The sequence below is a fragment of the Capra hircus genome, chromosome 13, assembly GCF_001704415.2.
Source record: "Capra hircus breed San Clemente chromosome 13, ASM170441v1, whole genome shotgun sequence".
Taxonomy (NCBI): domain Eukaryota; kingdom Metazoa; phylum Chordata; class Mammalia; order Artiodactyla; family Bovidae; genus Capra; species Capra hircus.
In genome coordinates this window covers 31,707,110-31,851,288 of record NC_030820.1, presented here as the reverse complement: position 1 = coordinate 31,851,288, position 144,179 = coordinate 31,707,110, and the positions used below count along the sequence as shown (strand labels likewise).

Sequence of the window (144,179 nt, the reverse complement as noted above, 5' to 3'; positions counted from 1 at the left end):
GCCACTTGCCTGAAAGCTTTCAAGAGCAAAACTGTGTGCCTTATCCCTCTATTTTTACAATCTGGACAAGTGCCTGGTATACCAGTAGCCCTCAACAAAAAATTATTGAATGAAGGAATGAAGAATGAATAAGAGCTTCCCTCAATTTGTGCTGATCTTTACACATCAAAACTGAATACAGTTTTTGAAAGCCATTGAAGGCCATCCAAATATGTCCTCCCCAGATATGCCATATTTTGGCATAAAGATTATTTTGAGTGGAAGACAATTCATAATCAATGGGTGCAAGATGATTCTGTGCCTTGTCCTTCTCTGCCTAAATGGAGGACATTAATTTCCCTGTGAGAAGGTGTCCCCCTCTCCCTTTTCTACCTTGTTTAGTAGCAGAAAGAGAAGAGCAATTCATGTCACTAGAGACACTCGAGCCAATATTCCCCTAAAGCAACCCTTATCTTCAGCTTCCCTGGTGGTCTAGTGGTTAAGACTCCACTTGCCAATGCAGGAGACATGGGTTCTTTTCCATGTGTCCAGGAAGGTCCCACAGGCCGTGGAGCAACTAAGTCCATGCAACACATCTATTAAGCCTGTGCTGTAGAGCCCGGGAGCCATGACTACTAAGCCCTCCATGTGCTCTAGAGTCCATGCACTGCAACAAAGAAGCCACTGCAGTGAGAAGCCTCTGTAACAAACCAGAGAACAGCCCCCACTTGCCACAACCAGGGGAAAGCCTGTGCAACGACAAGACTCAGCACAGCCAAAAATTAATAACAATTTAAAAAATCATCCTATCTAAAAACACAATAACCCCATCTTCCGCTAGTTCTCCCATATATATTTCTTAGTTAATTCCCCATGATTTGTCACTTGTTGAAACTCAGCTCCCCACCTTTGTTAAAAGGGTATATAAGACTCCGAGTCTTACCATTGGTTTGAATTTCACTCTTCTATAAACTCTTATGCACATGGGCTTCCCAAGTGGTGCTAGTGGTAAAGAGTCTGCCTGCTGACAGAGGAGACGTAAGAGATGCAGTTCTGATCCCTGGGTGGGTAAGATCTCCCGGAGAAGGGAATGGCTACCAACTCCAATATTCTTGCCTGGAGAATCTCATGGACAGAGGCACCTGGTGGGCTACAGTCCATAGGGTCGAACAGGATTGGACAGGACTGAACCGACTTGGCACTTATGTACATAAATCTGAATAAAAATTGTGTGCCTTTTCTCCTGCTAATCTGTCTTTTGTTAGTTTAATTTGCAGTACCCGAGGCACTCAGTATAAGAGGGTAGAGGCAAAGATTTTCCTACCTGACATTATTGCATTTATTCACACTTCTCTTTACAACTATCAGAGAAATCTTTCTCCTGGCTACATTCACTTTATTTCTTATCCTCTCTCTCCCGTTAGCATTTCAAAGTAATGTATAAAAGCACAAACCTCTATCTTGACCACATGGGACACTTTTTAAAGGCTTTTCCTTCCTGTTAATGATGCAACCTCAAAAATAAACTCCAGAGGTTTCCACTTGTCAGCCCCTGCCTTTCTAAATGACACCATTTTCTACACAAGGGGACTGTAAGCACATTTTCATCCTTATATTACTTTTGTCTGTTATTTTGTCAATTTTCACTGTCTTAAACAATCTTTGATTATAGATTTAGCCAAGTTATTTTTTCCTCTCCAAAGGCTACACCAAACTCTCATCTTTGTTCAGGGTAATAGAACTCTCGGCATTGCCCAATTTTGCCCAGAATTTGCTAGACCAGGTAAGAGAATTCTCCCACTCCCCTTATCTGATCACTTTGATATATGATTAAATTCTTCATCCCCACCGCCCCCTAGGTGATGTCTGATCACCTCGGTTTGCCCACAGCAAGAATGTCAGGTCAGTTTAGCCAGAATTCCCTTTATCCGGGATGCTTCATTTCTGTGTGCTCCCATCCACAAACCCACACCCTCCTCCTTGGCTAAACGCTCCATTTGTCCTTGCTGTCTTCAGAATTAAGCCCAGTTCTATACTGAGGTCTCTCATCCCTTTGTGCAATCGCCTGTGAATAAAGTCTCTTCTTTACCACGTTACTGTCAGACTCTGATTTTCTTTCACAAGTTGTACAGGGACCAGGATCTGAAAAAGGAGCTCGTGCAAAGGAGCTCCGTTCTGCTACTTGCTGTGCCCTGCCAGAGTGTAATTTTCAAAACACTGAAAACATAACTTGCATGCCTCTGCATCATCCATCTGGTTAGAATCACCAGAAAGACCATAAAACCAAATCCCTCATCATGGCTGCAACCAAGTGGAAATGACTTAGTGGCTTTGCATGAACTAGCACCAAAACCAAACATACACATACTCAAAAAAATCCCAAAGAGTAGAGAGGATTAAAGAACCTATGGAAACCGAGAGTCAGCAAAGTTCAAGTTCTACTGCCTTTTGTTAGTTACTCTGAGAGCCAAGACAAGATCAGCCTGGGTTTATGTAACCTGTGAGGTTTACTTTTCAAGCAATGCATTGTACCAGGCTTCCAGGTGAATCCATATGAGTGTTGCACTGCAGCCTCCAAAATTTCTCAGGTATAAGTTTTTTAAATGTTAAAAATGTACATCATATGCATAAATAAAAAATGAGCGTATGTCCAAGATTTTAACCAACTCAGTAATTAATGAAGGAACCAGTAATACTAGTTCAAAAGACACTTGGAAGAACAGAGAGATGGACAGGTAAACAGATACATAGAGACTGATAGATATTAATAAACAGATAGTCGGTTTAGAATGCTAGAATTTGTTAATAGATTCAAAGTGGGTTAATATCTTATGGGTCTAGTAAATATAATGTTTGAGATTATCTTTAATATTTTTATTATAGAAATGAATTGCTTCTCTAATGGAACAAAATTATTTGTATTGTTGTGGGCAAGAATCCTTTGCACTGTTATCAGTTTCTGTAAGATAATATCTTCCCTTACAGAGATATAAAACTATTATTGTTCAGTTACTAAGCTGTATTCAACTCTTTGCAACCTATAGACTGTAGCATGCCAGGCTTCACTGTCCTCCACAATCTCCCAGAGTTTGCTCAAACTCCTGTCCATTGAGTCAGTGATGCTATCTAACCATTCCATCCTCTGCCACTCCCTTCTCCTTTTGCCTTGAATCTTTGAGTCAGCTCTTCCCATCAGGTGGCCAAAATATCGGAGCTTCAGCTTCAGTATCAGTCCTTCCAATGAACATTCAGGGTTAATTTCCTTTAGGATGGACTAGTTGGACTCCTTGCAATCCAAGGGACTCTCAAGAGTCTTCTCCAGCACCACAGTTTGAAAGCATCTATCAGTTAGTTCTTTAGTGCTCAGCCTTCTTTATGATTCAACTCTCACATCTGAACTGGACTACAAATTTGCAGCCCTTGAAACTATACTCTGTAATTGTTTTTCTCCATTTCCAAGTCTTGGACCATTTCTCTTGGCATCCTTTGGAATTTTATTTTTCTTCATTCTTTATTTCTCTCCCTTCATTCTTTCTTTCCTCTTCAGATATTTATTGATCATTTACTGTGTTCTAGATAAGCACTGACCAATAGAATTTTCTATGATGATAGAAATATTTTATGTCCCTGCTTTTCAGTATGGTAGCCACTAACCACATGTGGCTATTGAATAGTTGAAATTTGGCTTATAGGACTGAAGTGTTTTTAATAGATTTAATTTTGACTAGTTAAACTCTAAATAGTCATGTGTGACACTGGGATCCATCATGGAAGGTGCAGTTCTGATACTGTGTGTGATTCATCAATACCTGATGTTCCATGTCCCTCACCTCCCATCTTTCAACACCTCTAAGGTATATATGCTCACAGAGAAGTTAGGGCAGGTATGAAAGCTCTATTCTAGAAGACAGCAGATGCTCTGTGATCTCAGAGGGGAGACTACATGCATCTATCTGGACTGTCCTGTAAAGGTTTTAAACAATAGTGGATGAAACTTCGACTTGCCAAGATATCAAAGAAAGACATTCCAGGAAGAGGGAATAGGATGGTAAAGGTAAAGAGATCCTTAGGGACTGAGGAGTCACACTGGTAGGCCTCTGCACAGCTCAAGAAGGCAGGCTGGGAAACCTCAACTTTCTACAAAGGAAGGGGGCTTGGAAACAGACTGGAAAGTCCTTTGAAATTGCTGATGATCTTAGAACTTCCTCCTATAAAAGTTTGGGGAAAATTAAACACCTGGGGCAGGGGGTAGGACAGGACCAGATTATTATTATTTTTTTTGGCTATACAGTAGATCCTTGTTGGTTATCCATTTAAAATATAGCACTGAGGACCAGGTCTTTATTATTAAAAAGCTTCACAAAGACAATGTGGAAGATAGATTTGAAGGCAGTAGCCACTGATGTGCAGAAGACTTGCTGGGAGGCTGCTAAAATCATCATCGTGTGAGGTCACAGGATCTGCATTAGAAGAGTGCTAACCAATGAGGTGGGAGATATCCTTCTGCATTATTACAGACCAGTAATAGGTTTATGTTTTACAAATATAAATCATATATGTGTGTCTGTATGTATAAATATATGTATATATACATATATACACATATTTCTATAAAAATATATGGAAATGTATTTATGCATGTATTTATGTATATTTAATTATCAATAATAGATTTATGTATATTTACATTTATAATATATAAATATATAATATACATATATACATAATATACATATAATAAATATATTTATAATATGTATTTATACTTATATTTGGAGAAAGAAATAGCAACCCACTCTAGTATTCTTGTCTGGGAAATCCCATGGACAGAGGAGCCTGGTGGGCTACAGTCCATGGGGCGGCAAAAAGTCAGATGTGACTGAGCAACTAATCAACAACATACTTATATTTATATATTTATTATACAACATATTTATATTATAATACATATATTTATATATAAATATATATATTTATAAATTTATATATTATAAATGTATATATCAGTTCAGTTCAGTTGCTCAGTCATGTCCAACTTTTTGCGACCCCATGGACTACAGCACGCCAGGCCTCCCTGTCCATCACCAACTCCTGGAGCTTGCTCAAACTCATGTGTATAGAAATATATAAATGGGTATAAAGTATACATAAATATATACAGCAAGAATGCTGGAGTGGGTAGCCATTCCCTTCTCCAGGGTATCTTCCCAACCCAAGGATTCAATGTGGGGCTCCTACATTGCAGGCAGATTTTTTACCATCTGAGCCACATCAGCTCCAGACATTTATATTAGTGTACATAAATATATATAATGTATAAATGTACATACACATATTTTGAATAACAATGTTTTAAGTGCTTTCAGACAGAATGACTATTGGGGATATGACATGACAACCCTGGCTCAAAGAAGAGGAAGAATCCCTTTAGGTTCTAAAACCAACTTTGTGAATCTCATTGTGATTTTCAGAACAGGCTGTTGATGACATACACAGGGTCAACCCTGGACAAAATTGCTACATATGAAAATTTTAGAGTATTCAGTCTTTCTTTTCCCTGTCTACTCTGCATAGCTAACATGTATTTGTTTTACTGATAATTCTTTATGTCCCTGGCCCTACATTTTATATTAGTTTTCTGTCAGTTCATGTGAGTTTTCTACAGCTGGTATAACAAATTACAACCAATCCAGTGGCTTTAAAACAGTACACATTTACTGTCTTACATTTATTAAAACAGCATACATTTATTATCTTACAATTATGAAGGTTGGAAACCTGACCCAGTTCTCACAGGGCTGAAATCAAAGAGTCAGCAGGGCTATTTCCCTTTCTGGAAACCTGGGGGGCATCCATGGCCTTGCCTTTCCTAGCTTCCTGAGGCTGCCACCAATGCTTGGCTCTCACTCCTTCCTTCACTGTAAAGAAAGAGATGGCGGATTAGGTGCTCTTCCCAACACTTCACATCACTTCGACCTTCTTGTCTGCCTCCCTCTTATTCTTTTTTTTTTTTTTTTTGCCATGCTGTGTGGTGTGCAGGATCTTAGTTCCCCAACCAGGGATCAAACCTGTGTCCCCTGCATTGGGAGCATGGGGCCTTAACCACTGGCCACCAGGGAAGTCTGCGCCCTTTTTCACTTTTAAGGATCTTTCTGATTATAGTGGACCCACACAGATGATTGAAGATCATCTCGTTATTTTAATAATTTCCCTGACTCACAACCTTAATTCTCCTTTGCCATCTCCCCATCTCACGATCCTTAACTGGGACCAACTGCAGAGTCCCTTTCAACTCATGCAGTGGCACATGACAGATTTCTGGGGTTAGGGTGTGGGCATCTTTGGCGGAACATTATTCTGCCTCCTACAAATGTATTATTTCATTTGCTCCTCACCATACTGTTCCTGTGATTATCCCCATTTTACAGACTCTCATTACACTAGTACAATGATGCTTTTGTGTCATAGGTAATGAATCCAAGACTTGGAGAAGTTGAAGGCAGTGGCCTGTAGCTCACACAGCTTGCACACTGGCAGAGCTAGGACTGGATCCACATCTGTCTTCACACTTAATCTCTTCACCAATAAACCACACTAATTCTCACAGGTGTCACTTTCTCCTGATTACTCTTTTTCTCCCTTAGAGCTTTATTCTTTCTAACCTACTCCACAAGAGCATTACACCAGGAAGGGATGTAAAACTCGTTGAATTTCTAAAGTATCACTCCTCAGATGATGCCTTTCTAGGGGTACTTGCCTTTGGCAACATTGAAGCCTAGGGCTAAAGGTCGGAAACTGGCAGAGAAACTAGCAAATTCAGAAGGGATATTTTGAGCTTGGGGCTTTCTCAGAGCTTCTGGGCCATAGATGATTGTCTGCTTTACTTCTTGCAGGGAGAACCAGGCAAAGGCTACTTGAGAATAAGAGGTGACAAGATTTTGAGAGTGTCGTTATCTTAGAGTAAATTCAGACGGCGCCTTGCTGTCCTCCTCCTGGGAGCCATCCACTTACAGCATCTGAACACAGACTGGCCACACAGATTCAAAATTAGCTCTCACATTAAAAAATAAAAATAAAAAGACATTAAAAGAGAGAAAAGCTAAAATGCTGGGATGAATCACATATCAAATATCTGCACAGACATTAGATGAGCTCATTATGGAAATTCAAAAGTATTAGGCACATTTGGAAGCTCATTATTTATTTATTTACTGGACTGCATTGGGTCTTACTTGTGGCAGGTGGGATCTCAAGTTTTCTGACCAGGGACTGAACCCACACCCCCTTTCATTGCAACGTGGGTTCTTAACCGCTGGACCACCAGCAAAGTCCCAGAAGGTAATTTTTGAAAAGGCACGATCCTGTTACTCAGGTGAACATGTATGATGCTATGGTCCATATGCTTGTTCTTTTGTCTTGACCTCCTACATCAGCTGAAAATGCAATCAATCCAGATGCAACTTGCTGGGTAACAGTCGGTCTTTTCCTAACAGCGAGAGCTGGTTGGGCAGGTGTGTTCAACTTGTGGGATTCAATCGAGCTGTTCACTTATGATCTGTGTGCTTTCTGTGCATTATATACTAATCAGTTTAAAAAAAAAAAGATCTAATGACAGAGGAGGAATGAAGCAATAGTCTCAGTAAAGGAAGCGGGATTGCTGGGGAGCAGTCTGATTTATGCTGAAGTTATGAGGCTTATTCTCCTGGGCCTCTTACCACCCTCTGAGTACCAATGAGTCTCAGGGGTAGCTGGGAGGAGTTGAATGTTCTAGGTGGGAAGAGGAAGGCAGAAATTGCATAAAGAAAATTACATAACGAACCCTGGAAGTCCAGTGGTTAAGGCTCCACACTTCTGCTGCAGGCAGTACAGATTCAATCCCTAGTCAGGGAACTTAAGATCCCACATGATGCTCAGTGCAGCCAAAAAAAGAGAGATGAGGACCTGATTGATAAGAATCCAGTGATTTCTTCCCTTATTTAAACACACTGTCACTTTCCAATTTTTAAAAGCAAACAAAAATCAACACTATATTGTAGAGAAACTATATTCCAATAAAAATTCATAAAAACAAAAACAAACCAACTCACCACTTGCCCTTATAGAAATCACAGTGCTGTGATAGAAGCAGCCCCGTGTAAATGTAGAGGAAACACTACATTGGAATCCATGTGAAGTGGATAAGACAGATTGTTTGAATTACTGCTGTATTGATTTCCAAACAGAGAAGTGCCAAAAGTCCTGAGGGTTCTTGTGCATCCCCAGGTCTTTTTAAACTCCTGCCCTCACAGAACTTACTTTCTAAAGAAGGAGTGAAGAGTGCCTGGCAAAAATTAAAAATCAGCAAAAACTATAGCACTTAGAAAGTAACAAGTGCTATGGAGGAAAGTAAACCAGGGAGCCAGGACAGGGAGGGTAGTGGTGGTAGTGAGAGAAGTGAGACATGATTTTTAAATAAGACGAACAGGCAAGTCTTCACTGAAAGACAATATATAAGCAAACACCTGAAAAAGTAGAGTCCTGTGATCATATGTGGGGATGTATTAAGGTGAGGGGAAGAGCAGGTGCCAAGGCACAGAGGCACACATCCAGAAGCAGCCAGTCGCTAGAGTCGAGATGAGTGAGAGGGGATTAGAGAGAGAAGTGTTCAGAGACGGAGCAGATCCTGTAGGTTTTCTAAGCCACTGTGAGGAGTTTGGCTTTTATTCTGAGTAGTCTGGAGAGAATTTGATCAGAGGTGTAATATAATCCTATTGAAACTCAGTAATAAGATAATTTAAAAATGGACGAAGGATTCAAACAGGCATTTCTCTGAAGAAGATATACAAATGGCCAACAAACACACGGGGAGAAGCTCAACATCATTAGCCATTAGGAAAATGGAAATCAAACCCATGAATCCCTCTGGTATTGTATTGAGAGGGGACAGTTTGAGGGTGGGTGTGGAAGCAGGGAAAAGGGTTAGAAGCCTAAGCAGTAACTCAGGTAACAGATGATGGTGCTGTTGGTGGAAATGTAACATGGTACTCTCATTTTGGAAAACAGCTTGAGAGTTTCCCAAGAACTTAAGCATGGAGTTACCATAGGACCCAGAAATTGGACTCTTCAGCATATAACCAAGATCACTGAAACTGTGTTCACACAAAAACATGTACACAAACATTTGCATCAGCATCACTCAAGATAGTAAAAAGCAGAAACAAAGCAAATATTCATCAATTGATGAATGTTAAACAAAATATGGAACATATATACAAATGGAATATTATTTGACAATAAAAACACTACATAGTATGATACATACCCTAACATGGATGAACATTGTAAACATGATGCTAAGTGAGAAGAAAATTAGAGATACCAAGGGAACATTTCATGCAAAGGTGAGCACAATTAAGGACACAAATGATATGGACCCAACAGAAGAAGAAGATATTAAGAAGAGGTGGTAACAATACACAGAAGAACTATACAAAAAAGATCTTCGGGATCCAGATAACCATGATCACTGCTTAGTGATCACTAGGTGGTGTGATCATTCATCTAGAGTAGATATCCTGGAATGTGAAGTCAAGAGGGCCTTAGGAAGCATCACTAGGAGCAAAGCTAGTGGAGGTGATGGAATTCCAGTTGAGCTATTTCAAATCCTGAAAGATGATGCTGTGAAAGTGCTGCACTCAGTATGCCAGCAAATTTGGAAAACTCGGCAGTGGCCACAGGACTGGAAAAGGTCAGTTTTCATTCCAATCCCAAAGAAAGACAATGCCAAAGAATGCTCAAACTACTGCACAATTGCACTCATCTCACATGTTAGCAAAGTAATGCTCAAAATTCTCCAAGCCAGGCTTCAACAGTACCTGAAACATGAACTTCTAGATGTTCAAGCTGGATTTAGAGAAAGAGGAACCAGAGATCAAATTGCCAACATCTGCTGGATCATGGAAAAAGCAAGAGAGTTCCAGAAAAACATCTACTTTTGCTTTATTGACTATGCCAAAGCCTCTGACTGTATGAATCACAACAAACTGTGGAAAATTCTTCAAGAGATGAGAACACCAGACTACCTGACCTGCCTCCTGAGAAATCTGTATGCAGGTCAAGACGCAACAGTTAGAACTGAACATGGAACAGACTGGTTCCAAATAGGAAAAGGAGTACGTCAAGGCTGTACATTGTCACCCTGCTTATTTAACTTATATGCAGAGTACATTCTGCAAAATGCCAGGCTGGATGAAGCACAAGCTGGAATCAAGATTGCCGGGAGAAATATCAATCACCTCGGATATACAGATGACACCACCCTTATGGCCGAAAGCGAAGAAGAACTAAAGAGCCTCTTGATGAAAGTGAAAGAGGAGAGTGAAAAAGTTGGCTTAAAACTCAACATTCAGAAAACTAAGGTCATGGCATTTGGTCCCATGACTTCATGGCAAATAGATGGGGAAACAATGGAAACAGTGACAGACTATTTTTGGGGGCTCCAAAATCACTGCAGATGGTGACTGCAGCCAGGAAATTAAAAGACACTTGCTCCTTGAAAGAAAAGTTATCACCAACCTAGACACCATAAAAAAGCAGAAACATTGCTTTACCACCAAAGGTCTGTCTATTCAAGGCTATGGTTTTCCCAGTAGTCATGTATGGATGTGAGAGTTGGACTATAAAGAAAGCTGAGCAGTGAAGAATTGATGCTTTTGAACTGTGGTGTTGGAGAAGACTCTTGGGAGTCCCTTGGACTACAAGGAGATCCAACCTGTGAATCCTAAAGGAAATCAGTCCCGAATATTCATTGGAAGGACTGACACTGAAGCTGAAGCTCCAATATTTTGGCCACCTGATGCGAAGAACTGACTCATTGAAAAAGACTCTGATGCTGGGAAAGATGGAAGGCAGGAGGAGAAGGGTACAGCACAGGATGAGATGGTTGGATGGCATCACTGACGCATTGGACATGAGTTTGAGTAGGCTTTGGGAGTTGGTGGTGGACAGGGAAGCCTGGCATGCTGCAGTCCATGGGGTCTCAAAGAGTCAGACATGACTGAGCAACTGAACTGACTGACTGAGGTGACAGAAGCCAGTTAAAAATCACATATTGTATAATTCTGTTTAAGTGAAATGTTCAGAATAGGTAAACCCACAGAGGTAGAAAGTAGATTCCTAGTTTCCAGGAGTTTGGAGATGGGGGAGAGGGGAGTCATTACTGACAGGTACAAAGTTTCTCTTTGGGGTGATAAAAAGCTTCTGAGCAGAGTGGTGATGGCAGAAAACATTACTAAAAACCACTGAATTATACACTTCCAAAAGGTATGCTTAATGTATGAAAAGTATCTTAATATTAGAATGAAAAGGAAGAAAAAAGAATGAAGGTTCTCAAATGCTAAATTATTCTGGAAAGAAAATATATAAGGGGGACATGTATCAATTATTAAGACTTATAGTCAAAATAATAAAACCAATATGGCATCAAAGGAGACCAAAAGATCATAAGAAAAATAAATAAAAGGTCAGACACAGATGCGTGAAGAGAGGGGAACTTCATGGATAGTCAAATAGCATAACTAATCAACATGGAAAGAATCCATTATCCAGTAGCTAGTATTAGGAAGAAAAATAAACCTGAATAAAAAACCTAAAAGAATAAATAAACCTGAATCTAGCACCAGATTGTTGGATATCAAGTGCATTAAAGACCTAAAGTTATTAGAAAACATAGAGGAATATTTTTTGTGCCTTGAATAGGAGAGAATTCTTAAAACCTCAGGAAAGCTAACACTTGATGTGTTTGAGCTCATCAAAACTATGAATTTCTGTTCAGCAAGGAACCTCACAGACAGAATTCATAGACTGACAGAATGGGAAAGTTATCAGTAATGCCTAGCAGTGACAAAGGATTAATACCCAAGAATACCAGAGACACTTTCATGAGAACCAAGAAACAGATAACAACTGTAAATAGAAAAGTTTACAAAGAGGCAAATTATAGCAAAGGAAAGCCACATGACTATAAGCACACACAAAAAACGATGAATCTCAGTAATCAGAAATGTGTAAATTAAAACAATAAGGAGACACTGCCTAATAAACTGATGGGCAAAAGTTAGAAAGTTGGAGAATGATAAATGTTGACAGGGATGTGAAGATACCTGAACCCTTAAGCATTACTGGAAAAAAAATGTAGACTGATGCCGTCATTCTGGGAAGTTACCAGGCACTTCTATTCCCTGACCTAGGAATCCCATTCCGGGTATATTTAAATAAATCCTCATAGAGGTCCCTAAGAACAAGGATTTGCATATAAGCATTGCAATGTTGTTATTGGTACCAGAAGGCTATAGGCAATCTTGCTATACCTCACTGGTAGAGTGGATAAGTAAGATGCACTCTTTCTAAAATTCACATGCACCCACATGCATGCACACACATATGTACCAGATACAAGTGCTCAGTAGACTTAAGAATAACTAAATCTTTCTTTTTGTAAATCTGATTTGTCTAAGCCTATTCCTAATTCTAATCATAGAAAATCTCAAGCTTTTTTTAGGTCACAGCTCACCTGCCCCACATATTGCTTACCATGCTAGGGTCGGATAACACAGTTTCCAAAAAATGCACTCTCCTAAAACACAGGTCGTAAGAACCATGCTTTTGCATCTTTCTACATTCTCTCTCTCTTTTTAAATCAATCTTTAAAAAAAATTTGGGGGGCTGTGCTGGTTCTTCATTGTTGTGCATGGGCTTTCTCTAGTTGGCACGAGTGGGTGCCACTCCTCATTGCAGTGTGTGGACTTCTCGCTGAAGTGACTTCTCTTGTTGCAGAGTACAGGCTCTAGAGCTTAGGCTCAGTAGTTGTGACACATGGGCTCAGTCGCCCCGAGGCATGTGGAACCTTCCTGAACCAGGGATCGAACCTGTGTCCCCAGCACTGGCAGGCGGATTCTTAACCACTGGACCACGAGGGAAGTCCTCTTTCTACATTCTGAATGTGTAATACAGGAACAAGCTGGTTCCTCTGAATACTGTTAGAGCCCTGAAGCCACACTTGATTCTTCCCAGTTTTCCATCTAAGACATTAGACATCCTTTAAAACCAGAGCCCAAGTAGGAACTCTTGTCCTATTGACAGACTGTCCATGATGGCTGCCCACCTAAGCTTTATGGCATCAGTCATCTGGATCCTACTTTCTTTCAAGTTGAGTCCCTTGTAATGCAACACATATGCTCGCCAACTCTTGACTTTGATCAGGATAGGAACCTGCTGAATTTCATTAGATTTGAATTTTGCCTATGGAGATGAAGCCTAACCAGCACATGGGAACATCCTTTGTTATCTTGATTTAGATGGCTCACCTATTGTCAGGTCCTGGTCACCTCTATCTTCTGCCTTTGATTCCTATTTGAAGAGTGGACCACAATGCCCAGTGCGGTAGGCTAAAGAATGGTTCCTGTGTCAGGTCCTCAACCTAGTCCCTGGACCTGTGAATATTACCTTATATGGCAAAAGAGACTCTGCAGATGTGATTAATTTAGAGATCTTTAGATAAGAGATATTATCATGAATTATGCAATGGGCCCACCTTAACCACAGTGGTCCTTAAAAGAGGGATGAAGGAGAAGTTAGAGTCAGAGGAGAGACTGGTGTGATGATGAAAGCAGAGATTGCAGTGATGCTTTTGGAAAATCAGGAAGGGGCCACAAGCAAAAGAATACATGCAGCTACTCAAAGATGAAAACCACGGGGAAACATCAGAGCCTTCAAAAGGACTGGCTCTGTCAGTGAGTTGACGTTAGTCCAGTGACACCGATTCTTTAGATCAATGAGAGAATTTGCATTAATTTAAGCCAGTGAAACTGTGGACTGTGGCTGAAGCTGAAGTGCCAATACTTTGGCCACCTGATGTGATGAGCTGACTCATTGGAAAAGACCCTGATGCTGGGAAAGACTGAAGACAAAAGAAGAAGGGGCTGGAAGAGGATGAGATGGTTAGATAGCATCATCGACTCAATGGATATGAATCTGAGCAAACTCTGGGAGATAATGGAGGACAGAGAAGCCTGGCACGCTGCAGCCTGTGGGGTCACAAAGAGTAGGACATGACTCAGTGGCTGAACAAGTTTGTTGTACTTTTTTACAACAGTAATAGAAACTAATAGAGCAATAATCACTCTCAAAATGTTATATGAAGACCTTCTAATCACAAAACTGAATGGTCTTTTCCTTTTTTCTTTCCTTCTTAAGGTCTCTTGGGGATTTTAAGGGGAAACACCCAGATCTGGTTCCAATTAGTGCTTCTATGCAAGAATTCTTTCTTGGCATTTCTCAGAAAATTTATGTTTTCTAAATCCTGAGAATAAATCTGAGAAATTGAGGAAAGGGAAAAAGCATTGTAACTCTCTAGAAAGAATTGAAGCTTAATCAGAGAGGAGAATTTACAGTCTAATCAGTCTTGCTTGTTGTTGTTTATTCACTAAGTTATGTCTGACTGTCTTCCGACCCCACGGATTGTAGCCCACCAAGCTCATCTGTCCATGGGAGTTCCCTGGACTCCATCCCTAGAGTGGTTGGCATTTCCTTATCCAGGGGATCTTCCCAACCCAGGGATTGAACTCACATTTCCTTCTTTGCGGGTGGATTCTCTACCACTGAGCCACCTGGGAAGCCCAGTCTTGCTTGAAGCTGCTGTCATAAATGTTTGCTTCTGGCCCTGTCTGCTGCTAACAGTGAGTCATTCTGGCACATAAAATAAATATTAAGCAGTTTATATACTTTGTATGCTTTATTTAAATCCTATTAAGAATGATTTAAGAAATAGAATGTTTTAGAAGCAAATAAATCCTTAAATTGGCTGTTTCTATACAAGATTCGTTAAGAGATCCAAATATTACACTATTTGAGTACAAGCCAATATTGTTTGCTGGCATTTCCAGTGTTTGAACATTCACTATACTTTATAAATACTACTAAATTTAATATTTCTTATTTATTAAACAAAAAGTTTTTGATATCCATAATAATGAGTAATGTGCGTAAAGAATGTTGGAAGTATTTTGAGAAAAAATTATGATTTGGAAGAAATTTTGAGAAAGCCTACAAATTATGATCTCTCATTCCTGAACACCATCCCCCTACCCCCCCCACCCCCAGATATGTGTCTATTAGGACATTGTAAGCATTAGTTCAAACCCTTCCTCTATTATTTTGACAGATGCACAGTCTTGGTCAAATTACTGTTTTGAGCTGAAATGTCCCAATCAATCAAAAGAGGACAATAGTTCCAAGTAGATTTGCTGCAAGAATTAAACAACATTCAATATGGAAAGTGCCTGATACGTAAGTCTTCAAAAAAAATAATTCAACAATCCACAAGGGTACATTCTCATAATCTTGGAGTTGCCAATGGATTTTTAGATATAACACCAAAAAAACACAAGCAACTAAAGACAAACTAGGTAAACTGAACTTCAGTAACATTAAAAAGTTTTGTTCAAAGGACTTTATCAAGAAAGTAAAAAGACAATGAACAGAATGGGAGCAAATGTTTGCAAACTGAATCTCTGGTATACTTCACCATATGTCCAGAGTATATAGAGAGACTAATTTTCACCAAGAAAAACACAAACCACCCAACTTTTTTCAAAGGCAAAAAATTGGAATAGATATTTCTACAAAGAAAATATACAAATGACCCATAAACACATGACAGGATGCTCTCAGAGTCCTTCCTCCTCAGGCAAATGGAAATCAAAACCACAATGAGGACTCCCCTTGTGGGACACTGGATAGTAATCTGCCCGCCAATGCAGGGGACACAGGCTCAATCCCTGGTGTGAAGAGATTCCACAGGCTGCAGAGCAACTAAGGCCTTGTGTCATAGCCACTGAGCCTGAGCGTCACAAATACTGAAACCTGCATGCTGCCGCGCATGCTCTCGAGCCACAAGCACTGAGCCCACGTGCCTAGAGCCAGCGCACCACAACCACAGAAGCCACCACAGTGAGAAGCCCAGGCTCCACAGCCAGAGAGTGGCCTCTGCTTTCTGCAACTAGAGAAAGACTGTGCATAGCAACAGAGACCCAGCGCAGACAGAGAAACAAAGCAAAAACAACAAAACCCACAATGAGATACCATTTACACCCACCAGGATGGAAATGATAATAAATCTTTTAAATGGAAAATAATGTGTTGGTGAGGATATGGAGAAACTGGAACCCTCTTACACTGCTGGTGGGAAAGCAAAATGGCACAGCTGCTGTTGAAAGCATTTTGTCAATTCCTCAAAGAGTTAAATACAGTATCACCATATGACTTAGCAATTTCCTTCCTGAGTACATAACCCCCGAAAAGGATTTGAACAGATCCTTGTATGAGAATATTCACTGCAGTATTATTCACAACAGTCAAAATGTGGAAGTAATCCAAGCGTCCATCGACAGATGAATGTGAAAACAAAATATGGTATATCCAAACAGGGGAATGTTGTCCATGAAAAAGACATGAAATATATACTCCATGTCCATGAAAATATACTCCATGAAAAGGAGTGAAGTTCTGATACGTGATACAATTTGGATGAATCTTTAAAATGTTGTGCTCAGTCAAATAAGCCAGATGTAAAAGGATAAATACTGTATTAGTATATGAAATCTCTAGAATAGAAGAATTCAGCGCCATAAAGTAGATGAGAGGCTACCCAGGCTGGAAGGATATGAGATATGAGAAGCTCTTGCTTGCTGGGTAAAGAGTTTCTGTAGGGGTAATGAAAGAAGTTTGAAGTTTAAGTGATCACAGTAGAGTAATACTGTGCATGTAAGTAATGCCACTGACTTGACACTTAGAAATGGTTAAAATAGCAACTTTTATGTGAAATATATTTTATAATAACAAACAAAAAAAAGAATATGAGTAAAAAACAAAATCCCCTATAGGCTAATGGATTTGAAATGTAGTTTGAAATCTTATTCTCATCCTTGCTCCAGGGCAGAGACACAAGTCTCACAGGTATTAGCCCAGCTTTCTGAGGAAAAAAAACAGACCTTGAGATAAGGCATTTCTCAAAGGTATTTATTTTGGGAAGAGATCCCAGGAAATAGGAGGGGAATAAGGCAGGGGAAGAAACAGAAAACAAGGGCAGCGGTCCCATGGTATATTCTGGGCTCAGCCATGTGGGATTCTCCTAAGAGCTGTGGATAATGTGCCCCAGAGGGTAGCATTTATCACCCACCTGCTTCCGCATGGGGTAAAGTTTGCTGCATGGGTTAACCTGTTTGCATGCTGGGGCTGGTGGGATGGAATACTTGTGAGGGCCCTTCCCTCCCACTCCAGGCGCAGCATCAGAGAAGGTCCAGGTTAGAAAGGAAAAAAGCATATCTGAGGCTGGAGCAAGCGCCACCAGGTGATACTGGATTAACTGTGGGTCATGGAGGGGCCCCAAGGAAGCATGGGACACTCAGAAATGAGATTATATCCCTTCTCAAGCTGCAAAGCCCTTGTCGAGAAATCTTAAAACATATTTAGATAAGAAATCTCTAGTAGCTCCATACTGCCAGCTGAAGTTTAAAACTATTAAGTGAGATTTCTGAGACCTCCACAATTTTACCTCAATTTATCCATTCAGAATTCTTCCACATCTCCCTTCTATGACCTGTGTTCCAGCCCCATTACTCAGCAATCCCCAGAGATGGGACAATTTCCTGTATTTGCACTTTGCGTAGTTCATTTTCAGCGTTTAGAAATCTCTTCTATCTTTTGAAAAATCATCTGCTCTTAAAGGAACACATCAAGTCTCTCCTCTACCAAAAACGTCCTTTTTAAGTACAGGATGGGGAAGAATCAGGGCATGGCCAATGAATTATGGAGTGGTTAATAAATCAGGGTGGAGCTAGTGAATCAGGGCGTGGCTAATGAATAGGGCAGGGCTGTGTGTGTGTGTGTGTGTGTGTGTGTGTGTGTGTGTACATGTCTGACTCTATGCGACCCCATGGACTGTAGCCCACCAGGCTCCTCTGTCTATGGAACTTTCCAGGCAAGAATACTGGAGTGGGTTGCCATTTCCTTCTCCAGGGGATCTTCCCCACCCAGAACTTGAACTCATGTCTCTTGCATCTACTGCACTGCAGGCAGATTCTTTACTGCTGAGCCACCAGGGAAGACCTGGGCAAAACTAGCTGGGTGAGTTTCCTGGAGCTCTGGACAGAGTAGTAGAGTGTGAACCCTACTGTACAAACAGTCTATGAAGTCAGGGGGCCATGATATCACAAAGGCAGACATGAGAAAAATGGTTTAAGAAAAAAAGGCCAAGAAGTTAAATGGAGAGGCAGGAGAGCAAAGCATTAAACAAGGTGGAGGAACCAGAGGATATGATAAGCACAGAACAGGAGCCAAAAGAATGGGGTGTCTGCCTGCAGGTGGGTGCATTTAAAGGGGCAGAACTGGAACTGTCACTGGCAGGAAGTTCCCTCTTCCTACTTTGGAGCCATGGCAATCTGCGTGCCTCCTGTATCTCTCAGCATACCTTGAGTCACAGCTGCATCACAGCTATTTGAAGATTAGCTTTAATCTCCCTTTATAGGTGACAGGTTCCTCGAGAACTAGGATCATGCTTTTTATACACTACACAGGGAAACCCACAGTGTCTCTCAAAAGGGAAGTTCAAAAGATAAATGCTGGATTGGCTCAATATTACACACCAAAATAATTTTGGCAAAACAAAACATAATACTAGATTCATAATCCCTTCCCAAATTTTGGTTAGTCAGATAGGAAAGACCACAAATAATAGCTGTCTGGGATATTCAGAGGAGGCAGGGCAGAACTGATGTTAAGTATTGTCTACATGTCAAACTCTGTGCCACATGTGTTCACATTAATCCTAGTTGTTGCACTATTTTACAGATGGGGAAACTGATGGTTTAGACACTATCTAGAGTTATACAGATAGAATGTGGCTAACTGGGACTTCCCTGGTGGTCCCGTAGCTGAGACTCCATGCTCCCAATGCAGGGGGCTGGGGTTTGATCCCTGGTAATGAAACTAGACCCCACATGTTGCAACTAAAGATTCCATAAGCCACAACTAAGTCAATGCAGCCAAATAAAAAAATAAATAATAAATATTTTTAAAAAGGGGCTATCTGATCCCAAAGCCTTTGATCTCATTAGCAGCAAAGATGTTCATGATGAAATGTCCATGAAAAAATGCATAAACCAGTGTCTTCCAACTTTGAGATGATCTCATAGCCAAGATAACTGTCAAACAGAAAAACTGAGAATAATGGCTGTAATGTCAGGGTCCTGTGATTGTAGGTGACTTTCATAAAATAAAAGGTTCCAAACAATCTGAAATTGTGTTGCATTTGTGGTGCCATCTAATGCGAAGAGTTGACTCACTGGAAAAGACTCTGATGCTGGGAGGGATTGGGGGCAGGAGGAAAAGGGGACGACAGAGGATGAGATGGCTGGGTGGCATCACCGACTTGATGGACGTGAGTCTGCGTGAACTCTGGGAGTTGGTGATGGACAGGGAGGCCTGGCGTGCTGCAATTCGTGGGGTCGCAAAGAGTTGGACACAACTCTTTGCTGCAACTGAACTGAACTAATGCAAAAAAGAAGCCATGGACATTCTTCCTTATCACAGTAAAATATCTTACTTGTGATGTTTTGTTTTATTTTATTAGGCAAGCAGCACCAAGGACATCAGGGTGCAAGACCTTTGAACTTCACTCCTTGAAATTCTGCTTTACTTTGCTGGTATTCTGTCAGCTCCAGCCCAAGCCTACTTTAAGAGGTATATGGGGTGGCATCTTCCAAGGAGGTTAGAATTAACAGGCATCTTGGTAATCAGCAAACTAAGTCTCCTTATTTTATATGAGAAGTCTGGGAACCAGAGATCCCCAGTGAGGTGGGAGCCTGGAGTAAATGAAGACCTGAGGCCAGGAACAGGGCTTCCGATATTCCAGAGACACCAGCCTTGTGCAGAGATTGGGGGTGGTGACATCCCCCACCTTACCTGTGTCCACAGCCTTGGACTCCAGCTTCTTCACCCAGTTCTTACAAATCATCTGAGACATCACAGTTCCTTGTACACATAACTGCTTATTTCTTTCTGTTAAATGGAAAGGCAAAAAGAAAAATAAAGGACGTTTAGAGGAGGAGAAAATAAGCTGTAGAAGACCCTCAAGTGGGCAAAAGACAGAACGTGTCTGAGGTTGGATGATTTGCAGTATATGGAGGGGTTGGGTGTTATAGATTGAATATTCACAAACCCACCAAATTTGTATGTTGAAAACATAACCCCTAAGGAGATTTTATTAGGAGACAGGGCTTTGGGGAGGTAATTGGGTCATTAGGGTGGAGCCCTCATGAATAAGATTAGTGCCCTTGCTAAAGAGACCTCAGAGAGCTCCATTGCCCCTTCTGCCCTGTGAGGACACAGTGAGAAGGCCGTGTGTTGTCAGGAATCAGCAAGAGGGCCCTCACTAGAAGCCAAGTGTACTTGGACATTCAGACTCTAAAACTGTGAGGAAGAAAATTCTGTTGGCTATAAAGCACCCAATCCATAGAACTTTGCACCAAGACTCTGGGGATGCAAGGAGACCCCAGGTAGCATCTCTTCTCTGGCTGATCCAAAATGATGTGGGAGCTGGGAGAAGAAGAAGAAAAATAATGAATGGAATTCTGGTTACAACTGATATTCCTCTGCAAACTGAGTCAAGCAGGAGGTGCTGTGAGAATGAACTGATCACTACACACTATTCTCATCTGAACACTCACTGACAGAGGAAAAAATAAGCACCTAAGTGTTAAATTGGCTTCCCTGATGGCTCACTTGGTAAAGAATCTTGCCTGCAATGCAGGAGACCACAGTTTGATTCCTGGGTCAGGAAGATCCACTGGAGAAGGGATAAGCTACCCACTCCAGTATTCTTGAGCTTCCCTTGTGGCTCAGCAGGTAAAGAATCCACCTGCAGTGTGGAAGACCTGGATTTGATCCCTGAGTCGGGAAGATCCCCTGGAGAAGGGAAAGGCTACCCACTCCAGTATTCTGGCCTATGGAATTCCATGGACTATAGTCCATGGGGTTGCAAAGAGTCAGACACGACTGAGAGACTTTTAAAAAAAGTGTGAAATGACTGGCTTGCTACCATTCAAGGGGGCTACAGCAGAACTGAAGCCAGACCCCCCAGGTTGTGTGTTCCCTTTATATCCAGAGGCTTCCCTAGCTCTGCTCCTCAAAGCCTCGGGTGTTTCCCAGGGGTGCTGTTCATAGTGTTCCATTTGAGAAGTGGAATATTTCCTGTCATATCAATAAACAAGGATGTCACAGTCATCAGCGACTGCAGCCACCACAATGGTGAGCTGGTGAACTCTGAGGGAATTTAGGAAGGAGAAGAATACCTGCCCCCAGACTGCACCCAATCCCTACCGTGAGCCCTGAAGAAAGGAAGCTCAGAATGTGAAAACAGGATACTGGCCCCAGATAGCTGAGGTGAGTATCAAAGGAATGATTTCAGTGAGCCCAGATTCCTGCATCATTACATACAGAGAAAAGCCTAAATTTCTTATCTTGAGATAACTGGTTTTCTTTCACTAACAATAGATTTTGATGTTCAGACTTCCTGCCCCCTTTGTTATAAAACTTCTATATAACCTAGCTCCTTCCCCCTCCTTGGAGGAGTTTTCTCAGGTTATTTGAGATACTGTCTTCGGGGTTTGAAGTCCTAAAAATTCCCACCAAAAAAAAAAAAAAAGCTCTCAACTTTGAGGTTATGAATATTTTTTTAAGTTGACACACTCAACACCCTCCTTGAACCAGAAAAATCCCTTTGAAGGTGGGACTTCCTCAGGAGGTTTTGCTTGAAGGAAGGCGTCTGAGCCACTTTCCCCCCTAGTACTGCCAGGCGTACTTAGTATCCCCTGGCTTCACAAAGACAGATATTTCCTGCACTCAGTGAGGTTTCTTTTATTGTTTAATGTTTCTCAGAACCAAAAAAAGGCCTGCAAATAGAACATACACAGAAATAGACACCACTCAGCCCTACACGGGGCTTCCCTGCTGGCTCAGATGTAAAGAAACTGCCTGCAATGTGGGAGACCTGGGTTCAATCCCTGGGTTGGGAAGATCCCCTGGAGGAGGGCATGGCAACCTGCTCCAGTATTCTTGCCTGGAGAATCCCCATGGACAGAGGAGCCTGGCGGGCTACATTTCATGGGATCGCAAACAGTCGGATAAGACTCAATCGACTAAGCACAGTCCTACAAGACTCAGGAGTGAACCCTTCTACCTAAGAAGGGAATCAGAGAGCCCACACACCGCCTTTTCCCTGGTCCTCAACAAGGCTTGGGTCCCAAATTAAGGCAGGACAGAGGGGCCAGGCTCGATTTCTGAACACTGTGTGAGACTCAAATTGTATTGACTCCTATTTGACATGCAGCCATTAAGCTTGGCAAAGTGGGAGGATGCCAGGAGAAAGATGTGGCTGTTCTTAGTTTTTCCATTATATTCAGAAAATTTTCAGGATACCCTGGTAAAGGGAAAGGGGTGGGAAGGAAGGCAGTGGTTTGGGGTCGACTCTCACAAAGCAAAGGCCAGGCATCTCAGGCCCAGCACCCCACTGTCACCCCTGGCTGGTTGACTCTCCCTTTCTTAACTTTTATTTATTTTGGGGGGTGAGGTGTCATGGGGCCTCTTTCTTTTTTTAAGGCTCTAATGATTTTGTTACAATATTGCTTCTGTTGTTTTTTTATGCTCTGGTTTTTTTGGCCGCAAGGCATGCAGGAGCTTTGCTCCCTGACCAGGGGTTGAACCTGGACACTGTGTATTGGAAGGCCAAGTATTAACCATGGGACCACCAGGAGAGTCTCCCCGACTTTCCCTTTAGATTTCATTGCCACAGGAGACCTGGAGCCAGGGGACCTGTCACCATAAAGCACTAGCACGAGGCAGGGCCTCCTGCGGAGCCAACCTTATCTGAAAGGCATTATGTGATCAAGGGCGACTTGGCACCCCTCGAGAGGCACTAGGGTGCTGACGGCTCTTCGCCAGCTCCGCTCGGCTCAGCTAAATGAAGGGCTGGCACATACCCCGTCGGTGCGATGACTAGAAGGACACAAACCAGACCCAGGCTTGCTAAGTTAAGTCCATTCAAAGCAGAAATATTTATATTGTATGTTTTAAATAGTCCCCGAGGGATGCACAATATGTTTTTCATCTTGCCTGGGTTTAAGAACTTAGCATCCTTGAGAAGCAAAGCAGGCCCCGTGAGCCGTGGATTCCAGTGACAGGGATGTTCTTATCGTTGAGATCAAGCCACAGCCTTCTGAGATGGACGAGGCTTTCTGTGCAGAGATTACTCTGGAGAAAAGGTAAACTATGGAGCAAGAAGAGGGGTGCATCCCATCACATTCCTGGTTGTCTGGACATGAGCAGATAGAAGTTTACCTGTATCCCCATGCTGCAGCTGCGTGATTAAGTAACACACATGCACATTTCCAGGAATGCATTTCTTGAGACACTGGGAAAATGATGTATAGATTTTTGCAGAGAGGGGATTAGGAACGTTCTAGGAAAAAATCACAAAGGTGGTGGGGGTGGTGGGGGGATGGCAGGTAGATTTCTGATCTGGGTTGACTTGCTATGTACAACATGGATGAAAATGGGGTTGTTTGAAACAGGAAGGCTCTTGAGAAAGAATGGTGACTTTTCAAGGTCCCCTGTGGGATCAGAAAGAGAGTGGTGTAGTTCGGTTGCTCTCCAGAGAGACAAAGGACCACCCAAGTGGATGAACAAAGTGAGCCTTGGAAGTGAGGGGGTTGGAAGAAGTCAGTATCTGAGGAAATGAGGGAGAAAGCTAACATGCAGGATAACTTGGTGGGTGAATTGCTTTCTTCACCTCCATCGTGGGCCAGCTTTCCATGCTGCCAGAAATACTAGAACTGTTTGCCACACTCTTCATGCGAGGCCTGCAGGAAGCCCATCAGAGTGGATCTCGGTTTTCTTCCTCTCTAGCAGTGTGACTTTGGCCAAGTCATTTCATTTCTGGGAGTCAGCATCTCTATCTGAGAAACGGGGGAAAGAATGGTATTTACTCTTTTATATTTTAATAAGCATTTATAGCACTTCTTGTCTTCCTAGGTGGCACAGTGGTAAAGAATCCACCTGCCAATGTGGGGGATGGGGGTTTGATCCCGGGGTAGGGAAGATCCTCTGGAGAAGGAAATGGCAACCTACTCCAGTATTCTTGCCTGGGAGATCCTATGGACAGAGAAGCCTGGCGGGCTACAGTCCACGGGATCACAAAGAGTCTGACATGACTTAGTGACTAAACAGGAACAACAAAGCACTTACTATACGCCAGAAACTAGCCCAACTATTTACAAGTATTTTTTTAAATTTTTTAATTGCTTTACTTACCAATATCTACACATTGATTTATTACCTTTAAATTGGTAGCAAAGGTTGTTGTGAGGATTAAATAATGCTGGCAATTGTTGATAAAACAGCACCCAAAATATAGAAAGTGCTTGGCAAATGCTGCTAATGTTGTTATTATTATTGCTTTTGAATGGACTCAATTTGGGTTTCACTCATTTTCTTGTAACTGGTCTGATAAAAGATATTAACAGAAGTAGCTATAAAATAATAGCTATCATTTATGAACTCTTCATTACATGCCAGAAACTGTGTACACTGACCGTGAGAGGCAGAAACTGTTACATCCATGATGAGATTTGAGGTTCAGAGAAGTTAAGGAATTGCTTCAAGTTAACACAGCAGGTAAGTGTCAGAGGCAGGCTTCAAAGACAGGCTCTTTCAATACTCCAGACTGTGGAAGGCAGAGTAAACACATTTTGTTATTGGTGAACAGACTGTGTGAAGTAGATATATTTGAATTGTTGAATGATCTTGGATGTGGCTGTGTGTTCTGTAAACATCACATCAGAGCAAGCGCCACCAAGCAATGGAAATCCTCACAGTGCCAGATGAAGTGCCTGATAGACATTCGGTGCCTGGCGAGTGACGGTGGGGGTCACGTGCTGGCATTGGGGGGGATCCCTATTCCCATTATGTGACAGGAGGCAGACGTGAAATTGTCCCCAGCCTCTCATTACTCCAGTTATATAGAGTTACACCAATCATATTGTTCATCTTTTGCAATAAAAGTTTCTACTGAAGCAAGAGACAAGTGAGGTCCAGGAAAGACGACCAGAGCCAAAGGTAGGCTTGACGCATCCAGAAAGCGTGGAGGCCAGAGCAGAGGTCAGGACAACTGGATTCTGGGCTCAGCTCTGCCCTCACAGTTGCAGCACGATGGGCAGGACCATCTTGCAGTCCCAGCTTCCAGTTCCTGGATTCCCGTCCTCTGATGAGCCAACATCATAGTCACACTTACGAGTAGTATTGGAACTCAGACACACCTGGTCTGCACCTGCGATGTAATGACCCAGCCATCCTCTTGGTTAGAGCCTGGAATCCCAGCCCACCTGACTCTGCTGTCTGGATTCCTTGATGCCAAAGGGAAGGCTTCAGGAATTAAGGCTGAAGCTGGGGCACCCTTTCCAATATTGTCTGGAAAGCCTGTTCTCTCTCTCCCAACTCCTTTTCCCCAAAGCAGTTTCTCCAAACTCCTTTCCATAGTTTTCTCTCCTTTGTTACCAGCGCTTTATCATCCAGAACTTGACAGAATGTACTTTAAATACTTTGAATAGAGTTATAATGTGACTGGATTTGGTTTTTATACAGTTCATTTTGACAATTTTTATTTAGCACCTTCTGGGTAGTGGGCTAAGCTGCTGCTGCTCCTAAGTCACTTCAGTCATGTCCTAATCCGTACGACCCCATAGACGGCCACCCACCAGGCTCCCCCGTCCCTGAGATTCTCCAGGCAAGAACACTGGAGTGGGTTGCCATTTCCTTCTCCAATGCATGAAAGTGAAAAGTGAAAGTGAAGTCACTCAGTCGTGTCCAACTCATAGCGACCCCATGGACTGCAGCCTACCAAGCTCCTCCATCCATGGGATTTTCCAGGCAAGAGTACTGGAGTGGGGTGCCATTGCCTTCTCCAGAGTGGGCTAAGCTAAAGGAATGCAAAACCAAGTAATAACTAGCATTTTACCCTAAAAGGACTAAAGTCTAGGAGACAAGAGACACAAGGAAGACTTCACTAAAAAGTCTCCCTGAGTACCATCATGACCTGGATATTTGCAGAAAGAACACCCAGATATAGTTGGCAAACCACAAACAGATCCAAAATTAGATGGGAAAATGCTTGTCTTTCCTGAGTTGTACATAGTATGGTTGAATCTTTGCAACAAAAGTCCGCTATCTTTTCTTTATTCTTTCCAATAAAATGCCTCTGCATAGGCATCAGATCCCAGACTTGGTGGAAGACTTAGAGGAGATCTAAGAGTTCCATATCTCTTTATAGTAGTCTTCCTCAACTACTATCAAATCACCCAAATCAGCTTATTCCACTGTTTTAAGTAGATATGTTAAAACAGTGATTCCTGCATTGTATTTCAGAATTCCCTCTTCCAGTAACGTCTTTCCTATTCCTTTAACTCTCATCTGAGGCAGTATGTGCAATAAGAAAAATCCCAGACCAGAGAATCACAATGATTCTGTCATTCACTAGCTTTGTGGTCTTGGCTAAGTTACTTAAACTTTCTGAATCAAGTTTCTCAAACCTGAATGGGTTGATATAGGACTTAAGAGAAATACAAGTAAAGCAATAAGCAAGTACTCTGCATCACAAAGTTCAATAAATAATAACTGTTCAGTTCAGTCTCTCAGTCATGTCCAACTCTGTGACCCCACAGACTGCAGCACGCCAGGCTACCCTGTCCATCACCAACTCCCAGAGCTTACTCAAACTCATGTCCATTGAGTCAGTGATGCCATCCAACCATCTCATCCTCTGTCGTCCCTTTCTCCTCCCACCTTCAATCTTTCCCAGTATCAGGGTCTTTTCAAATGAGTCAGTTCTTGGCATCAGGTGGCCAAAGTATTGGCGCTTCAGCTTCCTCAGGACTGATCTGCTTTAAGATGGACTGGTTGGATCTCCTTGTAGTCCAAGGGACTCTCAAATCTTCTCCAACACCACAGTTCAAAAGTATCAATTCTTTGGTGCTCAGCTTTCTTTATAGTCCAATTCTCAAATCCATACATGACTACTGGAAAAACCATAGCCTTGACTAGATGGACCCTTGTTGGCAAAGTAATGTCTCTGCTTTTCAATATGCTGTCTAGGTTGGTTATAACTTTCCTTCCAAGGAGTAAGTGGCTTTTAATTTCATGGCTGCAGTCACCATCTGCAGTGATTCTGGAGCCCCCCAAAATAAAGTCTGACACCGTTTACACATCTATTTGCCATGAAGTGACGGGACCGGATGCCATGATCTTCGTTTTCTGAATGTTGAGCTTTAAGCCAACTTTTTCACTCTCCTCTTTTACTTTCATCAAGAGACTCTTTAGTTTTTCTTCACTTTCTGGCATAAGGGTGGTGTCATCTGCATATCTGAGGTCATTGATAGTTCTCCCGGAAATCTTGATTTCAGCTTGTGCTTCATCCAGCCCAGCATTTCTCATAATGTACTCTGCATATAAGTTAAATAAGCAGTGTGACAATATACAGCCTGATGTACTCCTTTTCCTATTTGGAAGCAGTCTGTTGTTTCATGAAGCAGAGACTTCCCTGATGGTCCAGATGGTAAAGTGTCTGCCTACAATGTGGGAGACCTGGGTTCGATCCCTGGGTTGGTAAGATCTCCTGGTGAAGGAAATGGCAACCCACTCCAGTTTTCTTGCCTGGAAAATCCCATGGACAGAGGAGCCTGGTAGGCCACAGTCCATGGGGTCACAAAGAGTCAGATACAACTGAGCAACTTCACTTCACTTTACTGTTCAATGTCCAGTTCTAACTGTTGCTTCCTGACCTGCATACAGATTTCTCAAGAGGCAGATGAGGTGGTCTGGTATTCCCATCTCTTTCAGAATTTTCCAGTTTATTGTGATCCACACAGTCAAAGGCTTTGGCATAGTCAATAAAGCAGAAATAGATGTTTTTCTGGAACTCTCTTGCTTTTTCCATGATCCAGCGGATGTTGGCAATTTGGTCTCTGGTTCCTCTGTCTTTTCTAAATACAGCTTGAACATCTGGAAGTTCACAGTTCACATACTACTGAAGCCTGGCTTGGAGAATTTTGAGCATCACTTTACTAGCGTGTGAGATGAGTGCAATTGTGTGGTAGTTTGAGTATCCTTTGGGATTGGAATGAAATCTGACCTTTTCCAGTCCTGTGGCCACTGCTGAGTTTTCCAAATTTGCTGGCATATTGACTGCAGCACTTTCATGGCATCATCTTTCAGGATTTGAAATAGCTCAGCTGGAATTCCATCACCTCCACTAGCTTTGTTCATAGTGATGCTTCCTAAGGCCCACTTTACTTCACATTCCAGGATGTCTGGCTCTAGGTGAGTGATCACACCATTGTGATTATCTGGGTCGTGAAGATCTTTTTTGTACAGTTCTTCTATGTATTCTTGCCACCTCTTCTTAATATCTTCTGCTTCTGTTAGGTCTATACCATTTCTGTCCTTTACTGAGAGCCCATCTTTGCATGAAATGTTCCCTTGGTATCTCTAATTTTCTTGAAGAGATCTCTAGTCTTTCCCATTCTGTTGTTTTCCTCTATTTCTTTGCATAGATCACTGAGGAAGGCTTTCTTATTTTTCTTGGGGATGGTCTTCATCCCTGTCTCCTGTACAATGTCACAAACCTCCATCCATAGTTCATCAGGCACTCTGTCTATCTGATCTAGTCCCTTAAATCCATTTCTCACTTCTACTGTAAGGGAATTGATTTAGGTCATACCTGAATGGTTTAGTGGTTTTCCCTACTTTCTTCAATTTAAGTCTTAATTTGGCAATAAGGAGTTCATGATCTGAGCTACAGTCAGCTCCTGGTCTTGTCCTTGCTGACTGTATAGAGCTTCTCCATCTTTGGCTGCAAAGAATATAATCAATCTGATTTCAGTGTTGACCATCTGGTGATATCCATGTATGGACTCTTCTCTTGTGTTGTTGGAAGAGGGTGTTTGCTATGACCAGTGCATTCTCTTGGCAAAACCCTGTGAGCCTTTACCCTGCTTCATTCTGTACTCCAAGGCCAAATTTGCCTGTTACTCCAGGTGTTTCTTGACTTCCTATTTTTGCATTCCAGTCCCCTATAATGAAAAGGACATCTTTTTGAGTGTTAGTTCTAAAAGGTCTTGTAGATTTTCATAGTTCAACTTCAGCTTCTTCAGCATTACAGGTCGGGGCATAGACTTGGATTACCATGATATTGAATGGTTTGGAAGTCAACAGAGATCGCTCTGTCGTTTTTGAGATTGTATCCAAGTACTGCATTTTGGACTCTTTTGTTGACCATGATGGCTACTCCACTTCTTCTAAGGGATTCTTGCTCACAGTAGTAGATATAATGGTCATCTGAGTTAAATTCACCCACTTCAATCCATTTTAGTTCACTGATTCCTAAAATGTCAATGCACATTCTTGCCATTTCCTGTTTGACCACTTCCAATTTGCCTCGATTCATGGACCTAACATTCCAGGTTCCTATGCAATATTGCTCTTTACACATTAGACCTTGCTTCTATCACCAGTCCACAATTGAGTGTTGTTTTTGCTTTGCCTCCGTGTCTTCATTCTTTCTGGAGTCATTTCTCCACTGACCTCCAGTAGCATATTGGGCACCTACTGACCTGGGGAGTTCTCTTTCAGTGTCCTATCTTTTTGCCTTTTCATACTGTTCATGGGGTTCTAAAGGCAAGAACACTGAAGTGGTTTGCCATTCCCTTCTCCAGTAGACCATGTTTTGTCAGAACTCTCCACCATGATCCATCCATCTTGGGGGGCCTTACACGGCATGGCTTAGTTTCACTGAGTTAGACAAGGCTGTGGTCTGAGTGATCAGATTGGCTAGTTGTCTGTGACTGTGTTTCCATCTGTCTGCACTCTGATGCCCTCTCTCAGTGCCTACCATCTTACTGGGGTTTCTCTTACCTTGGACGTGGGGTTTCTCTTCACGGCTGCCCCAGCAAAGCACAGCTGCTGCTCAACTTGGGTGTGTGGTATCTCCTCACAGCCATTGCTACTGACCATGATGACTAAATCATCATTTCTGGATATGTCTCTGCCCTCACTTCTTTTTTTTTTTTTTTTTAATTTTAAAATCTTTAATTCTTACATGCGTTCCCAAACATGAACCCCCCTCCCACCTCCCTCCCCATAACACTTCTTTTTTAAAAAAAACAGCAAAACTTTCATGAATTCCCTCTCCAAATGTTGGTCCCAATATTGAACTTATTACCTGGGTTCATCACAGGTAGTACAGTCACAGAATACTATCTCTCTTGAACAGAAAAAAAAAAATATTAGGCAATTTCAGACATCTATTTCCATCTATTCTTTTAGTGTTGAGAGCTGAGCTGGGTGACTTAGTCTCTGGTGAGAAATGGAATATTTCCTGCCACATCAGTAAACAAGGATGTCACAGTCATCAGAGATTGCATCCCTCCAGTGGGAGCTGGTAAGTCCTGATGGAACTCAGAATGTGAAAACATAGGATACTGGTCCCAGACAGCTGAGGTGCCTATCAGGGGAATGATTTCAGTGAGCCCAGACTCTTGCAACCTCCCATATCTAGAAAATCCTTAACTTGAGATATCTAGTTTTCTTTAATTAACAATAATCTTTTGATGTTCAGACTACCTGTCCTCAGTGCAAAACTTCTATATAACCTGCCCCCAGTCTGTCACCACCCGGCCATCTCAGAGCACCTGCCTCCTCAGAGCAGTTCCCTCAGGGTCACTTGAGATGCTTCCTCCAGGCTTGAAATCCTAAAAACTTCCACCAAATGAAACATTTTAGAGTGCACATATTTTTTCAATTTAGACTCAACTTTTAGACTGCACATATTTTTTCAGTTGACACAGGTTAGCTTGAGAACCAGGTAGTTCTCTTTAAGTATTTTTTTAAAGGGTGGTGCATTTACAACTCCAAATGAGAAACCCATTTCTTACCCAAATAATCACATTAGGTGATCTTGCATATTTAACATTTCACGATTGCTTCCTGGGTTGGTCAAAAGCTCACGATGAATAAATAGATTCAAGATGGTGTTGTCGGAAGGTCTTGAACTCAGTTCCTCCCACAGATACACTGAAATCTACAGCTGTGTAAGGAATCAATTCCTCTGGAAAAAAAAAAAAAAAATCCCAAACTAGCTGACTGACTCCTCCACATTGGCTGAATGAGAAAAAACCTACATGGAAGCAGGTAGGAGGAACTGAGACACAATGTCACCATAAACCCCACCACCCACATGGTGATGACCCACAATCAGGAGGGAACTCAAAACCCTGAGCTCCTCCTTCCTTCCCCAAGAGGAGGAAAGGGTTTGAACCCCACATCAGGCATCCAGCTCTTCAGATCTGAGAGATGAGCTCCCAAAACATCTAGCTTAGAAAGCCAACAGGGCTTATTACATGAGACCTGTAACATGACTGCAAACTGAGAAATGACTCTTCCATTTTCAATGAGCTCTTGTATTTTTGAGATATACATTAGCGTATTAATGGATAAGACCATGTCAAACCATCTGAGAGATAGTTATAGACATTGTGATATTTTATTCCTAAAGGCGTTAGCATGTATCACCCAAAAGCAAGAGCATTCTCTAATCCAGCTATAATAGAGTTATAACACTTAGGAAATTTTAAATGGATATAAATTCTATGATCTGATATTATATTTAATATTATTATCCAGTAGGAGTCTTTATTCAAATGTCCCTAGTTATTTCAATAGTGTCTTTCATTGCATTTTTAATCATCTAAGAGCCAATCAAGGATTACACGTTGTATGTAATTATCTGTCTCTTTGGCCTCCTTTCATCAAGAGCAGTTCTCCAATGGAAGAGAAACAACACTTCAAGGGCTCATGTGCTGGGACTTTCACAAGCTTCAGGGACCAGGCAGAGGCAGCCAGTTGAGAGGTGCCCAGACTTTCTGCAAAAGAGGCTTATTTGCTCATCTTAAAGCATCATCCCAATGGGGAGAGCATCCAACACATGTAGAGTCAGCTGTAATACTGGGCTGGCCCAAAAGTTCATTTGGGATTTTCCATAAGCTGTTTGGGTTACAAAAAAACCCTAGAGAACTTCTGGGCCAACCCAATACTTTCCAAAGACAGAGGCCAGTGACTGCCATGTCTGGGCTCTGTCTTTTCCTCACTTCAGGTGGTTGGTGTTGTGACAAGGGAAGAGCCAATTCTGACTCCATGTTAGATTTGTTTCTTTGATTTTACCCCTTGCTTTATGTTGCTTTTGTTATTGTAATCATATATAATGGCCTGCCCCAGGAATCCTGCCGCTTTGCTTGAATGTTAAACTAAGGCGGCTTTGTTCAGCTTACAGGGAGACAATCTACCCACCTGTGAATAGCTGCAGAAAAGAAGAAATTGGGGCTTCCCTGGTGGCTCAGCAGTAAAGAGTCCACCTGCCAAGGCAGGAGACACAGGTTTGATCCCTGATCTGGAAGGATCCCAATGTCGGGAGCAGCTAAGCCCTTGCGACACGACTACCACGACTGTGCTCTAGAGCCCCAGAGCTGCAACTACTGAAGTCTGCATCCCTAGAGCCTGTGCTCTGTAACGAGAAGCCACTGCAACGAAAAGCCTGCACACTTCAACCGAAGAGCAGCCCCTGCTCGCCACAGGTAGAGAAAGGCCTTTGCAGCAACAAAGACTCAGCACAGCCAAAAATTAATAAAATAGAAGTCTAGAAATTTACTTAGTACGTCTTCTATAATACAAATAATACATGCTTGTAGGAAAAACAGAAATAAGATAGACATTTATAAAGGAAAAGTTTATAAACGAAGGATTTAAGAAGAAATGAACACATCCCCTCCTATTTTGCAAGATAAATGGCCTTTTTACTTTACTTCCTTACCTCCTCTCCCTCTCTGTTCTATAAAAGAAACTGACAACCAGGCCCTGATGTTTTTTTGGAGACACTAGTCTGCCATCTTCTCGGTCGGTTGGCTTTCCAAATAAAGTTGTATTCCTTGCCTCACCATCTCCTCTGATTCACTGGCCTGTCGTGCGGTGAGGAGAGCAAGCCTGGAATCGGTAACAGTGTCTCCCCCAAAGGAGCTTCTCTCTCGTCTGGCACCCTGACTTGTGCAACTGCTGCTCGGGAGCCTGTATAAATCTCTGGCTCTGATGGCCAGTGACACCTACACTTGTGGGTCCCACAGGATTATAATCAACGGAGGCAGAATTCTTAACCACCTAACCCTCCTGGGGCACAGCAGAAAGGCAGCAGACAGGGTGGTCAGTCTCTCTGTGAGACAGGTCTATTCGGTTCAGAGCTGCAGCCCAAGGGGCAGGCTTCTCATCAACAGTATTCAAAGGGCAGACATCAGTTCTCTGAGACGCTGGAGGGTGGATTCTCATTCTGCACAGTCTCTCTGCCCTGCTCCAGAGGGAGCTGGGACACACGCTTGGTGCTGTTTTTGCGGCTGCTGCCCAGGAGAGGCCCCTTGATTGCCTGGCTCTAATGATCAGCAGGATTTGAAATCATGGGGCTGACCAGATGGAAAGATATTTCTTGGCCTGCCCCTGCCCGAAGGCACAATGCACATGGCTGGCTGAAACACACTCCCAGTCTTTCTGTGAAGGAGGCTTTTTTTACAAGTCTTGGAGCTTTGTCCTGGGAGTAGACCTCGGGTTTGGCACACTTATAGGGGTCTGCAAAAATGCTTTCCAGGAATGGAGGGTGGGCATGAGTTTTAAACTCTCTCTGCCTGCCTCCAGCTTGCTGGTGTCTCCCATGAAGGAGCTTCTACACTGTCTGGTGTCCCAATTCTCGCTGCTAACACCAAGGGGGCCCTTCTAGATCTCCTCGTTCTGGTGACCAACGGGGCTCCCTGACTATAACAAATGGAAGAAGAGTTCCTAACTAGCTCCCACCCCAGGACACGACAAGAGGTAACACCTGAGGCCCTCAGTATCTCCGTGTAAGAATCTTATTAGTATACATTCGGGCTTCCCTGGTGATCAGTGATAAAGAATCCACCTTCCAATGCAGGAGACACAGGTTTGATCCCTGGGTCAGGAAGATCTCCCAGACAAGATGGCAACCCACTCCAGTGTTCTTGTCTGAAGAATCCCATGGATAGAGGAGCCTGGCAGGCTATATAGTCCATGGGGTCTCAAAGAGTTGGACACAATTTAATGAGAAAACAACAGTCTATATTCATGCCATAGACTGACAGGCAGGCTTCTAACTAAACAAGGCATCTAAGGGTTGACAATAATCCTCTCCTGGAAAAGGAAATGGCACCCCACTCCAGTGTTCTTGCCTGGAGAATCCCATGGACAGAGGAGCCTGGTAGGTTGCAGTCCATGAGGTCGCTAAGAGTCGGACATGACTGAGCGACTTCACTTTCACTTTTCACTTTCATGCACTGGAGAAGGAAATGGCAACCCGCTCCAGTGTTCTTGCCTGGAGAATCCCAGGGACGGGGGAGCCTGGTGGGCTGCTGTCTATGGGGTCGCACAGAGTCGGACACGACTGAAGCGACTTAGCAGCAGCAGCATAATCCTCTCCAGATATACAGATGGCTAATAGGTACATGAAAAGGTGCTCAGCATCACTATTTATCAAGGAAATGCAAATCAAAACCATAATGAGATATCACCTTACATGTGTTAGAATGTCTATTAGTTTGTTTTTTTTTTTTTAATGACAAGCATTGGTGAGAACGTAGAGAAAGGGAATCCTTATGTACTGTTCATTGGAAAGTAAATTGGTACAGTTACTGTGGAAAACAGTATGGAGATTCTTCAAATAATCAAAAAAAATATATAACTACCATATGATCCAGCAATTCTACTTTTGGTATTTATCTGAAGGCCACACAAACACTAACTTAAGATACCTATACACCCATGTTCACTGCAGCACCATTTACAATTAGCAAGATATGGACACTCAAGGAGGGGATATATGTACACTTATAGCTGATTCACATTGTTGTACAGCAGAAACTAACACAACATTATAAAGTAATTACACTTTAGCTAAGAAAATTAATTTTTAAAAAAGATATGGAGGCAACCTAAATGCCCCTTGATGGATGAATGGATAAAGGAATTGTGATATATATGTATATATCTGTAAAAAGAAATATATTGAGCCATAAAAAAGAATGAAACATTTCCATTTGCAATAACATGGATGGACCTTGCGGGCATTATACGAAATGAAACAGGTCAGACAGAGAAATGTAAATACCATATGATCTCACTTATATGTGAAATCTAAAAACAAAACAAACCCATAGATATAGAGAACACATTGGTTGCTAGAGGCAGGGGATAAAGGGCAGGCAAAATAGGAGAAGGGTGTCAAACTTTTAGTTATAAAATAAATAAGTTTCATGGGATATAATTCAGCATAGTGACTACAGTTAATATATTATGTTGTATTTTTTGAAACCTGCTAAGAGGGTAAATCTTAAAAGTTCTTATCATGAGAAACTATGTACGGTGAAGGATGCTAACTAGACTTGTGGTGGATTGTTTAGCAATATACACAAATACTGAATGACTATGCTGTGCACCTGAAACTAATAATGTAATATGTCAATTATATTTTAATTTTAAAAATCCTTTAATTAAAGAAGCCTACAAACCTTTTTGAAGCACAAGCTAGAATCAAGATTGCTGGCAGAAATATCAATAACCTCAGATACACAGATGACACCACCCTTATGGCAGAAAGTGCAGAACTTAAGAGCCTCTTGAAAGTGAAAGAGGAGAGTGAAAAAGTTGGCTTAAAACTCAACATTCAAAAACTAAGATCATGGCATCCGGTTCCGTCACTTCATGGCAAATAGATGGGGAAACAATGGAAACAGAGACAGACTTTATTTTGGGGGGGCACTAAAATCACTACAGATGGTGACTGCAGCCATGAAATTAAAAGACACTTGTTCCTTGGAAGAACAGTTATGACCAACCTAGACAGCACAATAAAAAGCAGAGACATTACTTTGCTGACAAAGTTCCGTATAGTCAAAGCTATGGTTTTTTCAGTAGTCATGTATGGATGTGACAGTTGGACTATAAAAAAAGCTGAGCACCAAAGAATAGACGCTTTTGAACTATGGTGTTGGAGAAGACTCTTGAGCGTCCCTTGGACTACAAGGAGATCCAACCAGTCCATCCTAAAGAAAATCAGTCCTAAATATTAATTGGAAGAACTGATGCTGAAGCTGAAACTCCAATACTTTGGCCACCTGATGCAAAGAGCTGACTCATTTGAAAAGACCCTGATGCTGGGAAAGATTGAGGGCAGGAGGAGAGGGGATGACAGAGGATGAGATGGTTGGATGGCACCACCAACTTGATGGACATGAGTTTGAGCAAGCTCCAGGAGTTGGTGATGGGCAGGGAAGCCTGTCATGCTGCAGCCCATGGGGTCGCAAAGAGTTGGACGTGACCAAACAACTGAACTGAGCTGAGAAACCTTTTGGAATTTTAGAACTTAAATTCATTTGTTTGAACTTCCCTGATAGTCCAGTAGGTAAGAAGCTGCGTACTCAACACAGGGGACACAGTTTCCATGCCTGGCCCAGTAAGATTCCCAATGCCGAGTAGCAACTAAGCCCAGGCACCGTTAACAACTAGGCCCTCATGCCTAGAGCCCATGAGCCACTAGGGAAGCCTCCACAATAAGAAGTCCACGCGTCGCAACAAGGACCCGGCTCAGCCAAAAACAAAGTGATGGTTTTAAAAAAATCATTTTTTAAATAAGTTGTATGAAAATTGTAACTTACATTAAAAAAAAAAACAAAACAAAACAACTTGCTGCATGGGCTATAGATCATCAAGGGGAGAAATTAACATGAACAAGGATAGGCAAAGTCTCCTTAGCTGACTGAGACCTTAGAGAGAAGGGCTGCCTGAGACCAGAGAGGACTGGGAGGACTGTTGAGACTGCTGGGCCAGAAGTCAGAGATCTCAGTCTGAGTCCTTGGTCAGCTCCTCTACTGAAATAAAACCTCAGGCCCTCATTTAGACTGTATAAACATTGGTTACTTCTCTGTAGGGGCTGTATGATACAGGGGTTAAGGTCCAAGATTCTGGAGCCAGCCTACCTTAGCTCTGTAATATTGGGCAAGTGAACTGAACCCTCTGGGTTCCAGGGTCTTCATCTTTAAAAGGAGAAAGAAAAGAGTGTTTCACCTTTACTTTTAGGGCTCTTAAGAGAATTAAATAAGTCTTATAGAGCATCTTTAATAGTGTCTGGCACCTAGTAAGCATCCTAAAAATATCTGCAACTACTTCACCATTATAAAATCAAAGAGTTGAATTAAACCTCTGAGGTTGGTTCTAGCACCAGCATGACAGGATGCTGTGGGCTGAGTCGAGGAGCATGCTGCATTGTCATTTAAGGGAAATGGTAAGACCATGAATTTTTTTTTTTTTTTCCAAGACTTTGAATTAATGGAACCATGCTTTTTTTTTATTTTTTATTTTTTAATTTTTATTTTTTTTTTTAAAATTTTAAAATCTTTAATTCTTACATGCGTTCCCAAACATGAACCCCCCTCCCACCTCCCTCCCCACAACATCTCTCTGGGTCATCCCCATGCACCTGCCCCAAGCAAGCTGCACCCTACGTCAGACATGGACTGGCAATTCAATTCTTACATGACAGTATACATGTTAGAATTCCCATTCTCCCAAATCATCCCACCCTCTCCCTCTCCCTCTGAGTCCAAAAGTCCGTTATACACATCTGTGTCTTTTTTCCTGTCTTGCATACAGGGTCGTCATTGCCATCTTCCTAAATTCCATATATATGTTAGTATACTGTATTGGTGTTTTTCTTTCTGGCTTACTTCACTCTGTATAATTGGCTCCAGTTTCATCCATCTCATCAGAACAAACTAGTACAGCCACTATGGAGAACAGTGTGGAGATTCCTTAAAAAATTGCAAATAGAACTACCTTATGACCCAGCAATCCCACTTCTGGGCATACACACCGAGGAAACCAGAATTGAAAGAGACACATGTACCCCAATGTTCATCGCAGCACTGTTTATAATAGCCAGGACATGGAAACAACCTAGATGTCCATCAGCAGATGAATGGATAAGAAAGCTGTGGTACATATACACAATGGAGTATTACTCAGCCGTTAAAAAGACCATGAATTAAAACGAATGTGTAAACCAGACATTCCGATACTTTCCCAAATTTTGTGTAAAGTCAAAGGTAGGCATAGGAATCGGTGCGAGATCAGGTGGGTCCCAGCTGGCAGCACCTGTCTCTGTGGGCAGAGGAAGAGGATTATCTTTTTGTATTGTTCAATGTGAGTAAGGAGGTGAAAGGATTTATCCTACAGAGAAAGAAAGGTTCTGAGAAACAAGAGGCTTTGTAAAGTGGGTGAAGCAGCATGGAGGAGAGTGGGCTGAGTGTTAGGGGGCAGGGAATGGTGACCCACTCCAGTATTCTTGCCTGGAAAATCCCATGGATGGAGGAGCCTGGTAGGCTGCAGTCCATGGGGTTGCTAAGAGTTGGACATGACTGAGCGACTTCACTTTCACTTTTCACTTTCTTGCATTGGAGAAGGAAGTGGCAACCCACTCCAGTGTTCTTGCCTAGAGAATCCCAGGGACAGGACAGCCTGGTGGGCTGCCGTCTATGGGGTCGCACAGAGTCTAACATGACTGAAGCGACTTAGCAGCAGCAGCAGCCGCATGGCAAAATCTGTCTCTGAGACCTGGAACACTGTGGTGTGGGAGGTCTGACTTGCAGGCATAGCTCACAGGTCAGGTATCACTCACAGGTCCTTCGTAAAGGGCAACATCACTTTGGATTTGGGAAAGCCTCTTTGGCCTCTCCAACTTTCTGTGATTTCCACTGGGTTTTGAGAGGTGTCTATGAAGGTAGAAAGCTTGACTACGGCAGAGCAGGATCATTCCCCCAACACAAGGGGTCGCTAGTGCAGGTATGAGCATCTGCTTGGTGAGTTGGCACCGCTGTCTGTGGTGACCTCGCTGTCCAGGGTGGCTGTGTGTGCCCGCAGCTAGAGTGTGCCTGCCTTGTGTGAACATGCCAACACTCCCAAGGGAGATGCCTGGTGGACCCTGGACTCTTTTCAGAGCCGGTCACATTCCCTCAGCAGGTGCATTGGCAACAGAGCAGTGGGTTGAACTCTTTGGGGCTCTGACTCAAAATCAAGTTGTGACAACAAGCGTGACCTCAGACAGGTTCTTCTACCTCAGCTTCCATTATTCAACCTCCAGATCCTTAGACATGTGATCAGAGTGGAACATAGTAGGTCATAACCTTGATGCATAAACAACAAGGACAGCACAGAGAAGTATACTCAATCAACTATACTCCAATATAAAATAGCAAGTTTAAAAAATATAAAGTGACTGCCTCTGGGCATCAAGAATTCATAAATAAGATGAAGAATAAGAGAGAGGAGCTCACACTGGGTGTAAGCATTATGACACATTTAAGGAGGCTTCCCCGGGCACTGAGCAGGGTAGGGTCAACCAGAGGGGTGCCCCTATCTCTCAGGCTCTGGAAGTGAGTCAGTAGAAAACAGCATGAAGGGCAGATTTGAGTGACTGGTGGAGCTGGTTTGGGGGCTTGAGTAGAAGATTATAAAAACATAAAAAGGTGTGATCTCCATTCTCTACCAAGAAAAGACATTTTCATGAGCCAAGGTGCAGCCCTGAGCGGTAAACTGTGAATATGTGATTAAAGAACAGACTAAAGATACGGGTGATGATGACTCAATATTTATTGCATCATCAGTATTCTCCAGGCACTGTGCTTCATGAACAGTAAGCATCTCATATTGACCCCACAATTTAATGAGGTAGTGTCTATTTTCAGCCCTATTTTGCAGAAAGAGAAATTGCTCAAAGAAGTTCTAAGGTAATTAAGTAGCATTTCTGGGATTTGAACCAACATTTCAGTTTAGAGCCTGAAGTCTTCATGATCACACAAGAGTCCCAACGTCATTGGTCCAGTCCACCCTCCAGATTGGCATCATCCCTTGCTCCAGCTTTGAAGAGGAAAGCAAATTGTCAAAGTGCAGTGTCCCGAGATATGCATCTTACAGAGAGAGGCGCAGTCTCACCACGGAAGACTAGGTTCTGAAAGGGATGGGGGAGGGGTGGCTGTGACTATTACTTCTGAGCATATTTCTGTAACACCCCAGTCAGCACACAGCAGTGGAATCACCTTCCCAGGCCCTGAATTCAGCCTCACGGTGACATGACACCAATTCTCCTTTCCCTAAAGAGGGCTCTGTCAGTGAGTGATGGATGTTCAAATAAGAATTCTGTGTAACTTGCTCTTTGGCTTTTCCCTCCAAGAGCATTTCTAGTTCAGTGACTAAAATACAAATCAATCACCGAGAAGAAATACAGTGGAATCCTAAATTTAGGCCTAGTAAACAGAAATACTCTAACACTATTGAGAAATCTGGTTTCAAGGAAAACACCATTTACCCCAAAGCTCAGTGAGTAACACATAACTTAGATGACTGAAAGGGATGACCATGGTCAGCCATCCCAAATTTAGACTCTGTCCATATTTAGAAGGCAAGGAGCTGTCATAATATTTTTACCGTTACCACTCAGTTTGGAGGAAAAGAGAATTTCTAGTAATTTTAAGATTGTTTGAGGCTGGAGGCCCAGCTTAGGCTATTGGGTTGCTGATGGGGATTAACAAAGAGCCAGTCATTTGCAGCAACATGGATGGACCTAGAGATGGATTTCATGGGTGTCATGCTGAGTGAAGTCAGACAGAGGAGAAATATAGGACATCCCTTATATGTAGAATCCAAAAAAGAAATTATACAACTGAACTTATTTACAAAAGAGAAACAGACACAGAGACTTAGAGAATGAACTTATGGTTACCAGCGGGGAAGGATGGAAGGAAGGGATAATTAGGGAGCCTGGGATGGACATGTACACACTGCTATATTTAAAATGGATAACCAGCAAGGTCCTACTGTATAGCACAGGGAACTCTGCTCAATATTACATTGCAGCCTGGATGGGAGGGGAGTTTTGGGGAGAATGGATACATGTATAGGTATGGCTGAGTCCCTTTGCTGTCCACTTGAAACTATCACAATATTGTTAATGCAGCTATACTCCAGAAGTTTACTAAAACAAACAACCCCCCCACCCCTGCAAAGAACCAGTTATAATGTAGCATGGGAGGAGGGATGGCCAGCCTAGAAATGTGCCCCCAAGAACCACTATGGCCTGTTCCTAGGATGACCCTTGTAGATGACCTCTAATGGCCAGGTCTCTGCTTACAACCATAGCACAGTGGCATTGGGTTGCAAAATACTCACTGAAAAATGCCGCTCCAAATCCTTCCAACAGCTGACTCCTTTTAGACCCTCTGCACCACCCCCACTGAACAGACAAATTAAACCCACTCTAGATTAGCAGATGCAAACTATTACTCACAGGCTGGATAAACAACAAGGTCCTACTCTATAGCACAGGGAACTATATTCAATATCCTGAGATAAACCATAGTGGAAATGCTTATGAAAGAGATTGTATGCATGTATGTGTGTATATGTGTGTGTGTGTATATATATATGTATGTATGTATGTATAACTGAATCATTTTGCTTTACAGTGGATATTAACACTTCAATAAAATTTAAAAAGAATTTAAACCCACTCTTAACTTGAAGGTTACAGGGTGAGTAGCTCACACCAACATGCTTAATTTAGCCAAGCCCCAAACCAACTCTAAACCTGAGCTTGGAACAAAATCATCTGTCAGAGCTTTTCTAATTAAGTTGGCTGAGGTTAAGGCTTGATGCCAAAATCAGAACGTGCTCATAGAAATCCAAATACGGCTGGTGCCAGGTGCTTCTTTCTGTCACCTCCACATCACGTCGACCTGTACAAAGGGGTTTTGTTCAGCTACACGTCATTCTCTAACAAAAGAACGGCAAAGCTCTACGTGTGGGGTCCTCTTACCTTTCAAGGCAAAGATGAATAAAAGCGCTACTTGCACATCCTTCATCCGTAACTCCTGAGATGGATCGTCTGCTCACAAGCAAGTGGGAAAGAGCTTGGGGTTTCAACCTAGGAACTCAGGTCTCGCGTGAGGTTTGCCGGGTGTTAATCATCTTAAATGGGCAACAGAGTCTTGCGCCTGCTCTTTTTCGACAATGCCAGGTGCACCTGATATCAACAAAGCCAGTGAAGCTTGGGGCGGGGGCGGGGGCGGGGGCGGGGGCGGGGGCGTTTGACCCGCAGTATTAGTATCGCCTGCGGACTGTTCAAAGTCAAGCCCCACTCAGACTTACAGCAGCAGGAATTCTAGGGATGAAGTTCAGCTCTCTACATTGTAACAAACCCTCCATTGGTCCTAACGTCTGCTGAAGTCCGAGAATTACTGCACTATATCGTGATGCCTAAATTGAAGCTCTAAAGACAACTGAAGGAGAACCGCCTGCCCGCCCCACTCCATTTTGAAGTCAAAGAAAGGCGACTGAAGAAGATTGTGTGTGTACATAGGAGAGGTGTCGGAGAAGGCACTGGCACCCCACTCCAGTACTCTTGCCTGGAAAACCCCATGGACGGAGGAGCCTGGTAGGCTGCAGTCCATGACGTCTCTAAGAGTCGGACACGACTGAGCGACTTCACTTTCACTTTTCACCTTCATGCGTTGGGGAAGGAAATGGCAACCCGCTCCAGTGTTCTTGCCTGGAGAATCCCAGGGACGGGGGAGCCTGGTGGGCTGCTGTCTATGGGGTCGCACAGAGTCGGACACAGTGAAGAGACTTAGCAGCAGCAGGAGAGTGACACGATTCATTTTGGCAGTAAAATGGGCTTTCCCCACCTTGTCAAGATACCTCTTTAAAAAAAAAGTGAAGCATCTATTTTCTAAGAAAAATGACTAAAACGAGAATTATTTTCTAGTTTAATAATTTTGCTAGAGGGCTTCCCTGGTGGCTCAGTTTTACTAGGCTATCAGTAATGCTGCTTGTATATTTCATGACGTACCTACTGAAATAATGTTTAGGGTTCTATATTTCCTCAGAAAGAATAGAACATGTTTTGCATGTCAGTACTATTATTCTCATAAATATACTCTGTTAAATCCACGAGAGTTTACACAGTAATCTCCAGCCTTACTAATTTTTGAACTTCATCTGTTTTTTCCAGTTTTCTTTACCTGGACCAGATTTCCTTTGGTGATTATAAAGAAGAGTGTTGACACAATAGCCTTTAAACGTCCCAGGTTTTGGGACTTCCCTGGTGGTCCAGTAGCTAATACACTGTACTCCCAATGCAGGGGGCCTGGGTTCAATCCCTGGTCAGGCTAGATCCCACATATTGCAACTGGTGCAGTCAAATAAATAAATGAATAAAAAAATAAACTTCCCAAGTTTGCTTTTTTATGAGCATTTCTGAGTCAGTGGGTCATGCTCTTAATGAACTATATATATATACTGTTGATATAGAATCTGACATCTGGTAACAAAAGGTAATACAAACCATCACATTAAAACTGGACTTTATTACATTTGTTTGGAATTTAGTTTGCTTATGGTTTGTAATTTCACATACACAAAAAATATATTATTGATATCAAAGAAGTTGAAACACATTGTACCCCAACAGACATCTGTCCATTTCAAATACTACAAACAAACATCTTTACTAGGGAAACAATTCTTTTTGAAAGTTTAGTAGAATTAATTTACAGCTTACCAGTTACTAAAAAGGTATGAGTTCTATCATGGTGTTGGAAACTTAAAACGAAAATTCAATTTATACACTACAGAAACAAAATTACATTATTAAATTAATAAGTTAATAAAGACACATTTCACCTAAGATAAAAATATTTAATTTATAAATCATTATAGAATATAATAAAAGAAGTGAGGCCAGAAAATTGATTTTTGAAGGATTTTGAGACTATAAACTTATATTTTTATATTTTGTTCATATATAGCCAAGAGGAAGAGAGAAAGCCAACCTAGGGTCAGTCCAAAGTTTTGCAGGAGAAACATCAACCAGGGTCGCTGTGTTTGAACATGAGTCATTTCAGGAAGCTAAAAAAAGAATAAAAAACCAGAATAAGATCCAGATATATTCACTGCTGGGAAAAGTTTGGTGGGAAAACATGAGAGACTCTGTTATTCAGAACTTAATAACCTTTCCAATTCCCCAAACGGTTACAAAATGTTTAATACCCACTCTCACCAAAATTCTAAAACGTCAGATAAATTGAGCCACTTGAATGTAGTGACAAGGATTCTAGCAATGCCAGAAATCTTAAAATGACAGTTATCAACTGAAAGCAAATCTAATTCCTATTTTTATTTTTGGAAAATGTTTAAATGTGAAATATATAATAGATGAAAGGAATTCTTTTTGATGGTCCTGTTGGGTTTATGAAATTGCTAAAGGCACTGGCTATTATAAAGCATATATTTGTTTCTTTTCAAAATGATGACTGAGATCTTCCTGACCTTTGGAACAATAAAGACATCATTTCCTAAGGCTAGGTTTTATTCTCAGAGAGAGAAATGGCAGCAGTTTTGTGTTTGTGAAATGCTGTAACGCCATTTAGAGGGAAACATCCACTCAGCATTCCTCAATCTGTTCATCTCACGTTCTTTTGATTCCTCACCCTGAGAAGGTCAGAATCACTGTATCTCTTTCATGACAATCATTTCCATTGGAGCATAGCCTCAGGTCAACAGAGATCGCACACTGAACTCAACCCTGGCACTACTGACACTTGGCGCTGGATAATTCTCTGTTGTGGGGGTTTTCCTGTGTGTCGTAGGATGTTTAGCAGCGTCCCTGGTTTCTATCCACTAGACGTCAGTTGTCCCTCTGCCCCTAGTCATGACAGCCAAGAATGTCTCCAGACCTTGTCAAATGTCCCCATGGGGGTTCTCTCCTCTGGTTGAGAACTACTGGATTCGTACCTAGCAAAAGAAAGGTCAAACATATAAAACATACAAGGGCTTTAAATTTATTGGAGAAGGCAATGGCACCCCACTCCAGTACTCTTGCCTGGAAAATCCCATGGACGGAGGAGCCTGGTAGGCTGCAGTCCATGGGGTCACGAAGAGTCGGACACGACTGAGTGACTTCACTTCACTTCACTTTAAATTTATAGCAAGGGAAAACAGATTGATGTCTTTTTTCATACCTGTATGGGAGCATCCTGGATGTTCTGTTTCAGTGTCTTTGAGATGGATATTTCTGTGTTTAAATTGGCAAAATAGATGGAAGGAGGATTAAAATTATTGCATCCTGCTATCTCACACCCCAGCCCAGAGCCGTGGAATAAAAGACAAAGTGGGATCCAAACTGCTATCCTGAATGGATGGATGGATGAATGGACAGATGGATGGATGGATAGCCTTAAATTATGTAATATACATATATGTCACATTCCTTTTCAGGTTCTTTTCGCTTAAAGTTTACTACAAAATATTAAGTAGAGTTCTGTGTACTATACAGTATGTGTGTATATCTTAATCTCAACCTCCTAATTTAGCCTTCCCCCACACCCTTTCCCCTTTGGTAACTGTAAGTTTGTTTTCTCTGTTTGTGAGTCTAGTCTCTTTCTGTTTTGTAAATAAATTCATTTGTATCATTTTCTCTAGATTTCACATATAAGCAATATAGGCTTATACATATAGCAACATAAGCTATTTGTCTTTCTCTGTCTGACTTATTTCACTTATTATGATAGTCTCTAGGTCCATCCATGTTGCTGCAAATGGCACTCCTTGCTTTTTCAATTAAAACAATTTGCTCTGTGATAACTGGCCATCCATTCAGGGGTATGTACATTTATAAACCATATTGAAGGCAAATGTTGCAATATCCAGTAACAGATCTTTAATGACACCAATAAGAAGCCATTTTTCAGAATAAAGATGGAAATAGACAAAGAAGTGTGAACTTAGAATGGCCCAGGAGTGTGAACCTTAGGTGTAGAAGAAGGAAAGACACCATCTTAGTTTCAGAGGATGTTTCATAAACCATCCTTTGTTCCAAGTCCTCCCTCATATAGAATTACTGCATGGTACATGATATTAGTATTTATCCACTTGCCTTCCTGGTGTGCTTTAACATTCTCCATGAGCATTCATTTTAAAGCTTCAACTTGACTAGGGATACAATTATGTGGATGGAATCAAGTTTAAAACATTTATTTCCTATCACTTGCTAAAATGCTCAGAAATCCTAATTGGCAGTTGACCATCATAACTACATCTCAGTTAATTAATAGAACTTGTAGGGACCATTATCTGTAGACCAATTACAGTCAACATGTGGGCTTCGTGCATATCAGGGAATTTTTTTCCTATGCCTGATTGAAATTTTTAAAAAGAACTCCCCAGTGGTATGTTAAAGAGTTGCATCTTAAAGACTATTTTCCAGAAAATTACAGCTACTTGACTGCCATGTCTTGACATTCGCTGATCAGACTCGGGGAACTTGCCAAGCACAGAGGTTAAAAAGGAAGTTACTTTCTGCTTCAGGATTTCCAAATATCTGGCAAAAGTCTGAAGAACATTTCTCCTAGTACTATCTCTAGAAGGCAAGGCTGTTTTGCTATCATTTCTCTTTTTTTCTACTTTTTACTTCAGTGTTAACACATTCTATTCATCATTTCACCCCTCTAGTCTTAGGGTATGAATCAAGATCTGTAAAATTGTTCAATAACAGTTTAACTGCCCTGGAGGAAAAGGGGACTTTTCTCTTTTGAAAGCCAGGGGAAAATGGTGGCATTTAAACTCTTGTTGGGTGTTTTTTAAGAAGAAAAAGCACAATATGTATTCTCAAAAATGAATTCCTATAGACTTTTATTTCCCTTCAAGTTTGCTGACTGAAATGATTAAAAATATGGCTAGATTCAGAGCAAGTGAAATGCTGTAATCAGATGTGGTTTGAGCTTCAGCATTTTATGCTTGTATCTTTTGGAAAGACTTTCTGTAGAACTGGCTAGTATTTTGGTATGTACCCAAGAGATATTATGGTTCATATGTCATCCGTAATAATCCAAGAGTGCCAAGTACTGTCTCAAAAGCAAGCTTAGCTAGGTTTTCGTACCAAACCATGTGGACATGGGAAGTACAGACAGGCCACTCAAATTACGATCAAAGCTTCCATGTCAGGGTAAGAATCTCTTTAAAGTTTTAAAATTTGAAATTTTCATTGTTTGTCTGTTTCTATAGACTTGTAAAGTTAGTCTGTTACAGCGTTGTTCTAGTGCATACTGTCTGCCTTATAAACAGAATCAGTAACATGCTATCTTTTATGACAAAGGCAGTGTAATATCTATGTATTCTACCACATATTTTTATCACATGCAGTGATGAATTGCACTTTTTAGTGTTGGCATTTTTTTTTTCTAGCTACTTAGAAATGTACTGGGCCATAACAGAGGTGAATTTCAGATAGAAAGCTGATCTTTGCAGGTGTTTGTATATCCTCTACAATAATGAGATGATCTGGCTTCTTGTCCTGGTTCTGACATCATGTCTATGTGCCTTTGGATAAGTCATCATCCTTCCTGAGCCAGTGTTTCCTCATAACTGAAAGGCGTTAATCATTTTACCTCTTGCAGGATTTTGAGGAGTAAATAGGAGAGAAGGAAAGATATAAGTAAAGGTGTGATTTAAAAAAGGATGTAAATCAAAGTAGATGTTACATAAGACCTTCCTCCAGAGCATCCTGAAAGACCTTGAGGAAAAACAAGCCGCTAGAAGGTACTGCTGAATGGATGGCAAGTTATCACAGAGCCAATTATTTTAATTTTTTAAAAGAAAGGAATGCCATTTGTAGCAACATGGATGGACTTAGAAATTATCATATGAAGTGAAGTAATCCAGAGAAACAATCTAAAATAAATGGTGTAAATGAACTTACTTACAAAACAGAAATAGACTCAAGACATAGAAAACAAATGTATGGTTACTAAAGGGGAAAGGAAGTATGGGGACAAATTAGGAGTTTGGGATCAACATATACATACTACACATATAAAATATATAATCAACAAGGACCTACTGAATAGTACATGGAACTCTACTTAATATTTTGTAACAACCTGTAAGGGAAAAGATTCTGGAAAAATAAATATATGTAACATAATTTAAGGCAATCCATCCATCCAGGATAACAGTCTTGGATCCAACTTTGTCTTTTATTTCGCTGCTCTGTGCTGGGGTGTGAGATAGCAGGTTGCAATAATCTTAATCCTCCTTCTATCTAGTTTGTTAGTTAAAACAAAGAAATATCCATTTCAAGCACATCCAAACAGAACGTCTAGGATGCTCCCATAGAGGCATGAAAAAATATATCAGCCTGTTTTCTGTTGCCATAAATCTAAAGCCCTTGCATATGTTGTATGTTTGACCTTTCTCTTGCTGGGTACAAGAATCTAGTAGTTCTCAACCGGAGGAGAGAACCCCCAAGGGGACATTTGACAAGGTCTGGAGACATTCTTGGCTGTCATGACTAGGGGCAGAGGGACAACTGACATCTAGTGGATAGAAACCAGGAACGCTGCTAAACATCCTACAACACACAGGAGAACCCCCACAACAGAGAATTATCCAGCGCCAAGTGTCAGTAGTGCCAGGGTTGGGTTCGATGTCCCATTCGTGTCGACTTGAGCCTGTGCTTCAATAGAAATGACTGTAGTGAAAGAGATATAGTGACTCTGACCTTCTCAGGGTGAAGGATTTGAAAGAATGTGAGACAACTTATGAAAATGAAAATACAGTTTATCAAAACTAGTGGTATTCAGTGAACACAGTAAATAAAGGGTAATTGACAGGATTGAATGCATATATTGGGGGAAAATATATAAAAGCAATAATCTAAGCTCCCAATTCAGGAAACTAGAAGAAAACTAGCAAATTAAATTCCAAATAAGGGGAAAAAAGAAATAATAAAAACTAGAGCAGAAATCAGTAAAATTGAAAATAGGAAATCAACAGAGAAAAATCAACAAAACAAAAGTTGGTTTTATGAAAAGAACAATAAACTAGACAAGTCTCTTCTAGGCTAACTAAGAAACAAAGACAGCAGACACAAATTACTAATATCAGAATTGAAAGAGGCGATATCACTAAAAAAAATCCATGGATAATAAAGGAATATTATGAATAACTCTATGCCCGCAAATTTGATAACCTAGATGAAATGTACAAATTCCTTGAAAGACACAATCTGCCAAAACTAATACAAGAAAAAAATAGACCACCTGAATAGGTCTATTTCTTTTATTAAAGAAATGGAATCAATAATTAATAATTTTCCAGAGCACCAGACCCAGATGTGTTCACTGGTGAATTCTATCAAACAGTTAATGAAGAAATTATGTCAGTTTTCTATAGTCTCTTCTCAAAGAAAGAAGCTGAGTAAATAATTTCTAATTCATTCTAAGAGATCAGTATTGTCTTAATACCAAAAACCAGACGTATATGACAAGAAAACTATAGGTCAATATTTCTCATGAACAGAGATATAAAGATCCTCAACAAAATATTAACAAATCAAATCTAACAATGTATAAGAAAAATTATATGCCACAGAAAAGTGGGATTTATCCTAGGCATCCAAGGCTGGTTTAACATTCAAAAAAATCAATTAATGTAATCTACATTCCAGTATCTGTCTAGTTAAAGCTATGGTTTTTCCAGTAGTCATGTATGGATATAAGAGTTGGATCATAAAGAAAGCTGAGTGCCAAAGAATTGATGCTTTTGAACTGTGGTGTTGGAGAAGACTCTTGAGAGTCCCTTGGACTGCAAGGAGATCCAACCAGTCAATCCTAAAGGAAATCAGTCCTGAATATTCATTGGAAGGACCGATGCTGAAGCTGAAACTTCAATAGTTCGGCCACCTGATGTGAAGAACTGCCTCATTTGAAAAGACCCTGATGCTGGGAAAGATTGAAGGCGGGAGGAGAAGGGGATGGCAGAGGATGAGATGGTTGAATGACATCACCAACTCGACGGACATGAGTTTGAGCAAGCTCTGGGAGTTGGTGATGGACAGGGAAGCCTGTCATGCTGCAGTCCATGGGATTTCAAAGAGTCGGATACGACTGAGCAACTGAACTGAACTGACATTCCAATATCAACAGGCTAAAGAAAAATCACATGATCATATCTATAGATGCATAAAAAGCATTGACAAAATCCAACACCTATTCATGATAAAATAAAAACTCCCAGCAAATTAGGAATAGAGAGGAGCTTCCTCAAATTCATAATTAGTATCTTAAAAAGCCTGCAGCTAAGATCATACTCAGTGGTGAGAAACTGAAAGCTTTCCTGCTAAGATCAGACACAAAACAAGGATATCCCCTTTTACCTCTGTTTTTCAACATCATATTGGAAGTCCTAGCAAATGCATTAAGAGAAGAAAAGGAAATAAAAGTTACACAGATTGGGAAAAAAGAGATAAAACTCTGTTTATTTGTACTTGACACGATTGTCTATGTTGTAAAGCCAAAACAACAAAGCTTCCAGAACTAACAAATGCTTAAGTGAAGGTTGCAGAATGCAAGGTTAATATATAAAAGTCAATTGCTTTTCTATTTACCAGGAATGAACAGGTGGATTTTGAATTAAAAACACCATTTATATTAGAACCCCAAAATGAAACACTTAGATATAACTCTAACATAATATATAAAACATCTATTTGAGGAAAGCTATAAAACTCAAAGATGTCAAGGAAAAAGAGTAAATGGAGAGATATTCCATGTTTATGAATAGGAAAATTCAATATTTTCAAGATGTCAGTTCTCCACAACTTGATCTATAGATTGAATGCAATCCCTATCAAAATAAAAACCCTAGCAACTTATTTTGTGGATATTGACAATCTGATTCTAAAGCTTATATGGAGAGGCAGACAACACAGAATGTCCAACACAATACTGAAGGAGAAGAATAGAGTTGGAGAATTTGATACTACCCAGCTTCAAGACTTACAATAAAGCTAAAGTAATTAAGACAGTGTGGTATTGGCAAAAGAAAAGATAAACAGATCAGTGGAACAGAGTAGAGCTCTCAGAAATAGACCTACATAAATACAGTCAACTGATCTTTGACAGATGAGCAAAAGTAATAAAACAAAGACAGTCTTCCCAATAAATGGTGTTGGAACTATTGGACATAAACAAGCGCAAAAAAAAAAAAAAAGAATCTATACACAAAATTTTCATAAAAATTAAGATGAATCACAGATTTCAATGAAAAACATGAAATTATAAAACTATACAGGTAAAACCCAGATGACCTTGGGCATGGTGATGCCTTTTTAGATCCACATCAAAGACATGAAAGAACTGATTGACAAGCTGAACGTCATTAAAATTAAAAACTTCTGAGTTCCCTGGTGCTCAAATTGTTAGGATTCCAGGCTTTCACTGCCTTGGCCCAGGTTCAGTCCCTGGTCAGGAACTGATATCCTGCAAGCCACATAGTGTGGCCAAAAAGAAAAAATTAAAACTTCTGGTCTGCAAAAGATAACATCAAGAGAATGAAAAGGTAAGCCAGAGACTGAGAGAAAATATTTGCAAAAGACTCACCTAATAAAAGACTGTTTAAAATATGCAAAGAACTCTTAGAACTTAATTCAATGAAAAGAAAACAAAAACCCCAATATTTTAAACGAATAAAAGAACTGAAAAGACACTTCCCCAAAGAAGGTAGAAGGTATATGGATGGCAAATAAGCACATGAAAAAATGTTCAACACCCTATGACTTTAGGGAATCTCAGATTACACTGGCAGTGAAATACATGAGATATCACTGCATACCTATTGGAATGGCCAAAATCCAAAACACTATTGGCAAGGCTCTGGAGCAACAGGAACTCTCATTCATTGCTGGTGGGAATGCAAAATGATCCCACCACTTTCAAAAATATTTGGCAGATGTTTTGCAAAACTAAACACACTCTAGAAATTGTGCTCCTTGGTATTCACCCCAAAACACTGGAAAACTATGTTAACAGAAAAACTTGCACATGGAAGTTTACAGCAGCTTTACTCAATAATTTCCAAAACTTGGAAATAACCAAGGTATCCTTTACTAGGTAAATGGATAGGTAAATTATGGTACATCCATACAACTGAATATTATTTAATGCTAAAAATCTGAGCTATCAAGATGTGGGGAAAATGCAAATACCTATTACTAAGTGAAAGAAGCTAGTCTGAAAAGCCACCATAGTATAATAATTTCAACTATATGACATTCTGGAAAAGTTAAAACTATGAAAACAATAAAAAGATTAGTGGTTGTCAGGATTCACCGAGGATGCACACCAAGGATTTTTAGGGCATCAAAATGATTCTGTATGAAACTACAGTGAAGGAGTATATGTCATTTGTCAGAATCTATAGAATGTACAACAACAAACATGAACCCTCATGTAAATATGGACTTTGGGTGATGATGATTTATCAGTGTAGTTTCATCAAACATAACTGTGGTGTGCGATGTTCATAGTGGGGTAAGGTATGCATGTGTGGAGGTCAGATGTCATGTGGGAATTTTCTTTATTTTCTACTCAGTTTTGCCAAGAACTTGTAACTGCTCTAAAACAAAGATTTTTAATTTAAAAAAAAATGCATTTCCTAGGATTCCTAAAAATTGAAATCCAAAATCCATTTTAATTAAAAACATTATATTTTAAGTGCTCCATATGGATATATATGTGACATATGGATATAGCCATACATAGTGACATATGGATATAGCCACCATTGTAGAAAATGCAGACAAAAATTTTTTTATTATCTATGCCTGATATAAATGAAACACTCATACCTTGGCCTATAGGCTTATTGGGAGAAAAATCATAAAGATTATGGATCCTTTGGTATTGATTATAAATCTAATGATATTTCTTCTGTTCCACCTAAACATTCCTGTTTTCTACAAGTGGAAGGAGAAAAAAAAAGGGGGGGGATAAGGAAAAAATGAAGCATATTTTGAGTTGCTTGAAAGGCCTTTGACTGTGTGGACCACAACAAACTCTGGAAAATTCTTAAAGAGATGGGAATACCAGACCACCTGAGCTGCCTCTTGAGAAACCTGTATGCAGGTCAGGAAGCAACAGTTAGAACTGGACATGGAACAACAGACTGGTTCCAAATAGGAAAAGGAGTACGTCAAGGCTGTATATTGTCACCCTGCTTATTTAACTTATATGCAGAGTACATCATAAGAAATGCTGGGCTGGATGAAGCACAAGCTGGAATCAAGATTGCTGGGAGAAATATCAATAATCTCAAATAAGCAGATGACACCACCCTTATGGCAGAAAGCAAAGAAGAACTAAACAGCCTCTTGATGAAAGTGAAAGAAGAGAGTGAAAAAGTTGGCTTAAAGCTCAACATTCAGAAAACTAAGATCATGGCATCCAATCCCATCACTTCATGGCAAATAGATGGGGAAACAGTGGAAACAGTGAAAGACTTTATTTTTGGGGGCTCCAAAATCACTGCAGATGGTGACTGCAGCCATGAAATTAAAAGACACTTGCTCCTTGGGAGAAAAGTTATGACCAACCTAGAAAGCATATTAAAAAGCAGAGACATTACTTTGCAAACAAAGGTTCATCTAGTCAAAGCTATAGTTTTTCCTGTAGTTGTGTATGGGTGTGAGAGCTGGACTATAAAGAAAGCTGAGCACTGAAGAATTAATGCTTTTGAACTGTGGTGTTGGAGAAGACTCTTGAGAGTCCCTTGGACTTTAAGGAGATCAAACCAGTCCATCCTAAAGGAAATCAGTCCTGAATATTCATTGGAAGGACTGATGCTGAAGCTGAAACTCCAATACTTTGGCCACCTGATGTGAAGAGCTGACTTATTTGAAAAGATCCTGATGCTGGGAAAGATTGAAGGCAGGAGGAGAAGGGGATGACAGAGGATGAGATGGCTGACTCAATGGACATGAGTTTGAATAAACTCTGGGAATTGGTGATGGACAGGGAGGCCTGGCAGGCTGTTTGGGGTCGCAAAGAGTCAGACATGACTGAATGACTGAACTGAACTGATTTTGAGTTACTGAATTGTTTGGTGGCTAAGGACAAAATAGATAGTGCCATATAAAAGTGTTTCATTTATATTCAGGACAGGAAGATTTTTTTCCCAAGTATTTTCCATATTCTTATAACACTGGAACACCTAGATTTTCTTTTTCTTTTTCCAAATGATCATCACTGCTATGAAGAGCCACTGGAGTACAGAGATGTTGTTTCTACGTTCTGTCCTATGTTGTCAAACACGTGAGAAAAAAATTAACTTTAGAATATTCACTCACCCAAATATTTACAGCAATGTTGATTTTTCAGTTAGTTTTTCTCTTGACTTTTAAAGGGTCATTTGATTATTATTCATCAATGACCTGTTGTCTAAGAAATAATTAACAAAGAGACATGTAGGAGTCCTGTTGAATAGGTAGATAGATTTATTACAGTTAACAACACTCAAAAGTTCATCCAGTGTTTATAAAACCTAACCACTTAGTCTGTATACTTTTTTATGTCTCCAAGAAAATTTTCTGAACCTGTCATCCATGAGATCACAATGTGCTGAAAATCTGGTAAAGCAGAAAAACTGTTTGGCCTTCACTACCCCAAGAAAGATATGGACTGAATTTTGTCTGTCTTTCTTCTCCCATGTGTTGGCTGGCCAACTTACTTGTGTTAGTAAGTGTTCTACCACAGACACAACCACATAAGCTTTTTGCTTTTCTTCCAGACTGCTGACAACATACATAGGCTGACTCCTTATGACAGTGATCACCTCATGCATTCAGTAAATTTAGGTGAACTGTAAGTGACCTATGTTATTCTTGATGAGTAAGCGAGATTGCATGGGACATTCACTGTCACAAACTTCACAAAAACACCGGGGAAATTGCTCTAGTGAATGAAAAAAAACACCTGAGGATCAAATATATTATTCAGTCCTCAATAAGACTGGAGAAGGCAATGGCACCCCACTTTAGTACTCTTGACTGGAAAATCTCATGGATGGAGGAGCCTGGTGGGCTGCAGTCCATGGGGTTGCTAAGAGTCGGACACAACTGAGTGACTTCACTTTCACTTTTCACTTTCTTGCATTGGAGAAGGAAGTGGCAACCCACTCCAGTGTTCTTGCCTGGAGAATCCCAGGGACGGGGGAGCCTGGTGGGCTGCCGTCTATGGGGTCGCACAGAGTTGGACACGACTGAAGCGATTTAGCAGCAATGAGAATTTAGGAAAGCAAGCCAAGTATCCACTTATAGATAAATGGATAAGCAAAATCTGATATACATATAATAGAATATTATTCAGCCTTAAATAGGAAGGAAGCTCTGACAAACACTATGACATGAATCAGCCTTCAAGTTATTATATGAAGTGAAACAAGCCAGTAACAAAAGGACAAATACTGTATGATTCTATAAATGTGGGAGAAGGCAATGGCACCCCACTCCAGTACTCTCGCCTGGAAAATCCCATGGACGGAGGAGCCAGGTAGGCTGCAGTCCATGGGGTCGCTACGAGTCAGACACAACTGAGTGACTTCACTTTCACTTTTCACTTTCATGCACTGGAGAAGGAAATGGCAACCCACTCCAGCGTTCTTGCCTGGAGAATCCCAGGGATGGCAGAGCCTGGTGGGCTGCTATCTATGGGGTTGCACAGAGTCGGACGCGACTGAAGTGACTTAGCAGCAGCAGCAGCAGCTACAAATGTGAGGTACCTGTAATAGTTAAATTCATAGAGAAGAAAGTAGAATGATGGTTACCGGGAGCTGGGGGTAGGTATATTATTGTTTAATGAGTATGGAGTTTCAGTTTGAAAAGATAAAAAATGTTCTGGAGATGGATGGTAGTTGTTGCACAACAATGAGTGTACTTAATGCTACTGAACTGTACACCTAAAAATGGTAAATTTAATATTTTATCACAATAAACACACATGCACTCACTCACTCCAAGGTTTCAAAAGCTTTGCTTTAATTCTTTAGCTCTTTGTTACTGAGTCACTAAGTCATGTCTGATTCTTTGTGACTCCATGAACTGCAGCACATGAGGGTTCCCTGTCCTTCACTATCTCCTTTATTCATTGTAATATTATCACAAGTAAGAAAATACACAATAGGAAGAATTATCAAATACTAAAGAGTCATTGCATTTACTTTTTATTGAGAAACATTAAATTGTGGGTTATGTTTAGATCTCAACATCCTAGAGCATAAATATTATAAATGTTTTTGTTTCCTCAAAATTCATATGTTGAAACCATACCCCTGAATGTGATCATATAAGGAGGTGGAGTCTTTAGGAGGTGATTAGGATTCGATGAGGCCATGAGGACAGAGCCCACGGGAATAGAATTAGTAAGTTTAACACAAATCACTATGTTGGCGCAACAATATCCTTAAATTGGGAGGTGTGTTCCCGCTGACACAAGTACTATTTTGAATTTTTGTTGCTGTTGTTCAGCTGCCAACTCATGTCCGACTCTTTGCAACCCCATGGACTATAGTACATCAGACTCTTCTGTCCTCCACTAGCTCCCGGAGTTTGCTCAAATTCATGTCCATTGAGTTGGTGATGCTAACTAACCATCTCATCCTCTGCCACTACCTTCTCCTTTTACCTTCAATCTTTCCCAGCATCAGGGTCTTTTCCAACCAGTTGGTGTTTCAAACAAGGTGGCCAAAGTACTGGATTTTCAGCTTTAGCAGCAGTCCTTCCAATGAATATTCAGAGTAGATTTCCTTTAAGATTGACTGGTTTGATGTCCTTGAAATCTAAGGGACTCTCAAGATTCTTCTCCATCACCACAATTTGAAAGCATCAATTCTTCGGTGCTCTTCTTTATGGTCTAACTCTCGTATCTACACATGACTACTGGAAAAATGATAGCTTTGACCATACGGACCTTTGTCAGCAAAGTGATGTCTCTGCTTTTTAATACACTGTCTAGGTTTATCATAGATTTCCTTTCAGTTCAGTTCAGTCGCTTAGTCATGTCCGACTCTTTGTGACCCCATGGACTGCAGCACCGCAGGCCTTCCTGTCCATTGCCAACTCACAGAGCTGACTCAAACTCATGTCCACTGCACTGGTGATGCCATCCAGCCATCTCATCCTCTGTCATCCCCTTCCCCTCCCACCTTTAATTGTTCCCAGCATCAGGGTCTTTTCCAATGAGTCAGTTCTTTGCATCAGGTGGCCAAAGTATTGGAGTTTCAGCTTCAGCATCAGTCCTTCCAATGAATATTCAGGACTGATTTCCTTTAGGATGGACTGGTTTGATCTCCTTGCAGCCCAAGGGACTCCCAAGAATCTTCTCCAACACCACAGTTCAAAAGCATGAAGCTTCAGTGCTCAGCTTTCTTTATAGCCCAACTCTCACATCCATACATGACTACTGGAAAAACTATAGCTTTGACTAGATGGACCTTTGTTGGCAAAGTAATGTTTCTGCTTTTTAATATGCTTTCTAGATTGGTCATAATTTTTGTTCCATGGAGGAAGCATCTTTTAATTTCATAGCTGCAGTCATCATCTGAAGCTATCAGCTTTCAGCTTTCCTTTAGGTTTTTTTTTTTTTTAATTAGTAGCTATGTTTGTAAAACAACTGAATACAGTAGTTTTAATTTTCCTTATCAAACAAAAAAGCAAGAGCCACAGCTCTCAGTGTGTCTGAGCTCACCAAACTGGAAGCTTAAAAGGTTATTTTGAAAAATTCAGCATTAGATATTTTATTTGTTAAATATTCAAATGTTATAGGTTTCTACCTTCTCAATGGTATCCCAAGGGAATTCAAAAGCCATTTGCAACAGAAGATAAGTGAAAATTTCTTTTTTGAAAACTGAGTTATAAGACAAATATCCTATCACTGTCAGACATAACTCAGACACACAAAGATGTTACCTGCTTTTAACTTGCATTTAAAAATTCACTTGTCCATTTTTTTTTCAGTAGGGAAAGTGGTTGAGTTAGACAAACTCTGAATTATATAGCTCAGTAAAGACAGTCATCAGCCAGCTGTAGCATTTTCTTAAGAAATGGATTTCTTTGGAAGATATATATATATATGTGTGTGTGTGCACACATGGTTTGAGAAACTAACAAGAAGAAAAGAAACATGCAGAGCAAAATATACAAACATTTCTGGTGGTCACTTTTTAAAAATTATAAAGCTCAACGTTCATCAAAGTTTAGTCTATTACTAATTTTCTCAGTAGAAAATACATAAGGGTAGAGTTTGACTGATTTTTACAGAAAGAGAATGTAAATCTTTCAAAACTGTTGGTAAGAATGATTCATACTTCTTGCTTTTGTGAAGAAATCATTGTGAATGTTAAATTATATTCATTGTGCTGCCTAAAACAGCTTTTCAATGCTTGTCATGGATTTAAAGGATGTCAGTTACCCTCATTGATTTCAAGTACAGTATTTGTTGAAAGCAAATGTGCATATCAAGATTATTCTATGTCTTTTCAAACAAAATATGTTTGTTTTTTATTTTATGGATGGATATTATTTAAAGGGCATTACCCCTAGCTATGATTCCCTGGTGGCTCAGAGGTTAAGGAGTCTGCCTGGAATGTAGGAGACCCGGGTCGCGAAGATCCCCTGGAGAAGAAAACGGCAACCCACTCCAGCACCCTTGCTTGGAGAACCCCACGGAGGGAGGAGCCTGGTGGGCTACAGTCCATGGGGTCGCGAAGAGTCGGACATGACTGAGTGACGCTATTGCCAAACTTCAAAGTGAGAATAACTTACTAGTTTTCTGGATAAAGGAGTCATTTACCAGTGCCAACTTGGTTGTAATAGATTACTGATTGAATTGCACTGGATTTATTTAAATTCCCCTGACAAAGAAAGACTCAATTAAATGCAATGAATTGGAAGATAAAGAATGGGGAGCAGGGAATAGTATCAACAATCCCAAAGTGTAGGAGGAGCTTAATATTATAGTTGATTTTTAGTCTCTAAGTCATGTCCAACTCTTTTTAGACCCCATGGACTGTAGCCCATCAGGCTGCTCTGTCCATGGCATTTCCTAGGCAAGAATACTGGAGTGGGTTGCCACTTCCTCCTCCAGGGAATCTTCCTGACTCAGGGATCTATGCAGATCAGTGTAATGCAGATAGCTTCTTTACCGATAAGCCACAGGTCACCTGATTTTTTTAAAAAGATGCAAAACCTAGGTAGTATGGTAGCTGTTTTGTCAGCCAATTTATGTTCTTTTTACTCAATTCACTCTCTCAAAGCTGTTATATTTACTGAACTAAAATAACTGTAGAGAAGCCAATGAATGTTCTTCTGCTGGACTACTAATAATCCTATTCATTGAGTGGGTGTCATAGGTAGAGCTTATTTTTCTGTGTTTGGGTACATTTTCAAAACAGAGGCTCTTAAGTTCAAATTCAAAATAGTCTTTACCATGCTTTGCAAACAAAGAAAATTATCTGGTAATTGGAAAATGCTCCAGGCAAAAGGATGGCTGGGATATTACTTGGAGGATGTTAATTCCCAGAAGAGGGTAGATAAGCAAATTGCTCTAAGTGATTCCTCTACAATCTTGTTGTTTCCTCTCCCATTATTATGTAAGTGAAAAAAAAGTTTTAAAAAAAGATAAGGAAAAAAGAAACCCAAAAAACAAAAACAAAAAAAACCAGCTGTGGAGCGGAAGAGGAAGCAACTCAGAGATATATGTAGTAAGAAAGACTGGTGGAAGGAAAGGGCTGGAAATAAGGTTTATTTTCAATTAACTCAACATGATGGGGACCTGTCTGGTGGTCCAGTGGTTAAGAATCCACTTTGCAATGCAGGGGATGTAGGTTTGATCCTTGGTTGAGGAACTAAGCTCCCACAAACCTTGGAGCAACTAAGCTCAAGCACCACAACTAGACAACCCATATGCCACAACCAGAGAGCACACATGACTCAGTGAAGACCCCAGGTATTGCAACTGAGATCCATCACAGCTAAATAAAATGACTAAAAATTCACCTTGATATACAGGGAGAGGGCACAGGAGTTTAGTTTTCTTTCATTTTAGCATGAATTTGGTAGGCACATCCTTCTCCTGAACCTCCTTCTCTGAGTTACATCTCCTCCACTATCAGCTTGGATGCTATTAACATATTGGATCCTGGGCAGCTGTCCAGTTATCTCCATTCTAGGGACATTTCCATCGTGATAGCCCCTTGAGATTTCTCTGAGCTTATTGCTATGGAAACAGTTTTACAGAATTTAAAACCTTAGGAAATGCCTAAAGGTCTGCAACATGTTTCAGATCCAAAATGAATCTCTCCCTGGCATAACCTACTTAATGCTCTTCAAAATGAATTAACTGATTCTTTAAATAAAAATCATATTGTTGAAAAATAAATTCTCTCTTGTTCAAACTTCTGAAAAAAAATACTTTGGGGGCTTGTCTTTTCCTTCTGTTTGAGAGATTTTTTGAGTTTTAGAGAGGGTGGCTGTGAGAAGTTTTCCTGAATTTTTAGTTCTGGGAATTTTCATAGAAGGAATTTTCAGTTCTCATACAGAGTGAGAAGCTCCTACACAGCTGCCTCTTGTTCCCAAGAGCATCTAAACCAAGGTTAGCAGCACAGAGATATATTAGCTTCCAACTGCTACTGTCAACAAATTACCACTAACCTGTTGGTTTAAAACAACAGATTTATCTTACATTTCTGTAACAATAGAAATAGAGACATAGATACAGAGAACACATTTATGGATACCAAGGGGGAAAGGGGATCAAGATGAATTCAGAGATTGGGATTAACAATTATACACTATTGATACTATGTATAAAACAGGGCTTCCCAGGTGGCTCAGTGGTAAAGAATCTGCCTGCCAATGCCGAAGACACAGGAGACTCAGGTTCAATCTCTGGGTCAGACACAACAGAGCATATAAAATAGATAATATATAAGAACCTACTCTATAGCTCAGGGAACTCTACTCAGTGCTCTCTGGTGACCTAAATGGGAATAAAATCCCATTTTATCCCATATATCCCAGACGGGATATATGTATAGGTATATCTGATTCACTTTGCTGTACACAGAAACTAACACGACATTGTAAAGCAACTTACTCCAGTAAAATCAAAGCGTTTGGAACCAAGCAGAATACCGTGGGCTCCACTCCCTCCTCCCCCAAGTAAAAAGGCTCCTCCATGTTTCTTGTCTCTTGTTTGTAGAAAAGCTGATGTCTCCCAGCCCTTCCTGGGTCCCAAAAGAGCAGGTTCAAGCAATTAAGGATTAGGACAACGAAGTCACAGATTCAGTGTCTGATATACATTTCTGAGTTGTTTTACAGGTATTATAACTGCCACCAGAAGGGAAACGCCAACTGCGTGATGAACAGACTGCAGCTGTGATATAAGCTGCTCCATCTTGAGCACAAATGAGTCTATGGTTAGCAGCATTCCAAAAACTGCCCTTAAGAGAATGAGATCAACACTACTGCTCATAACAATCTGTATTTTTGTGGGCATCAAAATAATTGTAGCTTGTTCTGCTCATATATGTAAATGGGCAACTAAAACTGTCAGCAAAGAGGTGCTTCAAACCCATGCCAGTATCTTTCACATCAAGTCCTTGATGCCCTTTCTCAGCATAAAGCAGTTATAGGAGATGGCCCTTCATCCCTAATCCCATCAAAATGGAATGATATCTAACAGGGGAGACTTGTAAGCAGTTCTTTGTGGAAATCGCCCACAGCAGGAAACCTTCTTTCCTGTCAATTTAGCAAAACTACGTTGTAACTAACTTTTAAATCACGTGCCCCCATGTTCTACCCACTTCCAGCCCAAGCACCCCTATCAGATCTTATGATCACACAATACTTTGCCTAACTTGTTGGTGCTTTCTGTAGATGAAAGAAATAGAAAAGAAGAATAAGTAATTAACATGACCAGCTCTCTTCCCTTGTTCCCACTTCAGTAATCTCATGAACAAACTGTGTGAACACGATAGCATCTAGAGAAAGATCACAAGAAGCCGACAAGCCTGTATGCAGTGAGGGATGGTGATGACTCTGACCCCCTCAGCTCAGTGATTAACTGTGATGACTTCCTTTTTCCTTTAAAAACTTTCATGGCTAAGCAGAATCTTTGCAGATGGTTTTTTGGGGGTACTGAGTCCACCATCTCCATAGATTACCAGCATTCTGATTAAAAGCAATTTTCCTTTCTACCAACAACTGTCTCTCAGGTATTGATTTTTGAGCAGCCAGACCTGAGGTTCAGTAACTTGTTGCTTAACTATTTTGGATTCTTCAGAGGAGAATCTGTCTCCTTGCCTTTTCCAGTTTCTAGAGGCTGCCTGCATTCCTTGGCTCCTGGTCCCCTTCCTCCAGCCTCAAATTTAGCAACCTCAAATCTCTCTGAATCTTCTTTCATCACATCTCTTTGACCACAACTGGGGAAGGATTTCCACCTTTAAGAACTGGTGGTTAGATTTGGCCCACCCAGATAATCCAGGGTAATAATCCAGAGAAAATGTTAGGTATGTTTTTTTTTTTAACTGTAAACCTTATTTTTTAAAAGCAAGATAGTTAACCTATGTCTAACATTGGAATATTTAGGAAATCAATCCTCAATACTTATTGAAAGGACTGAAGATGAAGTTGAAGCTCCAATATTTTGGCCACCTGATGAGAAGAGCTGATTCATTAGAAAAGACCTTGATGCTGGGAAAGATTGAAGGCAGAAGGAGACGAGGACAACAGAGGATGAAATGGTTGGATGGCATCACCGACTCAATGGACATGAGTTTGACCAAGCTCCCAGAGATGGTGAAAGACAGGGAAGCCTGGTGTGCTGCAGTTTATGGGGTCACAAAGAGTCGGACACAACTGAGCAACTAAACAACAGCAACCCTGGCTAATTTGAATTAGTCTAACAACCTCAGATAGCGCAGATGATACCACTCTAATGGTAGAAAATGAAGAGGAACTCAAGAACCTCTTGATAAGGGTGAAAGAGGACAGTCAAAAAGCTGACTTGAAACTTAAACATTCAGAAAATTAAGATCATGGCATTCGGTCCCATCATTTCATGGCAAATGGGAGGGGGAAAAGTGGAAACAGTGACATATTTAATTTTCTTGGGTTCCAAAATCACTGAGGACAGTAAATAAAACCATGAAATTAGAAAGTGCTTGCTCCTTAGAAGGAAAGCTATAACAAACCTAGGCAGCATATTAAAAAGCAGAGATGTCACTTAGCCAACAAAAGTCTGTGTAGTCAAAGCTATGGTATTTTTAGTAGTCAAGAATGGATGTGAGAGTTGGACCATAAAGAAGGCTAAGTGCTGAAAAATTGATGCTTTCAAGTTGTGGTTCTGAAGAAGACTCTTAAGAGTCCCTCGGACTACAAGGAGATCAAACCAGTCAATCCTAAAGGAAATAAACCCTGAATATTTGTTGGAAGGACTGATGCTTAAGCTCTAATACTTTGGCCACCTGTTGCAAACAGCCAACTCATTAGAAAAGACTCTGATGTTGGGAAAGATTGAAAGCAGAAGGAGAAGGGGATGAGATGGTTATATAGCATCACTAACTCAATGGACATGAACTTGAGCAAATTCTGGGATATGGTGGAGGACAGAGGAGTCTGGCATGCTGCAGTCCATGGGGTCACTAAGAGTTGGATATGACTTAGTGATTCAACAACACAACAAAAGATTTGGCTATGAATTAGTAATTACAATTGTCAGGAATTTTATTTTTAAATTTTAAGAAGCTAAAATTTTCTGAAAATTACATTTTTTGGTGTAGTATCTACACATTATAAGCCAAATAACATCAAGTCTGTTTTGAATCCTTGTACATGTTTTTCTGTAGTTATAACTATTGTATCATTTTCATCATCATGGTTATTAATGTGTAAAATGGAAATGAGCACTTATGCACCATCTTTATGAGAAACTCTGGGCAATCTCCCCATCTCCAGGTTCAAACCTTACTCACACCTGCATAGTCTCTTCTGACATGTGAGATGACATATTCACAAGCTTCCAAGATTAGGACATGTATATCTTTGGGCAGCCACTATAACTATAAAGAACAAATCTCAGGAAACCTTTGTAGCAAAGATGGGAGTATGAAAAAGACAGCAAATCAATAGATCTGGTTATAAATAAGATTTAGAGAAATTAGATAAACAAGATATATGGATGCTAACATATTAATCACAGACATTGCTGATTATATCAGACATTTCTCTGTTATGTCACTTCAAATACTCTATCAAAGCCCCACCCCTTACTTTCCATATTCTATGCAGATAGTAAACAGGAAAGCAGATGTGACTATATTTACATCAGGCAAAGGAGACTACAAGACAAGGAATTTACTAAACATAAAGAGGAATCACGGAGAAGGCCATGGCAACCCACTCTAGTACTCTTGCCTGGAAAATCCCATGGATGGAGGAGCCTGGTAGGCTGCAGTCCATGGGGTCGCGAAGAGTTGGACACAACTGAGCGACTTCACTTTCACTTTTCACTTTCATGCATTGGAGAAGGAAATGGCAACCCACTCCAGTATTCTTGCCTGGAGAATCCCAGGGACCGGGGAGCCTGGTGGGCTGCCATCTATGGGGTCACACAGAGTCGGACACGACTGAAGTGACTTAGCAACAGCAGCAGCAGCAGCAGCAAAGAGGAATCATTCATCATGATAAAAGTATCAGTTCAATCATGAAGACATAACAGCCCTATATATGGATGCGTCTAGTAACAGAGCTTCAAGTGCGTGAAACACAATTGATAGAACTAAGAAATAAGTAAACCCATAAATATTGGCCTGTATTCTAACTCCTTGCATAAAACAGAACTATTGGAGAAAAAATTAATACAGAATTTGAGAATATGAATAATATCAACCAGCCTGACTTAACCGGTATTCACAGAAACCCACACCCGAGAGCAGCTGCACTCATGTACTTTTCAAGTGCATATGAGACCATTTACCAGGTTAGACCATACTCTGGGCCATAAAGCAAGTTTCAAAACATTTCAAAGGGCTAAAGTAATACAAAGTATATTTTCTGACTAAGCAAGTATTAAAATAAATTTAACTATAAGACTTTTTTTTAATTACAAATATTGAGAAATGAGACAACATACTTCCATATAACACATGGGTCAAATAAGAAAAATTATGAGATGTTTATAATGTTTAAAAACACTTCAAAATGATCTGCACTGGAAACAGAACATATGAAAATACACAAGAGAGGATCTCCCCCGTGGAACAGTGACTAAGACTCCATGTTCCCAATGAAGTTGATCCCTAGTCAGGGAACTAGAGCCACAGGCTGCAACTAAAGATCCCACATGCCACAACTAAGACCTGGTGAAGTCAAATAAATAAATATTAGAAATTAAATAAAGTAAAGTACATGAGATTCAGCAAAGCAGTGCCTAGAGGGAAATTTACAGCTTTCAATGCTTACTCTAGAAAAGAAGAAACGATTTAAAATCAATGATACATCACTCCACCTCGTAAAGCCAGAAATTGATCAGAAAATTAAATGCAAAGTGAGGAGAAGGAAGAAATAAGAGCAGAAACAATAGGGAAAATCATGGAACGATGGTATATAATCACTGTCAGCTTTTCTGTTTGTAGAATTTGTGCTTCCTGTTCCTGAAAACTCTAGCACCATCAGATAACAGAGATCCTTATTCTTGAAGAGAATACACCAGGGAACACTTCCACTGAACTTGAAGTTATGACTACCATGTGGTCACTTGAGCACCTCACGCTGACTGATCAACTAAGAGAGAAAAAGTTACTGTGCTGGTGGGAGCAATTGTCAATGGTCACCATGTGGAGTCAGGGGGCCTGCTACACAATGGAGGCAGCAAGGACTGTATCCAGAGACCTGAGAATTTCTTGGAGCCTCTCTTGTGCTTCCATACCTGGTGACAATGGTGAACAGGCAACCACAGGAAATGTGGCCTGACGGAAACAAAGCAGATCCCTATAGGGAAGACCTGGCTGTCCCTACCAGGAAAGAAATCCGAATCAGCTGAAGAGCTGCCTGAAGGTGGCAAGAATCAAGACCAGGTGCTATAAGAACAGAGACCACGAATATCAAATATTGCCTCAGGACTTCCCTGCTGGTCCAGTGGTTGAGACCCCACGCTTTCAATGCAGGGGACGTGGGTTCAACCCCTGATTAGGGAAATAGCATCTCACACGTAGCATGTTGTCATTTAGTTGCTAAATCGTGTCTGACTCTTTGGGATCCCATGGACTGTAGCCCAACAGGCTCCTCTGTCCATGGGATTTCCTAGGCAAGAATACTGGAGTGGGTTGCTATTTCCTTCTCCAGGGGATCTTCCTGACCCTGGGATAGAACCCTTGACTCCTGCATTGGCAGGCAGATTCTTTACCTCACCGCTGAGCCAATAAGGAAGCCCCCATATACCATGTGGCACAGCCTAAAAATAAAATAAATAAATGAAATAATTTTTAAAAAAGAAAAAAAGTTAAAACAAAACAAAACAAAACTTCCTCAAGACCAGTAGGGTTTAGAGATTGCTTCCACTGACTATCTTGCGTTAACTCTTTGTGGAGTTTTTGACTGGCTACCACCATGCAGGGGCTTTGGTGTAGATGGAACTTTAAAGTCAAGGAGACCAAAACATATTTGAGGGGCAGATAGGGTCAACTGCTAATGGCCAGCACATGTGTGCTATTTCATATTCTTTCAGCCCATCTCTCAGCCCAGCTACTGCTGCAGAGACCAGTTCCAAGAGGGCATTAACTATCCTGCACTGAGCCTTGCTTCAGGTCCATGCTACATTCTTCCTTCTGTTGCCATCCATGTGATGGCATGGAACTGCGAGTGAACGCCCTTGGCACTCGGGCATCCATAACCTGAAGTGTGTGTGGAGGGGTTACTTAAGGGACAGATGAACGACAGGGACAGAAGCACCCTCAGAAGGTCTTGTGTGGAGGATGCTGTGTGGCAGTGTTGAACTTAATAAAAACCTATTGTCTTATCCTTCTCTGTTTCACTCCACCTGTTCTTCCCTCCTGCTTCCTGAGATCACCTCCCAAGTGAATGACTTCACAGAGGCCTTTGTCTTAGACTCTGCTTGGGGAAACCCACATGGATCTTTCTAACAGAGAATGAATTTCCTCTGGCCACCCAGAGCTGCATTCATTCTTAATTTCCTTTAGAAACCATTCAGTGTCACTGGGAGTTGGTGTGCTTGGATAAGGCAACACCACTTTGGAGAATTTTAGGCTGGCTGACTGCCCTGGTGAAGACTTTCTGCTTTGTTGGCATCACTGCCAACAAATGGCCCAATTTTTTTGAGTTCTTTTCTTTTTAGGAGTTTGAAATAACACAGCTGATTACTTTGAAACAAACAAGCAAGGCAAAAATATAGCTAATCTTTTCACATTAACCCTGCTCAGAAGGTGCCTGGTACATTTCCAAGGTTTGGTAAATAGCCAGGGTATGAAAGTATTCCTCCTTACCCTTTAGTTACTGTCATTTATTTTCTTTGCTGTTGTACAGTCTTGAAACCTTGTTTTCTTCCCTTGAAATGACAAGAGTATTTTCTTTGGCACAGCCCCAGAGTACAACAACAGTTAAACTTGCCGCTATGTGAAAGGGCTGTATTTGTTTAGAAGTTACTCAAAAGGCCGTGAGAGCAGGTGACCTGGATTATAGGAAATAGCCCCAGGAAACCCAGAGTATTTTCTTTCCTGTCTTTTTGCCAGGATGCTAGTTTTTCTTTGGCGAATAGTAATTTTCAATAAGGTCAGGATTTCTTCTAGTTGGAATTTCATAGGATGTCAACCACACTGTTTTCTTACAAGCAATTCTTTATCCTTACAAGACTGGGAGGAGAAACTTTGAGGGGAAAAGGATGTATTTAGCTTAGGGCTCAAGTAGTTCCTGATAATCTTCTCAAGTCAATTTTGGGAGACAAAGAGAAAAGATTGACTTCATACATACACATCCATCATACTTGAAGAGAGATCCAGACCACATTAAGATATAAAATCAACTTCAAGTAATATAGAAACTGCCCGTTGATGAACTCAAGAAGAGGAAAGAAATTAGAAATACAAAGCTGAAAATCAGGAGGCTTGAAAATGAACTTAAGATGGATCTGCAGACATTTTAAACAGAAAGCAGCTGACAACATTCAGTGATTAGTGGCCATGTGTTTTCTAAGTCACACAAGGCTAGACATCCAGATTCCTCGAACTGGGAAAAGTGTACGATTTGGTAACATTGATTGCAGGTTGGGGATTGGGGTTCAGAAAAGATGGATAGAATCTGCTATAGTACTTTTGACTATCTTCACTGTACGAGTAGGAAATTTCCTGAGTATCACAGATAATACATAGGAACATTCCCAAACATGGAAGTACATTTCGGTGTTTACCTCACTTTTTGAATCTCATAAAAATTGAGAAAAAATATCAGAGTCAGAGCATTTAAGTGGTTTGTTTGTTTGTGAGAAATAGCTGTTTCCTGCCATATCAGTAAACAAAGGATGTCACGCCTTCATCAGTGATTGCCGCCCTCCAGCGTGAGCTGCTGAGCCCTGAGAGAACTCAGGAAGGAAAGAATATCTGTATCTAGCCGCCGTCAGACTGCAGCCACTCCCTACAGTGAGCCTGGAGGAAACTCAGAGTGTGAAAACACAGGATACTGGCTCCAGATAGCTGAGGTGCCTATCAAAGGAATGATTTCATTGAGCCCAGATTCTTTCATCTTCCCATGCACAGAAAAATGCTGATTCTTTTTGAAAGGAGGAACACTTTCCTTTATGAAAGGAGGAATATTTCCATACCCTTAACTTGAGAAATCTGGTTTCAATTTACAAAAATCTTTGGATGTTCAGACTACCTGCCCTTTGTTGCAAAACTTCTCTATGAGCTGACCCCTCCCACCACCTCCTTGGAGCAGCTCTCTTAGGCTTACTTGAGATGCTGTCTCCCAGGCTTGACGTCCTAAAAATTCCCACTGATTAAAACATAACTCTCAGCTTTCAGGTTGTGAATATTTTTTAAGTCCACATTTATTTTGGCCATGCCATGGGGCATGCAGAATACAGGATCTTAGTTCCCCAACCAGAGGTCAAACCCAACCCCCACCCTCCGCCCCTGCCCTGCAGGGAAGCATGAAGTCCTACCGCTGGACCACCAGGGAAGTCCCTACAGTGGGGCTGAAGATGGTAGTTTATGTTGATGAGTCCCTTCTTGAATTCTGCTTACAGAATGCACTGTTCTGGTCATATCAGTCCAGTTTCTGCCTTCCAGATTGTTATTCTTTATGAAATATTCTCTTACTTCCAGGACAGTTGTTGGATTCACTAGTCAACCCCAATGGTCCTATTCCAAATATGACCTTCAAGATTGTTTATTTTACTTTTCAGCTCCAGGATATATTTTATCACTTATTTTATATTTGATCAGATTGGCTTTCTATTGATTTTAAGCCTTAAATATTTCTTTTGTTAGTTTATGCCATTTTTACTTGCCTTATTCTCACCCACGAGACAGGATAATCATTATGACTCTCACCTTAAGACATGTAAGTTGTAAGCAAGTCTGATAGAAAGTGACCTTAAAAAACAGCTTTATCTTGCAGAGATTAGAATTTTAGAGGCAAGAATGTGAAATTTCCCAGGTTCAGTTCCTTCATAGGATTATAGAGGATGAAAAATGATTATTGAATTAATCATTGGTGTCACCAAGAACGTCTTCAGGAAAAATGTATTGCAAATTTAGAGACGCAATACATAATCATTTTTCTCATTTCACCAGCATGATAATGCTTTGGCAATTAAAACTTAAATCATTTTTTAAAAACTAGGGTTGTTTCCTTAAGCCAAAGAGTTCTTTAACTTAATGACAAAGCTGAAATATTGGGTTGGCCAAGATGTTGGTACGGGAAAACCCAAACAAACTTTTTTTAGCCAATGCAATATTTGCTAATGTATAAACAAAATGGCTGGCTATTTAAAAAAACTTTTTGTTCTTCAGTTGGAAGTTTAGGCATCTTCTACAGATGCAAAGCTGGAGTAGAATGAACTGATGATGCCTTTTGAAGAATTGAAAGGTTTCATTCATTCCACTTAAACTGGCTTAAAGAATGTCAGTATTTTCTGAATCTGAAATTCTATGTCTTCTGCCTGCTTCCTTTTTTTGGATTACGCAGAATACTTCTTTAGTCTTTTATGTTGTTACCTGTGGTCTTCTTCTCTTTTAACCCTTGATCCTTCCATTTTGTCTTTTTCTCTGTTTTACATTTTTAGTGTTTGGAAAAGCAAAACAGAAAAACCACAAAGCTTACCATTTCCACCAAGGATAAATATAAGAACATCCCGGCCGTAACTGTTAAGATCCAGTTTTGAATACATGGATCCGTTGATACTGAGAGGCCAATATACAGTCCTATGAAGGCAGTTAAAGCACTTATAAAATTCATCAGGATGGCAATCTTAACAGGAAGTCCAGAGCTTAGGAGCACAGCAAAGTCTCCTGAAATTTAAGAGAAAAGAAAACAGAATTATCATTTAACTGATGATGCCTTTGTTTGAGTCCTGTGCTATTTTATTATGAAATCTGTTTTAAATTTCAGCAATTGGGGTTGATTTTATAAGCAAAATTGAATGGTTGGTTAAAAAACACTTTCCTATATTCCTTAGGAATTTATAGCCCAACTCTTTATACTTAAGGAAGCTACGTTTCAAAAGTTCCATTCCTTTTACTGTTCCAGGAGGTGGTATATACAGAGAGAAGTGTGACATACTCTTTACTTCCTAATGTCCTATGACATTTTCAGCTTAGACAAATGCAAAATAAAGGACTTGCTGCCCTGGGATTTCTAAATCTTTTTAGCTGGAAACTTGCCAGGCAAAATCCCAAGGTAGTAAACATTATGTGGGTCTTTCTTTTTCTTTTAACATATGCAGGAGCTTCTGTGGGGAAGGAGAAAATGATGACTTAATAGGAGATTTTTAAATTATTGCAAAAATTGGTTGGGAAAACACATTTTTCCTTTAGAAAATGTTTTACTGGCTCAGTGACTAGAGAAAAATGACCACACTTTTCCTCCAAAAGAAGAATGATCTTTTAATCTGAGAGGCTCTATTTCTTAGTTTCAGGGAATTAAGAAGAGGATGAAATTCAATAAAGACACATAATGAATAAGAATATTAAAAAGAATGTATATATATGTATAACTGAGTCACGGTGCTGTACAGCGGAAATGAACACAATATTATAAATCAACTGTACTTCAATAATTAAAAAAAAATTAGGCAGCCCGGGGACTCAGTTTTCCTAGTTCTATTACATAATTAACCTTATGAACAGATCTTAAGACATCCTTGTTGGCCTATCACAGACTGTCACCCACCACAGTAGTCAAAACAAGATCAAACATGGCTCCCAGACCAAAAGTTTTGATGGATTCAGGGAGGGCCTTGGATAAACTCCTTAGAGAGGAATAGTCAGTGATGATCAGTGATAGGACTTTGGGCAACAGACACAGAACCCAAGAGGTCAAGGGTGGCCCAAGTGGACAATATAAACGTGAAAGTGAGATGAGAAAGTGACTACTGAGAAGAGCCCTCTCTCAAGGGCACAAGTGTGTCTGGAACCAGCCTCTCCTCTTTCTGGACCTGTTTCAGAAATGTCTACTCCATCTCTTCTTGGTTCCTGAGAGGCAGGATTTTAATTACACGGGTTATTAAGATTATCCAGAAAGAGACTCTTTTGTGCATCTGCTACCACATGCCTGTCATTTCAATGTTACGCTTGGCTTTAGACATTTTGTATAAATCAGGTTGATGAAACCATGGTTTGGCTTTAATTTAAATGTTATTTTATCTCATTGGCCTGTTTGCTAACATAATGGATCCAATTCCCCTCTTAATGTTTTCCCCACATTTCATATGCAAATTTGGAAGGTTTTGCTGATATTCTTCAAAAGGAGGTTTCTCTGAAAGTCTCTCTGCTGTAGAGAATTCTCCAGAATCCAAAAAGAGTCACTTCTGGCTCCAAGAAATATAAAGGATCCTAATTGAATTCTATCTCGAGGTACAGGAATTTTCTTCCTTCTTCTCTGCTTTTGATGGTTTAAATAAATTATGAATGGAAAGTATTCATCTTTCAATTAAGTGTTGGAAAAAGAAGGCTAGTAAATCATGGCAAGAAATATGTTAGGATTTTCTCAACGAGGAGGAGGCAGTGATTCTTTTCTGACTTACCCATTTCATGGGGAATTTCATGACACAAGATAGCAATAGTCGTGGTCATTCCCGCCTCGGATGAAGATGAGAAGGCTGCTCCTATTACTAGGCCATCTGCAAAATTATGCAGGCTGTCCCCAACCAGAATCATTATTGCTAGCAAGCTAATGGTTTTGCCTAAAGAACAAAATAAAGGTGTGAGAAGTATTAACAGAGCACAACACAGTTCATGGAATCCTTCAATTACAACCAATATTCCCTTTCATCCTTGACATTCTTAAATCGCATCAGATTAAGTAACTCTACTTTGTTTCAGCTTTCAAAATAAGTCAGGACTAGAGATGCAATATGGCACTCTGGCAGATATGGTTGCTGCTTTTCTAATGGGTTCAAGTAATTAGGAAATAAACTATATTTGCTTTTCTAGCCTTCTACTCAGGTGTGCCAAAAGAAGAAAATAAAAATAATACAGCTATAACTTTCCAAAATATGTTCAATGACCTTTCCACATAAATCTTTTGTAAAGCATTTTTAAATTTTTAAGACCTTCTGGGCAGAATGTCGTTAAAATAGAGTCTATTTTCCAAAACTGGCCCCTGAATCAGACTGTTCCTTGTGTCAATCTGCTGGAGTCAACTGTCAACCTCCTGCCCCTCTGTGATCATCCCCCTTTCTGGTTGGTGCTAAGAACTGCCCCTTCACTGTCCCCCACTGCCCCTTCACTCCCTAAATGTGACTATGATAGAACCGCTGCCAACACTTGCGATTCCAAAGTTAGCTTTGGAAAAATTACTAAATGTTTTGTCTTTCAGAAAAATAATTCAGCACTAGATCACTCCAGTACTCTTGCCTGGAAAATCCCATGGACGGAGGAACCTGGTAGGCTGCAGTCCATGGGGTCACTAAGAGTCGGACACGACTGAGCGACTTCACTTTCACTTTTCACTTTCATGCATTGAAGAAGGAAATGGCAACCCACTCCAGTGTTCTTGCTTGGAGAATCCAGGGGACAGGGGAGCCTGGTCAGCTGCCATCTATGGGGTTTCACAGAGTCGAACACGACTAACGCGACTTAGCAACAGCAGCAGCAGACCAACTAGATGTCCAATAAAGTAGAGAGAAGTTGTCTCCTTGGGATTCTATTATATTGTATACATGATCTGATTAAGGAGACAACCAAAGAAATAAACTGGACCATAATGGATTTAATTAATGAAATAATTAGATTAATTGCACTCAAGCTTTTAACAGACAGAATTTCTGCTTTCAAAAACCTGAAATTGTATATTAGTATTTGGGGTGGAAGCATTAACAAGTACAAAAGTACTTCAGGGATAAACACATATCATGATAGTGAACTATCTAGGTATACCACTTGATAAGAAAAGTCATTAAAATCAATTGCTGTAGTCTAAAAATTAATTAGCCAGTTGATATAAATTGTGTGGCAGGTTTGAGGAGTTGCTATTGTTACTATCAGAACCACACACAATATTCTAACAATTGGACACCCATAAAAATAGGAAGAGATCATCTCATTTCTGTTATTGGATCTGAGGTGGTGGAGGGACTATATTATAATATGATTTGTTATTTTATTGGGGGAATATGATGTAACATTTCATAACCCACACTGTGAAAAAAGGAACTTCAGTAAACAGCATACTAGCCCAGACTATTGGCCAGGAGGTACGTGCACTGACTGTGCTGTAAAGACATCCCAAGTATTTCACTTCTCAAAATCATTCTTTATTTAGAATCATCTCTGTGAGACTCAGTTGTGAGACTCAGTTCTATCATTCTTGTGGTTTCATAATCCATTTTATTCCTTAGTAAAAACGAGAAGACTTTAGGCGAAGGTCAGAAAAATACAGAATAAATATCAAATTATTGAATTAGAGTTCTTATTGGCATTGCCAGGAAGCTCTCTGAACTTAATAATGCAAACAGGTCACTTGAGTTGTTCCTGCCAATATTCAGAAGTAACGCTCTTCTATGTGGAGGCGGGGGGCGGGGGGAGCAATTGAAAGTAGTGCATTTGACAATGTTGTAGCAAACAAATAAATTATGGTTCCCAATTTCTGTGCGTATGCCTACATGCAGTTTAGATATTAATAGCATATATTCAGATGGAAAATCTTTACCCAATTTATTCTCTGCCAAGAAACAGTCCAACCTATTTTTGTAGCCTATTATTTTATGATCACTGATATGGGGTTATAAATGACCATGTAACAAGCCACAGGCAAATATACATATTTGCATATAATCTATAAGGAACACAATGTGTATACTGGTTAAGGCAATCACAACATTATTCACTGGAAAATGAGACAAGCATGCACTGACAAATCAATGTACTCACTATAGAGCTATTGATAATATTCAATATTTTTCCTTTCCTTAGGAACCTGGCAGTCATTCTGAGTTCCACATTTCTGACTTATCAGAGGCTTTCCATGGTGACACATGGATTGGATATGGTATCATGTTGCTTTTTGTTTATTTAAATCAGACTGTGGATAGACCTTCACATCCTGAGCTCTACCAATGAGGTAATAAAAAACAAGGAATCAAATATTTGAAGTTAATTCAATATGTCCCTGGCAAAAATGGCGGTTGGGTAATCAAATTTGGATTCGTTCACTGTTCATTCTGTATGCCAAGCTTCATATCTGAAGTGGAAAGATATGAGGCCTACAAAACATTTGAATAAGACCATCATTATTCCCTGAGCTAGCAACCAGTCTCTGCTCCTAATTTGACTAGGTGTGGCCTTTCCTCTTCCTTTTTTCCAAAAACAAATACAAAGAAATGTCTCTAATATAACTTCTAAGTGCCAGGCATTCTAAAATTTCTCCTGGAACTAAAGATTCGGGAGTTAAAAATATCACTAGAAATGTCCTGAAAATAGAATTGGAATGACTATGTAGTTATATATTTTGAATCACAGAAAGAAATTACAGGATTTAAAACATCAAACACATTCCAAATAGTGATTGTTACCATCATGTTCATTGCTCTTAGCATTTAACTCCTCAAACACATTGCAAACTAGGGATAAAGACCATTCCTAATTCTATTCCCTGGTGCATACATGGAGAAGGCAATGGCAACCCACTCCAGTACTCTTGCCTGGAAAATCCCATGGGCGGAGGAGCCTGGTAGGCTGCAGTCCATGGGGTCGCTAGGAGTTGGACACGACTGAGCGACTTCACTTTCACTTTTCACTTTCACGCTTTGGAGAAGGAAATGGCAACCCACTCCAGTGTTCTTGCCTGGAGAACCCCAGGGACGGGGGAGCCTTGTCTCTGGGGTTGCAGAGTTGGATACGACTGAAGTGACTTAGCAGCAGCAGCAGCAGCATACATGGTGCCTAAAACACCCATTTCTGAATGGATGGATGAACGAATGAATGAATTTGAAAAAAATATAGGAATGCAGGCCTGAGAGAATGATCACAAGGAAATCGTTGGTGCATTAGCATTTCTTAGCTCCTCAATGCTGTAGTCCTGGTCAGCGACTTACCCTGTCTAACGAGGGGTCTTTTCATTTGTATAAAATGGATATTAATTATTACTTCAGTAAAGTGTAAGAGGATTAAATGAGATAATCCATGTTGTGTTTAGCACTGTGTCTGGCATATAAGGACTCAATACATAGCTCTCTTTCTTATTAGGTAACTTACTCTGGTAGAATGGGAGTAACTCACCATGACTACTTAACATTAAAATATTGAGAAGTATGTTTACAAAAGGGTAATATCAGAGAGAAAAATGGGGCAACTGATGAAAACCAACATGGATCTTTAAAAAAAAGAGTTTTAAGAATTATTCAGAAGCATGAGCAAATGGGAAACAAGTCCTATCCACAATTGGTAAATCAAATTCAGAAACAGGGGCATTCCTAGAAAGAAAAAGATTGGATGTAAATTATACAAACAAGTGAATTTTAGCATAAGTTGTGAATAATGAACTGGCACTGATTTGAACCTCACCATGCTAATAACGGTATCATAAAGGAGATAAGACATTTGTGATGAATTATCAGTAGACTGTGATAGAAGACAAGAAACCAATCATGATGCGGAACTTCATGGGAAGTGAAAGGCTCAAATCACCACATAAGCAGGATTTTAAAGGAGCCTTGATAACCACATAAGTATTTGTACTAATTTAAGTTTCCAGAGGGCTTCCTAGGTGGCGCTAGTGGTAAAGAACCCATGTGCCAATGCAGGAGATAGGAGACATAGGTTCAGTCCCTGGGTTGGGAAGATGCCCTGGAGAAGGGCATGGCAACCCACTCCAGTATTCTTGCCTGGAGAATCCCATGGACAGAGGAGCCTGATGGACTACAGTCTACAGGGTCGCAAAGATAAGTAATGAGGGAAAACATTTTTAAAAGATGGAAAAAAGTTGTTATTAATGGTAGTAGTTTTCAAAGGTAGGAATAGAAATGAGCCTTTATTTAAAATTTCATTGTAAAAGTTTTAATAATGAAATACATACCTACCTAATAGGAAATGGATATGGTTTTGACATATTTATTTCAAAGGAGATATAACCTTTCCTTATGGCACTTCCTATGTTTAATGTTCGGATTTTTAAAATTGGTACTCACATTTTCTGTTGGGAGTGTTCAGACTAGGTATAGGGATTTCAGCTGCTTGTGCATCTTCTGGGCCTTTCTATTTTAAATTAAAAAATAAAATAGGAAAGATAAGCAATAGTCATCATTTTATTGAAAAACGAAACATCTTAGAAGTTATATTGATTATCAGAAGACATTTTGATCCTCTGAAGTATATGAGAATTTCTAAATTTCATAGAAAAACATAGAAGGTAGAGCCGAGACTCTGCAAGCACGTTTTTTGCCACTATCACATTTAGATGAAAATAGTACTCTTACATAGATCAGAGTCTTCCATAGAGAGCTAGAGGCTACCTAGATCATCTGTAATTCACTCTTAAATTATGAAAGCCTTTATGAAAGCCAAAAGCTGTAGGAAAAAATGATTCCTGGCTCTTGACCAAAGTTGACCCTGTTCCTGTATGGCAGATCGTGGATCTAGAATTCATCTTCTGATCTTTAAGTGGATTGTGGAGAAGAAGCCCTTGTAAACCCAATATTTCAATTCATTCATTATAGCATAAGATGCTGTTACTGTTGTTTTCCAGTCAGTAAAAAAGAAAATCTTACTCATTAATAAAGGAGATCCACAAACTTACTAAAATAATATATTTGAAAAGGTCTTTCATCCTTGCACATGGCAGGGAAGTGAGATTTTGAAATTGATTTCTAAGAGTTGAGATGATACGATTTCATTTCAGAGACTGACTCATTTTTGATTTCAGGAAAGTCACTTTCTCTCCTTAGGCCTCAGATTCTTATTCTAGCATGTGAAAATAATACTTCATGTCTGCCTGTGGAACATTTTTAGAAGTATACTCACATTACCCAAAACTGTGGAAACTTTGAGACAAATTTCATGTGAGACAAGCATCTTCTTTAAAAAAGTAAAACAGAGAAGGTAAACCTAACATTCAAATGTTAGAATAACAACAGTTATTGGAAAGATGTAATGATAGGCTAATTTTGGAGAAGGATGGCTGAGAAGAGGGGATCTGAAGGATGAAAGGAGGTAGACAGGACTCTTGCCTAAAACTGATGGATCTAGAAACAAAAGAAAAATATGTAGATTTTAAATTACATCATATGAAAAGCCTGATTATAATCAAAAGAGTCTATATTCTAATAAAAGACAGGAGTTCAAATATTTATTCCAGGATTTTTTTTCCCTCAAAAAGCTCTATATTGTCACACTATGTAAAGGAATTTACAGGCAGACATCCTTTGATGATTGGAAGGATTTGTGAGTTCCTCTCCTTCCTTAAAACACAGGAAACTGGACCCATCAAACAATCCTAAAAGTTCATGTTATTTTATCTCTTTTTAGGTTGATCTTACAGCTTAAAGAACAATAGAAATGGTGAAATCTCTTATTAGTGAGATAGCACAGTCAAATTGTTCTAAACTCATTACATTAGCATCAGAATTTTGCTTATTTGCATCTTGGGGCTCTGGACCCTTCATTCACACAGAAAGAATGAGGTTACCATTAAAGTGATTTAAAAACTAATCTCAGGGATTTCCCTGGCTGTCCAGTGGTTAGGACTCAGCACTTTCATTGCTGGGGCCTGGGTTTAATCTCTAGTCAGGGAATTAAGATCCTGCAAGCTGTTCAGTGCAGCCAAAAACAAAGCAAAACAAAAAGTGTGATCTCAACTTGAAGTTATCTTCTTTCAAACCACATGTGACGTATCTAAACACTAAACACAACAAGGCTTTTAAAGCTATTATTTTAAAGCAATGTTTTACGTTCGCATCTCTGAATTGGCTGTAACTCTGCAATCTACTCCCAGACTTGTATTTTGCCCGGTTAATGTCTCAGGAATAGCTTACTTCTCTTCACTCAGGAATCTACCCTTGAACTGTCATGCCCTCATTCAAGATCAGGGTTATGGGAGGCATGTTTTCTAACTGTGATATACTTTCATTTTTTTCCTGGTCCTTTTCTTATGACTTTAAGAACTTGAATGAGAATATTGTTTTGAACTTGACTGGAGGTTGTGTTTTATTAATTAATTTATTTTTAGTTGGAGGATAATTGATTTACAATTTTTTGTTGGTTTCTGTCATACATCAGCATGAATCAGCCATAGGTATACATATGTCTCCTCCCTTTTGTTTTGAGAATCCACATGGAAGACCTCTGTCGTGAAAAACTCAGTGTAACAAAAGGCACTTAACTATGAGACATCTTAGGCAGAATCACTCTCTCCTACATCACAAAATGAATGCCCCCACTCCTAAACCCTCTAATTCCTTGCTCAACATTTATTTGGCCTCATCTAGTCATGACTAAGGGATTACTCAGAATGGAGAAATCTCAAGGTCAGTTGGTTTATGAAAACTTGTAAACAGTGATGAAGGATATGTATATTATGTCAATCTGATCCACATGTGTTTCAAAGAGGTGCAGATAGCAGTGACTTAAATCTACGGAAAATGCATTTACCCCTTGAAAACAGCCTTCAGGTGCTTGACAAAGTTTTCCAAATAGGATTTATCATGATCAAGAATAGGCAAATCAGGAGGGGATTCTACTTATCTAGCCTACTGATTTTCATCTGTTTATCAAGGAATAAAAGAAAGAAGGTGATCAAATGAGAAGAATACTTCAGATCAGTAACCTACCAACTGGATAGTTGAAGCAAATTTGCCTCTGCCTGACTGGTCACTTAATTCAGGGTTGAATGCAAGATGGCGGGAATGTGCCCCATGCCTGTTAACCAATGACACGCCCTGCTGGATGAGGATGGTTTAAAATTAGTGCTGAAGCCAGAAGAACACAGGTGCAGCCTTTGTCAATTCCATGGCTCTATTTAACATTTTGTTTACTGGCCAAGGAGGTAGATGACACAAAAAGATTACTGGGAGAATTTCATCAGGATAAATACTTGCTAAAATGGAGAAGCACAGGACTGTGCCGAATATCATGCATATTATCAGTGCTTGAAAAATGCAACCTCAAAAATTTTAGTCATGATTTACAAAGGTTGAACAGTGGTAGTTTTTATATTGTCACTTTTATTTCCCACAAAATTAAATTACGAGTTCCTTCAGATGGAGAATGATATCCAAAAGGATGATAACTGAAACTGTATTACACCTTATAACTACTAAATGGATATCTCCAGAAAGACTTTCACCAATTAGAGTACATGTAGCTTCTAAAATATTCACGTTCCTTTTTCTTTTTTACACAAGATCATGCATCTTAAAATTACATTCTTAAAACTCATTTTAAGTTCCCTGACAAGTCCAAGAACAATCTGAAAAAAAAAGCATAATTTTTAGATATACAGAATTTACTTCACTCAGTTTCATCTGGTTACATTTCAGATTATTACACATAAGTCAATATATTGGCTTTGTAAATTAATTTTCCAGTCCAAGAATGGTAGTCTCTTGTATGTAAATGGGGATCCTTTAGTATTGTCTTTAGTGCCTGGTTAGATTCAGTTCAGTTCAGTTGCTCAGTTGTGTCCGACTCTCTGCAACCTCATGAACCGCAGCACGCCAGGCCTCCCTGTCCATCACCAACTCCAGGAGTTCACCCAGACTCATATCCATTGAGTCAGTGATGCCATGCAGCCATCTCATTCTCTGTTGTCCCCTTCTCCTCCTACCCCCAATCCCTACCAGCATCAGAGTCTTTTCCAATGAGTCAACTCTTCGCATGAGGTGGCCAAAGTACTGGAGCTTCAGCTTTAGCATCAGTCCTTCCAAAGAAATCCCAGGGTTGATCTCCTTCAGAATGGACTGGTTGGATCTCCTTGCAGTCGAAGGGACTCTCAAGAGTCTTCTCCAACACCACAGCTCAAAAGCATCAATTCTTTGGCGCTCAGCCTTCTTCACAGTCCAACTCTCACATCCATACATGACTACTGGAAAAACCATAGCCTTGACTAGACAGACCTTAGTCGGCAAAGTAATGTCTCTGCTTTTCAATATGCTATCTAGGTTGGTCATAGCTTTCCTTCCAAGAAGTAAGCGTCTTTTAATTTCATGGCTGCAGTCACCATCTGCAGTGATTTTGGAGCCCAAAAACATAAAGTCTGACACTGTTTCCACTGTTTCCCCATCTATTTCCCATGAAGTGATGGGACCAGATGCCATGATCTTCGTTTTCTGAATGTTGAGATTTAAGCCAAGTTTTTCACTCTTCTCTTTCACTTTCATCAAGAGGCTTTTTAGTTCCTCTTCACTTTCTGCCATAAGGGTGGTGTCATCTGCATATCTGAGGTTATTGATATTTCTCCCAGCAATCTTGATTCCAGCTTGTGTTTCTTCCAGTCCAGCGTTTCTCATGATGTACTCTGCATATAAGTTAAATAAGCAGGGTGACAATATACAGCTTTGACATACTCCTTTTCCTATTTGGAACCAGTCTGTTGTTCCATGTCCAGTTCTAACTGTTACTTCCTGACCTGCATACAGATTTCTCAAGAGGCAGGTCAGGTGGTCTGGTTTTCTTATCTCTCTCAGAATTTTCCACAGTTTATTGTGATTCACACAGTCAAAGGCTTTGGCATAGTCAATAAAGCAGAAATAGATGTTTTTCTGGAACTCCCTTGCTTTTTCCATGATCCAGCAGATGTTGGCAATTTGATCTCTGGTTCCTCTGCCTTTTCTAAAACCAGCTTGAACATCAGGAAGTTCACGGTTCACGTACTGTTGAAGCCTGGCTTGGAGAATTTTGAGCATTACTTTACTAGCGTGTGAGATGAGTGCAATTGTGTGGTAGTTTGAGCATTCTTTGGCATTGCCTTTCTTTGGGATTGGAATGAAAACTGACCTTTTCCAGTCCTGTGGCCACTGCTGAGTTTTCCAAATTTGCTGGCATATTGAGTGCAGCACTTTCACAGCATCATCTTTCAGGATTTGAAATAGCTCAACTGGAATTCCATCACCTCCACTAGCTTTGTTCGTAGTGATGTTTTCTAAGGCCCACTTGACCTCACATTCCAGGATGTCTGGCTCTAGATGAGTGATCACACCATCACTCTGCGCCGTTGCAGCCTGAAACTCGGCCACTGCCCCTGACCTCAGACGTGGGGTAGCTCCTCTCGGCTGCGCTCAGTGCGCCTGCCATCGCAGCCGCTTGCACTCAGTGTGCCGGCTGTCGCAGCCACTTGAGCTCAGTCTTAGTTAGATTAGAGCTCCTTCTGTGGAGGTTAAACCTCTAAACTTTTAGAGTAAGGGTTGGGATTGAATCTGCCATTCCTAATTCCTGAATTGTTATAGATAGCACTCTACTTGACCCCATGCCAAAGAACCACTTTGATTCATTAAAACAGAAATTATTTCACAGAATTTCATTTAAAATGTATTGTGAAAAGCTTCAAATATACAGAAAAGCTGAAAGAATTATGACATCAACATTCAGACACTCACTACCTAAATCCTACCATCAACATTTTATACACTTGTTTTATCACCCATCTATTTATCTACTATCCTTTATCCATCCATCCATAAACCTATTTTTGATTCATAAAATAGAAATTTTGAATAAATCTAGGAAAGATAAACAAAAAGTGCTGACTAATGTTTGTCCCAAGACAACCATTTTACAGCTACATGAACAGGTAGAAAGTTAGGAAATAAATAGAAAACCATGAAGACTGCAGAATTGCAGGGCTTTGTAGGGAGTTTATTTTAGTCTCCTGGAGTTTTTTTGAAAGCATTTACCTTTTCAAAACATCCCACAAAACTGTTCACCAATTCTCTTATGGGATCATATATAAGAGCAAGAGGAAACAAAATCTATATAATAGCCACACTGCATCTTACATGTCATCATATATGTAGAAATTGATTAAAAAAAAAACAGGCACCGTAAAAGCAATTACTCAAGCTAAAAAAAAAAAAAAAGAGTTGCCACCATTTCCATTCCTGAATTTCTTGTTTTCATAATTTTAAATGTTATCCCCTAGATGGGGGCATGGCAACCCATTCCAGTATTCTTGCTGGAGAATCCCATGGACAGAGGAGTCTGGCAGGCTACAATCTATAGGGTTGCAAAAAGTTGGACACAACTGAAGTCACTTAGCACACACACAAGATAGAAAGTGATGTGTGGTTTTATGAATTTTCAAAATTTTTGTTTGCTTTTTGTTTTGAGTTAGGTAAAGGTACCCAAAACACAGATTCATAGCCAGACCTTTAAACCCCCTCTCTCAAATATGAAATAGTCTATTTCTAAATTAGCCATCAAGGCCAAAAAACAGGTTATAACAAGTATAGTAATGGGCCAGAAACAGATGTTTGAAAAATTAATAATCGTGCTTACAGGGATGCTGTCTGTCAGAATGATCTGTGCATTCTAGAAATCAGAGCCTCACCCCTTAAACAGACAATCTCATGAAGATGCCAATTACTTTTGAACAAGTAGCTCTGAAATAAAAGACAAATATCATGAAGCTCTAAAGCAAAAGATAAATAAAATTTAAAATATACCTTGGCACTTGGTGATACAAGAAGAATAAAACATTTTTCTATTAAGAAAAATCCATGGATGCCTCCAATTAATCCCAACAGTTTCCAAATATGCCCTTTGTTTTCATAGAAATGTCCAAACTCTGAGGTTTCCTGTATATGTAAACCAAGAATCTAAAAAGAAGAAACAGACATAAATTTTGGTGACCTAAACGTAAATGGGTAGATCCATTGTTGAATACATTCAATTTCCATTTTGGGGAAGCCCATGACAATACCTGAAATCATTCACAGCCAGTTTACTTCTAAACATATGAATCCTTCCACTATATGATTTACTCAGGGTCAAATAAGATGTGAGAAAAGAAAACAGAGCTTTGAATAACCTCTGCCAAAGAGTAGACTAAAGCCTAAGCTTATCTCAGCAAGTGCAGCTTAAATGTTCATACATTCTCAGTCCTTTAGCTGAATGTTTTTCAGTTCAATCTGTCCCTATTTACACAACAATGCCCTATAACAAATCAATGTCTTCTAATATCCAGAACAAATATAAAGATACATTTCATCCAGGGTTTATTCTCCCCATGCCTCACAGCAATTAAAGCTGTTAATCAATGTTCAAATAAGTAAGAAATCCACCTGAAAGATTTTTTCCATTGAGTATGCCCGGCAATATTGTCAGCTCCTTGGGACATAAAAGGATACCAGAAAAACATTAGGAATTTTCCTTGAGTTAACTCATCCCATTGGTTGACTCATCCCATTGGTTGACCTCATGACTTCTTGTGAGCAAGTAAATTATAATGTATCATATTCCCTTCATAGGAGAGGACAGTTTGGGAAAAAATTCAGTGGTCTCCACATTTAAGATGTTACTGATCATTAAATTTTACAAAGAATTTATCTGTGTATACGTTCATAGCAATGTATATAGATATTTATGTATGTATACATGTAGGTACATATGTGTACATGTGTGAGTATATGTATAGAACTCCGTGTACACATTGAGTGTATGGACATCACTAAAAACAAACACATACTAGCCCACTTTTTTTTAAAAGAAATTTTTTTAATGTGGACCATTTTTAAAATTTTTATTGAGTTTGTTACAATATTGCTTCTGTTTTATGTTTTGTTTTTTTGCCCATGAGGCATGTGGGATCTTAGCTTGCCAACTAGGGATCAAACCCTCACCCCCTGCACTGGATGGTGAAGTCTTAACCACTGGACTGCCAGAGAAGTTTCCACATTTTCTTTTGGTAAAGACATTGAAGGACACTCCCCCAATATTTGTGATTACCATTATTTCACAAAACAAGGACCCTGTAATGTCACAAAAGAAACAGGAAAACCTCATAATTTCAGAATAAAATGTAGTTCTTAAAGTAGAATCAACATAGCTAGTTAAAAGAGGAAATGATGCCAATGGGATTTTTCTCATTTCTATGCAGAGCTTTAAACACTTGCCTTGGATCACGTTCAGGAACCACTGATTTTTCTAGCTTTCTGCCACACTGGTACTGTGTCTGTCTTCCTCTTCTCGATAACTTCTGTCCTCTCTTTCTTCAAGTAAAGCAACTGCCTTCTCAGCTACGTTTTCCTCTGTAATATATCTCCATAGGCCAGTTGACTGTCCCACCCAACCCACATCCAACCCTCCTGCCTTGGGCTCTGGGCTTTCCCACCGAGGGAGACCAGGGAAGTCTTAAGATCCTTTTGCTACTTCCCAGGATCCTGGGCTGTGAAGAGCTCTGCACCCACTACAGTGACATAGAAACAGGCTTTGGACACTGCCTCAAGCAAATAAACCCTGAAATATTTCCAGAAAATTAGATTACCAGGGAGATTAAAACTAATAATGGTTTGTTTCATATCTACAATGCTCACTTTGCAATTTTCAGAACATCTAATAATTTTTGAGCCTGTAACCAACAAGAGGGACCCTGGAGGAAAATGCCAGAGGCTTATGGAAAGTTTTAAGATCTCAGGTTTTGTGAGAGGAGGGGGAATCATTTGCTCATCATGATCCATCATAAGAGATCTCAGAAGGAATAGATAACCTCATCTGAAGACCCTTTTCCCTGAACTCTTGCATCTCAGGTCCTAACCCTTCCATTCGGAGAAGGCAATGGCACCCCACTCCAGTACTCTTGCCTGGAAAATCCCGTGGATGGAGGAGCCTGGTAGGCTGAAGTCCATGGGGTCGCTAAGATTCGGGCATGACTGAGCGACTTTGCTTTTCACTTTCATGCATTGGAGAAGGAAATGGCAACCCACTCCAGTGTTCTTGCCTGGAGAATCCCAGAGACGGGGAAGTCTGTGGGCGGCCGTCTATGGGGCCACACAGAGCTGGACACGACTGAAGTGACTTAGCAGCAGCAGCAGCAACCCTTCCATTTCTGACAAATAAAGAGCCTCCAGAGACTTCAACAAAGAGCCAGCTGCTGGAGATTGCCTGTTTCTTAAAGGAAATCTATGGCTCAGGGGTGAAGAATCCACCTGTCAATGCAGGAGACATGGGCTTGATCTCTGGGTTGGGATTATATCCTGGAGAAGGACATGGTAACCCACTTCAGTATTCTTGTCTGGGAAATCCCAAGGACAGAGGACCTGGTAGGCTACAGTCCATGGGGTTACAAAAGAGTTGGACACAACCTAGTGACTAAACAAACAACAAAAACAGACACTAATAGTTGGGCAAGAAAGAGAAATTCATTTTGATGGTTCAAATGAAGACGGTTTTAATGATGGTGCCATGACAGGGGTGTGGGCAGGGTCAAGGGTATGAATGAGGAATAATGAGACACCCCAGAGACTAGCAACCCCAGGAAACCATTACCACACTGAAGGCTGAAAGGGCAAAGGGCAAAGCTTGGAAATACTGTTACTGAACTTTAATGGAGATGGAGCTAGGGACCCATGGGAGCTGTAATATTGCAGGTAATGAGCTGCTTCTAGAGACAGTGTCAGAAGGAGGGAGCAAGGAAGAAATACCCCTGCCATTTTCTCCTCCTACCTTGGCCTTTCTGTGGTGTCCCCACTGGGTGAACCCAAATGACAATCCAGACTGCAGGGAGCTGAGGGGATACTGTCTTCTGGGGAAGAACACACAGCGGAGAAGGGCAGAGAATGGATCTGATGAGGCTGGGGGCCAGCAGAGAAAAACTAGTATATCTTATAGCCCATTCATTTTTATTTACAGATACTCACCCTCCCTGAATTTTCCTTAATAGTGATAGGGACAGAATAAAGGGGTAATGTAGGTGATTATATAGTTGATTATACTACAGGGGATTGAAAGTAGAAAAATATATGGGAGACCCTTAGAAGTTAATGATTACTCAAGAGAGCAGGTTTGCTTAACCACAAAACCGAGCAGACTTGTTTAGCAACAAAAGCATGCAACAGAAGCACAGGACATGCCCCCCAAACAATAAAACAATGGTGGCACGAGACCCACATGCTGCTCGATGAGCTCAAAAAATTAACGATCCCTAGGACAAAAATCAGTAATTTATGGACTTAGCTTGAGCACGTAGGGACAAGAAAACTCTCCTGCCCAAGCTGGACGAGGAGCTGATGATGGAAGCAAGACGTCTACTCAAGGAAATGTTCTTCTCCCCCTCCCCCTCATCCTTTGATTATAAAACCATAGCCCAGTAATTTCTCAGGGCGTGGCACCCCCTTGGAAGCCTCACAAGTGTGCTACTCTAATAAATCACGTCTTATCTATCACTTTGCCTCTCACTGAATTCTCTTCTGCACTGAGACATAGAGGACTGTGGTACCAAAGCTCTTTGGAGCTCCAGAAATGACACCCAATGGTTTCAATAGGAATTTGTATCTGAGCACTTGTTTTTTAATTTTAAAATTAAGAACAGCTTGGTGAATCGAATGACTGATCATCTCTTTCCTCCTGCAAGAGCTTTGGGGAAATAGCAGTGATTTCCAAGGGAAACACTTGCCACTGTATCTATGCATTCAGGTCGTTGTGAAATTCGTCATCAGTTCCATTCAGTTCAGTCACTCAGTCGTGTCCGACTCTTGGTGACTCCATGAATCGCAGCATGCCAGGCCTCTCTGTCCATCACCAACTCCCAGAGTTCACTCAGACTCACGTTCATCGAGTCAGTGATGCCATCCAGCTATCTCATCCTCTGTCGTCCCCTTCTCCTCCTGCCCCCAATCTCTCCCAGCATCAGAGTCTTTTCCAATGAGTCAACTCTTCGCATGAGGTGGCCAAAGTACTGGAGTTTCAACTTCAGCATCATTCCCTCCAAAGAAATCCCAGGGCTGATCTCCTTCAGAATGGACTGGTTGGATCTCCTTGCAGTCCAAGGGACTCTCAAGAGTCTTCTCCAACACTACAGTTCAAAAGCATCAGTTCTTCGGCGCTCAGCCTTCTTCACAGTCCAACTCTCACATTTATACATGACCACTGGAAAAACCATAGCCTTGACTAGATGGACCCTTGTTGGCAAAGTAATGTCTCATGCTATCTAGGTTGGTCATAACGTTTCTTCCAAGGAGTAAGCGTCTTTTAATTTCATGGCTGCAATCACCATCTGCAGTGATTTTGGAGCCCCCCAAAATAAAGTCTGACACTGTTTCCACTGTTTCCCCATCTATTTCCCATGAAGTGATGGGACCAGATGTCATGATCTTCATTTTCTGAATGTTAAGCTTTAAGCCAACTTTTTCACTCTCCACTTTCACTTTCATCAAGAGGCTTTTTAGTTCCTCTTCACTTTCTGCCATAAGGGTGGTGTCATCTGCATATCTGAGGTTATTGATATTTCTCCCGGCAATCTTGACTCCAGTTTGTGCTTCTTCCAGCCCAGTATTTCTCATAATGTACTCTTCATAAACACCTACAATGGCTAAACATAAATTGAAACTAGAAACAGTCCAGATGAAATGGAAAATAGCAGCTTACCTGAGGGATGAGATGGAGCAGAGCATCCCCAGAAAGTGTCCCAACAGCCAGGCCCACAAACAGCTGTAAAATGAGCCTGTAGTTCTCCTCGCAGCTGTGGAAAAGGATCAGTGTTGTCCCAAGCATGGAGCCCAGCGTAAGCAGCGTCACCGCCACAGTGCTGTAGCCATATTCTGAGTTAAAAAGAAATTGCAAAACCAGTCAGAGGCCCCTGTGAGTGCTTCTGCCAGTGAACATGGTAAAAGAATCCATCCTATACTACAATAGCTAGGGATACAAAATTGTTTTGTGAGTGCTATATTTTATTTAAGGTTTTAATTTGTAAGGAAAAGAATGAAAAGATTTTTACTAATTTACTCCATTGTTTTGAAGTTACCCTGATTTCCCCTTGTTAAAAAATTAATCACTGTAGCAAGGAGCTAGCTTACCTCCTACCCTCAAAGAAAATAATTTCTCTTGCTTTAAACTACAACCTTGGGACTTCCCTGGGGGTCCAATGGTTGAGAATCCGCCATCCAGTACAGGGGACGTGGGTTTGATTGCACAAGCCACAGGGCAACTAGATAAGACAGCAAACTATGACTGCTGAGCCCCATGCACTCTAGAGCCCATGGACTGCAACTAGAGCAGCCCCCTCATTTGCAACTAGAGAAGATTCTACACTCTACAGTGAAGACCCAGTGCAGACAAAAAAATTAAAACTAAAAAACAAACTACAACCTTCACAGACAGACAGTGGTAATATTTGTCATCTAACCACATTTAAACCTTTCAAAGGCAAGAAGCAATGGGACAGAAAGAGCATACATTCTGGGCCACTGTAGATCTGTATTTGTGGACAAAATGAGTACTTTCTTCCAAAAGGTCTCAAAATTATTTGTAATATCAGAAGTTTTTACTATTCTCTGTGACTAAAATGAGTGACTGCATTTGTAAAAACTAATCAATGAATGAATAAAGGGTGATAATATAAATTTGGACAGCCAAACTTTTCAATTATTACAGGAATTTTTCTGACCCCTAAAATATATTCCATATTTCTAAGATTCTACATTTTTAAAAACATTCAGAAAGTACAATTTTTCACAATTATTCCAATAGGCACAAACATGTGGACAGAGAGAAGAAATAAAAGAGTAAAGGAAGAAAGGAAAGAGAAAGATTAAAACAGAAAAAAATGGCTTTCAGAGTCAAGTGTACATTATTTGGGTATAAACCATATTCAAACACCATTTTCCACTGGTTATAGATATTCAGGGCAAATACTTTGTTTCAACTTATTTAGAAATTACTAACTTGTTTGTAAACAATGAAGACAGGTCATTACCACATTAAAGTATCATTTCCTTTTATAACTACAAATAAGTGGCAAATTAAATTGAACAATTCAGTTATCATACTACTTAAAGCCCACTGAATATTTTAAGAAACTACTCTCTTCAAGTTTGTTATAATTGAAGATGTTGCATCTTCATCATTCTTGTACTTTTCTGGAATGTTGACTCTCTACAGTAGATCATGTTAATGACACTAGCTAGTAAGATGATAATAAGCTTATAATGTGAAGAGGACCTTTATTAAATTATACACTCTGCCATTAAACAGAGATTGCACATTAAAACAAAGTTGGTAGCATACTCAGAGGAGGCTAAAAAACTTGCACAGTTCGATTTTTTTTTTCCCACTGTCACCACAACTCCTTCGCAGCTATGCAATCTCTACAAATCGGTTGTTGTTCGGTGAATATACAGTTTCAGTTTTGCAAAAAGAAACAGTTCTAGAGATCTGTTGCAGAGCCATGTGAAAATACTCAACACTACTGAACTACACTCTTAAAAGGATTGAGATGGTAATTTTCATGTACTTTTTTACCACATTAAAAAAATAACAAGGGAGAATTCCCTGGTGGTCCAGTGGTGGAGACTCCTTGCTGCCAATGCATGGAACGTGGGTTTAATCCCTGATAGGGGAGCTAGGCTCCCATATGTCATGCAGTCAAAAACAAAAATAGTTGAGAATGATCATACAGCTGCCTAAAGGTTTTACTTTGCTCTAATTTAACATCTATTTTATTTAAGAACTTCCTAGAGATAGTTTCACATCCCACTTTTCCACAAATAGACTCTAAGTGGGAACATGATTCTTCTCAACTAACCTGTAAATTAAAGATATTTGAAGTTTAACATGAGCACCCAGCTGTCTAATCAAGTTCACAGTTACCACACTTTTCTGGTAGGTACAAAATATCACCAAATGTCAAGAACTCACAAGGACAAATTAGAGGTTGATGTTTCCGAGGCAAAAGGCAAAGTTTCAAGTTCTTTTTCCCTTTGTCCTGAGGATGGCTTTGTTGCTGTTCAGTCACTAAGCCGAATCTGACTCTTTGCAACCCCATGGACTGCAGTATATGAGGCTTCTCTGTCCTCCACTGTGTCCTGGACTTTGTTCAGATTCATGTCCATTGAGTTGGCAATGACATCCAACCATCTCATCCTCTGTCATCCCCTTCTCCTCCCACCTTCAATCTTTCCCAGCATCAGGATCTTTTCTAATGAGTCTGACGTTCTTCACATCAGGTGGGCAAGTACTAGAGATTCAGCTTCAGCATCAGTCCTTCCAATGAATATTTGGGGTTGATTTCCTTTAGGATTGACTGGTTTGATCTCCTTGTTGTCCAAGGGACCCTCAAGAGTCTTCTCCAGAACCACAGTTCAAAAGCATCAATTCTTTAGTGCTCAGCCTTCTTTATGGTCCATCTCTCACATCTGTAGATTACTACTGAGCTACAGTGTGGTTTTGGAAGACAAAGGATGTTCCATTCCTTAAGAGCTTGTAAAACTTTCTAGGTCTTCTATAAGTCAGATTCCACCTGCTCTCCTGTGGCAAGAATCAATCTGAAAATCATAAAATCTCTGACTTTTGTTACGGCCAGACTCTGCAGACTTACTCTAGTTCCCTGTATAGTGTCATGGTGTCTTGATTGGACTCAGATTCCTTATAAATGTTTCTCATCCTTACAACAGAACTGGACGTACTACCAATAATAATAAAATTTTAGTCAATTCCAAGCAGCTTCTTTGAATAGATCTGAAATGATTTCTACTCGGCTATAACATTCTTTCCTGGAAATTCAGTTGAAGACGGCTCTTAGAAGTTGAGTTTCAGCATACTGAACACTGTGTTCTTAACAACGTCTTTCTGTGTCTTCCACTCTTTAACATCTTACATTCCTGCACTTTCAAAAGGCCAACATCACAAGTCTTTCTCTTTAGTTATATGATGCCATATTTTAAATTGAGGATAGTGATTTTTTTTAGGTTCTTTAGTGAGTATGATTTGTATGAATTTTTCTCAGGAAGACTGTTTCCTAGAAGGATATAGAAGTTAATTTAAGTGAGAATAAACTTTTTCTTGGATCTTCAGTCCAAAACCCTGTTTCTGAATGGCCTGTATGACCAGACATGGTGCCAGGGAGTAGAAATAAATATGGGAGCTCCTAGGTGCCATGATCCAGTCCTGTTCATCCATTTTTGAGCCATCACTGGCCACAAGGTGTTGAATTATTTAGCTGCTCATTTTTAATGAAGTTTTCTTCCTCTCAGTGAATGTGAAGTCTTAAATATATAGGCCTGGCATGATGAGTCACTTGATGTAGAACCTATTAGGAGTTAGAAATAAGGGCTGAACAATTCGGCTATGATGGGTATTGCAGACTATCTCAAAGAAGAAAAGCAGTTCTGAAGAAAAAAAATGTAACATCCTCTGATCAAAGGTAATATTTTACATATGGTTAACTGCCATATTTTTACTATTCATCATACATGTTCTTAGGCCACCATTTTTTGGTTATTTTTCTGGTTTTATTTTTCCAAACTCTCTCAACACAATTAATTGAATGATTTCTCCACTGATTAAAGTCCCTTCTGGGATGAGGTTGTTTATGGATTCTCTGTTCTGTCCAATTTTTAATCTAACAGTCCACATGCCATGTGTCCAGTTCTGCACAACATTTTATAACTACTTATGACTATAGTTTATTAAAAACAATAGGGCATTTTGGTAGGTGGTGAGAAAAATATTTCCTCACTCTGAGATCATTTTGATCATCATTTGGGTTCTCATTTTTATGTCTTCAAAAGGTCTTCATGAAGAACTCAGGTAAATAAAATGGCATTCTTATTGCAAGAAAATAAATAAACTTCAGGTGCTTTAAATTTATAGAACACACTTTTGTACATATTATCCTACTGGAATTTTACTGGTGTCCTGGAAGTCTTACAATAAAGCTCACCTACTGTGATGATGTTATGGGTCACAGGTGAGTGTGAATTTTTTTTTCTTTTGGCTGTACCACGCCACATGTGGGCTCTTAGTTCCCTGACAGGGGACTGAACCCACAGCCTCTGCATTAGAAACATGGAGTCTTAACATCAGGACTGTCAGGGAAGTCCCAAGTGTGAATAGTGGTCCCTTCATTTCCTGGAGCTGCCACATCCAGGAGGCTTGTACCTCCCTGGCCTGGTCACTGCCAGCCCAGAGCAGCCTCTTTGATTTACCCCAACATGCCTTCATTATTCCATGTGTATCATGGTGCGTGAAAGGATAACAAGCCTTGTGGGATCACTGCTTCCCACGGTGCAGGGAAAGAGACAGGCTTGAGAAATATAGATTGCAGAAGATCACAGAGTTGGCTGGGGACAGACAGCATGATTCAACTCTGCATTTCTGATCCTGACACTGATATTCTTTCTCTTATACGTTGGTATTTCTCAACTATTAACTTTTTATTTTTTGCAGAAATGTTCATAGTAAGTTTTTTCAAACAGCTAAAAACTGAAAACAATCCATTTTTTAAAAGGTGAATGGTTAAGCAAAATACGGTATATTCATACCAAAGAAGCAGTTCAGTTCATTTTCTCAGTCATGTCTGACTCTTTGCGACCCCATGGACTGCAGCATGCCAGCTTTCCTTGTCTATCACCAACTCCTGGAGCTTGCTTAAACTCATGTCCATTGAGTTGGTGATGCCATCCAACCATCTCATCCTCTATCATCCCCTTCTCCTCCTGCCTTCAATCTTTCCCGTGTCAGGGTCTTTTCAATGAGTCAGTTCTTTGCATCATGTAGCCAAAGTATTGGAGATTCAGCTTCAGCATCAATACTTCCAATGAATATTCAGGACTGATTTCCTTTAGGATTGACTGGTTGGATCTCCTTGCTGTCCAAGGAACTCTCAAGAGTCTTCTCCAACACCACAGTTCAGAAGCATCAATTCTTCACTGCTCAGCCTTTGTTATGGTTCAAATCTCACATCCATACATCACTACTGGAAAAACCATAGCTTTGACTAGATGGTCCTTTGTCAGCAAAGTAATGTCTCCGCTTTTTAATATGCTATCTAGGTTGGTCATAACTTTTCTTCCAAGGAGCAAGCGTCTTTTAATTTCATGGCTGCAGTCACCATCTGCAGTGATTTTGGAGCTCCCAAATATAAATCTCTCACTGTTTCCATTGTTTCCCCGTCTATTTGCCATGAAGTGATGGGACCAGATGCCATGACCTTCGTTTTTTGAATGTTAAACTTTAAGCCAACTTTTTCACTCTCCTCTTTCATTTTCATCAAGAGGCTTTTTAGTTCCTCTTCACTTTCTGCCATAAGGGTGGTATCATCTGCATATCTGAGGTTATTGATATTTCTCCTGGCAATCTTGATTCCAGCTTGTGCTTCATCCAGCCATGATGTACTCTCCATAAAAGTTAAATAAGCAGGGTGACAGTATACAGCCTTGACATACAACTTTCCCAATTTGGAATCAGTCTGTTGTTCCATGTCTGGTTCTAACTGTTCCTTCTTGACTTGCATACAGATTTCTCAGGAGGCAGGTAATGTGATCTGGTATTCCCATCTTAGGAATTTTCCATAGTTTGTTGTGATCCAACAGTCAATGGCTTTGGCGTAGTCAATGAAGCAGAAGTTTTTCTAGAATTATCATGCTTTTTTTCCATGATCCAACAGATGTTGGCAATTTGACCTCTGGTTCCTCTGCCTTTTCTTTTCTAAATCCAGCTTGAACATCTGGAAGTTCTCAGTTCATTTACTGTTGAAGCCTGATTTGGAGAATTTTGAACATTACTTTGCTAGTGTGTGAGATGAGTACAATTGTGCAGTAGTTTGAACATTCTTTGGCATCACGTTTCTTTGGGATTGGAATGAAAACTGACCTTTTCCAGTCCTGTGGCCACTGCTGAGTGTTCCAACTTTGCTAACATATTGAGTGCAGCACTTTCACAGCATCATCCTTTAGGATTTGAAATAGCTCAACTGGAATTCCATCACCTCCACTAGCTTTGTTCATAGTGATGCTTCCTAAGGCCACTTGACTTTGCATCCCAGGATGTCTGGCTCTAGGTGAGTGATCACACCCACCATCGTGGTGATCTGGGTCATTAATACCTATTTGTATAGTTCTTCTGTGTATTCTTGCCAGCTTTTCTTAATCTCTTCTGCTTCTGTTAGGTCCATACTGTTTCTGTCCTTTATTGTGCCCATCTTTGCATGAAATATTCCCTTGGTATCTCTAATTTTCTTGAAGAGATCTCTAGTCTTTCCCATTCTATTGTTTTCCTCTATTTCTCTGCATTGATCACTTAAGAAGGCTTTCTTATCTCTCCTTGCTGTTCTTCGGAACTTTGCATTCAGATGGGTATATCTTTCCTTTTCTCTTTTGCCTTTCACTTCTCTTCTTTTCTCAGCTATTTGCAAGGCTTCCTCAGACAACCATTTTGCCTTTTTGCATTTCTTTTTATTGGGGTTAGTTTTGATCACTGTCTCCTGTACAATGTTACAAACCTCCTTCCATAGTTTTTCAGGCACTCTGTCTATCAGATCTAATCACTTGAATATATTTCTCACTTCCACTGTATAATCATAAGGGGTTTGATTTAGGTCATACCTGAATGGTCTAGTGCTTTTCCCTACTTTCTTCAATTTAAGTCTGACATTTAACCATAAGGAGTTCATAATCTGAGCAACAGTCAGCTCCAGGTCTTGTTTTTGCTGACTGTATAGTGTTTCTCCATCTTCAGCTGCAAAAAATATAATCAGTCTGACTTCGGTGTTGACCATCTGGTGATGTCCATGTGTAGTCATCTCTTGTGTTGTTGGAAGACGGTGTTTACTATGACCAGTGTGTTCTGTTAGCAAAACTCTGTTAGCCTTTGCCCTGCTTCTACTCAGTAATAAAAAAAACCAATTTATTAATACACAAAACAATCTAGATGGATTATAAGGAAATTTTGATGAGTGGAAAAAACCCCTAAATCCCAAAAGGATACATACTGTAGGATTTCATTTCTATAACATTCTTGAGATGATAAAGCTATTCAACTATGATCTGTGATTCAACTATGGTCTATGATTGAGTCAAAGATAGGGGATAGAATCGATTTATGTAAGTTAGCCACAAAATATAAATGAACTGTAGTATAGCATAGGTGGTTAAAAACAAGGACTAGGGGGCCACACTGCCTGTGTTTGAATCCCAATTCTATCAATTACTAGCTACCTGTCTTTGGGCAAGTTATTTAACTTCCAGGTACCTCAGTTTCATCATCTCTAAAGTGAAGATAATAATAATTTCTAGCTGGTAGCATTGTTATAAAGACTCAATGAGCTGATCAAAGTAAAATGCTTAAAACAGTGCCTGGTGTATGGTACGTATCCTTCCTTCACCATCACGAATCCATTGTGTGGATTGTGTGCATTGGCTTTCTGAGTGAAGAGCCAGGACTTACTCTCCAGCGTGGTGGGTGCCATCTTTGCTTGTTGGTCCTGGGGCAGCTGGCAAGAACAGCTGAGCAATTGCTGAATGATTCCTGGACTCATTTGCTTAAAGTCCTCCTTAGAAATGGGTGAAATCTTGTTCTGTAGAAATATGTTCACCAGCTGCCCGGCAGAGAAGCAAGTCTGTAGGAGGCAGAACATGTTTTTACCAACCTCAGCACTGGACCAAACTCACCATCAACTACCATCCTGGAGGAATCAGGACTAAACTGGAAGGGTTCGAGTCAACACATGAAGCCATTACTATGTGTGCTTCCCTGCACCCTTCTGTCCACACATAACTCTCGAGGACTGCTTTTCATCTCTGATTAAAGCCGCTGCATCTCACTTTCATTCTGAGTATTGTGTAGTAGGAGCTTTGCACACATTTTTCTTTCCTGAAAAGAGATGCACAATGTTTTACGATGTGCTGGATGGTGTTCTAACCAGCAGCCTAAGCAAGCCTTAAGACTCTTGGGGGCATGGCTTTGTATTATTAATGAAGTTAAACCTTTATAGGATAAACAGGAGCTCTGGAGGAATAAGATCATTGTCTTTAAAATTATCTGATTTAATAAACCTGTGTCGGCAACATGAATTTTCAACAGCACTAAAAGTAAAGGTAATGTTTTTAAAAGTGAATGCTGTGTCAACTTGCTGGTGTGGAAGCACTAAACGATATGGTGACCTATGTTCTTTGACAGCCCTTCACCACAGAAACAATTGAAATCATTGTGATCACTTACAGATTTCACTAATTTTTATCTATTTTTTCATATTGTATAGGGATATTTATGAAAGAAGTAGCTAAACAATAAATGAAACAGATTTCTAAAAACTGCCTGAAAGCATTTGTCCACTTCAGAAGTGTTAAGGGCTGACATTTTATGCATCAAAAATTACACTGAAAAGTTTTCATATGTGGATGAGAAAGGTGTGTAGTTTCACTAGCACAAACAGATGTCTTCTAATGAAATAAGACCCCAATGCAAGAGCAGTGTGATCTGAGGTCACAGTAAGTTATCTTTAAAAAAATCAATGATGTCCAAGGATTGATTTGCCATGCTATAGAAGCAGGGATTTTAAAGACACATGGCTAATCAGAAAATGATGACTTTGCTGGTTTTTCCCAAATACAAATCCTCTGGGATGATCCCAAGGGTTGAAAAGCTTTATCTTGATTGGGAGATGTTGTTGCATGGAACAGAGCCACTTAAACCACCAAACACCCAGAGAAGGATGTATTAAGGTTACAGAGGATGTCTGACATGGGAAGGACAGCCACATTTTATAAGGAATTCAACTGGAAGCTGGAAAATGAAAACCAAAGATTTTTCTTTATTTCTTTAGGACTCTGTATTTTCTCCTTTCTGTTTCCCCCTGCAGACATCCATTTCCCTTCATAGTCTGGCCTTCTCTCTTTAATAAACACATGGGCAGTTACTTCCCTGGCAGTCCAGTGGTTAAGATTTCACCTCCTAATGGATGGGGTGTAGGTTCAATCCCTGCTTGGGGAGATAAAATGCCCCAAGGAGGCATCTCCTGTATGCCCCACAGGAAAAAACAAAACAAAACAAAACAAAACAAATATTATAACAAATTCAATAAAGACTTTAAAAGAGATCCACATCCAAAAAAATCTTTTAAAAGAACAGCCCATATAAGCAACCAACCCATTCCATCTACCTGATGCGAAGAGCTGACTCACTAGAAAAGATCCTGATGCTGGGAAAGAGTGAAAGCAAAAGGAGAAGAGGGCAGCAGAGGATGAAATGGCTGGATAGCATCACTGATTCAATGGACATGAACTTGGGTAAACTCTCGGAGATAGTGAGGGACAGGGAGGCCTGGCATGCTGCAGTCCATGAGGTCGCAAAGAGTCAGACATGACTTAGTGACTGAACAGCAACATTATTCATTGTAATAGTATGATTGTAACTGAAAAATACTGTAAATAACTCATATGTTCATAAATAGAAGAAAGACTCAATAAAGTATGCACACATGATGTACTAATATGGAGTTATAAATAATAAAGATCACTGTGAACTGAAAAAAAAAAAAAAAGATTGGATTGAGTCTGCAAGTCCTGACAGATCTGATTGTCTCAACAAGGCCATGGATGGGTTTTCTTGTTCCAGTGTTATTTGATTCCATCAGTTTTGCCCCCAAGACAGGAAATGACATCATACTGTTCAAATATGGCTGCTGGACTCAGCCCTGTGGGTGGGGAAGGCATTTCTCAGAAAGATTGGGCAAGAACTCCAAAATGTTTCTACTACAAGAGGCAACAACAGAACATTAAATTTGTAATTTTTCCCCCTTTATCAAAATAATTTACACCAAAGACAATAGTCTCTTTTGCACTATTTATTAATCATGGAATAGAATTAGATCATCATTAAAAATACTGGCAACGATAAAGGGAAACTAACCATAAGCATCTTATGATGAATCCTTCATAATAAATATTCTTAATGAAAAATGCCTGACTGGGAAATAAAAGAGTGGAGAAATAGACATGAAGAGGATGCCATGCCTCTCTCCCTAGTTCATTGTCAAGGGATTGAATAGTTTCCAGTTTGAGAACACCTTCTTGTAGAGTAAGGTTATTCTATCATAAGCTTCTATGCCCTTGATATTTACTTGCTATTCCTATACTATTTAGGTTACTGTTGCATTACATTTCTTCTGAAATCACTAATGCAAATGTCCTTAAAAGTGATTCATTATTTCCCTTAAATTTTGGCAAACTATTTTTAATAAAAAAGAAAATAGAATGAAAATTAGATGATTCAGTCAATAACATTTAAAATAGCTTTATTCCTTTACCTAAAACTTCGATATACTTGTACACTTGTGTTGATGTGATAAGACCTTTGTGGGAACTTTAAAAACACATTTTCGTTTTGAGAATCACTTAGAGGGCTAGTTAAAAGACAGGATGCTGGGCTCCACAATCAGAGTGTATAATTCAGTAGATTCTGGGGTGGAACCTGAGAATTCAACCAACAGGGTCCCACGTACTGCTGATACTGCTGGCCCAGGGACAACACTTTGAGACTGACTGGTCCAAATAATACAGGCAGGATCTTCAGATCTAGTCTCCTACTTTAGGGTCCCCTCAAGAGTCACAAAGAAAGTGAATGTTGAAACAGATAATTGAGAAAGAAGTGGTTTTGTTTATAGTCATCACAGAAGATGACAGTTACTGTTCTTAGAAAATGTATGTCTTAAGTAAATAATCCCTAAATTTTAAGAAATAACCTTCATTATTTATGCAAATAGGGTCTCCATCAGACAAATGAGTTCTCTTCCTAAGAAGAGCTGGCCCTGAAGGAATATTTAAGGAGACCTCACAAACAAGGATTAATACAGGCATCAACTTGTTACCTTCAGTGACTACACTGTGAGTTTAAAATAATCAACTTTAATTGATGCCTTTACTATGTGGCATAATTAATAGAAATTAACTTTTTAAAATATATCATAGCAAAAATATGAAATACTTCCCAATCATGTATTAATAACTTACAGGAACAACTATTGTTAGAAATGTTTCCAGAATTTTGCTCTTTCAATATACAGATTTGTGCTTAATAGGAATAATAACTCATTCAAGATACAATAAAAAGTAGTCTTATTTTCTTTAAATCAACATTTATTAAACAATAGCAAAAAAAAAAACAATAGCATAGTTGTTAAGAGCATAGAATATGCTATGGGCAACTTATGTATGTGTATATCCTCAGTTTCTGTGAACTTAATCAACTACTTATTAGTTCCATGACTCAATTTCCTCATCGGTAGGGTAGAATCATTTAACCTAACCTCATACAGCTGTTGTAATAACTAAATGAAGAAATGCAGGGGAAACTCTGCAGTGTCTAATACATAGTATTAATTTACTCATTAAATATAAGCCATTATCATGGAATATCAGTTTTCTGAGATTTTAAATGATAAGGGCATGGAAGATTTCTACGTGTAACGGAGTCTGAAAAATGCTGAATTCAATAAGACTAAAGAATTTTATTTACTACAGGACCTCCCCAGGCATGTTAATATGCTGCAGTGCAATAGATATCTCTATTTCCCAAACAGATTTGACAATAACACCCCTTTTTAAGAAAAAGGCAGTCTAGTAGTTAAGATTCTGCCCTTCCAATGGAGAGGGTTCAATCCCTGGTTGGGGAACTAAGATCCCACATGCCATGAGGCAAGGCCAAAAAGAAAAAAGTATTATCCAGATTTCCCTGGTGGCCTAGTGATTAAGAATCTGTCTGCAGATGCATGGGACGCAGGCTTAATGCTTGGTCTGGGAACTAAGATCCCACATGCCACCGTGCAACTAAGCCTGTGTGCCACAGCCACTGAATCTGCGGGCCCTAGAGCCTGTGCTCCACAAGAGAAGCCACTGCAATAGGAAGCCTGCGCACCACAGCTGCAGAGTAGCCCCTTCTCGCTGCAACAAGAGAAAGTCCTCGTGCAGCAAGAAAGACCTAGCGCAGCCAAGTAACAAACAAACAAGGCAAACAAAAACAAGTAGTATCGAGTAGACTAATGAATGTACTTTGGAACACAACTTCAGGAAGTAAGAATAAGAATATATTTATAGGTCCATATATCACCTTTCTCAAAAACCTTCTTAGTGCCACCTACTATACAAACATTTCTCTGTTGCTCACAATCCAAAGTAATCTCATCATAATCCAATCTAAATTGGAAGCATTCATTCATGATTGTTTTTATATGTCTATATCCACCACTATCCTGGTAGCTCCATAGGAGCTGTGCCTGTTTTTGTTCAATTCTTTACCCCTAGTGCACACAATGGTAAATGATAAATGGTCACATGTTTACTGAATTATTCATGAATTCAGTATGGAGGAAAGAGTAATATATACCATTCTCCTAAATATTTTGGCCTCAAGTTTTAAATCTGCAGAGATCTATGTGTAAAAGGAAAAAACCCTGACTACACTCTGGAAATAGAATATTTTTACATTTAAGGAAGTCTACATTACCCTTGAAGTTTTCTACAACTCTTAGAGAATGTTCACAGTTGCTTCCTTTGACAGTACAACAGTACAAGAGGAATAATGACAATACCTGATCCCAGGAAACTGGACCATCTTCTGATTCTGGGTCCATGGATACAGATATATTAGGGTAGTCTCCATCATGAATTGTTAGGCTGTTTTGTTTCCTTCTAAGCTGATGGATTTTATCTTTTCTGATACAGGTACTTTTAGTCCAGAGAGTGTTGAGGAGCTTGTCTAGTTCTAGAAATTTCATACAAAATTTGGTGTCAGAATAAAGACAAGCCAGTTTCAGAATAATCACAATTTCACATGGCCACACCACAGATATGTTACTAAGTAAATTTCCAAGTTCTAACGAAAAGCCAAGAAATTATTCTGAATAAGAATGAAGAACATTTATACTTCACATGGATATTCATTCCCTTACAACATCTTGCCTAAGCTTTAGAGCTGAACCATGATGAAATGGAAATGGGCAATTCCATCAATGGAGTGCCTTCTGGTAAGTCAATTAATTCTTTTTCTAGGTGTTCCCTATAAAAATGAAAACAAAAGATGAAACTGAATTAATCCTTAGAAACGCTATTCCCTTTAACCACCATACATCCTTAATACATTAACTATGATTTTAAAGTAAAGTCAGCTTGATAGGGATTGCATTGAATTTGTAAATTGCTTTGGGTAGTATACTCATTTTCACTATATTGATTCTTCTGATCCATGAACATGGTATATTTCTCCATTTATTAGTGTCCTCTTTGATTTCTTTCATCAGTGTTTTATAGTTTTCTATATATAGGTCTTTAGTTTCTTTAGGTAGATATATTCCTAAGTATTTTATTCTTTTCGTTGCAATGGTGAATGGAATTGTTTCCTTAATTTCTTTTTCTACTTTCTCATTATTAGTGTATAGGAATGCAAGGGAATTCTGTGTGTTGATTTTATATCCTGCAACTTTACTATATTCATTGATTAGCTCTAGTAATTTTCTGGTGGAGTCTTTAGGGTTTTCCATGTAGAGGATCATGTCATCTGCAAACAGTGAGAGTTTTACTTCTTCTTTTCCAATTTGGATTCCTTTTATTTCTTTTTCTGCTCTGATTGCTGTGGCCAAAACTTCCAGAACTATGTTGAATAGTAGCGGTGAAAGTGGGCACCCTTGTCTTGTTCCTGACTTTAGGGGAAATGCTTTCATAACCATATTTTTCACAGAACTAGAACAAATAATTTCAAGATTTGTATGGAAATACAAAAAACCTCGAATTGCCAAAGCAATCTTGAGAAAGAAGAATTGAACTGGAGGAATCAACTTGCCTGACTTCAGGCTCTACTACAAAGCCACAGTCATCAAAACAGTATGGTACTGGCACAAAGACAGAAATATAGATCAATGGAACAAAATAGAAAGCCCAGAGATAAATCCACACACATATGGACACCTTATCTTTGACAAAGAAGGCAAGAATATACAATGGAGTAAAGACAATCTCTTTAACAAGTGGTGCTGGGAAAACTGGTCAACCACTTGTAAAAGAATGAAACTAGATCACTTTCTAACACCACACACAAAAATAAACTCAAAATGGATTAAAGATCTAAATGTAAGATCAGAAACTATAAAACTCCTAGAGGAGAACATAGGCAAAACACTCTCAGACATAAATCACAGCAGGATCCTCTATGATCCACCTCCCAGAATTCTGGAAATAAAAGCAAAAATAAACAAATGGGATCTAATTAAAATTAAAAGCTTCTGCACAACAAAGGAAAATATAAGCAAGGTGAAAAGACAGCCTTCGGAATGGGAGAAAATAATAGCAAATGAAGCAACTGACAAACAACTAATCTCAAAAATATACAAGCAACTCCTGCAGCTCAATTCCAGAAAAATAAACGACCCAATCAAAAAATGGGCCAAAGAACTAAATAGACATTTCTCCAAAGAAGACATACGGATGGCTAACAAACACATGAAAAGATGCTCAACATCACTCATTATTAGAGAAATGCAAATCAAAACCACAATGAGGTACCACTTCACACCAGTCAGAATGGCTGCGATCCAAAAATCTGCAAGCAATAAATGCTGGAGAGGGTGTGGAGAAAAGGGAACCCTCCTACACTGTTGGTGGGAATGCAAACTAGTACAGCCACTATGGAGAACAGTGTGGAGATTCCTTTAAAAATTGCAAATAGAACTGCCATATGACCCAGCAATCCCACTGCTGGGCATACACACCGAGGAAATCAGAACTGAAAGAGACACATATACCCCAATGTTCATCGCAGCACTGTTTATAATAGCCAGGACATGGAAACAACCTAGATGTCCATCAGCAGATGAATGGATAAGAAAGCGGTGGTACATATACACAATGGAGTATTACTCAGCCGTTAAAAAGAATTCATTTGAATCAGTTCTGATGAGATGGATGAAACTGGAGCCGATTATACAGAGTGAAGTAAGCCAGAAAGAAAAACACCAATACAGTATACTAACACATATATGTGGAATTTAGAAAGATGACAATGACAACCCTGTATGCAAGACAGCAAAAAAGACACAGATGTGTATAATGGACTTTTGGACTCAGAGGGAGAGGGAGAGGGTGGGATGATTTGGGAGAATAGCATTCTAACATGTATACTATCATGTAAGAATTGAATCGCCAGTCTATGTCTGATGCAGGATACAGCATGCTTGGGGCTGGTGCATGGGGATGACCCAGAGAGATATTATGGGGAGGGAGGTGGGAGGGGGGGTTCATGTTTGGGAACGCATGCAAGAATTAAAGAGTTTAAAATTAAAAAAATTTAAAAATAATAAAAAAAAAGAAAAAAAAAATAAAGTCAAGTCAATCTAATCATATCCTCTTAAATGTTTAATGTGGAAAGAGATAGTAATTGAAAAGGAGCTGAGATTGTAGGGGCAAAACAGACCTCATTTTTTAAGGCAGCTGTGGTATGGTTGTCAGTTTATGGATTGCAGCTTAGTTTCCCTTGCTACAATGTAGGCTTTTAAAAATTGATTGACACAGAGAATAATTGAATAAATATAATGGTGAATTTCTTCAGATTTATTCATCTTCGTACTTGTAAAAATATATTTCTGGTATTTTCTAAATGTTACCATCAGTATTAGGAAAATTACAAGCTAGAGTTGCTACAATGTTTTATTTTAATTGGCCAGTTTCAAAAAAAATTTTTGAGACCTGCAAAGTAATGGGAAAGTGGGACCCAGAGTTAGGGAAAAAAGCAGTCAATAAACATGCCCCTGAGATTTCCCAGATGTTGGATTTAGCAGACAAAGACTTCAAAGCAGCGATCATCAGTATGTTCAAGGAACTAAAGAAAATAATATTTGAGAAATTAAAGGAAAGTATAAGAATAATAAACTAACAAACAGCAACTTTTAATCAGGAGATCAAAATTATATAAAGTCTAAATGGAAATTCTGGACTAGAAGAATAGAATAGGTGAAATGAAAAATTCAAAGCAGCATATTGGGATGGCAGAAGAAACAATTACTGAGTTAAAGATAAATTAATAGAAATAACCTACTCTGAAGAACAGAAAGAGAAAAAAGAACAAGTTTCAGAGACCTATGGGAAACAGCAAGTACACTGACCTATATGCAATGGCAGTCACTTGGAGAGGAGAGAGAGAAAGAAGTAGAAAAAAATATTGAAGAAAATAATGGTTAAAAACATTCTCAATTTGATGTGAAACCTCGATAAACATGTTCAATAAGTTCATCAGACATCAAATAGGATAAATATAAAAAAAACAAGTCAAACACAAAGCTATATCTTGAAAGTAGTAATGGAAAACTGACTCACCACATAAAAAGGAACATCAGTACAATTAACAGTTAACTTATCATCTGAACATTGGAGTCCGGAAAGTAGTGGAATAAGATATTCAAAATGCGGAGAGAAATAACTGTCAGTTAAGAATTTAACACCCAGCATAACAACTCTTCAAAAACAAAGGTGAAATAAAATTATTCCCAGATAAACAATGAATGGTGAATTTATTGACAGCAGACCTGTCTTACAAGAAAGACTAAGTGAAGTGATTTAGACTAAAAAGAAATGACCAGAATGGTAAATTGAGTCTACAGGAAGAAATGAAGACTACTAGAAATGTAAATATATGGATTAATATAAAAGACTATAATAAATACTTTTTAACATATGTTCTCTAAACTCAATGAGGAAACACTAGAAGCTTTTCTTTCAAGGTCAAAAACATGGTAAGGGTTCATTCTCAAAATATCCACCATTATATTGAGGTTATTAACTAATATAATCAGGTAACAAAGAAAATAGAGATACAAGAATTGAAAAAGAAGAGGTAACTCTATATCTATTTGGTGATGGTATAATTATATATCTGAAAACTCTAAATAATTAGGGCAAAAATAAAATGCAAGATGTAATCATGGAGTGAGTTACAAAATTAATCTAAAAAAAAAATCACTAACCTTCATATGGACAAACAAAAACCAGTTAGAAGCTATAATGAAAGAGAGGACCCCAGTTAAGAGATACAAAAAGAAAGTTAAATGTCTAGGTATAAATGTACCAGGAAATGTCTGAAACCTATGTGAGGGAAACAATAGAACACTCCACAAAATAGACATGTAAACATGAACAAATAGGAAGACATACTACGGGATTTAAAAACGTAACATCTTGTAAATATCATTTCTAAGTTATTCCATAATTTTTTCACAATTAGAATAATATTATCACAAGGTTTTTATCCCCCAGAATTTAACAGTTAGGTGATATTTGTCAGTAAGAATGAACAAGCCGGGAAAACCCTGAAAAGAAGAGCAATGAAGAAGGCTAGATCTACCAGAAATTAAAATATACTATAACGCTGGTACACATAAAACAGCACAGTCCTGGCACATTTTTCCAACAAAAAAAAACTGCCAAAAAATATAGTGGAGGGGAAGGGCAAGACACCTTGAAAAAAACTTCAATAACATCAACAATTCACATTTTATAGACCTTATTTAGATCCTAGTTCAATAAAAAATAAAAATATTTGTTAAAAGCTGAAAAAATGAACATTATAGAATCATTCACTTTTTTAGTTGTGATACTGCTAATAGATGCTTTTTTTAAAAAAGCCTTCTCTTCTAGAGATTCATACAGAAATACCAACAGGTTGATGATTTGCTTCAAAATAAACAAGTAATGAGCGCTGAAGAATTGATGCGTTTGAACTGTGGTATTGGAGAAGACTCTTGAGAGTCCCTTGGACTGCAAGGAGATCAAATAATGAATTCTAAAGGAAATCAATCCTGAATATTCACTGGAAGGACTGATGCTGAAGTTGAACCTTCAATACTTTGGCCACCTGATGCAGAGAGCCAATTCATTGGAAAAGATCTGATGCTAAGAAGGATTGAAGGCAGGAGGAGAAGGGGACGACAGAGGACAAGACGGTTGGAGGGCATCACCAACTCAATGGACATGAGTTTGAGCAAGATCCAGGAGATGGTGAAGAACAGGGAAGCCTGGCATGGTAGAGTCTGTGGGGTTGCAAAGAGTCAGGCTGAGCAACTGAACAACAAAAATCAAGTAATGGGAGAGAATGGAGGGACATATAAAATAAGATTATCCAAATTGCTGTTGCTTGTTGAGGTAGGGACTGTGTACATGGGAGTTCATTGTTCTATTGTTTCTACTTTTATTTATATTTGACAATCTCTGTAATAAAAACATTTTTTTTAAAAAACCCACATAAAAATAGCAAACTTTTGTTCCTCCTACTCCAAAATGCAATCAGTGTCAGTAGGGCCCTAACTCAGAGGCAGCTGTTAGAAAAAATGCCTCGGGGCCTCTGGAATAAGCATTTAATTGTACTGAAATGGGAAGGAATTCTGAGTTTTCAAATGTAAACGTGGCTGCTTGGTGCCCAAATGAGTGATACTGAACATCTGTCACAAACATGTGGGTTTTTTATCCCAGGTCCATGATGGTTTCATATGCAGACAGCTCGCCTTGATCTTACAGTACAGCTTGCCTCCAACCATATTCTGTACTCCAGTGTTGAGCCTTCAAGTGGCACAAATTTTTATTTGAAAAGTGGAGTAATTGCATTCCTTTGGTTGACATGGAAACTGTCCTGCTGAAACTCAGTCATCCAAAATCTGAATTTCATAATCCCTCTTTCCCATATCAAAATCATTCTCAGCACAGCATGCCTTCTCCTGGTCTCTGTCCTAGTGATGACAACTGCTGCTGCTGCTGCTAAGTCGCTTCAGTCGTGTCCGACTCTGTGCAACCCCATAGACGGCAGCCCACCAGGCTCCCCTGTCCATGGGATTTTCCAGGCAAGAACACTGGAGTGAGTTGCCATTTCCTTCTCCAATGCATGAAAGTGAAAAGTGGAAGTGAAGTGGCTCAGTCGTGTCTGACTCTTTGCAACCCCATGGACTGCAGTCTACCAGGCTCCTCCGTCCATGGGATTTTCCAGGCAAGAGTACTGGAGTGGGGTGTCATCGCCTTCTCTGAATGATGACAGCTAGGTAACACAATTGACTAGTGCTTCAGTTTTCATCTTAATAAAGATTTCTTTCCTTTTTAAAAAAAAATTAGTCTATTTTTAATTGAAGGATAAACTGCTTTACAATATTGTATTGACTTCTGCCATACATCATCATGAATCAACCGTAAGTATACATATGTCCCCTCCTTCCAACTTCCCACCCCATCCCACCTTTCCAGGCTGTCCCAGAGCACACTGGTTTGAGCTCCCTGAGTCATACAGCAAATTCCCACTGGCTACCTATTTTACATATGGTAATATATATGTTTCCATGCTACTTTCTCCATTTGTCCCATCCTCTCCATCCCCCTCTGTGTTCACAAGTCAAATCAAGAGTCCTCAACCTTCAGGGTCTAATGCCTGAGGTGGAGCTGAGGTTTAATAATAATAGAAATAAAGCGCACAACAGATGTAATGCCCTTGAATTATCCTTACACCATCCCCCTCCCCTGGTCCATGGAAAAACTCTCTTTCACAGAACAGTGCCTGGTGCCAGAAAGGTTGGGGACCGCTGGCTTTAAGCATTTAAAATGAATTACAGAAAAACACATCTGTCATTCAACTGGTTATACAAACAAGCCAGGGAAAGTTCTGTGCAGATTTGGATGACTCTTAGCCCTTGATCCCTTTCAAAGTTGGAAGATTTATCTAGATCATGAGTGTGCTGCTGGCGTCTTGGAAAATTTGTATTTCTCTTCTGTGTTGTGACTTCCCAAGAGGAAATATGTTGGCAAAAGCACCAGCTATGAAGTGACACACCAAGTCCCCTAGGTGTGTGCAGAAAGCAGGACGTTCTAATGCAGATGAAAAAATTAAGTCACTTCACTCTTAATGTCTTGTCGAGTACAAAGAAATGTGTGAAACACACATTCTGATTTCATTCCATGATGTCCTATTTTATCTCAGATCCCTAAAATGCTGGCAGTCACAAATGCAGCCAGGCCGCATATTTTACAATGCTTCTGTTTAACACGACACGACTTACTTTTATGGTTCCAAGCAAACTGCTACCAAGCCTCTTGCACCATTTGGAACACCCTTTTATCCTTCTACACAAGCAGTCCCCAACTTTCTTGGCACTAAGGAGCAGTTTTGTGGAAGACAATTTTTCCAGGGACCAGGTGGTGGGCAGTTAGGGGGAAGAGAGGTGGGAGGAAGGGGGTGGTTTTGGAATGATTCAAACACATTACATTTATTGTGCATTTTATTTCTATTATTTTATTACATCAGGTCCTGAAATCATCAGGCATTAGATCCTGGAGGCTGGAGACCTCTGTTCTACAAGGTACTTTGTCACCTGTTGCCCAACACTTTATACCAAAAGAGACAGTAGTACTAGGATGCCCTCATTTGCAAAGTCATATCCGACTCTTAGTGACCCCACAGACTGTAGCCCGCCAGGCTCCTCTGCCCGTGGGATTCCCCAGGTAAGAATATTGGAGTGGGTTGCCATTTCCTCCTCCAGGGGGTGTTCCTGACCCAGGAATAGAACTTGCATGTCCTGCCCTGGCAGGCAGGTTCTTTACCCCTGAGCCACCTGGGACATTCCAATTAGTACTAGTGACAGATCATAAAAATCTCTCCCTTCAACTCTCTACCCACAATCTCATCATCCCTGCTCAAGGGTGCTGTTTTTATTTTTGTTTTGCCTTATCACGCCACAGATGTCATAGCATGTTTGTCCTGACAAGGCCCCCTGGGCTGTCTCGCTACAAGCTGAGATAAAAAGGGTGTTTAAAACATACCTGAACAAACTCGGTCACCACAATGCTTCCATCTTTGTTTTTGGAACAGTTTATAGTTAGTAGGTGTGACTTGGAAATGAAATTCATGAAAAGCATCCTTACCCGATAGGTGAAGAGTATTCGTACTATTCAAGGCACTGAAAATGTATTCTGTAAAATAGTCTGGGGGAGGCAAGTTTCTTTGTCCCAGACAAACACCTTGGAGGGACAAAGCAATGATTGTCGCTGCCAACTGAGGAAGAGTGTTTTCATCGGCACCATCACTGCTTAGGATTCCAGATTTTTTCTGCAGCACTTTGGTTTCCATACACTGAAAAATCAGACACAAAGTAAAAAGGAAATGTTAACTTCTGAAGCTATTCTGATTAAAAAATCTCTAGGGACTTCCCTGGTGGTTCAGTTGTTGAAAATCTGCCTGCCAATGCAAAAAACACAGGTTCAATCCCTGGTCTGGGAAGATTCCACCTGCCATGGGGCAACTAAACTTGGACACCACAGCTGCTGAGCCCTCAGGCCCTAGAGTCTGTGCCCCATAGCATGAGAAGTCACTGCAATGAGAAACCCACACATGCACTGCAACAAAGACCCAGTACAGCCAAAAATAATTTTAAAAAAAAGAAGGAGAACATCTGGTGGCTCAGACAGTAAAGAATGCACCTGCAGTGCGGGAGACCTGGGTTTGATCCCTTGGTTGGGAAGATCCCCGGGAGGAGGGCATGACAACCCACTCTTGCCTGGAGAATCCTATGGACAGAGAGACCTGATGGGCTACAGTTCATGGGGTTGCAAAGAGTGGAACACGACTGAGCAACTAAACACAGCACAGTGCAGCGTCGCATCATTTTCTAGTCTCAGATAGAGCTCTATCTGGAAAATACTTGTTTCCTTCATCTGCCATGACACTGAGTTTTTCATCTCCCATCTCAGTGGTTCTTACCTATCTAATCTTTCTCACTATTCATCTAAAGATGCGTTTTCTCCAATGAGACTCTTGCCCTGACTATTATGAAACAGGAGGGACATGACATAAACTGATTAGAATCAAATATGTCCAAAATGGTGGATGAGTCAACTTTCTCTAGAACTTGAGCCTCAGTATATACTCATCGTCACACTCAGCAAGCTGAGTGACACACCCACAGTTGCCATGACAGTTCTAAGGCAGACCATAAAGGTCAAAAAGTGGGCAGTGGCCCAATTCCTGGAAATCTCCACCCCTTCCCCAAAATAGCCGGACTACTCCTTCCATGCATTAGTCTATGAAATTACCCAGCCCTCTAAAAATTGACAGCCCCACACCCTGGTGCCTACATTCTCAGATGGCCCACACTGTGGCGTATGTTTCTCTCTAAACAAATCCACTTCTTAACTATCACCTTCTCTCTCACTGACTTCTTTCTGTGCTGAGACCTCAAGAATCTGAGCTTCATTAGTCCTGAGAACAGGTGTGATCGCAATTAAAATACCATAAGTCTAAGTCCCAATCTGAGGGGCACAGTTTAACTTTCATCCTTTCAAGTGGTGAACTGTTTTTCTCCAGCTTCAAGTGTAGCCTGAAGGCTGATAACATTCAAATCTATATTCCTGATGTTGACTTCAAGCTGACTCTGCTGTCTTATATGATCACAAAGCACGCTCCCTTTCACATCTGCCTTCAACTACTTGGTTTAGCTTCCTCCTTACCAACCAAAACTTCCTCCAGCCATAGGCTAGTGATGACATGGATTCTCTTTTCATTCCCAAAGAGAGGTTCTCTACAACGGTAAGATACGAAGGGAAGAAGAAGGATCCAAAACAAAAATATGGGTCATCACCCATCTCACAATTTTTATAAATAATAAGTGAATCTACTAGTTGAATCAGTATCAAGTGGATGTGTGTGTGTGTGCATGCTCAATCACTCAGTTGTGTCCAACTCTTTGTGACCCCATGGACTGTATCCCACCAGGCTCCTCTGTCCATGGAATTTTGCACGCTAGAATACTGGAGTGGGTTGCTGTTTCCCTCTCCAGGGGATCTTCCTGACCCAGCGACTGAATTCCTGTCTCCTGCATCTCCTGCATTCCCAAGCAGATACGTTGTTGCTGAGCAACCTGGGAAGAGGGGAGCATGGTGAAGGCCAAAGGTTTACTGGCATGTAATGGGAGTTTGCCCTATATCCTAAAATCAACCGGAAGCCAAAGGAGGATTTTGAGCAAGGGATTGGAATAGGGCTAGAGGTCTAGTGTGTTTTGATGAATTCACTCTGGCTATGTGGTGGAGAACAAATAGCCTGGAAAGGAAGTCAGTGATTCCTAGAAGCAGAGTTGGAAGACTATTACAGTAGTCCAGGTGAAAAACAGTGATGGTGATAATTGGAGAAAAGTCATCAGGGTATGGATCTCTTCAGGAGGAAATAGCAGTAGGACTTGGAGATATATTAGATATAAAGGTGGAAGAAATTTAGGAAATAAAATTTCTAGTTGGGCATTTATCTGCTGACCTACAAAGTGACACATGAAGACTGGGTCTCGCTGGGTTGACTTATGGGTATTTTAAGTATGAGGTGTCTTTACCACATCCTTAAAGAAAAGATGCTGAATAGCTTATGTGAGTCTGGAGTTCACAGGACTGTCTGGGATGGAGATATACTCTTGTGAGTCATCTCTAACTACAGATGTGCTACCCTGGAGGAAGAACGGGGAATGACGGGGGCGGTAAGATCATGCCTGAAGGAGCATTAATGCTTACAATCTACACACAGTGAACACAGAGCTGTTTTTGAATTGGTAGGTTTCTTTCTCTTGGGTATAATACTCAGTACAAATACTCAGTACAAGAGTTGCTAGATTGTTTGGTAGTTCTATTTTTAATTTTTTGAGGAAGCTTCATTCTGTTTTCCATAGTGGCTGCAGCACTATAGGCAAGATATGGAAGAAACCTAGACATCCATTGATTGATTAATAGAGAAAGAAAATGTGGTATATATGTATATACCCGATGGCTCAGCAGGTAAAGACTCTGCCTGCAATGTAACAGACACATGATATGCAGGTTTAATCCTTGGGTCAGGAAGATTCCCTGGAAGAAGAAATGGCAACCCACGCCAGTATTCTTGTTTGAAAAGTCCCATGGACAGAGGAGCCTAGCGGCCTATAGTTCATGGGGTCACAGAGTCAGACAACAGCTGAGCATGTATGCATGTATACATGTACAAAGGAACATAATGCATCCATGAAAAAGAGTGAAATCTTGCCATTTGCAACAAAATGGCACTCTGCTAAGTGAAATAAACTAGGAGGCCAAAGGAAAACACTATATAACCTCATTTATATATGGAATCTAAAAAACAAGTGAGCCGAACAAAATAGAAACAAACTTATGGAAACAGAGAGCAAACTGATGGCTGCCCTAGGAGATGGAGCGGGAGATTGGGTGAAATAGGTGAAGGGAAATAAGAGGCGCAAACTTCAAGTTATAAAATACATTGTGGAGGTCAAACATATAGCATAGGAATAAAGAAAGTCTACACAGAGAAAGAGAGATGAGCCTGCATAGGTGAAAATGGGGGTCAGAGAGTGAGAAAAACAGGAATGCGCAGCATCACACAAACCGAAGCAGAGGCTATTTCCAGAGCTACATGAGCAACAGCAAAGAAAGGACAGGTTCAGGAATAGAAATAATGACTTTCCATTTTAATATTGAATTTCAAGAGCCAAGGAAATAGCCAAGGGAGAATTTTGAAAGGCAGGTGTTTATATGAGCTGATGGCTCAGAAGAGAAATCTGGACTGGTATGCGGCAGAACTGAAGGTCGTCAGTGTTTGAAAGTGCTTGACGTTGTGAGCGAAGTGAGTGAAAGTCACTCAGTCGTATCCGACTCTTTGTGACCCCATGGACTGTCTGAATTCTCCAGACCAGAATACTTGAGTGGATAGCCTTTCCCTTCTTGAGGGGATCTTCCCAACCCAGTTATCGAACCCAGGTCTCCCGCATTGCAGGCAGATTCTTTACCAGCTGAGCTACAAGGAAAACCCAGCTTAAGGGATGGCAGGTCACGTTCATCCTTCAAAGGAACAGCTGGACAAGTGAGAAGAAAACCAGGAGATGGGTGTGATGGAAATGGGAGGAAAAAAACATGAAATGTGGGATGACAGAAATCAATGAATGACAGGATTTCCCCAGTGATCCAGTAGTTAAGACTTCACTTTTGAATGCAGGGGACACAGGTTCAATCTCTGGTCAGGGGACTAAAAGCCTACATGCCATATTGTGTTAGTCTCTCTGTCGTGTCCAACTCTTTGCCATGGTGCCCCCCATGGCCCAACTGTGGTTTTCCCTCTCCTTACTATATTCTTGTTACTTAAGATGCACTCACAATGCCAAGCACTCCCAAACACTGATGACCTTCAATCCTGTTGCGTACCAGTCCAGACTTTTCTTTTGAGCCATCCACTCATATACAGACAGACCTCACAGACTATAGCCTGCCAGGCTCCTCTGTCCATGGGATTCTCCAGGCAAGAACACTGGACTGGGTCGTCATTTCCTTCTCCAGGGGATCGTCCCAACCCAGGGACCAAACCCACAGGTCTTATGTCTCCTGCACTGGCTGCATGCTGCGCGGTACAGGTGAAAAAAGGGAAGAAACCAGGGAGAGAAGGAGAGCTTCATGGAGATGGGACTTGACTTCAAAAGTGAGGGCACGGAGCAGGACATAAATGATTTAGGAATACCACGTACAGGAGGGCTTCCCTGGTGGCTCAGGCACTAAAGAATCTGCCTGCAATGTGGGAGACCTGGGTTTGATTCCTGGGTTGGGAAGATCCCCTGGAGGAGGGCATGGCAACCCACTCCAGTATTCTTGCCTGGAGAATTCCCATGGACAGAGGAGCCTGGCGGGCTACGGCCCATGGGGTCACAAAGAGTCAGACATGACTGAGCAACTGAGCACATGTACAGGAGTGTGAGAAGGAGGAAGCATGTTCATCAAATGAGGAACTAAGGGGAGGTTTACTATGTCAATGTTGCCTTGTGATGCAGGACAATGGGGGAAAAGTTCTGATAAGATTATTTACTGAAGTATATAGTTGATTTATACTATTGTGTTTCATTGTTTAATTTTTGCTGTACAGCAAAGTGACTCAGTTATATATATATATGTATACACACACACACACACACACACACACACACACACACACACACTCTTTTTCATGTTCTTTTCCATTATGGTTTAGGGCGGGGGTCCCCTAAGCCCAGGCCACAAACAGGTAGCAGTTCATTGTCTGTTAGGAACTGGGCCACACGTGAAGAGGTGAGCAGTGAAAAAAACTGGAAACATGTCCCCCCTCCATCCATGGAAAAACTGTCTTCCACAAAACCAGTCCCTGGTGCCAAAAAGTCAGGGACTGCTGGTTTAGAGAACTGTATTCAATAGCGTGTCGGTTTTTTTTTAAAGTCTGTAATTGGTGAGTTTGGCAAGAGCAAATTCATAGCTATGGTGGGGAGCAGCATGGAAGGCTGAGAGGCAGTTATCAAACTTTAAACAAATTTGGAGAAGTAGCCAGACTCATGAATGACAATAACAAGTTAAAACAGCAGAGAGTGTGTATGGTATAGAGGTGGGGTGGGTTTTTCATGGAAGCTGTAAAAGAGTAATCATCTCAAAGTGCCAGTGAGGACAAAGGAAGATTCTAAAGGTTGTTTCCATCCCTGAAGTCCTTAGGATGTGGTCACAAATATTCATGCTCCATATAAGAAGCGGGGTTAGTGGAAGACCAGGTACATTTACCGTGGAAACAGCAAGAGCAGAAAGAATGGAGACAGGTGGGTGCATTCAGACACTGAGTCAGGAAGATGAAACCAAGTGGGAACAGAAGGAAGGACTCAAGGGATGTTTAGACTCTGGACCATTAGGGAAGGTGGCTAAATCAGGGTATGATAGCGTAAGGTTGTTTCTCTTAATGAGCTGGTTAAGGCTCAGCTGGAGCTACTGTTAGTGATGTGACTTAAGGAGATTGAGTCCTATGCAAACCAAGACCTGATAGTCATTTTGGGCCTGGATTGCCAGAACCTTCTGTGCCCTTATATATCCTCTAGTCAGAGAGCAGCAGCCTGCAGTGAGGTGCCAAGAGGCCTTCTGCAAAGTCCAGACTGACTGACATCCTAGAGGAACCCAAGTCCAAGTGCACGGGCCACAGGATCCAGGATCTGGAGACAATGCTTTCCTCCATGAGATAGTTCCAAGGTGCAGCGCAGGGTTATGACTCATCAGTAGCTCAGTTCTTCTTGACTCAATGTAAGAATAAACTAGATCTACATATAATATTGAAGTAGTTTATTCTGTTACAGGAATGTTTAATCTCACACACACACACTCAGAAACTCAGGTATTTGCAGTATACATTGCATGACCAGAAGTCTGCTTTAAATATATACACTCCATCTGCCTTTAAATGCTGGCTTTTCATTTGCATTTAATAGATATCAAAAGATAATAACACACAGGAGGCTAAAATCCCAGTGGCTAATTTGAACTGATCTTGTATTATATAGATGTTGCACTGAGGAAATTCTCTGTAGAGACACCTCCTTATTTAAGCAGAAAAATTGAATTCTATAAAAGAACCACATTTTCTCAGTTGGCAGTAGAAAAAGAATATGGCCAAAGTTTTGAGATTCATGTGATTTTGAGTTACTGAAATGACATCTACAAAGTTCTTAGTAAACTGTCTTTCCATTTGTTCTGCCAAATATGAGAGAAATTAAGCCTATTTACAGCAAATTGGAGGGTATGTTTTCTGGCATTACGTTGCAGCATTATTGTACAAATACCTTTGAACTCCTAGAAACCAGAATTGAGGTCAAGAATTTAAATTTATCAGTATATGTTGCCACAGAGTGAATGTTTGTGTCTCGCCAAAAATTCAAATGAAATCCTAACCTCCACGGTGATGATATTAGGAAGTGAAGCTTTGGGAAGGTGATTAGATCATGAGGGTGGAACCCTCATGAATGGAATTAGTATCCTTATAAAACACCCCACAGGTCTCCCTTGCTCCTCCCACCATGTGAGGACACAAAGGAAAGATGACTTTCTGTGAACCAAAAAGTAGCCTCTCATCAGATACCAAATCTACCCAGCACTTTGATCTTCGACTTTCCAGTCTCCAGAAGTGTGAGAATAAGTTTCTGTTGTTTGTAAGCCACCCAGTTTATGACACTTATATTATATCAGCCCGAATGGACTGAGACACATATTGATTAATAATTCAAGAGGAAAAAATAACACATTCTGCCACACTCTTCAAAATGTACTGGTGGCTTCTCAATTAATTCTTTAAGAAAATATGGCTTACAAGAGTTCATGTTCAGAAAATGTTATCAGCTCAAACTTTCCACCGCAAAGCAGAAAGCAAAAAGGTAACTGAAAGGTCAGCTTTTACTAGAATAGTAATGAGGCAACAAGATGCTTGTTTCCTAACAGTGGGAGCTGGAAGAGAAGAAAAGGCTTGGGACCGCTGAATATGTGCAGCACCAATCAAAAGCCACAAAAGAGATAATGTCTGTGCTGTCATGAATAAGGCTTTTTGCAAGCTGCATCCTCCGGGAAGTAACTAATAATAAATTCATCCCTCCCCAACTCTTACTACCTTCTCTTTCTCTAGCCAGAAGGCAAGGCAAATAGACACACTGCAATCACTGCTAGAGTTCAGTCCTTGGAGACTGATCAAAAGCCATGAATCACATTCACTCTAGTGCTCAGGGGGACTCAGAATAGAGCCGCCTTGTTACCTGGCCTCTCTGCCCACCCTCCCACCCAGCTTCTGGCTAAAACTCATCTGACAACTGATTAATTGCTACATTCCCCCCTTCAGACTCAGAATTTTAAATTATGTTACAACATCCCATCACTAAAAACCACAACTACTTACCTCTCAAGAAGTTTTTGAGCATCTTACAAATATATTAGTGACAAAAAGTCATGCTCTGAGACTGTATCTTAGCAGCAGAGCTAGTTAGCAATTCTAACTTTCTTACCTGGTTTCTGGAAGTGTCAAAGTACTGCCTGGTGAAAGCCAGGATATCTTCTGTCTCATTCTGTGAAAGGAAATAGGAGTCTTCATCCTGCCTGAGGCTGAGAAGGCTGTGCAGGTAAAATGTATACTCCTTATTACTCATGTTGAGCTTAGAAGAACAAATCTCTTCCTGATGAATGATGTAATAGAGGAGGAGAAGAGAAACTCGCTGGATCACTTCCTCTCTCAGCTGATCCTCGAAATCTCCTCCAGCTATTAGTAACAGGGCATCCGGTTCAAAGCACTGTGCAAAAATTAATAAATAAAAATCAACAGAAAGCTTGACAAATAGTCCTGGAACATTAACCACCACAGAGTCTGCTGCTGCTGCTGCTGCTGCTAAGTCGCTTCAGTCGTGTCCGACTCTGTGTGACCCTATAGACGGAAGCCCACCAGGCTCCCCCGTCCCTGGGATTCTCCAAGCAAGAACACTGGAGTGGGTTGCCATTTCCTTCTCCAATGTAGGAAAGGGAAAAGCGAAAGTGAAGTCGCTCAGTTGTGTCCGACTCTTAGCGACCCTATGGACTGCAGTCCACTAAACTCCTCCGTCCATGGGATTTTCTAGGCAGGAGTACTGGAGTGGGGTGCTATTGCCTTCTCTGCCACAGAGTCTATGACGCTTATTATTTTATGAATAGAAAGGAAAAGCGGGCAGCCTCAATAGCCCAATTCAAGTAAGACAGTCAGGGTTGAACTTCTATATAAGGAAGTTCTCCCAGGAAGTCCTTATTTCCTAAATGCAGTCTTTCTGTCTTCAACTATGGTAACACAAGCTGTCAATTTGCTGCCTTGATTAAAACCAGCTGACTTTGGCTTTTAAAGTGATGCCCCATTGCATTTAGAACGAAATTCAAGTCCGTATAATTTTCTCCTCAGTCTGGCTTCTACCTACCCTATCTAGCCAACCTCATCTTATCCTCTCTCCACTGCTCTCACTTCACTTCTGCTTCTGTGACTTTCTGTCAGTTCCACCAGGCTCTATCCCACTTGATTTCTTGGGTCTTAGCTTCAGGGGCCACCTCCTCAGGGATGTCTTCCCAGGTACCCTGTCCAAAGTTGGAAGTCCCCATCCCTCCCCTGTGTTCTCTAGCACAGTGCCATTCAGTAGAAATACAATGCAAGCTACAAGTGCTAGGCACACTTTAAAATTCCTGGTAACCGCACGTTTTGTTTTGTTTGTGCTGTGCTGGGTCTTCGTTGCAGTGCATGGGGGTTTCCCCAGCTGTGGACCATGGACAGGCTCTACAGCATGTGGGCTCAGCAGTTGTGGCGCATGGCTTCTCTACTTGGGGCACACAAGCTTAGTTGCCCCATGGCATGTGGGATCTTAGTTCCCTGTATTGGAGGGTGGATTTTTAACTACTGGACCACCAGGGATGTCCCAAGTAGCCACCTTTCAACCCATAAAAGAAATAAATGAAATTAATGTGAATAATACATTTTATTGCAAGATACACATATATGCAAGATATGATCATTTTAACACACAATCAAAATTCTAAAAGGTATCAATGTGCTATTTGACATTCTTTTTGTCACACTAAATCTTTGAAATCTGCTGTGTGGTTTACACTGACCAGTATATCTCAGCTGGGATGAGCCACATATTAAGGGCCTAACAGGCTGAGGCAGCAATGGCAGCTTTAACATTCATGGGTTGTTGTTGTTGTTGTTGTTGTTGTTTTCATTTTTTTCATGGAACTAGGCTTCTAAGATTAATTTGTCTGCTTATTTTCTATTTCCCCTTGATGACAACTGGCCCAGTAAGGCTGGATTTTGTCCGCTTTGTGCATAGCTCTACCCTCAGTCTCCACCACCATGATGACACTTAAGAAGAATGTAGATGGAATACGTGTGCTCAGTGGCTCAGTCGTGTCTGACTCTGTGACTCTTTGGACTGTAGCCTACCAGGCTCCTCTGTCCATGGGATTTTTCAGACAAGAATACTGGAGTGGGTTGCCGTTTCATCCTCCAGGGGAATCTTTCCGACCCAGGGATCGAACTCGAGTCTCTTACGTCTTCTGTATTGGCAGGTGGGTTCCTTACCACTAGTGCCACCTAGTGGGTACCATCTGCTTCTCCCTCATCCCACCTAAGAGAACTGATGTCAGTACCCTTCTGAGACTCAATCACTGCACCCTGCTGTTAACAGAGAGGTTGGTGGTTTGAGAATTACTAAAAATGTTTCTGTGATGCTTTGTTTCACAAGCCACAGCAGATGCCTGGCTTGTCTAATCAAGAAGTTTACTTGACAGAGGAAGGTGTTTGGAGAAATGTGTTGAGACAGTGAGAAAAAGACAGACACATAGGTTGTGGAAGAGAAGCTTTCCAAGCAAGACAAGAACTGTCTTTCTTCAAAGACACTCGAGGAGCTTCTGGGAACACTCCCAGGATCCAAGAAGCAGTCCATGACATGGCACCAGCCTCAGGGTGAAGGCATTAAGTAATACCTATCTCGAGCCCCAGGGGAGCTGTCCCACTGTGGGATAATCTACTCTAACATCTTTGAATCTGTTCTCTGAGGTGGAAGTTTCAGGGGATCTAATTCCACGTCTGTTGTGCGTCCCACTGGGTAACATCTGGAAAATACCATCTGAGTCAGAAAGAAACATGTCATCCATCTGTAAAGCAAAGCATTAATCACATTCTTCACAAGCCAAGCAGATTCCAAGCTCTCCCCAACTCAACTGCAAGGGGCTAAGAACTCAGCAAACAGACACAGGCTTCTCAATGAGACCAACTCTGAACGTCAAGGTTAAACAAACCACCAAAACCACACCAGCCCTTTTCTGTTCCCTAATCAGCCCTAGAGAAAAGCCCATGGGTCGGTAGCTGTTGTATGGGGCTGACACCAGGACCCAGGGAGGTGAGTCAGATGAATCCTTCTTTGGACCAAATAACCTCCTGAAACTAGAATATTGGTAAAACTATTGGTCATATGGCCACCATTTACTGGAAGCCATGTGTCCAAGACAGAGCTAAGCACCTTCCAAACTGAGTCATTCCTCAGTGTCTAAGTCTCCTGGTTTCTGGAAAAGGTGTCAGATAATCAATTTTTCAAAGAGGGGAAACATTGCATCATTTTAAATGGAAAAACAAAATGTGCCCAGTTTATATCATAATCAACCAAATATTTCTGCACAATAGACAGCATTCAGAATACAAATTGACCAATTATTTAATGTATAATGAGTTAATAGGTATATTTATATGCAGTGTACAAAGATTTAAGTAGGCACAGAATTAAGTATGAACTAAATTTTTCCTTCTATGAGGACGAATACCCTTAGTATATGTATAAGACAAGTTTAAGAGGGGGTGAGTAATGTACTTAAAGCCACACAGTTGATAGTGGCTGCCCAGTCTTAATTCCTGCTCTGCCACTGACAGACTCTATATTCTCATTCCTTTGTTGTGTGTCATGGAAATCAGCTGTGGGTCACCTACGTATTTACTGTCCAGCCCCTTACTCAGTACTTCTCTCTCCCTCCTGTTTGGTAGGAGGAAATTGGGTCAGTTAGAAGGTTGCTTGATAGCACTGGATAGATGGGAAGAAGAGTGTCAAGAACACACAGAACCTCCGTGAGGCCACCAGACCACATTTATGTGGCCCAGGTGTGGCTGTGTGCTGGTCACACACAGCAGTGTCTATGGCCACTCTTCATCCCATCCAAGCTGCCTGAGACCTTGGTCCATTCGTGGTTCCTTCTCCATGCCTTTGCTGTGGACCTTTCTACGGGTGGGGAGGAGGGGTGTAGCACAAGGTAGTGGAGAAGAGGGTAAGATCTGGGCTTTCCTAGTAGTCAAGTGGTTAAGAATCCACCTTGCAATGCAGGGGACACCAGTTTCATCCCTGGTCAGGGAACTAAGATCCCACATGCCATGGGGTAGCTGAGCCCACGTGCGTAACTACTGAGTCCATGCGCCTCAGCTATTGAAGCCCATGCATCTAAAGCCTGTGTTCCAAAACAAGGGAAGTCACTGCAGTAAGAAGCTCTTGCACCACTAGAGAGTATCCCCCACCTCGCTGCAGCTAGAGAAAGCCTGTGTGCAGCAACAAAAACCCAGCATAGCCAAAAATTAACGAATACATAAAATATTTTAAAAAGAGGGTAAGATCTGTATTTATGCAGATGGTCATGCCAGAATTAGTTTATAAAATGCTTACAACTTACAAGGTAAATCAGTTTCTCACTTTGAAAAACTTGTAAAAAGTTGTGGAAGCATTTCATTTGTCTGATTAGAGCATTTGGTCATCTTGAACGACCAGAGGTTTGCCTACTCCCTGCTTTAGTTTTAGTTTTTTTAAGGCCAGCTGAAATGAAACTTAATGGTGTATCAAAGGGCCATGGGCTGAAAACTTTGTGCCCTGATATTTGAATCTTAGACAAATTACCTTAATACAGAAGGCTGTGGCTTGAGGAAAGAACACTGCAGGGAGAATGAGAAGAACTAACATAAGAAAATGTGGATTCTCTTCTGGGCACGGATGTGACAGAAGGCCTCTAGAGGTTGGTGGGGGGACTGGAATTTTCAGCTCATCACCACTAGATTTGTTTTTGTTGTTACAGTTTTCAGAAGTGCTTTGGTTGTGGTTTGAGAGAAGATGTTCAGTAAAAGTCTGCAAATAGTGGCACCCCATGGGCACTGGATCTGTCCCAGGCTCTGACTCCAGTGAAGTGATTCTTTGTTAAAAAAAGAATGGACTCACTCAGAAATAATCCACTGATTTCCTTCTAATCTTGTCAGGTGGAGGCATAAGGTTTATGGGGGGGAACCCCCCACAGATTCTAGGAATTAGTTTTTCAACTTTATAAGGAAATAAACTTTGGTAAAAAGACTACACTCAAAATGTGAGAAGGATTTTCTACTCGGTTAAATGGACCACTCAGATATTTGTTAGAAAATTTCTGTGACACCCTGGAGCCAAATCAAATTGCCTTCTCCCAGCTGCTTAATTCAGCTTTTTGTGTATTGCCTGTGTATTTCAGGCTCCAGCCTCAATGACAAAGAGCTGTATGAAATATTTTTTTTATGCTAATGAAGCAATTGTCAGAACCTGCAGGATTTCAAACCAAGAGACACTGAGAATTTGATTTGGAATTATGGGTAAATCTGCTGCCTTCTTTAAGTTCTTAGATTTTTATAAGGTCTGCTTAGAAGGGAGGTGGGGGTTGCTAACAGTTGACTGTAAAACATAAGAGGGAAATTATATTTCTTCCTTTACCTTTCAAAGAAAGATCTGGGATGATGTCAGCTGATGGTGGGCACTAGGTTTTTGTGGGTCTGTACTAGATTTAGTGGCATTTCTGAGTGACAGAAAGAAAAGTCTTAACTGAGAAGAGTTCACATAAACTTGCTCCATAAACAAGGTAAAGTGTGATGCTTTGCACACTTTACCCCATGGTAGTTCTGAGAAATCAGGGACAGGGAGGGAAGTAAATGCAGGAGCTTAAAGCATCAATTCTCTTTGAATGTGTCTGAGAATCACCTGGAGATCTTGCTTAAAAACCCCAAACCTCTGGGACAGCTGCAGTGAGGCTGAGGGGCAGGCAGGAAGGGTATGCTGAGGAAAAGTTTGATTTTTCCAGTCTGATGGTCCTTCACAAACACTGCTCCAATAGCCCGAAATGGGGTTGGTACTGGACGTTTCTGTGAATACGTGTGGGAGAAGAGAGTCTGAGTGCCTAAATACATTCACAGATGGACATGTGATCTCACCAGCAGCCCCCGGGGGAGGGAATCAGCACCTCGGTGACTTAACAGCTAGAAGGTACCAGAACAAGGGGTACGCTCCTAATGTTGACTTCAAACCAGATTCTTTTCCCTTTACCATGCCTGAAACCCAAGCAGGGTCACGGTTCTCATCATTACTTAAGTGCAATCCATTCTTTTGGAGTTACTTAATCCCTCATTAAATGTATTAAGACCCTCTTCTCACTCTTCTCATTAAAAGAAAAAAAAAGCCACAATCAGGCAAGAGTGTCTATTTTCCAAAGACAGCAGCTTGAATGGATTTATTTTAAAACACAGTACTCTCAAAAACTTCAGTTTTTAAAAAAATTCAGTTTTTACCTAGATCTGAAATAAAATTGGGAACTTATTTCCTCCCCACACATTCAAGATACACTCTGATCTCTTTTTTTAGACATTTAAGGACATGATCTCATCCCCTTGCCCTCTCTATAATCCGAGAACTTCTGATAGGCACCCTCTCAATGGATAAACTCCCTAAAAAGACCAAAAAAAAAAAAAATTCAATAACAAGGTGAAGATTTGTGATTTGCACAGAATGTGGATATTTGCGAAATCAGGGAGGTTTTTTTTTTTTTTTTAATGTGTGTGAATGAACACAGATTTCATGGACTCCTTGCTTAGATCATGGGTGTTTGGGTAAACTAGATCCTTCTGAGGAGGTGAAGCAGAGATTTGCCTTTCTTCTTCCCCCACCTTTAGTCGCTTAGAAAAAGAAATAGCAGCAGAAGGAGAGGAAAGGTGTTACAGTGTTTCACTTCTTAGGAATAAGAATTAATTCAAACAGAAGCTAAATTGGCTGAACACTGGTTAATATCACAGAAAACAAAACAAAACAAAAATGTACAAAACAACCTATTCCACCCTCCTCCAAAAATGGAGAACAATCTTGCCTGTTTACATCCTCCCCTTACCCTGCAAAACTAATACGCGACCAGCCTTAATAAGGCACTTCATGTTGTTAGAGGAGAACATTTCTCTGAAGCAAATTCTCAGAGGACATTAATAAGATATGACTCCTAGTTATTTCCGGTGGGAAGTCTTCTGTTGCTATATATATAAATTAATGTCATCACAGATGAGCTGCCTCTCACAACACATGTTTTCTCTGGGAACCCTTGGGAGTTTTACTAATTATTGAATTATTTATTGTTTGCACAGAGCAGAGAAAAATTCTGTTAGCCAGACCCTTCTGTCATGAAAAACAAAAAACAAAACACTTGGCCAGGAAATGTTTCCCTCAGAACTAAGCGTGATTGAGAAAATCTGCCAGAACTTATTCTGGGGGGAAATGATTTTGCTTCTCTTGTTTAGTCATGTCTTCATTTATTTACTTACTTATTTGTGAGGTCATTCTGAAAAAAATCTAATCAGTCAGGAAAAGGATGCTGCAAATGCTTTGGTCTGTTTTTTGCAGTCTTTTTTTTAAAAAAGTGTTTTATATATTTGGCTGTGCTGGGTCTATAGTTGTGGCATGCAGGATCTTTAGTTGCAGCAAAGAGTTGAGGCATGTGGGATCTAGTTCCCTGACCAGGGGTCAAACCCAGGCCCCCTGCACTGGGAACTCGGATTCTTAGCTACTGGACCACCAGAGAAATCCCTGCGGTCATTTTTAAAACATAGGCTCTTACTGCTGGGGCTGTTCTTGTCAAACTCCCTTTTTCCCAATGGAGGCATTCTGATTTTACATTAAATGTTGATTTTTACATTAATTCTGATTTTACATTAATGTGCCTTGCAGAGATTTTTTTTTTTTTTTTTAATTCCTGGGCAAGTGAAATCTTGATGTTTGGAGAAGAAAATTGCAACCTGGGTATTTTGTGAAGCCTGGCCAGGTGATGCTGATGGATAGCCAGGGTTTGAGAGTCACTTAATAGACTAGGAAATGGCTGGAAAATGGGCCTCTGTGGCCCTGGATCTCATTTCAGCCCCGCTGATAGCACTTCCCTTCCCCAGCTCAGATTCCCATTTTTAAGACGACAATCATCCAATTCATTAAATCCCCATGATACAAAATCTTAAAACACACCTATTGATATTGAGGAGAAAGTACTTAAAAATTCAATGTTAGGCAAATAGTGGATGGATTTACCTCAGAAAACAAGCAGCATCTATATAACCAGTCACATTCAAGGTCACTGCAATAAAAAGGATTAGTAAGTCAGAAAGAAGAGGGAACTATACTTCTAAGCCTGCAGAAGGGTTGTAGCAAGGCTTATAGAAGGCTTATTATCATTTTAATATAAACAAGCTCTCCATGTCTTTAAATGCCATATGCAGAATACTGTATGATCTGGCATATGGGAGTTATTATACCGTAATGCATTGGTCACTCAGATATTGGAAGGTTTGCATCTGATTTTGCTTTCCTGAAATAAGTGACTGGGAAATGCATGGCTCTTGCGAACACGCTCAGTCCCTGATCCCATTCTATCACACTAACCAGATTGCAGTCTCCTTGCCTTCCGTCTGTCCTCCGTGGGCACCCAGTTTTCTCCAGCAATGTTCTGATGAGGCTTCTTGAGTGGTTCAGGGGACGGGGGTCATCAGCAGAGAGAACCCGTAGAACTTCTGTCAGCTGCCCTGGACTCCAAGTACTGCTGCTGTCCGGAGTAGAGGGTTTTTCTGTCTCAGTAGAGGGATCAAGGCTGAGTAGAAGGAACAAGGGCACCCAGGATACAGAAGGCTTTGTCCAGAAGCACATTTCCACTCTTCCTCTACCCCGAGTCTGCTTTGATGGAGAAGGATGGGTTGGTGTTCAAGGTGTCAACTTGTAGCTGGAGGAATGTCAGTGGAAAGGGGGAAAATGAAGGCTTTAATTATTGTGCTTGCAAGAGGTTTGAAAAGATTCATTAACTGGGTGGCTAAGCAGATTGGCAATGACAAGCTGTTTCTAAACAACAGGGGATCTGTAGGTTGTTCCGAACCCCCACTGGCAGGAAACTATGGTGGGTTTAGACTTTCAACCTGTTCAACAGCCAAGAAGTGAGTTATATTGCTTCTCTGGGAACTAGACATAGAGTCAAAAGATAGGAAGAATACACTTCACTGTCTGTCCTAACGGTGCTACAAGTCATAAAACCCAGATGTATGAAAAGATAACTAGTGGGAAGCTGCAATATAGCACACAGAGCTCAGCTCAGTGCTCTGTGATGATCTAGATGGGTGGATGGGGAAGCGGGCTGAGGGAAGGAGGCTCAAGAGGGAAGGGAATATATCTATACTTACAGCTGATTCACTTCGTTGTAAAGCAGAAACTAACACATTGCATAGCAACTATACTTCAATTTTTAAAAAAGAGCAGGAAACACTCTCCATTTTTAAACTGAGGTATAGGTGATTTACAATGCTGTATTAGTTGCAAGTGTACAGGGAAGTGAGTCAGTTATACATATATATTTTTTCAGATTCTTATTTTAGGGTATTATAAGATATTGACTATAGTTTCCTATGCTATACAGTAGGAATTCTTGTTGTTTACCTACTGTATGTACAGTAGTGTATATATGTTAATCCCAAACTCTTTATTTATCTCTCCACACCTCCAAAAGGAAACATCCTCATTTTAACCCATTGATTTATGGGCCTCTTTAGTAAAGTAAGTCAATAAAAGTAAACAGAAAATAAATTGAATACATTACAGATATCACACTGAGTTAGAAGATTTTCAAAAAGGAAAGGACGAAAACAGTAATGTGCAGAACTACTGGTTAGTTTTCAGCTGATTAAAAGTACGAACTATCTTAGAAAAACAAGAGAGTTTCAAGTCCGCATGAAGCATGATAAATCCACATATTTGGGGCTTACTACAGAAGTGAAAAGGACAACTTTAGAGCCAATCAGCTTTCTGGAAAAAAAATATTAATCTCTTCAACCGATTGCTTAAGGAATGCAAAATGTTAACAGCATCTCATGGCAGATCTTGGCTCAGAGATGAGCTAAAATGGCTGTGGGGTAGTAACAAAAATACTAGGATTACTTTTATGGTTTAAAAAGAGAGAGCAAGTTTAAGATTCTTATGTTAGCATTTAAAAAATGACAGAGGATGATACAAACATTTCTAAACCCAGTGCTTACCTTCAGAAGAAAGATAAATGATTATTTATCTGGAGCTCTGTGGCCTTTTAAATCTTGGAGGGTATTTCGTGGTTACAAAGTCCTCTGTTTTTAAAATTCCTTGACTGTGCGCTGGGAGCTAGAGAGGATTATTTCAGCCCAGAAAAGTTTTCAGTTGCTATGGAGAGTAACAATGAAGGTGCATAAAAGTGAGAACTTTCTGTCTGGCCAATTTTCAGGAAAATCAAATCGGTGTCGCTAATGAACCCAACTTTTTATATCAATATTTACCAATTGTCTTAGAATTCTAAGAACAACCTTAGAATTTCTTACAGCCACTTGCCCTTTAAAGGATAGATCTAGGTCAAACGAGTTCACTTACAGAATGGAAAGGTTTTCATGTTAAATGAAGATTTCTTTTATTTCTCAGATGATTTTGTGATAACTGCTTTATCCACACTCAAACCAAAGATCTGTTAAAAAAAAAAAAAGACAGGCTCATTAGAACTTTATTTTATAAGTTACAGGATTTTAAACAATTTCAGGCGTTCTTAAGTCCATTTTTCAAAAAAAAAAAAAAAAGCATTTGCTAGAGGAAATTCTTACCTGGGACTCAAGAGGGAAACTTTAATTAGCTGTGTATATTCTGATCTCAGAGTCTGTGTTAAAAGTAATTACATCATGCCCTCCGGTGCTGTGAAACGAGCTCTCACTAACTTATTAGGGAATAAACGACTGAAAGAACAAATGTGGTAAATTTTATAGGCGGTAAGAGAAGTTAAAAACCCAAGATTTCAAAGTGGACATGGAAACAGCACAGAGGCTCCAGAGACACAAAATGAATCTGAAAAACGCAGGAAAGGAGAGGGATTTCTGAGTTGGGTTCTGAGGTGGTGGTTGGGGAGGGAGACCAAGGCAAAAAACAAAGAAGGTGAGATAATTGTTCTCAAACGTTCATTGGATATGAAGATTGGGAACAAGAGGGAAATGATCCTAGGACAATGCTGGTAAGCCTGTTAGAAATAGGGACGGCCAACGCTTCCAGAAAACACCCAGCTGCTCTTGACCTACACATCAGGGAACACTCAAGATTTATCTAAACTGTCAGGGGAAGGGCCATGGCCTGTATCTCTCCACATCTGTGGGAAGATATTCCTGAAGTAGGAGTCCAAAACCATGCGTCCAACAGAGGAGTGAGGAGGTGGTCAAGACCTTCCAGCCGTGGAGGTGGATGCAGAACAGGAAATGGACTCCGGACCAGAGAGGGCACCTTGGGCAAAGCTCCCCGCAAGCTCCTGCTCCCGATCTACTGCCCACCCAGCAACTGGAACCACCTGAGCATCATTTGTAGGCTCTGCCCCATCTCAGTCTCAGGGACTCGGTGAGCCGGTATCTAAGTAGCCCAAAGTCTGCTGAGCGAATTATCCAGCCCTCTTGTCTCCTGCTGCTTTTCAGAACTTCAGCTTTGCCTTATTTCTGGAATTAAGCCCTTGCTTCCTGGTCCACTTCCAATCATCAGATCCCCAGATCAGCCCTCCCAGCCCAAGTCCCTCCGTATAATTTTCCGGGTTAAAGCAGAGCTGCATCTTGACTGGCTATGAAGTGGTCCTGGGGGAGCGCCCCCTGCTGGAACTTTGAGATCTTTCTCCTGATTCCCAGATGGATATCCAGCCTGAAGTCCTATGTTTCCTAGTCTCAGGGGCCCTGTGGCTAGGGATCCGCGCCTTTTAGAGCCCCAGCAGGTTACCTCCTGCAGGAATTCTCAAACACCCATTACTAGTCTCAGCTGATCCCAGCACCTCAACCAGGCCACCCAGGAGCTAAGTGGCTGTCAACTAAGTGAACTTTTCCCTCAGGTCACAGTCTGTATCATTTGCCTGGAGGCTTGCTCTCCCCTCAGAGTCATACAGAAGTCAGCCACCGACCAGATTTCTTTTCCTGCCTCAGAGTGAGACAGCCATTAGGAGGGGCAAGGAGAAGCCTTGGAGGAAGGTGGAAGGCAGGCAGATCCCAAGGAAGAAGGAGGAAGCACTTGGCTGAACAGTGAGGTGTTGCTTTCTTCATCTGATCTGGGTTATAGCTCTTAACTCTTCATCCCCAACCTGCCTGCTTCCCCAACAAGCCTGAAATCAACCTTGCTTAAGCATGGTTATATTTGCAATCCAAACCAGCCTCTGGGGATAATGAGTTTCAGGTGTAAATTAACCCCCTTTATGTACAAAGAAGGAGTTCATTGACTCCTGGTTGACATTTACAAGGATTTACAAGGGTTTACTAATTTGGAAATAGTTTCATCTGCTGCAGTATCTCCTGATAAGTTGTTGTTTAGTCATTAAGTCCTATCCAACTCTTTTGCAGTCCCATGGATTGTTACCTACGGAGGTCCTCTGTATTCCTTTTCCTAGGAAAAGGAAAAGGAGTATGTCAAAGCTGTATATTGTCACCATGCTTATTTAACTTATATGCAGAGTACATCATGAGAAATGCTGGGCTGGATAAAGCACAAGCTGGAATCAAGATTGCTTGGAGAAATATCAATAACCTCAGATATGCAGATGACACCACCCTTATGGCAGAAAGTGAAGAACTAAAGAGCCTCTGATGAAAGTGAAAGAGGAGAGTGAAAAAGTTGGCTTAAAACTCAACATCCAGAAAAACTAAGATCATGGCACCTGGTCCCATCACTTCATGGCAAATAGATGGAGAAACAGTGGAAACAGTGGCAGACTTTATTTCTGGGGGCTCCAAAATCACTGCAGATAGTGACTGCAGCCATGAAATTAAAAGACACTTACTCCTTGGAAGAAAAGTTATGACCAACCTAGGCAGCATATTACAAAGCAAAGCTATTACTTTGCCAACAAAGGTCAGTCTAGTCAAGGCTATGGTTTTTCCAGTAGTCATTTATGGATGTGAAAGTTGGACTATAAAGAAAGCTGAGCACCAAAGAATTGATGCTTTTGAATTGTGGTGTTGAAGAAGACTCTTGAGAGTCCCTTGGACTCAAGGAGATTCAACCAGTCCATCCTAAAGGAAATCAGTCCTGAATGTTTATTGGAAGTACTGATGTTGAAGCTGAAACTCCAATACTTTGGCTATCTGATGTGAAGAGCTGACTTATTTGAAAAGACCCTGATACTGGGAAAGATTAAAGGTGGGAAGAGAAGGGGGCGATAGAGGATCAGATGGTTGGATGGCATCACTGACTCAATGGGCATGAGTTTGAGTAAACTCTGGGAGTTGGTGATGGACAGGGAGGCCTGGTGTGCTGCAGTCCATGGGGTTGCAAAGAGTCAGACACAACTGAGCGACTGAACTGAACTGATCTGAGGCTCCTCTGTCCATGGGATTTCCCAGTCAGGAATACTAGGGTATGTTTCCATTTCCTTCTCCAGGAAATTTTCCTGACCCAGGATCAAACCTGCATCTCCTGCTTAGCAGGCAGATTCTTTACCACTGAGCCACTAGGGAAGTCAGTCTCCTGATATACAGGGACTTTTTTTTTGTGCTGACACAGGAAGATGTAATAGGAGGTAGAAGGGAAGCTAGAAGACATTAATCTGTCCTACCTTCAGCTCCAATTCTTTGCCGTCCTGTGTGATCTGAGTTTCAAACTTCTATCTCATATCAGTATTGGAGAAGGCAATGGCAATCCACTCCAGTACTCTTGCCTGGAGAATCCCATGGATGGAGGAGCCTGGTAGGCTACAATCCTTGGGGTACTAAGAGTCAGACACGACTGAGCGACTTCACTTTCACTTTTCACTTTGCTGCACTGGAGAAGGAAATGGCAACCCACTCCAGTGTTCTTGCCTGGAGAATCCCAGGGATGGAGGAGCCTGGTGGGCTGCCGTCTATGGGGTCGCACAGAGTCGGACACAACTGGAGCGACTTAGCAGCAGCAGCATGTCAATATAATGCCTTGACCTGGAAAGAATTTAAAGGGGCCCACCAGGTAACATGAAATGCAAGATGGCAGCCACTTCAGAAGAGGCTGAATAAAGTGTAGAGCCATCTTGTGTCGTTCAGGGTGGCCATGCACAGCTTTGCAGGTTGTGTACGGTACAACCCTAGGGATCATCATTCACTTCCATAATCATCACAGATTTATAGATTCATTATATGAATATTCCAGCAAATGTCCTGAAGAAATGAGACTCTGAGCTCGTGGTAGGACTGCTTGTGTCCCTCTTCCTCAGCTTCCACTTCACTCTGTGTGGGGCCATCTCTGGCAATGAGATGAGGTCCTAAGACTCAGCTACTTCTGGGCCTTGCTTTTCCCCCTGTCCTCCTATTATGCTGTCTTCTTCCCTCTTTTCCAAGACTCTAACCTCCCTAAGTCATAACTAAATAAAGTTTATTAACATTTTTGAATTGTCTTTAATGCCTAGGCACTGGGCTAAGTAACCTCACATGTATTTTCTCATGTGATTTCAACAGAACGTAATTAACTTCATTTTTTTAACATTTATTTTTGGCTGCACTGGGTCATCATTGCTTTGTGAGGGCCTTCTCTAGTTGTGGTTTTCGGGCTTCTTGTTGTGATACCCTTCTCTTGTTGCAGAGCGTGGGCTCTAGGGTGCATAGGGTTAGTTGCCCCGTGGCATGTGGGATTGTACTGGATCAGGGGTCAAAACTGTGTTCCCTGTATTGGCAGACAGGCTCTTAACCACTGGACCACCAGGAAGTCCTGAACCTGATGAACTTCTTCTCACTGTACATTTCTAAAATCCCCAGGTCACACAGCTAGTAGATGACACCAGAAATCCAGGCCTGTATACATCAAACTTGGTGCTTATACCAGCAAGCAACTGTCTGTTGCAATGTGATTCCATTTTTATTCGTTAAGTCTAGGTTTCTTTTTACAATGAATCATGGGCTACACAAAGGAATCAGGCAAAAGTTCATCATAAATGAAACAATCTTTTCCTGGATAGGTCATTATATAGTATTGGGTAGAGTTTTTTAAAAAAGTTTTTTTAATAAAAAAATTAAAAATTCATGTGATACAGATAGGCATTTTGATTTTTGAATTCTCCTCAAAACTCCTTCAGCACAAAAGTTCTCAGGGAAAAAAGTTTCTTCAGTAAAAAAGTAAAACTTTAAAACAAATAGAACTTCAAGCTCTCCTTTTCTGTAATACATAATAGTTCTACCCATTAGGCATTTGAAACAAACACTACTCCTTCTTCAACTATTTTCTCAGAGGAAAATCTGAACGTTCAATTGAGAGACAGCATCTACAGGGTAGATACTAGAGTCTTATCCATCTCCTGATTCTGTGACATCACTATCTCCACCAGTTAGGAAATGTCACCTGTTTTAAATGTTGACATTTAGGTGATCTTTGATTTGGAAACTAATAGTAAACATGATTTTTAAAAAAACACATATTTTATGTGCAACTTTCAAACAGTATTTTCTTTTCCTTATGAAAACCATGTATAACTACTAATAAAAAAAGATATCCAAGAGCATTAAAAAAAGAGAAGGTTGTGTCTCTACCCAAGATAACAAATGGATTATGTTATATGCATAGTTTTGAAACAGTGTTTTTACTGTTATATTGTGTCAGACCTGCTAAAAATGGCTTTATTAGTCATTTCAAAAATTCACCTTTTGGAATATTATTCCACCATGAAAAGGAAAGAAATTGGGTCATTTGTAGTAATGTAACTGAAACTAAAGCCTTACAGAGTGAAGTTAAAAAGAGAAAAACAAATATCACGTATTAACACATATATGAGAATTCCCTGGTGGCTCAGTAGTAAAGAATCCACCTGCCAATTCAAGAGTAACAGGTTTAATCCCTCTGTTGGGAAGATCCCCTGGAGAAGGAATGGTGGCCCTCTCCAGTATTCTTGCCTGGGAAATCCGACGGTCTGAGAAGCCTAGCAGGCTATGGTCCATGACATCATAAAGAATCAGGCATGACTTAGAGACTAAACAACCACACATATGTATGGAACCTAGAAAAATGGTACTGATGAATCTATTTTCAGAGCAGGAGTAGAGATGCAGACATAGAGAATGAGGATATGGACGCAGAGGTGAGAAGGCGAGGGTGGGACGAACTGAGAGAATAGCATTGACGTACCTACACTCCCGTGTGTAAGACAGCTAGCAGGAAGAGCTCGGCTCGGTGCTCTGTGATGGCCTAGAGCCGTGGGGTGGGAGGAAGGGGGGTGAGGGTCAAGAAGGAGGGGATATATGTATGCATATAGCTGATTCATGTTGTTGTACAGCAGAAAGTAACACATTATAAAGCAATTAAGCTCCAATAAAAATATAAAATAAATAATATGATCCCCAAAAGTTTACCTTTCACTTTGGCTTTGATGATCCTCATTATAGCCAGCTTTTCACATCATTCATTTCCGCTCTTTTTATTTCCTTCCTCCTTTTATCCCATCTTTCCATGGTTCTGTCTTTGGGAATGAAGCTTTGAGTGGCAGATGTTGCTAGATGTCTCTCTGTTAACCATTCTTCCTGCCTTCATTTCTTCAGGGCAGCAAAGTGCTCAACTAAAAACCCTTGCTTCTCCGGACTCTTTAAAAGACAGGTGACACAGCTCTGAGGTGATGTTAAGTGGTAGTCCGCTGGGGGCATCAAAGGGGGCATCCCACTTGGGACGTAGAAGTGACACAGCTGTGGCCCCGGGGGAGGTAAAAAGCAAAAGAACAAGAGCCTCCCCCTTCCAACTGAAACAGGAAGACAGAAGTAGAGCCTAGGCCTCAGAAGTATCACCCAAACCACCCTAGCAGCCCTGGCTGCCCATTCTTGGACTGTTGGTTGAGTGAAATCCAGAAACCTAACCTCTATCTGTGAACTTCTTTCTGTTCTCTGTTGATTTGCACCAAATGTAAACACTGCTACCCCTTGAGACAACAATGATATGTCTTGCCATCTTTTTCTGCTTCCTTTAAAAATTTTGTTTGGAATATAGTTGCTTGACAATGTTGTATTAGTTTCTGCTGTACAACAACCTGAATCAGCTATATGTATACATATCTTCCCTCCCTCTTAAGCCTTTCCCCACTACCCCCACCATCTCACCCCTCTAGGTAATCACAAAGCCCCATTTTTCTGCTTCTTAAAGCAGTATTTTCAGACATGGAGAAAGCTCATGGAAACGGAGAGTTGGAATGAGGAGGCCTGGTGACCACTTAATTTCCCAGTTACTTCCTGAGTCACTCAGAGTGAGTCACTGTGTAAACAGGTGTATGAGTCATCTATTTCTGTACCACACTGAACCGCAAGCTTGGGCTATGGTTGACATGTTGATTATCCCACAGTTTCTGTGGGTTGGGAGTCCAGGAGTGGCTCACATGGGCCGTCCACTCTAGGGTTTCATCAGGCTACAATCCAGGTGATGACCAAGGCTGAGGTTTCTTTTGAAGACTGGACTGTGGAAGAATCCCCTTTCAAGCCCATGTGGTCCTTGGCAATCTAGTGAATTCTAATCCCAGGTGACACCGCATATTGAACTGGTCAGAAGTGAATTACCTACACTCAATAGGAGAGATATACTAACAGTGTGAATACCAGGAGGTGGGGTATCAAAGGGAGAAGAGTGGAATCACTTTGCTGAGTGCCTGAAACTAACACAATATTGTAAATCAACTGTAGTGTCATTTCTTTTTAAAACTTTTTTTGGCCAAATTGCACAACAAGCAAGATCTTAGTTCCCCAACCAAAGACAGAACCCATGCCCCCTGCAGTGAAAGCACAGTGCCCTAACCACTGGACCACCAGAGAATAAATAATATTTATTAGTTTCTATTATTTTAGAAGTTATTATTTATTCCCTACATTTCCATTTAAAAAGGGAGAAGAGTGTGAAATGATGTGGGTGAATATGATGATTAACATTCCAAAGGCTATGGTTTGCATCCATGTTCTTTTCTGAGGAGGTGAGGCTTCCCTGGTGGCTCAGACGGTAAAGCATCTGCCTGCAATGTGGGAGGCCGGGGTTCGATTCCTGGGTCGGGAAGATCCCCTGGAGAAGGAAATGGCAATCCACTCCAGCACTCTTGCCTGGAAAATCCCATGGATGGAGGAGCCTGATAGGCTACAGTCCATGGGGTCGCAAAGAGTCGGACACGACTGAGTGACTTCACTCACTTCACTCACTCTTTTCTGAGGAGGTAAGGAAAATGGAATTTCTGACATCTTTCTTCATCTCCTAATCACTCTCCAACTGGTTTCAAAGTCCTCCTGGAGTTAGCTATGTGTGCTAAGTCACTTCAGTCGTGTCTGAAGGCAAGAATACTGGAGTGGGTTGATATGTCCTCCTCCAGAGGACCTTCCTGACCCACGGATTGAACCCCAGTCTCACGTCTTCTTCATTGTCAGATGAGCTCTTTACCGCTAGTGCCACCAAAGACGTTACCAGTCAAAGGATGTATTTAACATTTGATACTTCTTCAGAATCTTGAGTACTGGTCCAAACCACTGGGAATTGTGTCTTTTCAAAAATTCAACTTCTCATTTGTTTGATTCTAAAATTGAGAAGTTATCCTTTGTAGTTTGAGATTAAAGGATATTCCATTAAAGTATATAACCATCAAACGTATTTTTTTATCCACACACTTAAAATATTGCAGTTTCTAGAATATTTTTAGGAAAACAGTAGAATCCTTACTGAACATTTTATTCTCCTTTTAAGATCGAAACTTTGGTATTCATAGTTAAATATGTCAAAAGTATGTGACTTGAGCTGAAATTTGTCTTTTGAATATCGTTTAACCTGATGACTTTAAAAATAATGTGAACTCAAATCTTGCCAAGAAAAAAATGATTCAACATTTATGTTGAATAAACTAATGACATTCAAGAGCATTTTACAAAATAAATTGTTCACTGCTTATTCAACGGATTTTCATTTTGGCATGAAAAGATTTACAATATTTGTGTAATTATTAGGCACATTATATAATTAAAAAGTTGTTAAACACTTATGTATAATGCTATTTAGATCATAACTATGTCAAATATATTTGTGGCAAAAGTATTGACTATAAATAAAGTATTAATTGTAGTTCCCCACTGGTGGTAGGAACATAGGTGATTTTTCTTTCCATTTTCAATATTTTCCAAAGTTTCTATAATAAATGTATAATCTTGCACAATAGAGGAAAACTCATTATTAAAAGAAAGGATTTGACTAAATCAATGACTTTCCTTTTTAAATTATTTGTTTTAGCAGCAAAACTCTTTTTTTAAAAAATAAATTCTTAGAGGTCACCCAAATATGTAAATCTGAGAAGAGTGATGATTGTGTTTTGGAGATATTCTTTATTGTTTCTGGATTCCATAATATCCGAGGGTTCTTGAGAACACATTTGAAAACCACTAGACTAGTTTCTAGAATTCCTTAAAGCAGGCTGTGCTGGTAATAGGAGCCAGCAGACCTGTGGAAAGAATACTGAATACTGGCCCTGAGTAGGACTTCTTATGGGACCTCTGAGCCTTCTTCTCTCCCTTTTAAGATGCATATATCATCTGCCCTCAGGACATTTTAGTACCTGGCACGTATAGGAGCTCAGTCATCACACTGCAGTCATCTATAAGCTCTGTGATGTAATTCCATGTAATTCACTCTACAGTCCTTTCCACTTCAGTTCCTTCTTTTTCTTTTTCCCCTTAAAAAAAAAAATATTTACTTTTGGCTGTGCTGGGTCTTCATTGCTGTGCACAGGCTTTCTCTAGTTGTGGTATGTGGGCTTTGTTGCCCCACAGCATGTGGAATCTTCCCAGACCAGGGATCGAACCTGTGTCTCCTGCATGTCAGTCAGATTCTTAACCATTGGATCACCAGAGAAGTCATCCTTGGCTTCTTCTCCAGGCCACTTTGCTTCCGTTACACTGAATTTCCCCAGGTTCTAGTATTCATGATATTCTCTCAAACTGAAAAGCCCCTTTCTCCTCTCGGCTGCTGAATCTAGTTTGTTTTCCTAAGACCCAGCTCAAATTCCACTTGCTTTGGAAAGCCTTTCACGATTCTCATGTGTGGTAGAATCTCCATAATGTGTGCCTTGTGATATTTTTTTATCCCACTTGCCCCATGGTATGCTAACTCATGTGTTTACATCTTGTTACGTCTTAGCTGCACTCATCAATGGGGCACGGGTCGTAATCATTTTTGTGTTCCTAGCATTACACACTGTACTTGATAAATAGAGGGGACCCATCAACAGAAAATAGTGACCACAAGCAGTAAACAATAATATAGACACTTCACTGCATTGACTTAAGATTATTAGTGCTTGCAAACAAAGAGAGGAATCCACAGTTTTTGAGTCTACTGATAAATGTGGAATCAGAGTACGTCTTTGAATGGATGGAATTCCTACTGTTAGGAACAGGGAAGGACCTGGCAGTGGAAGATGCCAGCACAGGTAAGATGCGGAAGTACGAGAGTGCTCTTGAGTCCTGAAGATGGACAGAAGTCCCACCCTTTGGAAACACACCTCAAGCCAATCCAGCAAGGGATTTTTCCCACAAGATGTCAAAATGTAAATCACTGGGGAATGAGAATCTATTTTTCAGTTAATTTGTTAAACTTATCTGTCCAATACTGAACAAAACTATTACTTTTCCAAATGGTTTAAATAGTTTGGTTGATACTGATTCACAAAACTGTTGAAAGTCAGAGTAACACCCATGTGCATGAGAAATATGACTTTTTATATTCTTATGCTAACTTAAATCTAACTCTGAGCCTCCTTGTCAACTGGCCAGAGAGAAATTCCATCCTGAACTGGATCAAAAGTCCCAGGTCAAACACCAGGGAGACCTAATCAGTGATACCCTCTGGCACTGGCTCGGGATCTTCTCACCCTAAGTCCTGTGGTCTGCTTTTGTTGAGTGCTTCTCCTGTCTCCATTCTGTGTGGGGCTCAGAATCCTTGCTAAGACTGAAGCTCTTCTCTCTCTCAGTTTAAGGCACTCTGATGTCTGGTCACCCCCAAGAGAGCAAATTCAGGCCCTCAACAGATTGAATAATGATCCCTTCCCACATTAAGGAGGACAACCCGGTTACTCAGTTTACTGATTCAAACGCTGATCTCATCCAGAAACAGGTTCACAGACACACCCAGAATATGGGTTGTGTTGAACCAATTATCTGGGCACCCTGTGGCCCTGTTGAGGCCTAAAAGTAACTATCAGATCAGTTTATGATTGAAACTCAGCTTCCAGGACTTCTCTGGTGGTCCAGTGGTTAAGACTCTGTCCTCCCAAAGCAGGGGCTCAGTTTCAATCCCTGGTTGAGGAACTAAGATCATACTTGCTGCGTGGCATGGTCCAAAATTTTTTTAATTAAAAAACAAAACAAAAAAAAAGAAACCCAGCTTTCTATTACATTAGAACTTATAGAAACTCAGCTTCTCTTTGGGGCCATGTAGCATTTCCCATGTGAACCTCTTTAGACTGTAGAATATAACAGAGTAAATCTCAATCTAGTGAGGGCCTGAATAAAACAAAAGGGCAAGGACTTCCCTGGTGGTCCAGTGGTTAAGACTTCACCTTCCAGTGCAGGGAATGTGGGTTCCATCCCTGGTTATGGGAGCTAAGATCCCATATGATTCAAGGCCAAAACACCAAAACATAAAACAGAAGCAATATTGTAACAAATTCAATAAGTGCTTTAAAAATGATCCCTGTCAAAAAAAATTTTTTTTTAAAAGGGCAAAGGAAGGGAGAATTTGTTCCTTCTACATAATGATCTTTGAGCTGGGACATTGGGTCTTTGACATCCTGAGGCTTGGCGCTGTGGAATACACTCAGTTGAAGACTGTCCAGAAGAACACAGTGGCTTGGATTCTTTGAGATCAGCTTCAGGAAAAGCTACCTGATACTGTCTGGCTTCCCAAGACATATATTCCTTGCTCCTCTTGGCCCCCATGGGAACCCCAGAGAATTGAGATTTTCCTGCTTGTCGAGGAAAAGGTGTGGTTAGGAGGAAGAGAAGCAAGTGCAGTGATGGAAAACATCTTGAAGATGAGCTCCGGGGAACACGGTGGCTAAACAAGTTCCAGTTGGCTGAGGCCCCTTTGGAGGTTGTGCCAGATTCTCTGTCACTTGGCAGCGGAGTCCTTGTCAGCTGCTCAGGCTGAGGTTCCAGACTGGGTCTGCTTCCTTCAAGCTCTGCAAGTTTGGCTTGGGTGTCTTTGCTGGGTAGGGAGTGGCCCCGTGGATAGTCAAAGTGGTTTTGAACCCAGGACTAGCTGCTCACCCCTCAAAAGCCAAAAAAGAGGCCAGATTGGCGGAAAGGAAAGTTTGCTTTATTTTGGATGCTGGCAACCGGAGAGTGTGGGACAGATGTCTGTCCAAAGGCTGACTGCCCGTGCCCCATTCACAATCAGTGGGCAAGAGTTTTTATAGATGGAGGGGGCTACATGCAGAAACAGCACAGTCAGCTCTGACAGTCATCTTGAAATTGGTCATTGGTGGTCTGCTCAGCATCATCCTGATTGTTTTAAGTACAGTTAATCTTCATTTCCAAGGTTGATCAGTTTCCATTTCCTTGAGGCTAATCCTTGGAACTTTGGCAAATTTGTCATGGCTCGAAACTGGTCATCATGTAGTCAACCTCTTCCACTTGGTGGGGGTTTCAGTATCTATAACAGAGCTCATGGGATATGGCTCAGAATAGTATATATAGCCCTGGAGAAGGAATTAAATGTCCTTGACTATTCTTAATCACATTATTACTATTTGATCTCCGTTGATTGTTTTCCTTCTTTCTGCATTTTCTCACTTCTCTGATTAAACTTTTAATCTTTGACTGAGGTTTTTCCACAGATGAAAGGCAGGCTGAGGACACTGTGGGGAGAGGGGCAAGGACCTGGGGTCCTGCTCAGTTTTAAAAGAGGGAGTCCCAGTACCTGCTTTGTGATGCATCCACCGTAGGGACTTGAGGTGAGCACAGGTATATCTGGCCAGGCTGTGGTTCATAAGGAGAGGTGGCTCAAAGCACAAGCAGGGGGCTGGTGGGGTGCACAGCATATGGGAACAGACTTCCAACAAAAACAGTTCTTAAGTAATCTGCCTCTAGTTACAGCCTAGGGACACACGGCAGCAAAGGCCCAGATAGAAGCTTGGACAAGTCCAGAGAAAATAGCAACATTTTATTATGAGACCAGAGATCAATAACACAAACACACAGACAAACCTGTAGCCCGGTATTTCCTGGAGGGAGTCAAACCTTGCCAGGTGAATGAACTCTCCCATTTGGAGAAGTAGATTCCTAGGCACTGTCAATCCAATACCCTCTTTTCTTCTCCACTGGAGAATTCAGATCCTCCTCCTGGATCCACACCAGTTCAAGAGTCAGGGCCTGAGTTGGGAAATTAACCCCCAGGGTGGTACATGGAAGTAAGCAGAACACACTCCAGGACCAGCTGGAATTCATTTGATTGCCTGCCACTGGGCCTGGCATTTGAAAGGTACTTCATCAGTTACCCTGTAACCTTTTGAGCCAAGTGTTACTCTGATTTCCAGAAAAATGGAGGAAAACAGAGACAGAATCTTCTTTGAAAGATGGATGGCAATTTTTCTTAAAGAAGTTGATCAGGTTTCTCCTGCTCTCTCACATCTCAAGACAGCATAACTGGATTATAGAGTTAAGATGGTCCTGAGTGTGAGAAGTTTCCCATTCACTCCCTTTTAGAAGATGAGCAAACTGACCCAGGGAGACTGATGTTTCCATGAAGTGAGATTCTGTATGTTGATCAACAGTTTTGTTATTACCAACAACACAGAGAAATGGTTCTTTTCACAAAGATCTAGGGATTTGCCCAGGTTCACATAATGTCAGGCCTTTCCCTTCCTGGAGTTTATAGTCTAAGGCTGGATAAGAGAGGCAAATTGTCAACTCACACATGCTCGTTCATGGTGATGGTGGAAGGGAGTATAAGAATGCTGCAGCCTTGGGAGAATATCTTAATTCATTTGGGCTTCTATAACAAGATACATGGTGGCTTACAAACAACGGAAATTCATTCCTCACTGTTATGGAGGCTGGGAAGTCCAAGACTGAGGTGCCAGCAGATTCAGTGTCTGGTGACAACCAGCTTCCTAGTTAATAGAAGATGGACTTCCCTTTGTGGGGTCTCTTTCATAAGAGCACTAGCTAATCCATTCATAGGGGTTCTGCTTTCATGACCCAATCACCTCCCAGAGACCTTACCTCCAGATACTATCACTTTGGGGGTGAGGTCTCAACCTATATGGATTTGGTAGGGGGGTTGCATATATTCAGTCCATAGCAGAGAGTATAAGGGAGTTCAGAAAAGAAGTAAAGAAGTGGATTTTAGCACCAACAATTTCTGATTAATAGAATTGAAAAACTGCAGTTTTCATTAACTTCCATGCTGTTTGGTTATATGACTTTGACCTCAAGGATTGTTTGAGATTTATAATAGCTTTGGAGAAAATTATACCTTCACATAAAAATGATTCCAGAATAGATTGCTCATCAAAATCACAGCCTGAGGGTATCAGAATCCCCTGGGATACTTGTTGAAATGCAGATTCCAGGTTTGGACCCACATCTACTTAATCAGAATCACAAGCAGGGGCCCAGAGGACTCTCTATTTTAAATGATCTCTCTGAGAGACTCTTATGCCCATCAAAGTTTGAGAACCCCTGCCAAAATCCTGAATTAAGAGCAAGCCCAGGCAGTCTTGAACTTTCCTGCCCTTGAAGAAAAAAAAATAAGTCAACAGAAAAAAGAACATGGTAGCATCACAGGTTTCTTGAAATTTCACAGAGAACTGTTTGTATGTGAGCTGTAAGCAGACCCACAAGGAGAAGGGTTAACTCAAACCCGCAGAGCTAGTTGAATGAGATCAACAGTCTTTGCCAAAACCTAACTGTGCAGACCTGCCATGAATAACTTGAACATTTTAAAGGTCCCGCAGCACAGCCAGGATCTCCAGCCAACTCAGAAAGCCTTTCCAATGTCAGTGTCACCTTTTGTTGAAAAAAGTTGCCTGTCAGGGGTCCCTTCTAAATGAAAAACATTATTTACAAAATGTTAAGGAAATTCTAATACCAAAATATGTATTCCTGGTATGTTGTTGAGAGGTTTGGGCAACATTTCCAGTGTATTTCTACATCAGAAAATTCACTAACTGATCTCCCATAATTGTGAGTGACATTACTATACTCATGTTTTCAAGAATTTTGACCTCATAGGGAATCCTGAATAATTAACCTTCATGGAAGTATTATTTAACATCATTTTGTCATCACCAACTTCATGAAATCACCCAAGGAGTTCTTATCTGTTTATTCTGTCTTGCTAGTCAAGCCAATGCCTTAGTCCCATCCCCAGGTTCTAGTTTCATGGGCCTGGAGTGGGGCTCAGGTGTTTACCATATACAATCAGTGTTGAAACACCCATTTACAGCCAATACAACAGATTTTTCTTAACTTATTTGCAGAATATAAATTCTCAAAAATGTAGGTGACTTATATTCTCAATAATACAAAGGTTTCTAAATTAAGATAGAATTTTCTACTTTTAATTTTGTTATAGAGACAAGCCAACAATTGTTCTATGTATTCCGTAGTTATACAGTCTAAGTCGTGGGGTGGGGGTATATCTGAGCCTAAATCTTTTTTTCAGTAAGGGGGAGACTGTTTTTATTTAATTTTATTGTTTTCTTGTTGGAGTGTAATTGCCTTACAATGTTGTGCTAGTTTCTGCTGTAGAACAATGTGAATCAGCTACATGTATACATACACCCCCTCTTTCTTGAGCCTCCCTCCAACCACTGGATCCCAGCCCTCCAGGTCATCACAGAGCGTGGAGCTGGGCTCCCTGTGCCATGCAGCAGCTTCCCACTAGCCATCTGCCTAACACATGGCCATGTAGATATGTCAGCGCTGCTCTCCCAATTCACCCTTCTCTCTCTGATCTTGATGCTTACTAAGTTTACTACAGTAAATAATGGCCCCAAATTTCAGTGTCTCAGTGAAAAAGAAGTGTTATTTCTGAAGGCCTTCCTAGGTTAAGCCATGTCACACACACAGCTTTGATTATTTGTGTTTTAAGGCAAAGTAGTAGTTAGACAGGTCGTCTCCTTGGTCAGGTCAATTGGGTGGAGCCTGACATGGTATCAGGATGCTCTGAATGCAGGTCAGGTGTAGGGAGGACCAAACAGAAGATGACTTCCTGTCAGTATTTGAGGCAATTGCTAAACTCCAGCCCCTGCCACATGCATCTCACTTTTCTACTTAATGACAAGCTGTTTCTTATCTCAGTGGCTTTGGCCAAGTTCTTCCTATCTCTGGCATCCATTCCCACCTGCCTTCCTTCCTCCTCAAGATTCTATCATCTCATCAGGCTCTGCCCAGTCTCCACCTATCAGAAGCTGTTCCTGACACTGAGTTGTTCTATAATGAAACAAATAAAGCTTAGCCTTTGGGGCCCCTCACTCACATGGGTCCCTTCTAAACCCCTGGGAGGGACCATGGAAATACTTTTATGTGGTCATGTTTCTTAAATCTGCAGAAATAAGAGATTTTAACCATAAAAGATTCAGACTGTCTATTTCAACTAATCCCTTGTCAAACTTTCTCTTGTATTAAGCCCTGTTGGAAAGACCATGAGCATTTTTGAGAACCAGGGTGAATGAACATTGAATGTGGAATACATGTAGTTTGGGTTTAGTGGAATAACATATTTACAAATAATATAATTAGTGATGTTAGTATAA

At 40.5% G+C, this 144,179-nt stretch overlaps 1 protein-coding gene across 2 annotated transcripts; it reads right to left on the bottom strand.

Moving 5' to 3' along the window:
* On the bottom strand, positions 43,618-127,594 carry SLC39A12 (solute carrier family 39 member 12). 2 transcript variants are annotated; one of them, XM_013968564.2, is made up of 13 exons: positions 127,471-127,594; positions 125,837-126,170; positions 117,602-117,883; positions 109,683-109,890; positions 101,336-101,508; positions 96,196-96,367; positions 88,402-88,574; positions 83,484-83,636; positions 79,656-79,766; positions 77,019-77,085; positions 72,417-72,575; positions 70,496-70,683; positions 43,625-44,178 (listed from the first exon to the last, which is right to left on the bottom strand). In XM_013968564.2, the coding sequence occupies exons 2-13, from the start codon at positions 126,095-126,097 to the stop codon at positions 44,050-44,052; spliced, it is 2,076 nt and encodes a 691-aa protein (XP_013824018.2). In that variant the 5' UTR covers positions 126,098-126,170; positions 127,471-127,594; the 3' UTR covers positions 43,625-44,049. The 2 variants fall into 2 exon arrangements, with proteins under 2 accessions (XP_005688040.1, XP_013824018.2); XM_005687983.3 differs by lacking the exon at positions 79,656-79,766 and having other exon boundaries at positions 43,618-44,178.

Excerpts from the sequence above, each read along its gene's own strand:
- SLC39A12 (XM_013968564.2), bottom strand. The coding sequence starts at position 126,097 with ATGTGCTTCTGGACAAAGCCTTCTGTATCCTGGGTGCCCTTGTTCCTT. Across the intron at positions 117,884-125,836 it reads GGCAAGGAGACTGCAATCTG|TGCTTTGAACCGGATGCCCT; the intron begins GTTAGTGTGATA and ends ATTTTTGCACAG. Across the intron at positions 77,086-79,655 it reads TTGCTTCAACTATCCAGTTG|AAAGGCCCAGAAGATGCACA; the intron begins GTAGGTTACTGA and ends AATTTAAAATAG.